Source organism: Acomys russatus, chromosome 22 (assembly GCF_903995435.1).
Source record: "Acomys russatus chromosome 22, mAcoRus1.1, whole genome shotgun sequence".
In the NCBI taxonomy this organism is placed as follows: Eukaryota; Metazoa; Chordata; class Mammalia; order Rodentia; family Muridae; genus Acomys; species Acomys russatus.
In genome coordinates this window covers 28,364,523-28,486,418 of record NC_067158.1, presented here as the reverse complement: position 1 = coordinate 28,486,418, position 121,896 = coordinate 28,364,523, and the positions used below count along the sequence as shown (strand labels likewise).

At 52.1% G+C, this 121,896-nt stretch overlaps 2 protein-coding genes across 3 annotated transcripts; one reads left to right on the top strand and one right to left on the bottom strand.

Moving 5' to 3' along the window:
* Window positions 1-800: 800 nt before the first annotated feature.
* Wfs1 (wolframin ER transmembrane glycoprotein) lies at window positions 801-19,121 on the top strand. The gene is made up of 7 exons (XM_051164846.1): window positions 801-1,035; window positions 7,908-7,990; window positions 9,540-9,684; window positions 11,080-11,250; window positions 11,745-11,825; window positions 13,321-13,472; window positions 16,581-19,121. The coding sequence occupies exons 1-7, from the start codon at window positions 804-806 to the stop codon at window positions 18,384-18,386; spliced, it is 2,670 nt and encodes an 889-aa protein (XP_051020803.1). The 5' UTR covers window positions 801-803; the 3' UTR covers window positions 18,387-19,121.
* A 10,579-nt stretch (window positions 19,122-29,700) lies between these two features.
* Ppp2r2c (protein phosphatase 2 regulatory subunit Bgamma) lies at window positions 29,701-114,898 on the bottom strand. Of its 2 annotated transcripts, none has more exons than XM_051164788.1 (9): window positions 114,709-114,898; window positions 59,005-59,102; window positions 56,056-56,221; window positions 53,789-53,901; window positions 52,292-52,469; window positions 44,434-44,598; window positions 35,980-36,149; window positions 33,539-33,630; window positions 29,701-30,582 (listed from the first exon to the last, which is right to left on the bottom strand). In XM_051164788.1, exons 1-9 carry the CDS (start codon window positions 114,776-114,778, stop codon window positions 30,291-30,293), a joined length of 1,344 nt encoding a protein of 447 aa, XP_051020745.1. In that variant the 5' UTR covers window positions 114,779-114,898; the 3' UTR covers window positions 29,701-30,290. The 2 variants fall into 2 exon arrangements, with proteins under 2 accessions (XP_051020745.1, XP_051020747.1); XM_051164790.1 differs by having other exon boundaries at window positions 114,632-114,767.
* Window positions 114,899-121,896: the final 6,998 nt, after the last annotated feature.

Sequence of the window (121,896 nt, the reverse complement as noted above, 5' to 3'; positions counted from 1 at the left end):
AGAGGCCGGAAGAGGGCATCGGACCACGCTTAGAACAGGAGTTATGGACAGTTGTGAGCTGCCACGTGGGTGCTGGGAGTTGAACCCAAGTCCTCTGGAAAAGCAGCCAGTGCTCTTAACCACTGAGCCGTTTCTCCAGCCCCAGTGTTCATTTGTTCAAGCTTCTATTAGAAATCGGTGCATCTACTGACGTTTGTTGTCTGCAGTAGTGGAATCAGAAGGCTGACGTCAAGGTGTGTCTGGGCCTGGTCCTTCTGGAGGCCCCAAGCTATTCTTGCCTCCCCATCTGGGGTGGCTGGCAGCCTTGGTGTTTGTTTTCCTGCAGTTGTCTTACTTCAGTCTCGGGTCCCTCTCCACGCGGCCCCTGTGCTGGGTCTCTGTCTAAGGATCCATCCATTAACTTAGGACTGGCCTAAGCCTATGTGATCTCATTCCAACAGCTTCAGCTATTATGTCTGCAGAGACCTGTTTTTCCAGATAAAGTCACTTCACACATGCTGGGTGATACACATAGGTCCCCATGCATCCCCTTGCCCCCCCTGCTCAGACCCTTAAGTTCAGTGTACCACATCCCCTGTCTCTCTCAGTATCATCAGCGTCATCCCCATTTCTCAAATGAAGGCACAAGAGCCCAGGTCACCTGACTTGACCTGACCGGGTAGGAACTCAAGGCTGCCCTGTAGGGCTGTCAAATTAAATGAGATTGCTGAGCTTAGCAAGTGGCCGCCAGTTCCTTGTTTTACCATCAGACTGGTCTAGGAGCTTGTGTGTGTGTCTAATCCTCCTCTTTGTTCGCAGGCAAGATGGCCTCTGGCACCCCGCCTCCAAGCCCCTCGGGCCCACCTCCTCCACCTGCACCACAGCCCCAGGCCCGCGCCAGGCTCAATGCCACCGCCTCCCTGGAACAGGACAAGACTGAAGCCCGTGCTCCCAGACCTCAGGTGGACCCCAGTGCTGGACCGAGTGCTGCGGAAGCCGCTACTCCAGGGCCGAGGGCTCCTCATGCCAGCAGCCGAGAAGGAATGGATAGAGCTGGTAAGCGGACAGGGCCAGGAAGTCCTGCAGCCCTCAGCTCACAGCAGCTTGGGGAAACAGGGTGAGCACATAGCCCAGGTTCCTACAGAAGCTCCTCAAGTTGGGCCTGTTCTGCAGTACTGTGCCTGCAGCATCCAAAATGTGTGTGGATGTCAACTGTATGCCCATCCCTTCGGTCAGTGTCTTTCTCCTTTCTCCCATGCAGCACCCTCCTCGTTTACAGGTGGACCACATAGCTCAGAGATGCTCACAGTCAAGCCTGCTGACTGTGGCCCTGCCTGGACCCCCAGCCCTCACAGTGGCTTGAATGTTTATTGCCTGTCCTATGTCTTACCACTGGCTTGTCACCTGTTCTTCCCTGCACCTCGAGGTCATTCTGCATCCTTCAGATTGGCCCTCATGGTCTCCCACCTCCTCTTTGCCCATTGAGAACCTCTGTCCCCAAAATGCTCTGTTCACCTCACCTTTTGCAATGCTACTTGCTCATGAGTCTCCTACCTCTGGCTCTCTCCAGCCTCAACCCATGGCACCTGTGGAGTACATGTATACATGTACACGTACTCACCTGCGTGTGCACGCACGCACACACCCAGACACACACACAAAGACACACATACAGACACACACACACACAGACAAACACAGACACACACACACACACACACACACACACACACACACACACACACACACACATGCTATGGGAATAGAAGTTTCCAGAGAAGGATCCTCCTTATTCTGTGTTGCAGCCTGATGTTCTCTTTCCAGTTTCTGTCTGTCTGTCTGTCTGTCTGTCTGTCTGTCTGTCTTTTCTTGGTTTTTTGAGACAGGGTTTCTCTCTGTGTATAGCCTTTCCTGTCCTGGACTTGCTTTGTAGACCAGGCTGGCCTGAACTCACAGAGATCTACCTGCCTCTACCTCCCAAGTGCTGGGATTAAAGACGTGCACCACCACTATCCAGCCCAGTTTCTTTGTTTGTTTGTTTGTTTTGTTTTGTTATTTTGAGACAGGGTTTCTCTGTGTAGCCTTGACTGTCCTGGATTCAATTTGTAGACCAGGCTGGCCTCAAACTCACAGCAATCCACCAGCCTCTGCCTCCCAAGTGCTGGGATTAAAGGCGTGTGCCACTACCACCCAGCAAGCCCAGTTTCTTAATTAAAATAAAAGATACTTCTTTTGGGGAGCATTTAAATTGACCTCATGGCCCTCTGCTGGGTTAAAACCAAGCCTTGGGAATAGTTGCTATGGAGGCTTCTGGCTTAGAAGTGTCCTGGGTGGTTTAACAGTTGTGTACTGAGTGTGGGACTCTGTGTCCTGCAGAGGCTGGCCCGTGTGATCACACTGGGGCTTCATGTCAGCCTCTGTCCACCCTGGGTTCTTGTGCCTTCAGGTAGCACATGCCCCTCTCCTATGTCAGACGCCAGACTGTGTGTGTGTGTGTGTGTGTGTGTGTGTGTGTGTGTGTGTGTGTAAACATCATATAAAATGACTGAGGGCACTGGGAATGCCATCAGCAGAGGTTGGAGTCAGCAGAACAGGAGAGGTGGATCCTGCAGGGGACCTGGGGCGGGAGCAGAGGACAGGAGCATGTCAGGAAAGAGCACTGAGGACCTTGTATGGAGGGTGGACTTGGCCTGTCATGATGTGGAAGGACAATGCTCCCTGGATCCTGACACTAGGCCCATGCCTGCCAGTCTTGCCACCCTGGCATTTGTATGCATTTCACAGTTTCATTTGACACGGTGCACCAGAGTGGCATCATCCACTGGACTTTTGTCTCCCAGATGACTGGTCACAGAGAGGGGCTGCATCTTTGGGTAAAGGTTTGTGTCAAATGCCTATGTGGCCTCTGCTGCTGCCAGGCTACCCTTTGCTATATGTGACTGGGTTGGTGTGAGACTCCTTTTGGTCCTTGGTGGTGGGTATGAGTGCTGGGGTTACTGCCTCCAGCTCTGGTTAGTTTGTACCTTGCTTTAGTTGTTGGCATTTTCTGTTTCCTCCTGAGAGAAGCCAGCAGCCCTCAATGACTACCCCAACCTGTCAGTGTCCCCACCTGGCACCTGCTGAGTCCCTTGATTTATGGTGTACACCCCCTGTGTCTACCACTGTCTTCCCATCCTGTCCACAGATCAAGGCCTGGAATTTCAGTGTCTGGCCCAAGGGACCACCTCTTCTGGCTGCCTCCCTGGCAGAGCTGAAGGGGTTTCAGCCTGGTTGGCCAGGCCTGAGGCTCCTGGGCAGCTAGCATTGCCTGGCCTGTGTCATCTTCAGGGCTGTCCTGTTCTTGGACCCTTTGCTTTATGAATCTTAAAAGATCACTGTGTCCCTCAGCTTTGCCTCCAAGGCAGGCAAGGCCTGACCCCAGAGCCAAGCCCAGAAGCCAAATGCCAACCACTCTTTCTGATATCGTGTGACCATGGGGGCAGAGACCATGGCCGGAAAGCTGGGTATCAATCTGGGTAATTCAGTGAAAGGCCTAGACAGTGGGTTTCAGATACCACCAGGAAGCAGGTGTCAGCTGTGTGTGCTGTGCCCACAGAGGCGCCGGGAAGAGGCAACCACGCAGGTCAGCAGTCTGTGGGTTCTAGTCCTTCAATTCCAACCTTCAACTGCCCTGTCACTGGTAACTGATGTGGGACAACAGGCCCCACCCTGCTGGCAGGAGCTGTGGGCCTAGAGTTCAGCTAAGGTGTCCATAGCTTTACCGGATATATATTAAGATACATACTCTTTCCATAGTACCCCTTTAGGCATCCTAAAGCAACAGCCACTCCCCCATTACAGGCCTGGGGGCGGGCACCATTGCCTGTCAGATGAGAAAGGAGATTTGAAGGGGGGGGGGGGGAAGCTGTACAGGCCCAGGGTCCCAGGCTGGGGTGGGAGAAGCAAGAGTTAGGAGTAGTTTGATCTTGTGCTTGCTTACCCAGTGGGCCACCAAGGGCTTGGTGGTCAAGGACAGAGGACATACTGTGTGACTGCTGAATTGAGTCCATCGTGCCCAGGAAACCCTCACTGCAGCACAGTCTCAGAAGTTCATCAAGCCAGTCACCTCTCCCCTATAGAGTGGAGCCAGCTAAACTTTAAACTTTGGTGACAGAGGGTCCAAGGCTCATGACTCTCCCCAGGCCTGTGCTGTATGGTGATGAATGAGCCATTGTATCCTGGGGCCTGATCTCAGTGCCAGAGACTTTGGTTGTAGCCCCTGAGGGAACCTGGGGCTGTCTGTGTGCTCCTCAGCATAGCAGAAGTATGTCTGGAGGGCTGCCTGGAGAAAGTATCATCTGAATTGCTTTTCAAAACCTGGGACATGGAACAGAGATGCTTATGGGTTCCCCATTCTCCAGCTGTCCCCCAGACTTCCTCCTGGCCCATAGAACTTTCTGGAACACTCACACTCCTGGCCCTGCTGTTAGCCCTGGCAAGCCCCCTGCCACATGAGAAGTTTGCTGCTGATGGTGGTCATGGTTGGACTTGGATGCTGCTGAGGCGACAGGAAGCTATGAGGCTCTTGTGGCGCAGTGGGGACAGCAGAACCGTGAGATGGGTCCATTCTGAGATGCGTACAGTAGTGCTGAGTCACCAGTGAGTCGTCTCCAGCTGTGTCCAGCCAGTCAGCAGAGGAGCACAGGCCCCTTTTCATAGGTGTCCTGGCCTTCAGGGCCAAGGGGTCCTGTCACTCTGCTCAGCAGAAGGCCAGAGCCTGCTCCAAGTGACCTAGGCGGTCTAGGTGGCTTTAGTGACACAGTGGACATGGGGTGGGGAGACTCAAGCTGGTTCCCTTATGCTGTATGTAGCTCTGTTCTTGTGCCCTCTGGTAGAAAGGCTGAGTAAACTTCAGCTGCTGAGCCCTCACAGCCTGGTTGGGTAAGCAATGCTACCCTGGGCCTGTCAGAGACTTATGGGCCGTACCTAGTGCTGCACAGGGTCCCTGGCCTGCTGTGAAAGCAGGTTGTGTAGGCTGTGCTGTGTGGATCTGTAGTCCTGACCTAGGTGCATCTTGGGTCAAGCGTGGGCCTCTGAGACAGGGGCCATCTTGGTCTCAGCCTGGACACAGCCCTTTCTCTTCATCTCCTTGGGCCTTTCGGGAGCCTCTGGGCCTCACAGGGCTTCTGGTAGAAGCATGACTTTAGGTGTGAGGGGCCAGTGTAGATGTGGGTATTGGGGCATGATGTTACACTGCTGACCTTAGGTCATACAACTGAGCAACGCCCTGAGTCATGTTGTCACGTTGTTGGGAATGTAGGAGGCAGCAAAAGCTCTTCCTCTTGCCATGGCCCACATTCTTGAGTACATGCCGTGACCCAGTGCTGTAAGTTGCCCTGTCGTGAGGCCCCACTGATGCTCCCTGCGTCTTCTGGAAAGCTGGCAGCATGCCTCTGTTTGTTACTTTCAACCTCTGGTTGCATTCCAAGCCTCTAATGTCAGCCTCTCCAGGAAGTCTCTCAAGACAGGGCTGATGTCTCCAGCCATCAGTCACCAGAGCTGACAACATGGCTGCCCTTGCTGGCTCTCAGAGTAGGCTGTGATGAAGATCAAGGACTTTTATCAGCTTGGTGCCTACAATTCCTGGGCCCAGTGACTGTCTGCTGGGTGGGTGCTAGGGGCCTTAGTCTTTTCAGGCCACTAAACTACTCGGGTAGTTTTCCACCTTTGTGCCTTCCTTATCTGCTAGCTAGAAGGGTGAGATCCCTACTGTCCCCACATGTACCGATTGCCCATGTGGGGGACTCTCTCAGTGCTGACTGCCCGGTATAGAGGAGTGAGTAACCCCAGCTACCCGTGGAAGACCCCTTCAGCCTAACTCTCCTACATGGGGGACCCCATTAGCCCAGGGTGGCCCCAGCTACCCTGTTTATTGTGGAGCTTCTCAGCCAGGTAGCCTTGATAATAGCATGTGGGAAAACCCTTGGTACACACGGTCCTCTGCTCCGACTGTGGGGTGATGTGTCCCTGGTGCCTTTGTCACTCTTCCCACCCATCATGATGGATATCATGACAGGAACAGAGAAATGCTGGAGGCTAAGGATCTAGGACTAATGAGGAGGAGGAGGAAGTGGAGAGAGCATGGCATGTTAGAGACAGGATGCTATGTCAGATTTATTGGTCATGTGTTTATAACTGTGATCTTTATAAGAGTGTTTAACATACATTAGGAAGTTTGAGGAGCTATTAGGTGGAAGATGGCGCTCGGTGGTGTGAAAACAGCTGTATGATGGAGGATGCTTCTGGAAGTACTTGGTATACAGTCAGGGCTGGTAGGGAAAGCTACAAGAGGCTGCCTGGTGTGGCTGAGCATTGCCCTCTCCTACCCTTTGCTGCTTTAGGGAAGCAAGCTCCAGCCAGCCAGCACAGTTGCCAGACAGAGTGAGTGGTGGGCTGGTGGGCTGGAGGGGGGCGCGGGGGCGGAATGCTGCGGACCTGCTCACAGCTGCTTCCTGTCAGCCCGATGCACTCATCGTCCAGCGCACTCATCCCTGCGTGTTCTGAGTTTGTTGAGCTGTACTGGCCCTGATGGAGATCAGTTCGACCACACTCGTGCACTGCCGAGGGCCGGAATGGATGAAGGAGCTGGTGCTAGCAGAAAGGACGATGTACCACAGTGGCCCTCCTCCCCCAGACAGCCAGCAAAAATACCAAGTTAGCATACATGCCATACAGTTCTCTTGGGAGTGCGTGAGGCCTGTGGGAGATTAATGGAGATGGGCAGGTCCCTGTCCATGGGCTCACAGAGGTCAGGATCTTCCCCAAGTTATATGGCCTACGTATGACTATCTGAATGATTGGAGTTAGTTCAGGAACCTCTCAGTTGCAAATGACAGAAACCCAGAATGCACTGGGAGAAACGAAAGTGGGGGACAATGACAAGGGAACCTCTTCCTTCTTTCCTTCCTTTCTCTTTATTTCTGTGTATGTGAAGTGGGGTGTGTGTGTGTGTATGTGTGTGTTACATGCATGTGCAGGTGCACGCACGAGAGGCCAGAGGAAGATGTTGGGCATCTTCTCTGTTGCTCTAATTCCCTTGAGACAGGGTCTCTCATTGAATTAGGAACTTCCTGTTTTGGCTAGTCTGGTTGGCTGGCTAGAGGGTTCCAGGATCCATCTTCCTCTGATCCCTAGTGCTGGGGTTTCTGGCATTCACAGCCATGATTGGCTTTTTCTGTATGGGTGCTAAGGATTTAAACTCAAGCCCTCGTGCTTGCAGGGCAAGTCCTCGGAACTTACTGAACCATCTTCCCAGCCCCTGGACCACACGCCTTTAGAGACTTCAGAGTAGCTTTAGCTTCAGGTGTGGCTGGACCCACGAGTTCACCTGCTGCCACCTGGAGGTACCCCCTCCCCTCCATTCCATCTCCCCCCACTCTTTTCTGCCTTCCTGTGCTTCTCTCTCTCTCCCTTTCTCTCTCTCTCTCTCCCTTTCTCTCTCTCTCTCTCTCTCTCTGAGGTGGTCTCTGCCCTCCACAGAGCCAATCTGACACAAAAGGATGGCCGTCTCCACAGACTGACATAGACTCCATTGGCTTGACTGTGTCTACCCCTGAGCTATGGACTTGTTCAGGATTAGAAGGCGGTGTCCTGTGGGTGGATTGGAGCTGAAATGTGACAGTGAGACTTAGGTCTGTGCCCCACTCTGAGTCCTCACACCCACAGAGCTCCTAATGAACAACACCTCCAGTATAGAACCGGCTGCCACGGTTGTGGCTTGCTTGCAGCATCAGAAGGCAACCTGCTGCCTCCCAGGCTCCCTCTCTGTCACAGCCTCATCCTCCTGCCTCTTGCTTCAGTGTTAAAGTGAAGGCTCCTGAGGCCTAGTCCCACCAACCTCCATCCCACTGTCTGGCTATGTGACATTCGGATTTCTCCTCATGTTGAAGGTCCTGTGAAGGCAGATGTGGAGATCCCCTTTGAAGAAGTCCTGGAGAAAGCCAAGGCTGGAGACCCCAAAGCACAGACAGAGGTGAGATCGGTATCTAGGGGAGTCTTAGGGCATGACCCCAGCACCGATGGGCTTGGCAGGGGTCTGGCCTCTTCTTCAGGGACAGGGAGCTAGCACAGCTGTCGTGGCCTCCACACTGGTTAGGCTTTGGTGGGTTTCTTTCCCTCTAGTACCTTCCTGGTTCACCCATGTCCACCACTCTACTCCTGTACACATCCTGTCTTGGCCATGAGCACCCCCCCCCTTCCTGCCCACCCACACTCTTCCAGCTGTCTACAACAGGCTTGGTCCCTGAGGGAGGGCCTGTTTCAGCTAATGGCCCCCCACCCTGCCAGGGCATTGTGGGACAAGAGAGGCAGGAGTGGAGAAGCTCAGGCTGGACAAGCTTGCTGGGTGTCAGAGACCCAGGTACACAGGCAGGGAGGAGGGGCAAGAGGACAGAGACCTGATAGGCCATCCTTTCTGTCCTCATGATGCTCTTGCGGGTGTGAATGAGCAGTCCCATTTTTTGGCTGCCATGGAGGCCAAGTTTTACCTCTTCCTATCTGTCCTTTGGTACTATACAGGCAGCCACACCAGACCGAGTTCCCTGCTATTTCCCATCCCAAGGCCTAGAACGTCAGAGGGCCCCAGGCTACCTCCAGCCTCACCTCATCCTATATAGGGAGGTCACTGTGTGACGTTAAGGGGCTTAGAGTGACTTCTGGCTCCCAGGTTTGCGGCTCAAATAAGTGACTTTTGGAGTTTTCCACTCTTCAACCCTCAAAGAAGGGGAGAAAGTATCTATTCGAGCATATCAGGCAGATGTTCTGTTTGTATCTAGAGGCTGGTTGAACAGTGAAGCCATTCCCAGCCTGTGCCTGTGCCTCTGGAGCTAGGGGTCATCCATGGGGCTGTGTTGGGCTCTGAGGCCCTCCTGAAGCTGAGGAGCATACCCAGCTCTTTCCTGGCCTGTCTGTGTTCTTGGCTTCACTTTGCCCATCTGTAGAGTGGGAAGATTGGGCTGGGTTAGTGAGCATTTTTGCATAGGGCCAGATAGTAAATATTTTGGTCTCTACCAATCTGTCTAAACTGATCAAAATTCCCGTGGAAAACAGAAAACCTGTCATGCCAGTATGTAAGCGAGCAGCCAAGGTGGTGTTTCAGTACATCTGCAGAGCTGGCAAGATGGCTGAGCAGGTAAAGGTGCTTGCTGCCAAGCCTGGTGACCTGAGTTCAAGTCCCAGAACCCATATGGTAGAAAGAGAACCAAGTCCTGCAAGTTGTCCACTGAAAAAAACAAATGTAATAACTTTTTCTAAAAATAATTGTTTTATAACAATAAATAGCAGCCTAGACTAAGACTGTAGCTTCTCCTGGCTGCCTGTCTTCAGCGTGTGCTGTTTGAGTGGCAGCATTCTAGTTTTCTGACCATAATGGGGTCCTAGCACCCAGTAGGCAGGAGCAAGGGGAGGCACTAAGCCCGGTGCAAAGCCCACGATTCTGTCACTATAGAAGGTTCCACGCCTGCCCCATAGTGAGGAGAACAGGGTCCCGGAAGTCTGAGCATGATGGATGTCTCTGCTCTCAGGTGGGCAAACACTACTTACGACTTGCCAGTGACGCAGATGAAGAGCTCAACAGCTGCTCAGCCGTGGCCTGGCTAATCCTGGCAGCCAAACAGGGCAGACGGGAGGCCGTGAAGCTGCTGAGGCGGTGCCTGGCTGACCGGAAAGGTAAGGCTGTGTGGAGCCACCAGCATCTACCCACAGGGCACGTGGTTTGCTGTGCTGGCCATGCCACTGGGAAGGGAGAACTCTTTTTGATCACCTCTTCGCCCTGAGGGGCTTTTTGACATCTGCCAGCTAGTCCACATGTCATGCCCTTTGTCCTTTGCTTGGTGTCCTCAGGTAGTAAATAATTAGGTCTCACTTCTGGGTTCTAGTCTAAATCGTGAAGTAAATCTTAACGTCAGAGGGAAGCAACTGTCCCAAGTGTCCCGGAGCATGAGTAAATCTTAAAGTCAGAGGGAAGCAGCTGTCCCAAGTGTCCTGGAGCGTGAGTAAATCTTTAAGTCAGAGGGCAGCAGCTGTCCCAAGTGTCCCGGAGCGTGAGTAAATCTTAGAGTCAGAGGGAAGCAGCTGTCCCAAGTGTCCCGGAGCGTGAGTGTCTGCAGACTCCCATGTTGGAGGAAGAGGTGACATAGGGTGCTTCACATAGTTTTTGCTGTTTTTGAGTATTTTGATATTTATTTTTAATTGTAAATTTTTTGTGCTTGCAATATATAGAAGCCATAAGGATACAAATTACTTATAACCCAAAGCCCAGGCCACAGCAAGTAGAATAACCTAGAGCTGGCCAGGGTAGAGGAATGGCATACGTGGCTGTAATCTGGAGCCTGTGGTTCCCAAGACTGCATGGGATCAGAGTGTGTGTGTGTTGGGGGGGGGGGCGATGGAGGTGGAATCCAGGGGCACAGACCTGGAGGCTGGGAAGGGAGGCAGCACAGGCTCACCCCGCCTGCCCCGCATTCCTGCCCCGAGATTCCTGGGCAGATGAAGAGAAAGAGTCCAGTTCTGCAGAGAGAGTGATGTCATTTTTGCTGCTGCTGTTCACCTCATTCCCCTGGGCTACCTGGCATTCTTTCTTCATTCTGAATGGAGGACCCCATGTTTCCAGCTGCCCTGAGAAGGGTCCTCAGCCCAGGAAACACTGTGGGCACAGAGATGCCCCCTTCCTATCACTAGTAATTGCAGTCTGACCCACGTTCCAGGCGGCAGCTTGTTCCGAATCTTTAGAGCCAAGCCTTGGGCCTGCAGCACCTTGCTTTGTACCTTGTCTTTATTGTAGTACCTAGTGATGAGGGTCCCCCAAGGATGAGGTGTGAGAAGGAACAAGCTGGGAAGGGCTAGCAGTCTTGTACTCCAACGGACACACAGGGATTGCCAGAGCAGCCTGGAGCATGGGTGCTGTCAGGCATAGGCTCAGATGCACTTTGGGGGCAGATGTCCCCTCTACCCTGAGTCAAAGAAGCCAGTCAGATATCCCTCATGTCCCTGTGTCCAGCCTCCTGGGAGTGTCCCCAGGGGCCGCTGTGAGGCACTGGTTTGCCCAATGCCTCTGTCTGTCAGGTATTACTTCTGAGAATGAGGCTGAGGTGAAGCAGCTGTCCTCGGAGACTGACCTGGAGAGGGCTGTGCGCAAGGCTGCCCTGGTCATGTATTGGAAACTCAACCCCAAGAAGAAGAAGCAAGTGGCCGTGTCCGAGCTGCTGGAGAACGTGGGACAGGTCAACGAGCAGGGTAGGTCAGCCGTGTCACCAGTGATTGGCTTCCCTTGCCTTCCCTATGGGGGTTGGGAGGTAACTGGCATATTGGCAAGACTGTAAATGCCATTTATTGTTCATTTATTGATCGGGGTGTGCTCAGCTGCTTCTGGGTCCAGGACCAGAGATATGGGGAGTGACAGAAGCCTGGTCCTCACCCCCATGGAGCTGACTAGTATCTGATATTGGCTAAAGGTGGTCAAGGGCAGACAGTACCAGCAAAGAGGAGAGGACTTGGTGTGGGGGCGGTGTTTATCACTGAGTAGAAATAGCACTGAGTATGCTGGTCCTCCTTGAGAGGGCTCACAGGCGGCTCCTCAAGGGTATGGCTCCTGTGTATGATGGGACCCCCCCCCCCCCAGGCCCTGTGATCCCTGAGCACAGTGATAGTCCAGGACTATGCTTAGTAGGCCACAGGGTGCGAAGGGACAACGCAGCAGCCCTAGCTTACAGTCCTCTCTGATCCTGCAGATGGAGGGGCGCAGCCAGGTCCGGTCCCCAAGTCCCTGCAGAAGCAGAGGCGCATGTTGGAACGCCTGGTCAGCAGTGAATGTGAGTATGTCCACCCCGCTCCCCTCCATCATCCTGCTATCCACTTCCTGTACACCCAGCACAGCACAGCAGCCACTCTTTCCTGTGTATCCCGGCTTGGGTCCCCTACCAGAGTCTTGTGCTTAAATGGACTTTTGTTCAGTCCCTGTGGGTGACAGTGTTTTTGTCCCTGGTGACCTCAGCCTTGTACACTGGGAGCTCAAACTACAGTGGGAAACAGACCCACAGTGTGACAGACCTCACCAGGTGAAGGCCAAAGGCAGGGCTGGTGCCTGAGTGAGCTAAAAGGTCTATGAGAGAGACGGCTCTAAAAACAGGAAGGAGATGGGGACCATGGGAGTTGTGTGGGATGGGCTCCAGTGTAGGCACTTGTGTTGAGGCAGAGGAAGAGTGTTACAGCATCCGTGTGGGATGGGAAAGAGGCTGGGGCCCCAAGGAGCTGGAGGTGGCCTTGGAATGACTGGGGTCCACCAGACCATCACTGTGTGTGTGTGTGTGTGTGTGTGTGTGTGTGTGTAGGTGAAATCCAGGCTCCTGTCTTGGAGATGATGAGCAGGTTGGGGAGAGGGCCTAGGGCTGCTCGGTACTGATAGAAGAGCTGAATCCAAAGCATTTTTGTGAGGCCCAGTGTGTGGGACGGGGGTTCATAGTAGTTGCTAACTTATGAGAGTGCAACCTCCCCAAGCTAGCCCAGTGACAGCTTCCAAGGTGACCATGGCTCTTGGTGACTCTCTGCCAGTGTCTAGCATTTGTCTTCCCTGAAGGCTGGGAGCCTAGCCTTTTGACACATGCTGCATTTCTTTTATGTGCCCTTGGCGTTTCCCAGGGCTTAGAAAAGCATCCAGTGCACAGTAGGCTCTTGGCAGATGCAGGTAGGACAGAGAGGTTTTCAGACACACAGTGGGCCCTCGGGGGATCCTGGTAGGGGTGGGGACAAAAGGCAGACTTAGGTTGTCCCTCTGTAAATTCTGTGAGATGAGAGCTTGGTGGGCACATGGTAGGTCTTGTTGGATGGAGGAGTTATTGAGGGTGTAGTAGGTCTTTTTTGGGTCATGATAGATGGGGGTTAGAGAGTAGCAGGCTCCCAGATCCAGTTGTATGTAGTGGTGGCTGGCCTTGGGGCAGCTAGTCCCCAGCATCTTGAGGCCCTCCAAGGTGGGAAGGACAGAAGGACATCAGAGGGTGCCAGGGATGCAGGTGATTGAAGGTCTGGCACTAGGGCTTGGCTTACAGGGGTCAGGTGGACTTCAGCCATTAAGGACTAGAAGGGCAACTCATTTCACGTAGGTCAGAGGCAGAGGTGTGGGATAACAGTTGGCAGACCCACCACCTCCTCCCCACCCAACAAGTTCTTCTCCGTGTCCTTGTCCAAGGAATAGTCCTGTGCCTGGACCCAGCTGGGCCCCACGTTGCCATCCTACATCATCTGTGTGTGTCAGGGCCACTCTGGGGGTACAGTTTGGAGTCCCTGCTGACTTTTTTCCTTGTGCCTCAGCTAAGAACTACATTGCTCTGGATGACTTCGTGGAGCTCACCAAGAAGTATGCCAAGGGCATCATCCCTACCAACCTGTTCCTGCAGGATGAAGACGAAGATGAGGATGAGCTGGCAGGGAAAAGCCCCGAGGACCTACCACTTCGCCAGAAGGTAACTGTGGCTCCTGCCTAGCACCTGGGCCCTCTCCCAGGAGCTGCAGGTCAGAGGTCCTTGACTTCTCAGGCACACCTGGACCTGGGTCACAGTCCCTTGGGTCATATGAGGTTCCTGTGCGAGGAGGTGTCCTTGGAAGGAGACCTAGAAAACAGAAGCAGGGTTGCCAGTGTGCTGGGTGCTGGAGTCATAGCCTTCACGTCAGTGCAGATGTGCATGGGCAGCAGGCCGAAGTGTCGGGGTTACACTTTCATTTAGATTCACTATGTAGTGATGTGGTCTGTGGCCCAGGACAGAGGCCACTTTCTAATAAGCCTTCCCCAAAGCCCAGTGCTAGGGTCTGTGGCCAGCTGAGCCATGGGCCTGGTCACTGAATTTACCATACAGCGACACTAAGGGTAAGCTGGGAGGGCAGACACTAGAGAGAGACAAGAATGGGAACATAGAAATGTGCCATGCTTTGGCAAGTTGTTGAGACTCAGTGTAAACATAGGGTGTGGCCATAGGACCATTGCAGAGCTGCGCCAGGTCAGCGTATGGAGCTGGGTCAGATGTGTCTATATCTCAGTCTGCGGGATATTGGACAGTTTGACCCAGGTAAGTGCTTTGGCGCAGTGTTGCCACAAAGCAAAGGCTCACACAGGGACCTATCAGCTGAGAATTGTTATGTAGCACATGGCCGTGCATGCCTCGGTTCCAACGCTTGTAACTAAGAGGAGATGGACCACACACTAATAAGATTGGGGCAAATCGGTCCAAACAGGGCCAGCATAGCTAGGCACATGCCTTTAATCCCAGCACTTGAGAAGACGCAGATGCAGGTGGATCTCTGTGAGTTTGAGGCCAACTTGGTCTACAAAGGGAGTCCCTCACAGCCAGGGCTACATAGAGAAACCCTGTCTTGAAAAACCAAACCAAACCAAACAAGATAAAATGGGGCCAGCAACAAGAGATGGCCTTGCTGGGTCTGCTGGCATGAAGTGGCTGGAAAGCCTTCACAGGGATGTGGGACATGGAGCAGGTCACCTCAGGGGATGGGGAAAAAGCGGGGAGCAGTTCACCACATGAGCCCATAGAGATAGGGCCATGTGTGAGCCATGCCTACAAGTTGTTGACAGGTAAAGCGTCACTTGCCCCTGAAGACAAGTCCAGAGCAGAACGGACTGTTACTCTGAAAGTCCTGGGCATCAGGGTGGCACAGTGGCTCGTGGCTGTACAGAAGGTCCATCTAGAACTGGGCTAGCCTGAGCTTGTTCACAGGCAGGGTTCCCAGATGGTGTTTCAACCATGAGAGGAGGAAGCTGTGGTGCATATGGTTCTTGGCAAAGAGGGGCCCCACCCCCATAACACACTCTTGCTAGTGAGGGTCAAGGCTGAAGGATGAGTTGGAAAAGGCCTTCAGGCCCGAGCTTTCCAATTTGTTCTGTGTTGCCTCCTTTCACAGTGCCTTGGTCTAAGTTTATGTCCTGTCACCCCACGGGGATGTCTCTGAGCTTTGTGATGTCTAGAAGTCCTTCTAAGGAGAGAGAGATTTAAAGTCTGTGACAAGATAAACAAGGCTCCACATTGCAGTGTTTGAAACCATCTCAGTTGCACGTAGTCATTACGACTGTCTTGTGCAGAAAAAACCAGCGTGCCCTCACAGGTGTCTCCACACTCGGGCTACCTCAGCCCTCAGTGCCTTTGCCTTGCAGGGGACATGAAGGGGACCAAGAGACTCCTGGGAGAATGACAGGAGCCTCTATGGACTGACATGACTTCCACATAGAATGTTCTAGATGCCAAGCAGTTTTCTTCAAGCCTGAGGAAGCAGAGTGGCCTCTTAAAAACAAACTTAATGCTTTAAAATCCTAATGTGTTTTACATTAACTCATGGAAAATCTGACATGGAAAATTCCTCTCAGGTCTCAGCAGAAGCTGGCCTCCCTCCACTTACCTCAGGTGTGCTGGTTAAAGGCAGCCATGGTCTGTGCCCGCTTGGGTTGTGGTGTCCTGCTCTTGGTTTCTGGTATCAGTGAGAAGGCTAGGCACTGAGCTCTCTGAAACTGTCCCACCATCCGTCCTCGGTGCTCATGCAGCCATCTGTATGTGGTGTGTAGTGTGACCTGGTAAAGTAAGGGTTACTGTCCCTTTGGGAGTTGAGGAAACTGAGGCTTAGAGATCTGATACCCATATGATGGAGAGCAACACAACCACTGATGGGCAGCCCAGGGTTAGTGTATCATGTTTTTGTTTTTGTTTTTGTTTTAAACCAGTTTCTCTGTACAGCCCTGGCTGTTCTGGAACTTGCTCTGTAGACCAGGCTGGCCTTAAACTCAGAGATCCCCCTGCCTCTGCCTCCCAAGTGGTAGGATTAAAAGCATGTGTCACTACTGCCCAGTGTGCTGTTGTGTCTTGAAGCAGGATGCCTGAGGGAGGATGGGGAACTAGGAGCACATGTGGCTTCCCCTAGATACAGTAGGCATGTTCAAGCCCCGATCACCCCAACAGAAGGTCCGTGTCTTAGTTACCATCTTATTGCTGTGAAGGACACCATGACTAAGGCAACTTACAACAGAAAGCATTTAACTGGGGGCTTGCTTACAGCTTCAGAGTGTTAGACCATTCCTACTATGGTGGCAGGCAGGCAGGCAGGCAGGCATGGCTCTGGAGCAGAGCACTAGCTGAGAGCTCACATCCTGGTCTGCAAGTTGCAGGCATAGAAAGAGCGAGACTGGGCCTGGTGTGGGCTTTCGACACCTTCAAGCCCACCCCTAGTGACACACCTCTTCCAACAGCGCCACACCTCCTAATCCTTCCTAAACAGTTCCACCAGCTGGGATCCAAACATTCAGATATGTGAGCCTCTGGGGGCCGTTCTCATTCGAACCACCACAGTGGGAATCTCAGGATAGAAATACAGGCCGAGAGGAAGGCAGGTGTCTACGGACTGTGGAGTATGGGGACTGTTTCAGTGGGGGAGGAGCTCTTGGTAGATGGATCTGTTAGGACAAGGCCTAACAGAGTGAGGCATTCACCTTGTGCAGAACCAGGGAACGGGAGAGAGTCCATGTTGGATGGTAAGGGTCTCTTGTTCCAGTTAGTTTCAACTCTCTCTCCCCCTAGGTGGTGAAGTACCCCTTACACGCCATCATGGAGATCAAAGAATACCTGATTGACATGGCCTCCAAGGCAGGCATGCACTGGCTGTCCACCATCGTGCCCACACATCACATCAATGCCCTCATCTTCTTCTTCATCATCAGCAACCTGACCATCGACTTCTTCGCCTTCTTCATCCCCCTGGTGGTCTTCTACTTGTCCTTTGTGTCCATGGTCATCTGCACCCTCAAGGTGTTCCAGGACAGCAAGGCCTGGGAGAACTTCCGCACTCTTACTGACTTGCTGCTGCGCTTCGAGCCCAACCTAGACGTGGAGCAGGCGGAAGTCAACTTCGGCTGGAACCACCTGGAGCCCTATGTCCACTTCCTGCTGTCGGTCGTCTTCGTCATCTTCTCCTTCCCCCTGGCCAGCAAGGACTGCATCCCCTGCTCGGAGCTGGCTGTCATTTCCGCCTTCTTCACAGTGACCAGCTACATGAGCTTGAGCAGCTCTGCCGAGCCCTATACCAGGCGGGCCCTGGTCACCGAGGTAGCTGCTGGCTTGCTGTCCCTTCTGCCCACCGTGACCGCGGACTGGCGCTTCCTGAAAGTGCTTGGCCAGACGTTCTTCACCGTGCCCATCGGCCACTTCGTCATCCTCAACGTCAGCCTCCCCTGCCTGCTCTATGTCTATCTTTTCTTCCTCTTCTTCCGCATGGCCCAGCTGAGGAACTTCAAGGGCACGTACTGCTACCTGGTGCCCTACCTGGTGTGCTTCATGTGGTGCGAGCTGTCCGTGGTCATCCTGCTCCAGTCCACTGGCTTGGGCCTGGTCCGCGCCTCCATCGGCTACTTCCTCTTCCTCTTCGCCCTTCCCGTCCTGGTGGCTGGCCTTGCCCTTATGGGAGTGGTACAGTTTGCCCGATGGTTCCTGTCGCAGGACCTCACCAAGATCCTGGTCACCACGGCGATCTGCGGCGTGCCCCTGCTTTTCCGCTGGTGGACCAAGGCCAACTTTTCGTTGGTGGGGATGGTCAAGTCCCTGACGCGGAGCTCCATGGTGAAGCTCATTCTCGTGTGGCTCACGGCCATCCTACTCTTTTGCTGGTTCTACGTGTACCGGTCGGAAGGCATGAAGGTCTACAATTCCACGCTCACCTGGCAGCAGTATGGCTTCCTGTGTGGGCCCCGGGCCTGGAAGGAGACTAACATGGCACGGACCCAGATCCTGTGCAGCCACCTGGAGGGCCACAGGGTCACGTGGACAGGCCGCTTCAAGTACGTCCGAGTGACCGAGATCGACAACAGCGCCGAGTCGGCCATCAACATGCTCCCGTTCTTCCTGGGTGACTGGATGCGCTGCCTTTACGGCGAGGCCTACCCATCCTGCAGCCCTGGCAACACGTCCACAGCTGAGGAGGAGCTCTGCCGTCTCAAGCAGCTGGCCAAGCACCCCTGCCACATCAAGAAGTTTGACCGCTACAAATTTGAGATCACCGTGGGCATGCCGTTCGGCACCAATGGCAACCGTGGCCACGAAGAGGATGACATCACCAAGGACATCGTTCTCCGGGCCAGCAGCGAGTTCAAGGATGTGCTGCTGAACCTGCGCCAGGGCAGCCTCATAGAGTTCAGCACCATCCTGGAGGGCCGCCTGGGTAGCAAGTGGCCCGTCTTTGAGCTCAAGGCCATCAGCTGCCTCAATTGCATGGCGCAGATGTCCCCGGCCCGGAGGCATGTAAAAATCGAACAGGACTGGCGTACCACGGTGCACGGGGCCCTCAAGTTTGCCTTCGACTTCTTCTTCTTCCCATTCCTGTCTGCTGCCTGAGGAGTGTCCACCACAGAAGGAGGCTTTGGTGCATGTTGCTGTGAGGCCTCCTGATGTGGCCACCCAGCTGAGTGGCACTGTGCCTAGCATGTGTGTGTGCTTGTGTGTGTATGTGTGTCTACTCTGCTCACATGTGGGTAGATCCCATGAGATGCCAGGCTCTATGCTCACCTATAGACTACAGATCCCACGTGGAGGGTGGGCTCTCTTTAGCACTGCCCGCTCTGAATGCCGAGTGTCACACACGAGAAATTGCATGCTATCTTCAACTCACAATGCTGACCTTTTCCCACAAAGCCGGAGATCCGGGCCTGGCCCCAGAGACCCTCCATCACGAAGAGCACTTTACAGATCTGAATCCCCGCTCTAGCCCTTCATGCCTTCCTGCCCTCACTTACTTTGTGTTGGACTTGTTTATCTTTGTAGACTTCATGGTAGTGGTTCTTATTTATTTGGTTGCTGCTGAGCCTTGAAAGTGGTTCACCTTCCTGGGAGTCCCCAGTGGTCACATCCTGCCTGGATATAGCATGTCCAAACTGGGCTCTGAACACTACAGCCTGCCTTGGAGCTCTACTGTCTCTGTGGGTGGTAGGGGACTTGTGGGGATGTTTTCTGAGTACCCCAGGACTTGGGAAACAGTACCTTTTAGCACACAGGTTAGTAAGCTAGGCTGTGTTCAGTATGGCAGAGCCAAAAGCAAAGTTCTAAGGCAGCCGAAATAAAAAGCTTTGAAACCCACAGCCCTTCCTTCTCGTGTGTTTTTCAGGGAGCCTTGTCCAATGGGGTGTTTGTGTGTGTTTATGTGTGTGTATCAGAAAATGTATGAACCCAGATTGAGTGAAAAGATGCCACTTGGGTCACAGAGGGAGAACTGATGTCCACACAGTTGACCCCCACCCCCCATCTGCTGGCACTACACAGGTGTGAGGGTGTCCAAGGTCTTAGCCCATACCCCAGGTACCCAGTACCAGAGCATGGGTGTCAGCCCAGCTGTTGACTCTGGCTTTTGGGTGAGAAGTGCTTTGTAGCAATGGTCATTGAAACCCAGGTCACTGACAGGATCGTCTGTATGACTCACAGTTTGGTGTCTGCACTTCTGTATTCAGTCAAGTACGGCAGGTCCACGGGGACACAATCAGAGTTTGTCATGGGGTACTGGACGAGTTAGGGTGCTGTGCTGGTTCTATTCCTGTTGCTATGGCAAACACCATAACCAAAAGCAGCTTAGGGGAGGAAGGGGGTTACTTGGCTTGTATTTGCACATCATAGTGCGTCACTGAGGAAGGGCAGGGCAGGAACTCAAGGCAGGCCTGTTTGGTTTTCCTCCCTCACAGCCGAGGATGTACAGCAGGAACCATGGGGCCAGAAATTGTGCTTGGTGGGGCTGGCTCTCTAGCTCACTCACAGACCCATGCCTAGCTAACTTTCTTATACAGCCTAGCACCACTTGCCTAGGGAATGGAACTGCCCACCATGGGCTGTGCACTCCTACCTCTATTAACAGGATAAACCCCATAGGCATGCCCACAGACCACTCTGATCTGATCTCAGTCACTCAATTGAGACTCTGTTCTCAGGTGATTCGAGCTTGAATTAAGTTGATAGTTAACGCTGATTAGGTTAGGCCCTATGTAGGCCTCCTGTGTGCCACTTTTTGGGGTTTTGTTTTATTTAATTTCATAGGGTCTCACTGTATGTAGCTCAGGATGGCCTGAAATCTACTGTGTAAAGTAGGCTGGCCTTGAACTCAGTGATCTTGTTACCTCAAACCTCCCCAGTCCTGAGATTCTAAGGGTGGACCACCAAGCTGCCATTTGATTTCTCTCCTGAAGGTGGTGAGGACTACCAGCCTCTGTGTGTGACAGAGACAAGAAAGAAATCTGGTGCTTGCAGACAGGCCCTTCCTGCTGGTGTCAGAGAATGTAGAATGGAGTCTTCATCACCTAACCTGGGTCGACATTAAAGGATGTGGCTGCCTCAGGGTCATCCGGGATGCTGGGGGTGGTAGCAGCTTCATCTTTTTGCCCCATAGGTCTGCCTCAAACTCCTACATGTTAAAGGGATGTTCAGGAGCCACTAGTTCATGTGCTTGCTCTTGGGTGACTTCCCTGGCAGTGGTGTGGCCGGCTGTCCAGCACTACCCATCCCCATCCTCCAGCCACAAAGCTACAACATGAAGTCATCATGCCACTGGTTGTGTGGAGTTCTTGGACCAAAGCACAGATGACTTCGAGTCATCTTAGTTGGATGGGGAGTGTCTGTGACAAGCTCATCTACAGAAGACACTAGGTTCAGAGTGCCAGGATAGAACTGACATAGGCCTGTCCCCAGGCCACCACACTGCTGCGATCACATCATGAGTGATCTCCCTTGGGAGTGGAGTGGACTCGTGGGGAGAACCCCAGGCGGTCACCGATTCTGGGTACCACTTCTCCACATCAAAGCCCCGTGTGCTTAAGAGCCCTGCAATGCCAGCTATCCTCAGCCTCCATGTCCCTATCTGGGTCAGCACTTCTCAGAGCTTCCTTACAATGACCCCTGTGCAGAAAGGTAATGCCATCCAACACCCTGGGGTGTAGCCAGAAGGTTGCTCTCCAGCTGCTGAGCCCCATGCCTGCCCCCTTCCAGTGGTGCAAGCCCTGCTAGCATCAGCCTCATCAGCTGTTTCAAGGGGAGAAGAATTGATTGTCTGGGAAGGTGGTCACAAGACATTGATAAATAAATACAGGCTCTTTTTTAAAAAGAACATTCCTGAACAGGAATTCTTGAGCCAGAGGCACTGTGACGTCCTTGCTGATTCTGAAAGTATTTAAAATGGAAAACAGCAGTGTTTATATCGGAGCTTAGCTAAAGCACTGGATCCAAACAGAGGGCCTGGTGTCCCCCGGCTGTCTGCACAGCACTCCGGCACGCAAGCAGCCCTCCTTCCTCCTGGCCATCTGACAGAAACCATTTGGCCCGTATCTGACTCACTGTCTGAAATATTCCTTATCTACATTAGCTACCGGCCTAGGTGCATTCCATACAACCAGGAGGGAGACCTGAGAAAAGGCGGGGCTGGTGGCAGGGTCCCCCATCCTCACGTCTTGCCTTCCCCTTTCTAAAACTTCCCTGGAGGCAGCCTGCCATTCTTGAAAGTAGGTTTATATTGGGGAGAGGGAGGCCTGCTCCCTAAGGGTCCTGACCCCAGTGTGCAGCCTGAGGCCCTTCAGCCACAGCAATCTCTGTCCCAGGCAGGTCTTGGTTGGAGGAAGGGGGTGCAGCCTCCTTTGTCCAGACCTACCTAGGCCTGGTCCTGCTGCCCTGTGTGCAGTCCAACTACCACACCCACAGGCCAGAATCACTGTGTAGCTGTCTCTGGAGGGCCAGAATCAGGATGCTCACTCACTCACTCTTGGTCCAGAAGCTTTGTCCCAAGGGTCAGATATTATCAGAGTTGCTAGGGGCAGAACCTGGGTCCTGCAAGCTCAGGGCGGGACACCTCTTTCAATAGGCCAACTAAACACACGAGGAATAGTGGAAAGGAGAGATCAGAGGCTGTTTTATGTGGCCACACTGGAAAGGGAAACAAGATGTCTAATAACACGCCAAGTCCTGCTAGGGTAGTGGCTCTCAGTGACCCCTTTGGGGTTGGATAGCCCTTTCCCAGGGGCCACCTAAGACCATGGAAAACACAGATATTTATGTTACGATTCACAACAAATTTACGGTAGCAAAATGATAGTTATGAAGAAGCAACGAAAATAACATTATGGTTAGGGATCACAACTTGAGGAACTGTATTAAAGAGTTGCAGCATTAGGAAGGTTGACCACCTCTGGGCACTCGAGATTCGACATAGATGGGCAGAGCTATCTGCGCAAAAGCCCTGGCCAAGGGGTGGTCTCACTCATTGCCTCAGCTCCAGTCTCTCCTCCAAGGTGATCAAAGTGACACGGCTGAAGTCCAACCACTAGACACGCAGACAGAGCAGAGCTTCTACGCTTCCAGCACCGTGTCCTAGCAACGACAGCTTCCAGCGCTGGAAATAATCACCAGAGTGGGGAGTGACTGTTTCAATGCGTTCCTTGGAACAGACAGAGCCCAGCTATCTTTACCTGTCACTGTTAGGATTAGTCAGCTGCACAGACTCCATGAGTCTCAGAGAGAATGCTGGGAGTCCGGAAGTTGGGGGGGGGGTGCGGTGGAGGGAAGGGGGGCCTGGGGGGAGGAGGGAGGGAAGAGTAGACAGTGGGAGGCTCCACAGTCAAGCCCATATACCTGAAGTCCAAACATGGGAAACAGGCAAGGTAGTGAGAACTGTGAGTTTTCATGGTGTTTCCTGAAACACTGTGAAGGGACAAACGACAGTCAGTGTTTCTCTGCATCACCCAGCTGTCCACCCAACATGTGTCCTCAGGGCCTACTGAGTGCAACAAGAGGAGGAACTTGGGTTCCGAGTTCAGCTTCAACACCCCTCTGTGGGCCTGGGGGATGTCACCCTAACCTGCTGATTTCCAGCATTTGTCATTCCTATCTGCAGACCTGGAGGACACAGGCCTCATCTTGAAAGGCTGAAAAGTCCTGTCCCCCACCCACCCACCCCCGTTTCTTGTCCCCTGTAATCCCACTGCATAGTGGTACTGGCTCCTGGCTGTCCCAGATGACAGTGAGCTGACCTGCAGTGCGTGCTGGGACTTGGAGGCTACACCAAGAACAACAGCAGCTGCAGAGAGTGGTGGCAACTCAGGAAGAGGGTATGGGGCAGGAAGGGGATTGGAGACCACCTGGATGGAACCAGTGCCACCTGAAAGTGGCTTAGGACACCCAGCCTCATGTCAGAACCCTGAAAAGGACTTGGGGGGATGTCACTGGACTGCTTTGTTCCTCTTTCCAATGCGGTCACAGTGGATGGATAAACCCTCTTTCTCTGCTTTTCACTATGCCTGGGTGCATAATTGGCCCAGGAAGGATGAGTGGCCGCCAGGGCGTATACCGAGTCGAGTTAACTTGAGGCTGTATTATTTGTCTTTTCTTGCTGAGGTGCTGGGGTGATCCTCTCAATAGCCCATGGTCTCCAGACACCTGCTGCATCTGCTCTAGTGCAGCAGGCTGGTCGCCGAGCAGCAGAGTGTGGTCAAGAGAGCAGACCCTCTATAAGGGATGCCAGGCCTGGGCAAGGCTGCTCCCAGGGCAGTGTCTCTGGGTGACTCCATGGACAGGCCTGTGTGCAAGCCAACAGCCATCTGAGCAAATGGGACAGCCTTCACCCGTGTGACCCCAGAAGTGCAGCCTGACTGTGAGCTCCTCTGAGATTCTGCCCAGGGCCTGTCTGATCCTGGAGCCTGACTGCAGAAACTGGGAGGGGATGACTGGCATAGCTTTATACTGCTTATTGGTGACACTTTTTATTTTGGTTTTTTGAGACAGGGCTTTTTTTTTCTGTGTCTCCTTGGCTGTTCTGGACTCACTTTGTAGACCAGGCTGGCCTCAAATTCACAGATATCCCCTGCCTCTGCCTCCCGAGTGCTGGGATTACAGGTGTGCACTACCACCACCAGCTCCTTGACAATTTTATTTTGTTTTGTTTTACACAACAGCTAATGATAGAATCTCCAGCCCTCCCCCAGGGCAGCACCCACGGTCCTGGGGGATCTTCTTTCCCACCCTATCAAAGTCTCCACAACGGTTGGAGAGACAGTAAGAGTACTGGCTCACAGTGGGCTGTAACTCCAGCTCCTGGGTGCTATGATGGCCCTCTTGTGGCCTCCACAGGTACTGCATCCAATGGTATACCTAAATTAAAACTAATAAATCTAAAAAAGAAAGAAGCCCAAGGAGCCTGCGTGCTTTGACTCCACAGCTGTCAACAAAGTGAAGACATCTCTTTTTCCTGAATAAATTTTGTTTTTCTGGATGTTTCCATCACTCCCGGCTCAGTTTGTTTAATGAAGTTCAAAGAAGTAATATTCTTGCCTGCCAGGGACTTGGCCATTTTCAGACATCCTGAGGCTAAGGTATGGTATAGTGACAAGGACACCACCTGTGTGGCTCTCACTTATCCTCTTGGTCCGACACCCACCTTGGTGGGGGCAGAGGAGAGGCTTTATCTGCTGGGGCCTGATGTGGCCTTCTCCACAAAGCACTGTTGCCCTGGGAACTGAAGTTCCCAGGAGAAAATAGTCTATGTTGAAGATTCTACAAGGTTGATTGATTAGAATGTAGTGGTTGTGGGGGCCCAGGGGGTGGGCTCAGTCGGTAAAGTGCTCGTAGTGTAAACATAAGGGCCTGAGTTCGATCCCCAGGACCACAACAAAACAAACAACCTGGGTGTGTGTGTGTTTTGGGGGGGGGGGGGATGTAATCCTAGTGCTGGGAAGGCAAAGACAGGAGCATCTGGAGCACTCAAGGTTGACCTCTGAACACACACACACACACACACACACACACACACACACACACACACACACAATCTTAGTGATTCTGTCTAGGTGCTCTGTTAAGCTTAGGCCTGGGTAGTCTTTTTTTTTTTCTTTGTTTCTCTTATAGCCCTGGTTGTCCTGGACTCTCTTTGTAGACCAAGCTGGCCTCGAACTCACAGCGATCCACCTGCCTTTGCCTCCTGAGCACTGGGATTAAAGGCATGAGCCACTACACCCAGCACAATAGTGGTTTCCATCAGAATGGCCACAGCCAGAGAGCAGCAGCCTTTTGCAGTGTACAGATATGGGAACTGGGAACACTCTTTGATTCCTGCTGCTGTCTAAGCATCATCCTGTGGCCAGCAAGTGTGAGATCAGGAAGAACAAGGTTCTGGGGACAGGAAGAATGCCCCTCCCATGCTCATCTCAGCTCTAGAACATGTGCCTGCATAGGTATCAGAGACCCAGGCTCCAGTCTGGCCCATGGGCAGTCCCCCAGGCCTCTCTGACCCTCCAGTCTCTCATCTCTGCAATGTGAGGACTAACAGTACTGAGTGTGGGTTCACTATAATAAGAAACAAGGAGTGTATGGTGGCAGGGACCTTAGGGTCTCCATCAGTGGGCACGACTATATAGCTCTAGGTGGGGCAAAAGTTTGGACAGTAGCTAAAAACATTTGCCTGCACAACGCCGGCAGGCCCCATACTGTTGGGGCAGCTGTAACATCTAGGCACAGTATGGGCATTCTGACCAGAGGCTCTGGGGGCTGCTTCTGCCACCAGCATGGCACTGAGTCATCCATATACAGTGTGTGTGTGTGTGTGTGTGTGTGTGTGTGTGTGTGTGCCTGTGTGTATGCATGCGTGCGTGCACGGGTACACCTGTGCACGTGGAGGTCAGAGGTTAACCTTGGACATTGCTCCTGGGAGCTGTCACCATGCTTTTTGAGACAGGGCCTCTCACTGCCCCAGGCTTGGTGCTTTCGCCAGATGACCAGTGAGCCCCAGGAACCCTCCTGCACCCACAATCTGCCTTTTTTCTGTGGGCTCCAGGTCTTCATGCTTGCACAGCTAGCATCACTGACAGATTTATCGCCCCAGACCCAGAGGGGTCCCCATTCTTACCCATGACTCAGTGAAAGGACTGACAGGTGCAGTGATCACCCAGAGCCCGCGGGGCTGTGGAGAGATTTACACCCCAGTTCGTTTTCAAAGGGCAGATGGCAGCTGCCGGCTCTGGAAAAGCCGGAGCCTGACCTGGAGCATTGCTTCACGAAGCTCCTCCCCGGGGCAGCAGGGGATCCTGTCTGCTGTCCAGGGCGCAGGTGTGGCTGGCTGCCCCTCTACTGTTGAAGTTCTGGATCTGGGATCCACTCCTCTCCCTTCAGGAAGGCCTAGGTGTGGTCAGGGTGGATGCAGTGGCTACCCTTGTTGCCTGTTCTGCGGCCTCCCTGAGCAGCCTGTCCATGAGGAGAGGTGAGAATGGTCCTAGGTGACCTGAGGGAAGGTACCAGTGTCCTGGTCCCGGGGCTTCTGTGACAAATGGCCACAAACTCGGTGTTTTAGAAGAACACATACTCATCGCTGCAGTCTGGAGACGTTAGGTCTATTGTGGCTCTCAGTAGAAAAAGTCAAGGTTGGCAGAGCTAGATCCTCTAGAGCCGCCAACAGTGACATAGCTCAGTCAGTAATGCTTACTGGGCGAGCGTGAGGTCCTAAGTTCAATTCCTGGAATCCACAGGGAAAAAAAAAAAGCTGACCATGAGAGCTTATGCTTGTAGTCTGGGCACCAGGGAGGAGACCAGAGGATGCCTAGGGCTCAATGGCTAGCTACCATCAGCAAGCCTCAGGCCAGTGAGAGGCTAGAGGCCTTCTAGTGTGGCTGTGGCTTGTCCTCCACCTCTGCAGGCAGCCATGGCTGTCCTATCTTCAGGCCATGCCTCCAAAATGTTTCTTTTAATACAGTCAGGATAGCCTCCTGCCTCAGGCGAGCTCAGGATGGGACCATCTGGGTCATCCAGGACAGCCCCTCTACCTCAAAGATTATGGGGACAACCACTGTCTCCCAGTGATGGTATTCCATCACTGTAGCTAAAGTTAGACTTGATGAGCTGGGGTCACAGTATCAGATACCAACCTGAGCATCCACACTGTGCTGGCACCTTGGCTGTGATGGTTTGAATCCTGACCCACCATCGACTAGTTCTACCAACTCAGACATGATACTTAGTCACCTCTGAGCCTCAGTGTTTCCATCCACACTCTATGAGAAGCATCCTATGGAGCTTAGGCTAGCCAATCCTGTGTCACAGCCTGCTCAGGGCACAGAGGGGCCCATGAAGAAAGTTTTTTCTCTTTAGTAACCCAGAGGTCCTGAGGAGGCACACTCTATTTACACATGTGGGTCAGAGGTCAGCCAAATGACACAGAGCCAGGAAGTGGCCTTTCCATCCTGATGCTGACAGATGGCAGCCTTAGCTCCGCCTCTGCCTCCCTCCTTATCATAAAAGCTTGAGGTCTGGGCTGCAGGGAATACAAGGGGGATGGAAGCCCTGCCTTCCTAATGGTCCAGCTGCCTATGGAGGGCCTTCCTCCACCCAGCTGTCCATCCCCAGAACCCTGGGGGCCTCTGCAGGGTGAGGCCACCAAGAAGCACTGGAGCTGAGGGCAGCCCCAGATAGCACAGATAGCAATGGGGATACAAGGCCAATGCTTCCTTCCCTTTGAGCCTCAGTTTTCTTACCTAGGTTTGTGGTGAGTTATACACACCTGCTACAAAGAGAGACAGGCCACCCATCATGAAACACATGCCAGGCAGTGGACCCGCGGGCACCATCTGGGGAGCCCTCCCCAAGGCACGCGCCAGATCTGTAGGACTACTGGTGTCTGTCCCTGCTGACACCTGGGTTAGGATCAGAGGCAGCCAGACATTGCCAGATGCAGCCCAGGGTTGATGGGCACCACTCCCTGCCCCACCCATCCCACCGCCTCCCAAAGGCTCCCCTCCCAGGTCAGTTCACTAATTAGCAGCCTTCTGAGCCTCGTCTTAGATGTAACATTTGTTATTTTATTGGAAAAAGCTGGTATTAACATATTTATAATTTTATTCAACAGTTGGATAATTTGTGAGACACCGAAGAAAGAAAGAATGCACCTATGAGCCACAGAAGCCCAAACGATTGGGCCTGACTATGTTACCAGCACGTACATACCCAATGCCCTCCAAGGGCTTCGCCCCCAGAGAGGAATCAAAGCAGAAGAAAACAAACTCAAAACCCCAACAATGTCGCAATGACTATGGGAAATGCCACATATTCAAGACCAGAGAACTTAAGCAGAGTACGGTGGCCAAGTCTGTGTGGCTTGCAAGGCTCTGGTCCTTCTGCTATTTCTTCTCACATTGCCCCTCCCCCCTCCACACCTTTTATTTCTCAATCAAGAACACACATTATTATTTGCAGTCCGCTCTGGACCTGGGTGATTTCCTGGGGTCCCAAAGACATGCTTTTCTTAGAATAGCTTTCTCTCTCTTTTCCTCTTCTATTTTGGTACCCAATGTTTAAAACAGAAGCATAGAAACCAAGGCTTGTGTAAGACCCCCTCCTTTGGAAGATCATGTAAGATTTGACTTTGGAGACGGTATGTGTGAAACCTGTGATCTCACAGCAGGATCCAGGTCCCAAGGCAAGTATCCTCTCTAACGCTGAGCCACAAAGGCAGATGTGTGTGCCAGAGATCCAGGCCAGTGTGTAAGGCCCTCTCACCTGGATTTTGGCTTCAACGGGATTTCATATACAACTGGCCACACCCTTCAACTCCTTTCCAAGAGGGGGAAAATCGCCCAACCTTTTGATTGCTAACTTGCATCAGGGTCTATATGTACATATAATACTGTCCAGAGCGCCTGAATTTTACAGTGATAGATAAATGAACATTCTTCATTCACGTTGATTAAAAAAAAAAAAATGTAATGGACCCAGTTTCTGTGTAAATACATGGCCAGAAGTGAGTGTGCATGCGGTTTGTGCTTTGACACACACAAGGATACCTTGATCCACTGAGAAAAAAAAGCTCTGTTGCGTCTGTTTCCTGGGTGGCAGTCCATGTTGTAAAAACTAAAGCCCCTCTGTTCTCCGCTTCCAGAGTCAAAATGCCAAGCCCTGTGGTACTTGGGATTCCAGGAGTGAGCATGGAGCAGGGCGTCAATGGGAATGGCCACCGATCTGTGGCCTTGGGGAGGTCCAAGTAAACATCCTCTGGGGCTGCCTGTGGCTTCATGCAACCTCCTTGGGGAGCAGCTGGGATGGTGAGGAGAAAGCTGCAGGTACAAGGTGGGTGAAGTGCATCTGGGGAGGCAAGCTCGTATGCCACTCTCTTCCATCTTCTGTCTTGTGCACCTGCTCTGACTGCACCATTTGAGGATGCTTTCCTTCCAAAGCCTTCCCTTGGAATGCTGCTTGAGGACCAGTCACCAATGTGGTGGGTTAGAAAGAGCCTGTAAAAAGACCTGCATAGGACCTCCAACTCAACCCTCGGGATATGATTCCTTAGGCACCCTGTTTCTCTGCTCAGAGCCTTGGTTTCCTCCTGTGTACAGAGGGGATGGTAACCACACCCCAGTTCCAGCAGAGCCTGGTTCTCAGCTGGGACTTCCGGAAATGAGTGAACACTTGTGTCATGGGCATGAAGATTCTACAATCAGGGACAGGACCCACCATCAGCCGTGGGAAGATGACTGGCTAGCGTGGAAGGGTGACAGCAAAGCCACCACAGAGCAGCTGCGGGGATCCAACCACAGCTACCAAGGGCTGAGCACCATGCCCAGCGTGCAGTGGGCACTCACAAACGGATGGCAGTGAGGTGAGGGCTACAGCCACACAGGGTCCCCAGTCCTGCTTCTCAGGACTTACCCCCAGCCTGGAAAACCCACACATGGCACTCAGCCCTGCCTCACGATTAACCGTGGGACTTTGGCTCCACCTCTCAGAACCTGCCCTGGCCTGGCACCTAGAATATGGAAAGATATCCCAAACACCCAAGCAAGGAGCTGGCATTGCCAGCGCTCAGTGAGAATCCAACCGTCTAAAATCCAACATGAACCAGCAGCACCGAGCCAGGGCACACGGCTGGCTCCGTCAAGGACCCGCAGATCCTGACTGGCGTGTGTGCACTCTTTCTCGGGAGCCTCATCAGGGACCAGTTTCACTTTCCCTGACAGGAACTGACCCGCTGCAGTAAAAATCACCCTGGACATGAATAAAGTCCTGATATTAATGAAAGGCCCAGCCTGAGACAGGAGGGCCGTAAACAAAGGAGCCTGGGACCAAGGCCTGCCAGGCACATCCATTTTATCACCTGTGACTGAGAGGCTCCTTCCTTCCCTTTGTTTAAACCGGCAATCACCATCCAAGGCGACTTCAGCCTAGGGACTCATGTCCCTACAATGGCCACCGTGCTCATCCTGCCTCCATACAGAGGTGGCCGAGGAGGGCCACTGAGGCCGGCTAGTGCATGTCAGAGTTGACCTTATCCTGGAAGATGTACAGGTTGTTGGTGGCTGCAATGGCGATAATATTCTCAGCTGGGTGCCAGGCCGTGTGCAGGATCTTCTTGGTGAAGTCCAAGCTGTCCACACTGATGTCGTCGCGCCGCCGCTTGCCGCCCACACACACGCGCCTCGGCTTGAGCACCGCCCTGGGTTTGCTGCTCTCCCTGGAGGCCTCCAGCGTCACATCCCGCTTGGTGTTGCGGTCGAACATGCGGAAGAAATTGTTGTAGGCCCCCGTCATGATGACACTGGTGAGAGAAGGAGACGGCGGTCAGTGTGGAAGGACAGAGGGGACAGGGACACTCCAGAGCTATGGGCTGTCACTCCCCGCACAGGGAGCTTGGTCTGCTTCTCTGCCACAACCCTGGCACCCTCTTACATGTCAGCTGCTATTTCTACTTTAGGACCGTTACCCAGTGCTGCAACACTAAAGGTACCGTCCCATTGTTTATACATGCCAAGAGGGACAATCCTTGCTTGTAGCCCCAATAGTGGTAGAGATGACAATGAGCAGTAACTGTGACTGTGCCAGAACCTCTGAACCTGCCAGGCCTACATCCCCATCTACAACATGATTGGCTAGCTTACCCAACAAGTGAACGAATGCTCATGGCCACGGATCGCACGGGGTGAGGCAAAGACCACAGCAGGACGGGAGACTCTGGAAACAGACTTCTGCCCCACCCCTGCTGCTCCCCACCTAACCAGGGACTCCATCTTAGTGAGGCATGAAGTAGGTTATCTCCACGACGCACTTAGGAATCAGGCCTGGGTTTACAGAAAAGGATTTAAGGTTGATTCTAGGGAAGGCTGGAAAAGCTATGGGGAGAGGAGGAGGAAGAAGCTGATTGCCACAGAGGAGGGGATGCGCAAACCGTTTCAGTGGGTGATGAGGAAAGAAGATAGGCCTACACCAGCCTTGTGTGTGCAAAACATGGAACACTGTTGCCAAGAGAAACCCAAGACCGTGTGTGTGTGTGTGTGTGTGTGTGTGTGTGTGTGTGTGTTGGGGAGGGGCGGACACTCAGCCCAAGACATTGGCACAAGGCTACACGAAGCCACTTTCTGAGGGCTGACCCAAACAAATTCATCCGTTCCTAACTGGAGAGTGAAAATCAGGACTAGAAACAAAGCTGGGCCCTGTGCCTCCTCCACTCAAGGCTGCTGGAGGGGAATGCAGGTACCACTGAGGGCCGTTACACCACAGAGTGACCAGCCCTCCGCTGGCCATTTATCAAGGGCGGGGGGCGTAAACTCCCCAGGAGTCCAGAAGAGCAGGCCTCAGGGACGGGGTTGGGCAATTTGATTCTCCCCTTAGCCTTGGGCTACTGGGATGCAGAAATTGAGGTCCCTGTCCCATAGACAGACTAAGCTCAGAAGAAGCCAGAGGCAGAAGGAAGGGACAGATTGCTCGTACTGCCCAGGAATAGAGACAAACATTGACTGGACACTCCTGGGGTCCCTCCTACCAGACATCGCTTCCACTGGTGATGAGGGAAACAGTACAGAGGCGATGAGAATTTATCATATCACAAATAGCAAGACACAGGATGAGAACTCTGGGACCCTGTGGGGCAAGGCAGAGGATGGAGGGGGGTAAAGGGGGTGGCAGCTTCCTGGAGGAGGAGACAGCGGAGCAAGCTAGGTGGAATGTGCTTCGGCAGGATCCAGGGTCAGAGAGAGCAGACGTGGAGGGAAGAAAGGAGGGGTGGGGGCACATCTACCGGAAGTGTCTGGCAGAAGTAGGATGCCAAGACCCACTGCTGGAGCTCCATCAGAGGGTTGGTGATTTTGTGCTAGGCTCAGGCACTGTCTGGTTACATGCGCTCCCTGGTGGCAAAATAAAGTTCAGGCAGTGGGTGACAACCTTCAGCCACCTACCCTAATGTCCCTTGATAGTAGGTTGGAGTCATCTTTTTATGGCAAGTCCCTCACCTGTGAGTCTACCAAGACCCTTTCTCGATGTTCACTGGGGGATTCTAGGTGGGTGTGGCTGCCTGTCTGAGAACCATAGGAGCCCTGACTGAAGCTGAAGACTGGCTGCTTGCCCTGACTCAGACTAGGGCTCTATCCTACCTTCTCGTTGTCCTTCAGTGGACACTATGGACCACCGCACAGACCCCTCTCCTCATCATGGTTCTGTTCAGAGCCCCTGAAGAACAGCTGGTTCCTTGGGATGATAACTGCCCTTGAGTGCACCTTTCCCTGTCATCGCCATCCCTGCTCAAAGTCTCAGCCTTGAGCACAGCCACTCTTATTGGCCACCTCAGATGCTCTGGAGTGTCCCACCCATCCAGTCACAGGGCAAAGCAGATGCCACCTGTGTGGATGTACACCCTGGAATTTGTGGCGAGGCTCTTGTGCCACCCTTTTGCACTCAGCAACAGAGAACAGGGACAGTGGGGAGGGAGGCGATACCACAGAAGCTCTGGTACAAAAACATGCCTGATGCTATGTCCCTTGATCCACCTGGAGCCTCTCTCCTTTATCCTATCCAGCCATAGAAGACCCTGAGAGGTCACTTATGAGCATCCACACTGAAAAGTCACAGGTAATTAACTGAGCCTGAGGCCTGTGGGTGGGGACAGAGAAGCAATTTCCTACCTCCTAGCAGAAAACCTTCTGAGCTGTGGAAGGTTAGGGCACACAGAGAGGCAGGCCCTTGGGGTCTGCAGGGGAAATGAAGGATGCAATGGGCCCATCTATCACGCGCTGTGCTTGGCCCAGGCTGTGACAAGACAGGAGCCTGTGCCATGCAGTAGGGACTATGATTCAGGCCGTGGGATGGGAAAAGTGGATCACAACTAGGTCACCAGTTCAAGTTGTGAGCCCCAGAGGAACAGCATGGGGCTGCCACTGTGATGGCAGGAGAATAGTGTAGGTGGCCCAGTGCCTTCTATCTCCTGGGGATGGAGGTGCTGGGGTACAGCCCTCATCTGAGGGTTCAGGGAATGGGAGGCACTTGGCTGATGCTGACCCAGAATCTCACAGCATCCTGGGACAGGGGCTCAAAGTGGGTGTGAGCATCAGTTAAGGGGGTGAAGAAAAGGCACACTTCCTGCACCTGGACCAATCCTCTTGCACACCTCGAGCAGGTAAAGGGCAGGGTTAGGGTTGTGGTGGCAGACTACAGGAAGTTCCCTGGGGTGAAGGGCGAGAGAGCATGGCAGGGTGTCTGAGGCTGCATGCCTGCAGCAGGCTCACCTGTCACTCCCGTTCCAGGCACACTCAAACTTGTCAAAGATGCAGTCACTCTCATACAGGGAGCAGAGCTTACTCCGCAGGTAGTCGTGGACCTGGTGAGAAGGAGGGACAAGCTGAGTAATGGACACCAAAAAGCCCCAACACCTCCATAGGATGGACAGTCTTCGCATAGCCTGCCCTACGCACACAGCTGACCCAGAGCGGTGGGCTGTGGGGACAACACCAGGGAGCAGAATTCACAAGAGGAAAAGGGAGCATTCACAGCTTAGACCGTACAGACTGTCGTTGGTGGGGTGGGAAATGGTGGGCATTGCTGTCCACAGTCTTGGGGGGTGGGCACTCCTGTCCCAGACTTTGGCTCACAGTCCTACCATGTTGTGTCACCATCACCATGATCCCACCTACCTGGGACCCAAGAGGATGAAGTCAAAGCTCTAACACTCTCTGATCCCTGGACCCAGCACCCTATGGGATGAACCGGCCTCATGGCACTGCTAGCCCTGCCAGAAGGCGGGGCTGTCATGTTCCTGCCTCCTGTGCACAGCAGCCCTTAGCAGAGCTAAGCACAGGCGGGGCAGCTTCTCCTCCTGTGTGTCAAGCCTTGCCTACTCCCTGGTGGCAAAAGAAAATGCGTCAGCTGCGGAGAAAGAGTGAGCACCAGGCTTGCTGGGCCTGCCATGAAGGATGCTCTAAGTCTGTGGACCCGGTGCCTTCAAAAACCACAGTCTGAGGACAATGATAAAAGTCTTAGGACCATCGGCTCCTGTAAGGCCACTCCAAGACTCTCCTTTTTAAAATTATTTACTTTTATTTTATGTGCCTTGGTGTTTTGCCTGCATGTGTGTCTGTGTGAAGGGGTCAGCACCCCTGGGGCTGTAGTAAGCTACCATGAGGATGCTGGGACTTGAACTTGGGTCCTCTGAAAGAGCAGACCCTCTTAACCACTGAGCCATCTCTCCGGCACCTCCAAGACTCCTTTTGATGGACTGAAATAGCTCTCATTTGCCAAGTACTGCAAGCTGGCCAAGCACAGTCCCACTACATACAATTTCAAGGACATAAAAGTCACCCCCCAAAGCAATTGTAGTTATTATCACTGCTATTTTAGAATCTGTAGGTCAGCTGTACAGAAAGCCAAGCATCTACCTTTAGTCCTTGGCCCCCAAAAAAGTAATGTTGCCACTTCACTGGGGCCTCACAGGCTTTGAGAGGCCCAGAGGCTCCACATTCACCCCTCCCTAAAAAAAAAAAATCCATACACATAGGCTTTTGCTGAACATAGTGCCCTGATGGCCGTGTGTGTGTGTATGTGTGTGTGTGTGTGTGTGTGTGTGTGTGTGTGTGTGTGTGTGTGTGTGTAAAGGAGCCGGCTTAGTCACCTCATAACTTCAAAGGTGCCTCCCACCTCAATCTCTTGAACTGCTGACACTTTCAGAGAGACCCAAGAGGGTCTGCCCCTGTCCAGAGTACAGAGGGTAGGATCTGGAAAATTGGGGAGCCCCAGCCCCTGCCCACTGCTAACAAAGGGGTGGTCAGATCAGCAGAGGATGAGACTTCTAGGAGCTCCTTCCAGAAGCTCTGCCTCTGGGACATGACACCTCAGCCTTTGGCAGGAAAGTAAGCAGTGCTGAGCTTTGAGCCTGCCACCACTGAGCTGAGACTCCTCTGTCACTCTCCAATTCCCCCGTGTCCCTGTCTGTAGAACAGTCAGCCAGTACTTTCTTTCCTGGAGCAGGATGAAACAGGTGATGGGCATGTGTGTGGACGCTGAGGTTTCTGATACGGGCATGCTTGAACCCAGAATATGCCAAATGCCCAATTTCTAGACCACCTTTAAGGTCCAGTACCAGGAAGCCCTACCCCAAGCCCTTGCCAAACACCAAGGAGCTGCAGTGCACATGTGTTATTTTAATAGCAAACCAGCTTTGTCCTGTGCCCCAGCAAGAGACCTGGTAGGATGATGGATAAAGCTTCCCCAGAAGTGCCCAGCAGTTCACCCTGCACACTGGCTCAAAAGGCCACCCTGGGGGTCTAGAAACATCTTCCATGCTACCACTGAACACAATTCATACATAGATGTTTGTGAAGTGTGTATGTGTGTGTGTGTGTGTGTGTGTGTGTGTGTGTGTGTGTGTGTGTGTGTGTTGCTTACCTACTTACTGGTAAGGCTGTGTATGCTGGAGGCCTGATTCCATATTTTTCTTTGTTCCTTCCTCTCCTCCTTCCCCAGAAACTGAGGTTCTATATACACATGGGAGCTCCATGAAGGGGCCTCCTCAGCCACCCCAAGGGCTGCGCTAAAAGCTTCTCTGCAGCTTCCTCTACAGCGAGAAAGTCCCCGTGGCTGGTCTGTGAGGTTGTCAGCACAAGGAAGGAAGGGGGATCCTGGGAGATCTCCCAGCACACGGAGGGCCGCGAGGCTGCCAGGCCTCTGCACACACCTGGTAGGTCTCTATGGGCCTCGCCTCCATGTTCAGGTCCCAGACCTTAACCGTGAGGTAATCCCTGGTGAGCATGTAGCGCCCACTGTGGCTGAACTTCACGTCGGACACTGAGGAGATGATCTCTGAGAAGAAGGAGCGGTTGCTGGGGTCCTCGGGCTCTTCAAAGACTGTGGAGAAAGAATTAGCAGCTGTCATCGGCTGCCCTGCCCACTGTACCACTGTTCACTCATCCACCAAACATCCCTGAACACCTACCAAAATCCTTGGCTCTAAGGACCCTCCAAAGAGGAAACACCCAGCCCCTGGAAAGGCTCCCTTGTGGGAAATGTGTTAATTGAGTATTTACTGTGCTGGGAACGACTTCATCCAATACCCTAATATAAACTTCAGGGTGGGAGCCTAATTGTCCCCATTTTGTATCCAAGAAAACTCAGGCTGAGAGTGAATCCTTGCACAGATCTCAGAGGCAGATGAAAGTGGAATAATTGAACCCCAGAGCTACACTTGATGCCCCCTACTGGCCATTCAGAATACCAGACTAAAAGTCTCTTCAGTCTCTGACGTGCTGGACAATTTCTGCCTATAGGCCAGACCCTGATGTGCTTCTGGTACTAACTGGTCCTGGGTCTTCAGGCCAGGAGCTGCCTCTGTGCATGTGCAGTGGACACCTGTGGTCAATCACATCCCAATGTGGCCATGAAGGCAGAGCAGGTGAAGACCAGGACTGTTGTGGGGCTGGCATTAACTCCCTGGGCTCTGTAGGAAGGGTGAGAGGCGGGGGGGGGGGGGGGGGGGGGGGGGGTGTTGGCAACCAGTCACCACCTAAGCATCTCCAACCTGTAGAGCCAGCCCCAGGAAACCCGAGTGACAGCCCCACCCACTGCCTCACTGGAAGCTCACTACAGCTCCCAACAGGCTCAGGGCAGATCCTTGCTCTCCAGCCCCATGAAGCCCCCAACAGTGGCCTGTCCCAGAAGGGATGGAAGCGCTGATAACCTGGCTGCAATAATGCTCACGGATTAATGTCTAACAACCGCTCACTCCCTGCTCAGCCTCATACAACCAATCCCCATGGGACAACCAGAGGTATGTCCCTAGATGTGGCCCCTCAGGAACTGACGTGCTCTGGCCCCCATCTCTGAGTCCCACTGGTCCCACCTTCTCCTGTCACACTATCTCTCATAGTGAAGCCTACTAAGGGCATTCCTAGGAGAGCCCCGGCGCTCTGTCAGAGAGGCCTCTTCCCAGCATGCTGGTTAAGACCACTATACTGAGAATCTTGGGCTGGGCTGGGGATTTTCGCTGGCTGTCTAGAGGGCTGGTGTGACAGCCATGAGCCAAGGTGTGGTAGCTTTAGCAGCTGGGAAGGACAAGAGGACAGCTGCTCCTAAAGCTAACAGAAGAGCCAGCCCCGCCCACACTCTGACTAGATCCTCAACCTCCCCAACTGTACAAAACACACGTGTGTTGTTTTAAGCCACCGAGAAGAGAGCTCTCTCATGGCTCCAGTGTTGTATTGTGAGGAGGCTGAGGAAGAGCAAATGCTGGTAAGGGACAGCCATGGCTCCACCCTGGCAGGCTCTGAGCTCTGGATGCCATCCTTCAACAGCTCAGCCACTATTAGCTGCAGGTGTCCGGAGCACCTGGATGTTCACGTTGCTGGAGTCCCCATGATGGCAAACCACCATGCCTGCCTATTCGGAGCCAACCTCTTGCTGGGTATTCAGCCTTTCCTTCCCACAGACTCTGCTGTCAAAGGCAGAAATAACTGTCTATTTTGAGGGCTCGCGGATGCCTGTTTCTATGGTTACACTGTCGCAATGCCTAGCCAACAACAACCTGGGTTTCTAGTGTTTCTGGGAGAGCCAAAGCCTTAGCTGGGAATATAGGATAGTCAGTACACGCCAGCCTGGCCTGGTTCAGATGGGTCTGCGGGAACTACTGTGCTCCTTTGACCTCCTCACGTGTGCAGTGGCAGGCATGAGCACGCACAGTGATCCACAATGCTTCTCACCCAGTGAGAAGAAAACTGCAGTGTCATCCCCTTAGGAGAGGATGCTGTGGGCAGAGGCCCTTGGGGGGAGACTCTGACAGCCACACCTTGGCTTTCAAACACAGGAATGGGAGGCAAAGAACCAGTCAAAGCTCCAAGCTTTTTACACAAATGCAGCGGGAATGTTGATCGTGGCTGCTTAGAAACCAACTGGCAACTGGGAATCAGTGGCTTGATTTCTCAAGAGAACTAAGAACAAGCTCACCCTGAGGGCAAGAGCCATCCATCAAAGGCTCCAACTGGTGAAAATACAAAGTTTTGGAAAGGAGACAGCCTGGCCCGAGAGGGCAGCTGCAGGGGGTTCCCTGCTCACTGCTAAGGGACCTGTTTCCCCAGGGTCAGAGCACAGAAGCTGATAACAGCTGTGGCCCAAGGCGGGCCAGGCTGCACTTCACACTGGCAGCAGAATTCGGCAGTGTCGTCCACACAGTGCAGGCTTCGGTAGGCATGAAATATTCGAGAGTGAGGAGGTCATGGAAGCTTGCATGGAAGCTTCCAGAAGCTTCTGGAAGGTTCCAGAAAGCCACGAAAGCCAGATTGTGTGGTAGTAAAACATTCCCTGCAAGGGGGCCCTGAAGGCCACTGTGTGACGCTCAGAAGGTAAAGACTATGCTGCGATGAAGACCTGAGGACCATGGGACATCCACCACAGAAAGCTGCAGGCATGAAGTCAACCAGGCCTAAGAGAGAGGCTATGTGTGCTGAGGGCAACAGAGCTGGGTAGGTGGGGCTACCTAAGCTCTCTGCTGCCCTGTTGAGTCCATCAAGGGTCAGATACTAGACAGGAGCTGAAAGAATTGATGGCTACCCTGATAGTTTGGTCTTGTTTTAACGATTCCTTTTTATGACCTCACTCTTCTCTTTATTACACCAAGTTATTGTATGTTGGAAGCGTGTGACTTATTTTTTTTTTTATTTACAGGTTCATAATTAAGAGATTGCCTTACATCTTAGATAAGCCTTGGGCTTTAGACTTTTAAATTATAATGGAATACCAAAGACTACGGGTACTTTTGAAATTGGACTGAACACAGTTTGTATTACGAGGTGGCTATGGACCTATGGAGAAGAGAGGTTAAAAAAAAAAAAAAAAAGTATGGCTTAAAAATAAGGTGTTGGGGGTTCCAAGTTAGCAAGAGGCACAACTGTGATGGCAAATAATGACTGTCAACGTGACAGGACCCAGAACCACCGAGGAGGCACACCTCTAGACACATGTGAGGGATTACCTGACTAAGAGTTAACAGGGCTGTGAAGCCCCGACCTAAAAGTACACAGCACCATTCCCTAGGCTTCAGTGCTGGGAACTGACATTTACCTCCCTCTGCTTCCTGACTGTGGATGCTCATGTCTCTGATGTCATGATTTCCCCACTGTCAGGTCCCAAAGAGACCTGGGGGGGGGGGGGGAAGGCTGAGGTGCCTATCTGCATTCTAAAGAGCATGCTGGCTGCCAGGCTCACTTAGTGTCTATGGCTCCTCTCTGCTCTTCTCACTCCTGCCGCCTACCCTAAACCTCTCCACCCAGGGGATTCGCTTCCCTCCCTTACCTTCTCTTTCTTATATAACACTGCCATTTTGACCATGCTGCTCTCTTGACTCTCTTAGACCTTGGCTCTCTCTTGTCCTCTTGATTCGCCAAGCTCTCTCTTGTCCTCTTGATTCGCTTGGCTCCATCCACTCTTGGTCCTCTCTCCTTTGTTCCCTCTCTCTTCTCTCCCCACCCCATCTCTACTTTCATGGCCCCCTTCAGTCTGGACCCTTTCAGATGCCTCTCCCTCATATCTACAATAAAAAAAAAAACCACCTTTTCCTCAGCTGTACCTAAAAGCAGTGTAGTAGTGGAAGTTTAGGTCTCTTTAAAACCTCAGTTATGTAAACAGCTTTTTGTTTTAATCCTAAGTGTGCGCTATTGGGCTGCTTTAGTTCGTCCCACAGCTGACAATTGTCTCATGCAGGATGTGGTCTTTGCTAGCTGGAGTTTAGTGGAATTCTGAGGACTCTAGGAGAGTATAAATATCCGAGCCCAGAGATAGAGAGAGAGGAAGGTGCTTTGAGGAGATGGACGGAGAAGGAAGAAGGCTGGTAGTTCATCCTGCTGTGCTTGCCGATTGCTGTTGCTGGACTGCTGGACATCCTGATGACTGAGATTAGTATTTTACACACACACACACACACACACACACACACAAAACAAAAACACAAAGAAACTTAACCAGCTGGAACTAAGTCTGAAAAGGTATACATCTCCTGTGCTTTCTAACCTTCTTTGTCTCCTACATAGGATAGAGGGTTGGAAGGGAGGTAGAAGCATAAGAAACCCCAATAAAATAGTTAACAAATAGCACCTACAGAGCAGCCACGTCCTCATTTTCATTCAGCCACCACAATGGGCAGTGACATCCAATCATGTGTCAGAATAAACCTTTTCTACCTTATTGCTTTTGCTAAGGTATTTTATCACAGCAACAGGAAAAGAAACAAAGACAGGCACTAATTCAAAAAAAAAAAAAAAAAAAAAAAGAAAGAAAGAAAGAAAGAAAGAAAGAAAGAAACTGAACTCAGTGACAAAAAAACAAAGAAACAAAACCTTGAGGCTAGAGAGATGATGGCTCAGCGGTTGAGGATGTACTGCACTTCTGTTAGATCTCAGGTTGGTTCTCAGACATCAAGTCACTCACAACTGCCTGCAAGTCCAGCTCCAAGGAATGATGCCCTCTTCTGGCCTCTGGGGGCAATTCACTCACATGCACATGCCCAACCCACAGATTCAGACTTACTGAAAGAAATAAAATAATTTCTTGTGTTTAAAAAAAAAAAAAGGAAAAACATGTCTCTCCTTCAAAAGGACCCCAGCAGATGGACATCCAACCTGTACAGGAACGTGAGTGGCAGGTGGAGTATGCTATCCTCAGGAAAAAGGAGGAGGGCCGCCGAGCTCTTGGGAAGGAAGAGGGTAGAACAATGGTAACAACAGTGCAAAGAGAGCACAGGGAGAGAAAACAGCAGGCCAGAGTCACCTAGGCACTCAGATACAAATGCTCCTAGACTTGTAGACTGCCAGATGCCACGCACTTCTGTGTACACATGGGACCACTGGTCTGCAGAGTGGCCCAGACATGCCGATGTGGTCAACACTCCCAGGTGAGTCACTGGGCAGCCGGGCAATGGGCTCTGAGAATCCTTCAGAAGAGACATGGCCCCCAGGACAAAGCTCTCAGTGATGGCAGCTTGCAGAAGCCTTCAAGTACCACCACAGACATAAGCTTGCGGACATTCGGCACCCCTGAGAGGCAGGTGTGGGAGAAACAGTGTGGCAGCCAGAGTGAGCTCTGCCTCTCCTACGCCTGGCTCCCATGGGGCTCCCGCAGCATCAGGCAAATGACAGTCACATGACTGGGTGAATTCTTAGGTCTGGGCTCAGGAAATGCACAAGGGACTCACAGCAGCTGCCCTGGGGGGTGCCCTGCTTTCTCACTCCAACCGCACTACCCCAAGAATCTGAGTGTCACAGACTACACAGGCCAAATGGCTCTGGCTGCCACCTCTATCTATGCATATAATTTGAACTAGTATAGAGCTCACAGACAGTACCAAAAGCCTCTCCCTGTTGGAAACACACACACACACACACACACACACACACACACACACATCTTCTCGGTTTTTTTTTTTTAATTAATTTATTCTTGTTACATCTCAATGTTTATCCCATCCCTTGTATCCTCCCATTCCTCCCCCCCCCCATTTTCCCATTATTCCCCTCCCCTATGACTGTTCCTGAGGGGGATTACGTCCCCCTATATATTCTCATAGGGTATCAAGTCTCTTCTTGGCTACTTGCTGTCCTTCCTCTGAGTGCCACCAGGTCTCCCCCTCCAGGGGACATGGTCAAATGTGAGGCACCAGAGTACGTGAGAAAGTCGTATCACACTCTCCACTCAACTGTGGAGAATGTTCTGACCATTGGCTAGATCTGGGAAGGGGTTTAAAGTTTACCTCCTGTATTGTCCTTGGCTGGTGCCTTAGTTTGAGCGGGACCCCTGGGCCCAAATCTGCCTATCATATTGTTCTACTTGTAGATTTCTATGACCCTCTGTATCCTTTTATTATTGGGCATCTTCTCATTTTTAACATGTAGATTCACAGACAAATGCTAAGAGAACTCCAACCACTGCCTCATAGTGTGCCACTCCAAGGCTGTGTCTCGATGCTTTCCTTTCTGGTACTTTCTTTGCTTCCATTCTGGGAGCAAAGCAGCATTGTTCTGTCTGTCTCTTGTTTTTTCCCACTGAATCTGTCAACCGCAATAGCTTCCTTGCGTCACTAAAAATCTCCTCAACATTTGAGATGACTGAAGAGTGTCTCTTAAATGGGTGTCACCATTGTCAATGCATCTTCAACTCAGCTGGGTCAGTGGGGTGACTCTGGCTTCTGCCCTCACACTGAATGGAGAGAGCCTCTACTCCCCTCCCGGGGACTCAGACAGGACTCAACCCAGAGCAGGCCCAGGCTCCTCTCTCCTCTCCATCTTTTCTTGCACAGTCTGACAAAGAGCTGAACATGAACCTAGTTCAGGAATTCATGCCATCTAGGCCAGGAGGGAGTGGGCACAGGTGTTGGAGAAAATGTCCCATGATGGTAGAAAGATGGCCCCAACTATGTCTGTCTTAATCCATGGAACCTATAAATGTCTGTCTGTCTCTGTCTCTGTCTCTCTGTCTGTCTGTCTGTCTGTCTGTCTGTCTGTCTGTCTCTCTCTCTCTCTCTCTCTCTCTCTCTCTCTCTCTCTCTCTCTCTCTCTCTCTCTCTCTCTCACACACACACACACACACACACACACAGACGGGCACAAGGAAAATTAAGGCCAAATGCAGTATGAAGAACACTTATTTATCAGCAAATCTTGAGAAGGGTCATCACTCCAGCGGGCCCAGCATGACAGCAAGGCTCATTATGTGAGAATGAGGCTCATTATGTGAGAATGAGGAACTGAGTTCAGGGCAAGTCTCAAACTGGTTTTGAGGATGAAAGGAGTGGCTGCGAGTCAAGGAGGTGGCAGGAGGGGCCCCTGAGAGCTGGACAGCAAGGAGCACTGGGCTCTTGCCTAGCGTGGCTTGTCCTTGTGATTGTATATGACTCAAACTCATGAGAACTTTATCCTTGTGACCTTTCTTAACACTCTGAATATAAACTGTCTGGGATCTGAACAAAGTTGGCTATTGTACCTGACTTTAGTCTGCCTTGTTTATCGGATCAGTTCTCCCAGGCCAATAACACCACAGTTTCGACCTCCGTTAAGACCCTCACCACCAACATCTGTTCACCTACTGTTCTGTGCTCCATGGCGTCCAGTGAATAGCCCATCACTGAGCCCCAAATCCACTACCCCAGGTCTGCATACCCCACTTCCATCCATCTGTACTGTGACCCAATCCCTCCCAACACTCTCACCCAGCAGCCACTCTGACCACCCGCACCTACTGGCGGAGCCAGCAACCCCGCCTCTCGAGTGCACTTTGTGGGGCTATGTGGTCCATTCCCCATGTGCCCCTTCTCTCTGTGATGCTTGTTCCTCATTCTGAGCAAGACCATCATACATCCCAGCATGTCCTTGCTTGCCATCCTCCTAGGACCGCCCACCATATTTAGAATAAAACTCGTCTTCCCCTTGGCCATGGTGGCCCTGCAGTTGCTCTGCCTTGCTCCTTGATCCCCTTCCGCCCTTTGCATCTGGCCACGTCATCTTTGGTAAAGCTTCCATCCTGAAGCATCTGCCTCTGTAGTTTCCTCCACAACTCACCCTTCAGAGTGTCTGTTCCTTGGTACATATGAATGAGACCATCCCTGTCCCTCTAATACCCCTATCCCTGAGTGGGGGTGCTCTACCTATCCCATGACAGGAAGCTACCATGCCTACTAGATGCCCCTGACACACGGAATATGGATAAGCCTGGAGGAGAGTTGCAGGCTTAGGCACGGGGACAGAAATTGGTCAAGGAATGGGAAAAGACCTGCAGGCTCAGCCTGACCCCGCTATCCAGCAGATATCCTGGCTTCTGGAGGAGAAGCAAAACTCTACCACTCAGTAGCCTGGGCTGGCCGCATATTCACTCAGAGTGATGTGACTGTCACTCAAGACAGGTAGAGAGTGTGGCAGATTTTTGCCCGACGTTTCAGAAATCCCTGGGCCTCACAGATGGCCCCTGGTGGACTTTGGAACAGGAAGTGAGCATTACATACCAAGGAACTCATAGGGTGCTTAGGAGAAAGGAGGTAGCTGGTGGCTAGAACAGTCCCCTCCCCAGCCACCGCCCACCCTCACCCCGCCCCCGCCACACACACATCATGCTGGTGTACCCACTTGCCTGTCCCAAAATACCTAGAGCAGAGACTTACGCTTGGAGTGCTTGTCGCACAGGGCAGCTGCTCGCATGTCACAGAGCCTCAGGGAGCCCTTGCTGCTGCTGTAGACGAAGAGGTTGCAGTGGTGGGGATGGAATTCGGACGCTGTGATCACCTCCGTGAGGTCCTCCATGTTGGCTGGCTTGATGTCTACGATATCTGGGTCGCTAAGGTCAAGGGCGACAGTGACGGCGCTCTTGTTCTTTCCCTTCCATAAGGCCCATGACAAACCCAGCCGAGTCTGAGTGACTTCTCAGGTCTTAATCTTCCCACCCCCAACACACACACACACACACACACACACACACACACACACACACACACACACAGAGTCCCTAGTCCCCCAAGCCACCGATTCACATGAAACACTGCTGGCACCCAGTACCTGTCCACGAGGCCCACAAAGCTGAACCCACAGCCTCTTACAAGAGTGCCTGCCAGTTGCCCAGCCCTGCAGCCACCAAAGACTGTTCCTGATAGCCCACCTTCCTCACAAGCAGCCAAGCAGAAGGGGCGCTTACCGTGCACTGTGACAGCGACCTGTCCCCCACAGGCTCCTATACTGGATGCTTTGTCCTCTAGTCGCTGCTATTTTGAGAGGCCATGGACCTTTTAGGAGTGGGCTCTAGGGCTAGGCCTTGGAAGGTAACACCTGCTCCTGGTTCCTGCCTTACTCTCCATCTCCTGGGCCACCCTAACATAAACAGGCTCTGGCATACACTCCCATGGCCATGAACTCTGATGCTCCCTGCTGAGGTCTCAAACCGTGAGCCAAAATAAACTCTTCCTCCCCTCAGGAGATCGGGAGGTGAGGGATATACCACACCCCATTTATGCTGGGCCATAGGCATGTAATTTTACATCTCTGCCTTCTGAACTGTCTGGGCCATGTGTACAGGTTTGTTACCCCAGCACCCACTCCCCCTTCTACCCACAGTATCACGACTCCTCAGTGGGAAAATGTCCTCTGATCTGAGGCAGCCCCACACTCAGCTCTGACCTATGCCTTGGAGACTCTAGAATCAGGGATACAGGACTGCTGGGCTATGACTTCCCTGGGCTGGATGGAAACAGGAGAGGATTCTGGGACTAGAAGTCACACCCCTGCAAGAGTAGAAGGGCATCCTACAGGCTGACGGCATCCAACCAAGTATATACACCTGGAGCTTAGGGACTAGTCAGTGGTTGCTGGGCAGCAAAGTAGCCTACAGGCTGTGGGAATCCAGCTAAGTGTATGGTTAGGGCTCAAGGACCAGCAAATGCCACCACTTGGCTGTTGTCAGGTGTCACTGGGAAGCGATTAAGTGCAGAGAGGGTCTGTGTATTACTTCTCTCGTTGCTTCAGCAAAATGCCTGGCAAAAAGCATCTTAAGAGAGGAAGGGTAGGATTAAGCTTGGTGGAGCACCCCTTTAATCCCAGCACTGAGGAGGCAGATGCAGGTTCTGTTCACTGGAGGTCAGCTTGGTCTCCATAGTGAGTTCCAGGACAGCCAGGGATACATAGTGAGACCCTGTCTTAGAGAGGGATGGGAAGGGAGAAAGGATGGAAAGATGGTGGGGGAGGTCATAGTAGCCCACAATTCTAGGGCAGGGAGTATGATGGCAGCTATTGCAATGCACGTGCAGTCAGGAGGGGGAGGGGATTCTAAGTTTATGCTTTTTATTCGTTCCAGGACCTGAGCCCATAGAATGGCACCATCTACATTTGGGATGGATCTACCTTCCCTTCTCAACGGAAGCTAGGTAATCCCTCAAAGATGCGCTCAGGGATTGCTTTCCATGGCGAGCCCAAGATTCATCACCACAAATTAGTCCACTAAGTTTCACTGAATCCATCCCAAAACAGGGGCTTGAAGAAGACGCCTGACAATGGGTGGCTGTGGGCGGAAGGCACAGCACAAACGCACTGAGCACATCTCGCTCTGCATGCCGTGCCAGTGAGGGCTTCCAGAAGCCCTCAACTAGGACCCCTCCAGGTGGCCTTAGTTTTGGACATCAGGTCAGAAGTTAGCTGGGCTAGCTGTTAGGTCTCAGCTCTCTGGAATATGCTAACCCACACAGGATCCTCACATCCCTCCCACAAGCCTGTTTCCCCATATGCAAAATGGCGGGGGGGGGGGGAGGCTTGGGTGTGATTGGAAAATAGTGGTTCCTTTCAAGAGACTGACCAGGTGGCCACGAGGTGAGATGCTTTCCCAAAGACTGTGGCCCTCAGAGATTAGGAAATGGGGCCAGCAACGCAATTCTGTAACTGAGAGGGGATGGTGAGGAGACAGCACTCCTGGCTTCCCCGGGTGGTCTGGAATCTGACACGGGTCCTTATTAGATGCACACAGAAGAAAGAGCGGCACGGATGCAGGGGGTGGGGGTGGGAGACATATGCAGAGTGACTCAGTGATGAGGACAGCAATCACCACCAGGTACCAAAAGAGACGAGGAGAGGAGACAGTCTGCCAGGTACAGCCCTGAAAGGCAGGTGGGGCTCTACATTCTGCACCCCAGTGTGAGCCACTCAGCCTGTGGATTGGATGAGAGACTGCCAAGCTAATACAGAGCCAGGCTGTGCTTGGCCCCAGAGTCACATCTGCGGTCTTTCCTGTCAAGGACACAAGAAACATGAGACGCATGGACCCCTGCAGCAACGTCAGGCTGTAGGGACTTTTATAGACTGCCCTTCATCTCCCTGCCGCCAAGGGCATTGCCTGATCTCCTGAGGATAGCTGGGGTCACGCTACCTCCTCTGACTGGAGAGCTGTGGAGAGGAGGAGCTGTGTGTCCCATTCACTGAGTCTCAGCACTCACACTATACAATGATGGGGACTGAGGGCCACTTCTCCTTCACCAGGGATTCCCGGCTAAGCATCACCTGTGTCTGGACTGTGAGATGGAGAATCATTGGCTCGGTTTACAAAAAAAAAAATCAAGGGGGACAGAGGCACAGATGGCAGAGAACTCCCTATCACATAGGCATTTGTGGAGACAACACAAGCTAGGCTGTAAAGATGTAACAATGAACTGAGCCTCCAGACACAGCAATAGCTTGTGCATAAGGCAGCATGGAACCCATCCCTGAAGAAAGTGGGGGAGACTGGGGTAAGTAGGGAACGCACCCAGAGCCACATGTGGAGCTGCAGAGGGAGGAGCTGGCTTCCAAACATCAGGGCAGGGCAGGCCTTCCAGCAGCCTCAGCACTGCAAGGACCCTGATGCTGTGTGAGTACGGCTTGTCACTCAGCAAGATGGATGTCAAGTGCAAATGGAGGTTTCATGGCAGAGAATGTGGAAGGCCTGGGCTCCACAGACTGCATTGGGCAAAGCATGAGGCTCATCCACATGTCTTCCCAGGAGCCTGCTCTCAAGACCAGAAGATGTTGTCATGGCAACCAAGTAGTGGTTGGAGTGAGAAAAGAGGCAGATCTGCCAGAAGCCTGCAGAAGGGCCTCCTGTGTGGCGAGCCCTCAAGGCCTTCTGCACATAGAGATGATCTAAAAAAAAAAAAAAAAAAGGGAATTCATTTTTCTCCAAAAGATGACCCGGTTGCCGGGTCACTCATTGAGAGCCGGGGGCACTCAAAACACAGCATGTGACATCCTAGGCACAGTTCCTGGCTACCACAGCACAATGCCAAAGATGAGTGGGTGAAGCCTCAGGTTCATAGTTCTCCAAGTTTGGGAACCTAGAAGTCCAAAGCTAAGGTGAGAACAAGGTGGGAGCCCCCCCAAGGCCTATTGCTGGTGTTTCCACAGGGTCACCTGTTCTGCTCTCTGTTTCCTCATCTAGTCTCGGCTGGCACATCCTTCTGCCATTATCTTCAGCCAAGGACACCAGATACACTGGACCCCTGTGGCTTGATTGTAAGCTAACAGCCCCTAAACAACAGTGCTTGCAGACCAGCCTCATCCTGAGATCCTGGACAGGGCTTAAGCACAGGGACAGGGGTCACAGCACCATGTTAGCAGCTTCTTGTGTCTCTCTGTAGGGCATCTTACTGACTGGGGAGGTGCCTTTGTGCAACTAATAAAAAGACTTCCTCTGTGAAGCATTTTAAAAAGTCTGTCCTCTGGGTGCTGGACTTGGATTTCTGTCCTCACTCACTCACCACCTCCTTTGTGCAGCGGGCAACCTATGTGCTGCTCTTAGAAGCCCTGGCAAACACTTGCCTGCATCCCCAGCGCCTAATCAAATACCCTGCAGAGTCAGTCCCAGTTAACACTGTTGAATGAATGAACACAGAGCTTCAGGGAACAGCAGAGCTGAACCAGGACCCAGGGGTACAGACTTTTGGCCTCTGCTTCAAACCTTCAGTTCCACTTATTCAGTAAGCCCTGGGTGGCACTTCTGAGCAGGCACACCTGTTGCTCCTGCACGGTGGTACTGTAGGCGGGATGGAGGGACAGCCATGAGAGGCTTCAGTGTCATGAGCTGGTGAGGGTGGTGCATCTACTCGCTTGGTGCTGCACCCAGTGGCCACTCCACTCTTAGCACCCACTGCACAGGTACATCTGCCCCGAGTGAAGGAAGCAGCCAGGGTGGCTCAGTGAGTAAGTAGGAGACAGACATTGACCTTGGTCCTGAGCCACCCCATCACCACCACTCCAAGATCTTGGTAGGTCTGCTGCAGAGATACAAATGAGACATGGGCTGCAGAAGACCAACACTTGCTGTCACACTAGCTTCCAGCACAAGAAACCGCTCAGGAGGAGAAAAACCAACTGAACTTTAAAATCTTCCAATTGCTAAAAATGTAGCTGAGACCCCACACTCCTGGGCTGTCTATTACTTTGAAGATGCAGAGAGCCAGCTCTAAAGTCACTGGCACCACACACCTGCACCTCAAGTGTTGGTGTTCCAGGACAGGAGGTGGGGATTACATGGGCTGAGCGGGGCTGAGGGAAAACCTCCAGGAGGGAGCAGGGGCAGGGCACACTGGCTGGGCCTGCTTCCAGGCCCCTGATGAGAACTTAGCTTTGCTCCTTCCGCCTTTCCGGAAGCTGATGACCCCAAGTGGAAGCAAAAGGGAGTCTGGGCTCCCAGACCCTGGAACACAGGTTGCCGTCCGCTCCTTAGCATCACCCTGGTCTCAAACAGGCAGGAAAGTGGCTGTCCTAGATGCACATGCAAGCTTCCGCACTCTAAAGTCACTTGCCTGTTAGGCATCTACATGCGTATCTCTCACAGTACCTCTGCAGTAGGCTGTGGAGTGCCATTGGGGAGGGGGAACATGTCTCATTCTAAATTATAAAATGTGTGTGGGCAGAGGGTCGGTCATAGAAAATTCTGTGTAGCCAGAGATCAGAGGAGCTGGGGCCCAAGAGAGGTCCTGCCAGCCCAGGAGGGGCATGGCAAGGAGAGGTCGGACTCGGCCATGGGACTGTGGACAGAGGCTTGTGGGCAAAAGGGCCATAGAGCCAGGAGTAAGATGGGGATCTGCAGAGGGTGGAGCACACCCCACTGGGTCTATGAAGGACAGGTTAGTCTGAGAGTTGGGGGAGCGGATGAGGGGAGTGTTAGCAAGGGTCACAGGCCACCACTGAGGAACAAAGAGTAGAGTCTCAGAAGCTGAAGGGGCCTCACTGAGAACTTTACATAGAGGCTGACAAGAGCAAGACGGAAAGGGATGCAGGATCCTCAGCCAGACCCAGCCCAGCTCCCTGCACTCATCATGGCCTCCAGCCCTGACCTTAGCTCCCTCCTCAGGATGGATGACCTCCCGCTGACCCCTGTTCAGAGAGTATCCCATATGTTCAGAGCCATCCCCGGCTCAGCATGAAGTCACACACACACACATCCCTCTTCTGGCTCTGTCCATGCTAGAAGTGAGACTTTTCTATGTACTTAGCTGCCATCAGATCATGGAAACATCTGTGGTCCAGAATCCAGCTCCTTTTCTGCTAAGGGAGGCTCGCCTCTAGGGAATGAGCTCAGAGCTCTGTTCCAGTGTCTGAATCTCATCGCTGTGGCCTAGGGCAATAGCAGGTAACAGCGACACAGCCTGGCTTCCCGATTAACCTATCCCAGGAAGCTGCTTCAAGTCCTAGTTTCAAGTCCTAAGCCATCTCCGGGTCTTCAGTCCGTAACACATGCCCCTCCCTCCCTCCGGCGAACAAGCCAGACATCTCTTGTCACCAGCTTACCAGGCACTTTCACAAAATTGGAGCCACCTCTCAGATCCAGCCAATGCTCAGGACATTCTCCACAGTTGAATGGAGAGCGGGGACTGACTCAGACATGAACTCTGGTGCCCCATATTTGACCACTTCCCCGTGGTGGGGAGGCCTGGTGGCACTCAGAGAAAGAATAAGCGGGCTACCAAGATGAGACTTGATAGCCTATGACCATATACAGGAGGAGGAGGTCCTCCTCAGTCACAGACAGAGGGGAGGGGAATAGGGTAAAAATGGGAGGGAGGGAGGGAGGAATTGGAGGACACAAGGGATGGGATAACAATTGAGATGTAATCTGAATAAATTAATTAAATAAAAATTATTTTTAAAAATTGGAGCCACGTACAAGGTGGACACAGCAATCCACAACAGCCATGTTAGTGCCCCAGTTCCGATGGGACCCTCCAGTCCACTGACACGCTCTCCTTTCCACTCTCCCTCGGCAGCGCAGGTCCCCCCATCAATAATCCCACTCACGTTCACACACACACCTGCTGCTCCAGGCCCACAGACTCACTCAGCAAAAGCCCACCTTGGCTTCCTCTCTGCCTACCTCCTGCCTGTGGCCTACAGAAGAGGTGGATGAAGAAAGTGCTCAGCACATGCTGGCCTGTCCCCAAGACCCCAGCACTGGTCACTAAAGACTCCTGCATGTCAGGGCCTTGCATGTGTGCTATGTGCCAGCATCAAGAATGTCACTGGGCTGGCGCACCCTGGGTGCTTGATAAACACCTGCTAGTGAGTGTTCTGCTCTTCAACATGGGTGAGCATAATTCCTGCATTCCGGACAGGACAAGGGAGTCAGTAACCCAAGGAGAAGGTTCAATGTTGGGGTGACTCGTTCTCTTTCCTTATTCCCTACTAATGTGTTCTAATGTCCTGTGTCTACCTAGGACCAAAGACAGTTATGACACAAGCTGAATCAACAAAGTCAACATTTCTTACCATCTCCATTTCACCGCAGGTGTGCCCTTCCCTGCCTGTCATGCTGTCCCAGTAGATACCTGCCACCTATGAACTCAGGCTCTATGACTCAGGCCCCTTCCTGGAAAGGGGCTGGTGACAGGACCTACCTCACTGAGTGAGAGCCCAGCACATGAAACTTCACTCAGTATGGCTGCCATTAATAGTCTACCCAACAGTGACACGGTAGCAGCCTGCCTACCCTGGATCAGGCCAGACTACGTTCACATGTCCTATACGTGGTCCCTTCCTTGGCAGGCTGGAGGAAGGGTAGTGCTCAGTCCTTAGCTTATTTTGACACCAGGACCCCATTTCTGCCTGGTTTCTGAAATCCCTGCTTCTGACACCCCAGTTGTCACTCTACAGTGGACCAACACATGGAGATGCAACGTCTAGGTAGCAGTCCTGTGGGGGGGTCGGCCTTCCCTCCTCCAGGGCACATTGCCTCTAGCTCTCTTGCTCCTTCATGGACCCTATGAGCCCAAAGTGATGAAGATCACTGGCACTCTAAGGAGGCACAGGGTGTGATGGAGCCTTCAGCAGCTGTCTTTAGAGTGTTCATAAATAGATACCTTGTAATCTCACACCCAGCTCCTTTACACCCTAGAAGAGACAGTTCTTCAGTAAGGAAGCTGACGAAGCAGAAGCCGCCCATCCACCCCCACCTCCCCACCCTCCCACCCCTGACCGTGAAGCCACGCCCCTGCAGATCAAGACCAAGGATACTGAAGCTCCTATCAGTGATGGCCAGATGCCAGAGGTTGATGCGCAGGTCATCCGCCGACATGTACGTCTCGCAGTCGCTGTTGACAGAGATGGAGTTGATGTGGTAGGTGTGGCCATTGGCAAAGATTCTCCTGGGGCTCACCTCCACCATCAGGTCCATGGGCTTCAGCACAGGCACCTGCAGAGAAGAGACATCCAGAGCTGCAAGGGCGAGGGAGGGAGACGGGCACGGGACACACAGTCTTAATGGGAGGCTGCAACACTCAAGCGGGGTGTGAAATAAGTGATCGTAGATGGTAAATGTCTTTCTTCTGCCCTACTCATGAAGCATGCTGACATGGATGTTTAGCTGTGAGGTTTTCAAAGTGTCCTAACCTGTACAAGGGGCTCAGGAGGTTAAGCCCGACCCACTTCATGTGAACTGAAGTGCCCAGAACACACACACACACACACACACACACACACACACACACAACTTCCCCCTCTCTCTCTCTTGATTTTATTTAGTTTATTTTATGTGTATGAGCATTTTAACTGCATGCATGCATCTGTGTGCCTGGTACCCAGGGAAGTCAGAGGAGGGCATCAGACCCCTCAGAACTGGAGTTACAGATAGCTGTAAGCTGCCAGGGTGCTGGGAGCAGAACCCGGGTCCTCTGCAAGAACAGCAAGCGCTCTTAAGCACTGAGCCATCTCTCCAGTCCCCCTCCCCCCAGAACTCTTTAACACTCTGCTGGAGGATGCAAGTCCTCATGCCTTTTCATTAAGCAGGACAGGAGTTGGCTCTACAGCGCTACCTCCTGGCCTTCATTGTACCAAAGATCTAGTCCAGCTCCTCCTGCCCAGGAGCCCAAGGCTCAGGGTGCGTTGAGCCCAACTCAGTAACTGCAGGGGAGGTGTGGTTGTGCTCTGGGCCTCAGTTTCTCTGACTTATTGTTCCCCTACAGGTGAAAAGCCCTTCATAGACACAGCCCACCACATCATGCCTGTAAGGAGGCATACACGCTGTGTGCTGTGTAATGGATTAAAACTTTCGTCCTGGGAGAAAATTCTGCAGACAGATGAAGTAAAAGGGAAGTGAAACAACAGGATAGACAGGATGTTTACAAGGAGGTGAAATAACGAGATGCTCTAAGGTGACGATTCTAACCTGTGGGTCACAACCCCTGTTGGGGGGAAACTAATGACCCTTTCACAGGGGTCACATGTCAGATATCCTGCATATTTTTTTTACATTATGATTCATAAATAGCAAAATTATGAAGTAGCAGCAAAAATAATTTTATGGTTGAGGGTCACTACAACAGGAGGAACTGTATCAAAGGGTCGCAGCATTACTTTGGCCTGTGACCGGTTTCCTATCCAGGTGAGTAGATGCTCATTCGTTGCCCCAGGGATAGCGTCACGATATCATGACCCTGACCCCAGCTCTAAGAGTCCTAAAGGTCCCATGATTTAGTAGAACACAAGTGCCAAACACTCGTTTGCGCAGCTCACCTGCAGTGATGTCACCGTGGACAGGTCTTTCAGTTTCCCCTCCTCATCCTTCAGGTTGTAGCCCTCGGGCCTCTTGTCTCGTTCGGTGATCTTCCATAATTTAATGGTTTTATCTTTAAGGACAGAACAGGGCAGAACAAGGCAGCCTGTCAACAGCCAGACCAGGAAGAGAATTCCTGCTCTAGCCAGAGGAGCAGTGCTGCCCTGGGAGTCACCCCACAACCCCGTTCTCCCTCACCATGCCTTAAATAGAATACCTCTGCATAAGGGAATCTGTCCTTACTCCATCTCTCCTAACCACTGGCTGGGGGATGCATGACCCTAGCAAGGAGCACGTAGAACACTATGCCTTCTTGAGAAGAGGGTGGCCTCTCTGCCATCCTAACTCAGGGCTCCCTGACACCCGGGATCCAGCTCCAGGGGCCTCTCTTCTCTGATTCCTCCTCCCCGATGTCACAGGAGAAAGCACAGATGATGATAATCTTTTTAAAGATTTATTTATTATGTGTACAGTATTTTGCCTGCATGTAGGCCTACATGCCAGAAGAGGGCATCAAATCTCATTCTAGATGGTTGTGAGCTACCATGTGGTTGCAGGGAACTGCACTCAGGACCTTTGGAAGAGCAGCCAGTGGTTTTAACCTCTGAGCCATCTCTCCAGCCTCGATGATGGTAATCTTATGGCTCACCTTGGCTATGCCAAAACACCTTGCTATGACAGATCTTTTACATGTAATTAAATTTTAAATCCATAAAGCAGATGGCCTGCCCTCAGGAGATGATGAGTCTCATATAATTGGTTGAAGACCCTGACAGAACAAAAGCCCACCTCCCCGTGAAAAGGGGATTCGGCCAGCAGACACCCTCAGGCTTGAGCTGTGCACCTCTGGCCTCACATTCACAAGAGCAAACCCCCTTCCAACTCCATCATCCTCCCGCTCCTCTCTCTGTCCCTCCTTATAGGTCTGGCTTCTCCTAAGGACCCAGATAACTTCCGCAGTCAAAAGAAACAACAGTGAACACGGGAAGGAGCTAGAGGGAAACTTGGGTTTCAAATGGGGCCCTCAACAGGGGTCTTCAGCCTTCTGTGTAGATTTGGGCTGTAAAGCTGGTCTAGAAGTTTTGCAGGGCTAAGAAGTAGGTGACCCGCCTGCCACTGCCCCCCACCTCGACCCCTGCCATGGCTGGTCTTCCTTCCAGAATGCCAGGAAGTGAATTTTAAAGCCATACGTGCATGCATACACACACACACACACACACACACACACACACAGGGTCAGCATCATCTTCACATGCTCCTGAACACACGTGACTATCCATCCACCCCCGCCCTCGCACAGATAAAGACCCCAGAGTACAGGTGTGCTGAGCAGATTGCAGCCAGGCCTACGGGAGGCCAGATAGATCCTCTCCTTTCAAAGCCTGGCAGAGACACAGAATTAAAACAATAAGTGTCCTGTCGCAGGAGAAGATGAGCCATTGGAGTAATGAGAGAGGATGAGGAGGGAAGTGGCCATCTGAGAGACTGTGAGGGCAGGCAGGTGGTAAAGACCAAGTCACTCTCAGGAAGCCTTGTGGCCCCTTCAACAGTGGGACTTCCTCAGGGAAGGCACAGTTAGATGCCATCTTCCCAGCCTCCTTCAGGTTTACACAGCATTTACTGTTCTCTGGGAACTGGGTGGATATCATATCTCCTCATAAACCCACAAGGGAGCTGAGTCAGGCCCTGGGCAGTGCAGAAACTGAGGCTAAGGAAAGCCCATATGCTCTAGTCTATCTACAAAGCTGGCCTGGACCCGAGTCTGCACCACCAGACTCCTGGCCCTGCCTCGTGTGCTAAGGAGCAGAAAACTAGCAGGGCAACTGTGGAAACTGTGTGGCTGCCCCAGGCCAGCAGAGGCTGGGAGGCCTAGACCTAATACCTTGGGTGACAGGCAGAGCTGGCATGTGGCAGTAGCTTTCTGAGACCACACATCATGTCCTGAAGCACAGGGCCAAAGGCAGCCTCATTCTGGGTGATTTGTGACTCTTGCTAAGGGTTCAGTCTGTTGTCTAGTGGCCCCTGGTTTCTGGCCCTGGTTCCTGTGATTTGGAATATTCAACCTCCTCCCCACTTTGGGAATACCCATAACCATTGTCTTTACAACAGTGGGAGATGTGTGATCAGCCAGGGAAAACTGAAGAGAATGGTCTGGTCAGTCACTAAAGCTACAGAGCAACCTGGAAGGCCAAGTGAGGTCAGGCCTGCCATGCCCTCCAGGCCTCACCATTGGTGGACAGCAGTGAGTGTGCGGCGTTCTGCTGCGGGAGCCATTTGATCTTGTTGATTTTCTCCTCTATCTCCAGGCTCTTCAGGTAGTCGAACTCTGGCTCGTGGCTCTGGAAGGTACTGTACACATCGTACTCACCCTGGCTGTGAGGCGCGTTCTTACTCTGCAGGGAAACCCAAAGGTAAACTAAGCCACAGCGGCAGCCAGGCAGACGGAGGCAGACGTGAGAAGGGGCTCAGGCCGCCTTGCAGTGGGGGTGCCATCAGCACCACCAAAGGAAGCTACTAATTCGAGTGTAAATGTGTGTGCATGTGTGAGTGTTTGTGTGTGCAAGTGTGTATGTTTTACATGGGTATGAATGTGTGCAGGTGAATGTGTACAGGGATATATGTGTGCAAGCACAGAAGTATTGTGTGTGCATACAAAGGTGTGTGTGTGTACACAAGTGTGTATATTTTACACGGGTATGTATGTGTACAGGTATGTGTGTACAGGGTGGGCGTGCGTATGTATGTTCAGGGGTATATGTGTACAAGCACAGAGAGTATGAAAGTGTGTATGGGCGTGCAGGTGTGTGTGTGTGTGTGTGTGTGTACAGAGGTGTGTGTAGGTATATGTGTGCAAGAGTGTATGTGTACAGGGTTGTGTATGTGTGCAGGTGTGTGTACAGGGTGGATGTGGGTGTGTGTGCAGGGGTGTGAGTGTGCATACAAAGGGGGGTTTGCAGGGGTGTGTGCAGAAGTATATGCAGGGGTATGTGCAGGTGTGTATATGTAGAGATGTGTATGTGCAAGTGTATATGTGTGTTCAAGGACGTGGGTGTGTGCAGAAATACATGAACGTTTGTGAGCACGCATAGAGAGACAAAGGATGCCTTAGGTGTCACCCTTAGAAATAGTACCCACCCCTTTGAGACAGAGCTTCTCACTGTCCTGGGTCTCACCAATTAAGCCAGCAAGCCCCAGGGATCTGCATGCCTCCACCCTCCCCAAAACTGGGGTCACGGGCACTTGTATTTTTACATGGGCTCTAGGGATCGAACTTGGATCCTTGTGCTTGTACGGCCAGGGCCTCCCCGTGGATCGACAAAGTGGCCACCATTCACCCCGCTGAGGCCAGATGCCAATGCCAAGGCTCGAGCTACCCTCATTGGTCAGGTCCTAACCCTGCTTCCCATGGTGGCTCCCATCCCAGTTTGGGCAGCTGAGTTCCTGGCTATGAACCCCCTCTTGGTGGAAACCCCCCAATACTAAGTACTAGACCTGCCATAAACACCGAGGATCGCTTTTCTAGCAGACAAGTCAGGTTTCTATGACAACATGAAATCACAGCTGGGAGCAAGTGAAGACGGCCAGCCAAGCACAGCCTCAGGTTTTTCTGTTCATTTGCAAAGTGTCTATTTTTAGGTCCCCGTCTCTGTCTTGCATTAAGATCTGTTTGAAAATCCTTCCACTTTTTTTTTTTTTTTTTTTTGTCTCCTCTTCCCATGAGCACCAGTTGTGAAAAAGGTCAGCAGGACCAGAGGGAGAAAGAAATTAAAGCAGAAAAGCCAAAATCTCTGAGCTCATTTCTCTTTGCAGTGGGCAGAACGATGGCTGACTCGTGTGTGCCCTGGTGGGACAGTCTGGTCTTGTGACACCTGTGGGCATCGGGCTCTCCCTGGCCTGCCCTTGGTGAGCTATTTTAAGTGCTCTGGGCTGCGGTTCTGTCAGGTGAAGGGTAACAGCAGCTCTTTGCTTGGTAGGCTGGTGATGAGGGGGCCACGTGAGGTAACACAGCACAAGGACCACACTCTGGAGGGTGGCTTCAGCTTCTTCCCCTGGTCCTGCCTCCCTTCTGCCTCTCTCTTCTCCCCTCCCTGGTTTCTCATCCCCAACACATTTAGTGATGGAGAGGCCCCTTGCTGGCCTGTGACAGAACACAGACAGTCAAGAGCTGGTTTCCATGGGGCTTGCTGCTGATTGGCCTGTCTGTAAATGGGTGTGCATCTGCACCCTCAGAGGCCAGCAAGAAGGAACAAACAAGGAAACCATATGGAACATGGAACGCTCAGCCTGTACAAAGTGGGTTGTCAGTGAGTGGGGGAGGGGGCTAGGACCACATGCCTCTTTTTAAGTTTTCAGAAATGACCTCTAGGGTGTATGGTCTCCAGTTGCTCTTGTCTTATTCAGAATAGGCATAGCAACAGGGCAGGGCAGAGGAACAGATTAAGACTGGCTTGAAGTTGGGTAGTGGTGGCACACATCTTTAATCTCAGCGCTAGGGAGGCAGAAGCAGGTGGATTGATCTCTGAGTTTGAGGCCAGCCTGGTCTACAGAGTGAGTTCCAGGACAGCCAGGGCAACACGGACAAATCCTGTCTTGAAAAGACAAAAACAAACAAACAAAACAACACACACACACTAAAAAAGACAAAACAAAAACAAAAACAAAAAAACAAAAAACAGGGAAGGAAGGAAGAAAAGACTGGGTTGAAGGGTGGAACCCTGAGCAAAACCCGCCAGGCCAGCAGAGAGCTACATGGGGTGAGGGATGGGGAGGCCTTCCTCCTTCTCCAGCAGCAACCATAGGCCATACAGGCAGGGAAGGTTCTGTGTTGGGCAGGGCTTGTTGCTTTGTTTGGGACTTCAGCATGTCAGTGAACAATCAGTAACTTCTGCTGAGTGGGCCACTTAACACTTCAGCTTTAGGAGCTTACCCAGTCCACTTGCCCAGCCCATCTCCAAATCCCTCTCTCTCTCTCCAGCCCCAGGGATCTTGTGACAGAAGGGAGTCAGTGAGAGACCTCTAGGAGGGACATCTAGGCAAGGTGGGCCAAGCTCTGCTCAGAGTACCATCTACGCCCTGACAGAACACATCCACCAGAACCCACCCGTCACCCCTGCCCTTTAGCCATCTATCTGCCCATCTTCTTCCTGCCTCCCTTATGACCCCTCCACACACCTACCTCTGGTTCTCGCTGGAAGATAACCACTCGGCCACCCTTGTCACCTGTGGCGAGCAGCTCCCCAGTGTGGTTGAACTCGACAGTGGAGATGACGTCAGCTTGAGAAAGCAAGACAGAGGACACTGATTAGTCTGCTGTGTTATCATGCAGTGACTCCGGTACAGTGCTAGGCTCTGGGGGCCCATGGAGCAGGAGCATGGAGCATGCTGAGGGTCCCCCACCCCCAACACACTGGCAGGAATGTGTGGCTCTTTCCTACACCCTGTCCCTCACACAGCATGGGCAGGCTCCCTCCTGTGCTCAGCAGGTCACTGATACAAATCTAACATTTATGTTGCGCTCCAGTCCCAGCAGATACACCTGGAGACAATGTGGGGTCATGCGGAGGGCCTGGAACCTGTTGGGCATCAGGGAAGGGAGGCACCACTCCAAAGGGCAAGATGCCATCAGCGCCTTCCACAGGCCAGGCTGGTATAGTCTCGGAAGGCAGTCAAGGGAAGGCAATTGTCTATGGGAACAGTAGGGACCAGGGGTCAAGATACAGTGTCTTGCTTGTGTCTCTAGTGGACACCTGTGGGGGAACTAAGGTCTAGGCCTAAAGCCAATGTGCTGTAATGGATGCAGAGTGGATGCAAAGCTGGGGACCACAATGGCTAACAGACTATCTGCAAACTGGGGGCAGAAGGTGGCACTGAAAGCCACCTGGATGTGCCTTGCTTTCCTTTCTTGAACCAGGCCCTATGTTTGCTCCTAATACCTGTGGCAGGGGGAAAAAAGTCACCCTCACGACAGGACGGTATCTAGTAGTGGTTGGAGTACACTCTCAGCTCCCTCCCAGAGTCTCACCTCTCAGCAGGCCTCTGGGATTTCTCCCAAGCTGCATTTCTAGAAGGCTAAGCTCAGCTTAACATCCAGAGGCTTTCCTCGTGGGGGTGCCCCAGTCACTGGAGTGCCCAGCCTGCCCGTGTGGGCAGGTGCCTGGAGAGAGCCTACAGTACTAGACCCAGACTCCAGTCTCCGCATATGGGAAAGAGGGCAACATAAGTCTATCCTCAACCTTCTTGGGTTTTGCGAGTCACAGTGACAACAGGCCTAAGCATCCCAGGCAGCCAGGCACAGGACTAGGGCCACACATGGGAAGGATAGCCCCTTGCCTGACAGAAGAAGAGTTGCTCCTTCTAGGCAAAGCTGTAGGGTTAACTGGCCCCAAAGCTGAGGCTGTCCTACCATCAGGCTTTATTGGAACTCCAACATGATTTTTTATTTCAATGTAAACATGTTTCTTTTTCTTTTTCTTTTGTTTGTTTGAGACAAGGTTTTTTTGTTTGTTTGTTTTTGTTTTTTTGGTTAGCCCTGGCTGTCCTGCACTCACCCTGTAGACCAGGCTGGCCTTGAACTCATAGAGATCCTCCTGCCTCTGTCCCCTGAGTGCTGGGATTAAAGGCATGTGTCACCACTGCCCAGCCTTAATTTCAACATATTTCTCTCAAGTCTCTGGTGGAGTTGAAGACCAGATAGCTTAGTTTTACAATTAAGCCTAGTTGTTTAGGGGTTAAGATGTTTTTAGGTCTAGATAGATGTTTTAAGTTGATAAAGATGAGATATGATAGATATTGATTTACACTCAGAATTTTAGACTCACCAAGATAGGAAAGATGTTTTCTTCAAGGTTGCCAAATACAAATAGCCAAATCATTATGAATGTAACATTTATATAATTCCTGATTGTTTTGTGGCTTTTCTTTTGGGGTTCTGGGGATAGGACCCAGAATATTATAGCCCATCATTGAGCTGCACCCCCAGCTCCAATGTGTGCCCTCCAGAGAAAGCCCCTGGCCCTACTGGGCCTCTGAGCTATAGTAAATGCCAGCTGTGGTAGCAATAAATTGGGGCAGGATCATAGTGGCACATACCCCTTTATGATTAAATAGAGTGGGCCAGGCAAGTCACACACACACACACGCACACGCACACGCACATACAAAGTTGTCCTGGCCACTGACCCCATCCCTGCATGTGGCATCTGCCCTGGTATAGGAACACCTGGGCACCTCAAGCCTGCAGTGCTGGACTCCCAGACCAAGTAGAGACTCTTTCTGTTTCACATTAAAACTCCCTAAGGCAGAAAGAGCAGAATATAGGATTGTATATAAAATGTCTTAATTATATAGACCAGTGATCACAGCCTTGTTAAATAAGCAAACAGGCTGAGGTGGGGGTTGGAATTTTCCAGAGTGGTAACAAAGCTTTATGCAGGATGGATGAAATGAAATAAATTTCCCTTTCTACTTTTGTAGATTTTCTGTGATGCAGCGACATTATTTTAATAACTTTCTTAGGATATAATCAATACATCAAAAGCGGCATATTTAACATAGACACTTTGATGAGTTTGAGTGTATACATAACGCTCGTTATTTTTATGATGGAGAAATAATGCAATTAAATTAATGTGCTGACATAACCTCGCTATCCAGGGCAATTGAGGTCCACTGAGGCTGCATGGTTACCACAGTAACAGACACTAATGTCTGTGGGCAATTTACAATTTGTATGTCATTTTCATGTCCACTGGCTTCCTTGGAGCCTCAAAAGCCCCCCTGGGGGAGAGATGACTTTCAGTTGGTGGCGGGAAGACAGTGTTCCCTCCGCAAGCAGAGGCCTGGAAGCTCTCCATGGACCAGTTAGAAGTCTAGGCTAGGTTAGCATCTTGCCTTGGGCCACTCAGCAGTGTGGCCTAGGGTGAACATCACAACTGTTCTAAACCCTGGCTCCACCTGTGCCAAGTCTGTGATATGTGTCTTTCTGGGAAGAGAGGATGGTGAGGAAGTGGAGTGGGAGGACCAGGGAAGGAGGACCATCCAGGACTCTGAGGAATAAAGGGGGGGGGGGGAGATGTACTTGGTATAAAGAGCCACAGCCTTCTGCCATCACCACCTCTGGCTTCTAGAAACGTATAGTGGTACTCAAAATCCTAGGTCATGGGTCTACGGCCCAGCCCCTCCAGTCCAGTCCAGAGCCACTTCTACCCCCCAAGATCCTTTTGCCCAGGCCAGGGCCCTGCGAAACTCTCCAAACAAAGACTGAAGTGGGGTCACACCTACTATCTTTACAGCACAGGTCTCCCAGGTGTTTACCCAAGGCAAAGCTACCTCAGAGAACCAAGAGTCACCATCCACCAATGCCAAACTCAGTCATCAGGCAGCCCCTCTGCAGAGAAAGGCCACCTCTCTTCCCAGTAGGATTAAGACACTTTCAGCCCCAGTACCGCCTCCTTCAGGAAGTGTTTCTGTCCTGCCTACCTTATTCCATCCCAGCAGAATGGCCTTTCCTCTCGCTGTGGGCTCAGGACTGATGTGTGCCCTTTACAAGGTCTAAGCTCTTCCTGATGGTCTATTATTCCACACCGCCTCTCGTTCTCACTATGACAGGCATCTCGGCTTGCCGCCAGTCCCATCCTCTTTGACCTGGGAGCCGTCTGTCTCCAGGTAATGCTGGTCTAGGCCACGAACCTTTACTGGAGCTGAGCTCTCATGGTGACCACTGCAGGGTCTAAACCCATGATCAAAACTAAACTATTTGTGGTCACCGGAGAGGAACCAAACAGTAGGGAGCCCGTGGATCAGCAAAAGTAGGAAAGTTCAAGCTGCGTGAGCCTCCTCACTCAAGGCCTAACCTTGGGGCGGGGGCTGCCTTGCAGTGTGGCCAGCTGCAGGCACTTGGAATACCACTAGCCCTAGGGTCTTCTGCAGAGTTGCAGGCAAGCAGGGGAGGTTGTTATGCAGGGACAGTGGACACACAGGGGCACCAGCCAGCACCCTGAGCCAGCCCGATGTATACCTGTCTACCTTTGGTGGCCATGCAATGACAGGCAAAGATGAGCCAAGATGGTGGAATGGGTTGAACTGCATGCCCCGAGAACATGACAAAAGCTTGAACCTTCATCCCCACAAGTAGGAGACTGTCTGCAGTAAGGTCTTGGTAGATGATAAGATAAAGATGTCGAACGGCAGGCTGCTTGCACAAAGCCCTGACATGAAGGTGGAGTCAGACACAGGGCCACACAAACATGGGGAAAGGACCACACAATGAGAAGCAGCCAGCAGACCCCAGTCTGCAAGCCAAAGAGCTAGGAGGGGCCAGGCTCAGTCTATCCTGGGGCCCGTAGAGGGAGCACCAGGGCTACCCTGCTGACACCTACATCTCAAGCTTCCAGCCTCTAGTACTGGGAAGATAGTTATCATTTGTTTTAAGCTGTACAATTTGAGAATGGTGGCCCTAGGAACTCAGCACGTTCAGGATGTAGTGAGGCCGCATAGCCATGAACCCCGGAAAATGTGGGAATAGCCATCTGTGCCTAGGCTGGCTTTTCACATCATGCTGTGTGAACCTGAGATGCCCACTGAGGTTCATCAAGGTGACGGCAACCCAGCTGCGGCTCCATCGCTTCCTCACTGGGTTTCAACCCATCAGAGCCCAGACCACCCAAAAATAAAAGGGGCAACTGTCATCCTAACCTGGCCACTATGAGCCCAAGGTTTATAAACAATTCAGATGTCTGGGGCCGAGTGTGATGGTGTACACTCTTAATCCTAGCACTCAGGAGGCAGAGGCAGGCAGAACTCTGTGAGTTCAAGGCCAATCTGGTCTACATAATGAGTTCCAGGGCAGCCAGGGCTATGCAGAGAGGCCTCATCTCAAACAAAAATAAAACAAACAAACAAAATAGATATCTGTGGACTAGGAAGCTCCAGAGGCTCTGGGTGGACATTGCAAAAAGCAAGGTGAGCAGGAGGCCCTCAGGGGTAACTCTTTCCCTCTCTGACCATTAGAAACAGCATGCTGGATGGCCATCAGGGCTCAGAGCAGAGGCCTAGGCAAGCCCAGTTCATCTGACATTTAATCAGCATGGTGAGGTCCAGGCTGCTGCTAAATGGAGAAGCATGGGAGGACAGAGGAGGAGGAGGAGGAGGAGGAGGAGGAGGAGGAAGAGGAGGAGGAGGGAGAGGACCAAGCACAGGGCATGCAGAGTGAGGAGAGGCTAGGAAAGGCAGAGCAGACAGAAGTAGCTACACGGGTCAGGGCCTGGAGGGATGAAGAATGGAAGGATAGGACTCGGACAGCAGAAGGGACACGTGGGATTGGAGAGGGTGAGGCAGAGGACCTGCCTGGTGGCTTCTGGGCCACAGCCAGCTTCAAACCCTCCCCACTGCAGCACCCGCACACGCTGAATCCTTTGAACAACATTGAGAAGCTGTGATGCCACTATCAACCACCCCCATGGTTCAGATGGAGAAACTGAGGCAGAGAGGAAAATTTACTTGCCAAAATCTATCTGGCTACTGGGTGCAAAACTGAGACTTAATCGCTCCCAGGCAAGCTGTCTCCAGCGTCCTTGAATTTGACACCATTTCCCCTATTCCAGGCTTAGTGCTTCTTCAGCTTAAAAGGTCAGAGACAAGGATCTGGGGGTTAGTGAAGGAAAAAGCAAGGTCCCTGGCCCCAGGCTGTTCCAAAAGGTGCTTCCTAAATATGAGAGGCCCAGGCTGAACCCCAGAATGTCTGGAATCAGAGTCGGCTGTGCATGGGGATTTCACCTAATGAGCTACAGGGATAACAAAGAGGCAGCCCGTGGTCATCATGTGTGGGTGTCAGCTGCACAGGCCACCACTAGCCGCTGGACACATAGCTCATAGCTGTGCCTCCCAGGCAGGGACTGTTAGACAGCTCTATCAGAAACTTGCAGATCATCAGGGAGGGGTTCCATGACAGACACCGACATCTATGTCCACCTGCCAGAAAGACATGAGCAAGCAAAGTGCCTGCAGGAAGGGTGTGGCCCATCCTCCTTCCCTACTGGGGTCCCCTCCCTCATGGTGGGATCCTGACACTAGGAAAGGGTTTTTAGAAGCATGGTAGTCTTGTTCTGCATTCAGCATTTTCTAGGCTGGAGCATGCCATGGCATGCCTAACTCAAATCTCGGCATTTCGAAGTGACCCTAGCCCTCTGTGGATTCCATGTGCCGAGGAAACCAACAGTGCCTTCTAACCCACACTCCTACCTCCCAGGAAAAGGCTCCAGACCCCAGCAGCATCTTATTCCCTCCTCCCCAGCCCAGCAGTGACAGATCTGCATCTGTCCCTGCGAGATCTGGCTACTGCCATTCTACATAAATAGCATCTCAAGACGTGCGAGGTCTGTGAGGTCCGAACACATGGCACTCATGGGCACCCAGTTGCCTTGCAAGGCTGTAACACTCTATGCTACCAAGGTGGTTGTATGACAGGTTTCCTTGCTCTTTGTGCAGAAACCCAGGCCCGAGGGGTGTGCCTTTAAAAGTCCCCATACCTTGACCAGGGCTGGGGCTGCTGAGGGAGCCAGGGTGAAGCTGAAAAAGATAGCTCCTTCCAGACCACTCCAGAAGGACAGGATGGGGGTGGCTGGGACCCAGACAGCTAGCTCCTCCTACACAGGCCTAACAATCCCCTTACCCCTGCCCCAACCCATGGCACGTCTGCTGGCCAGACTGATCCACCTGGCAGATGGGCCTGGAAAGCAGACAGGCAGCTGTGGATTTGCCTGTGGTCAGCACCCTGTGGTTAAGGCCAGGCCAGGCCAGGCTGGACAATGCTGAAAGGAGGAGGACGCCCAGCTCTGGCTCTAGGCTGATGGCCAGGCGGCCTGAGGCCAGATCAGAGCAAAGGAGATGGAGGAAAGAGCCCATGCTCACTGCCTCATTTCCTGAACTTCAGGCTCCAGAAGGGCTTCTGTGGTTAACCCAGTTTCTCTACCAAGAAGGTTCTAGAGTCTGACCTGACCTGGTAGGTATGTTGGGGCCTGGAATCTGCAGAGAGACAACTCTGCCGTGTGTGCCAGGATTTGAGGGGCCCCGGCAAAGCACTGGCAGGCGGGGAAGTCTGAGCACATGCTTCCTGGCAAGTTACAGCCTCTGACGCCCAGCTTCCCAGGCTCTGCCATGGTTACGATGCACGTAAGGACCACCCGGCCAGAAAACATCGTTACATACACTCATGCCGTCCTCATCATCACTGGGCTGCCTAGTTTTATGGCAGCCTGACGCAAGTTAAGAGTTACCTAAAAAGAGGGACCGTCAACTGAGAAAAGGCCTCCATAAGATCCTACTGTGTGGCACTTTCTTTATTAGTGACTGAGGGGGGGATGGCCCAGCCCACTGTGGGTGGTGCCATCATCTCTGGGCTGGTGGTCCCAGGTTCTATAAGAAAGCAGGCTGAGCAAGCTGTGAGGAGCCAGGAAGCAGCATCCTCCACGGCCTCTGCATCAGCTCCTGCCTCCAGGTTCCTACCCTGTTTGAGCTCTTGTCCTGACTTCATTCAGTGATGGATTTCGATGTGGAAGCGTAAGCTGAATAAACCCTTTCTTCCCCAGCTTGGTTTTTGGTCAAGGTGTTTCATCATAGCAATGGTCACCCTAACTAAGATAATCACCATCATCATGGCCACCATCGTCCTGCATTATAAACCCAACCACATGGCCACAGCGATAAAGACACATGCGCAACAGACACACAGAGAGAGATGATGCATGACGTGGCATTCTGCTGGGGACCTGGGTTTGAATCTAACCTAGCCCCTGGTGTATGGTTTCTGCTGTCTCAGCTACTCCACTTGTGAAGTGGTAACAATGGTTGTCCAGGATGAGGACACTGCCCTACGCTGTGTGAGAGGAGGGGCAAACTGCCTGACGCTAATTTGGAATGACCAGCTCAGATATCTGATGCTGGCTGGCTGGGCCTGGCTTCAGGCCTCCCAGCACTTGGGGTCCTAAGGGCTTGCACTCCTACTCAGGTTGCAGCTGTCAGGCAGGAAGTGGGGACCACGCTGGTCTGGCTCCATCAGGTCTCATCCCATCAATGTGTCCACCAGACCTTCCCAAGGCCTGTCTACTCCAGGGTGGGTCAGGCACTGAGCTGCAGAGTCCCTGAGCAGATAACATGAGGCCACAGTCGCCAGACCCAGCCCATCTCTTTTACCCACGTATCCTGCCTCAGCTCTTCTTCAGGCTATGGCCAACATCATCCTATCCTGACCTTCCCTATAGCCTTCTATGGCTGCCCATCACCTATGAAATACAGTTCCTACCCTTTCATCACCTCTCATGCACTTAGCTCTGCTCTTTAGCCAGGTGTTTCTTAGTGCTCTGCAAGAGACAGGCCTCTACTGCTCACCCACTAAGCATCTATTGCTCACCTACTAAGTGCTAGACCTTATGCTACACATCAGGGATTCAAAAGAGTGCCATCATGTGAGTCCGACTGGTAAGAAGCTGTCATGTGTCTCAGAACAAGGTTGGCCTCTGCCCAGTTCCTCCTCCTTCCTTGCTGACACCCTGTGGGATCTTCTACCCAACCCCCTGCTGACAGTCTGGGCTTTGGAGAGGTCCCTCACCCAGACACCAGAGGGCCTTATGCAAATCCATTAGGAGTTGAACCCGCCCCCAGCAGCCAAGGGCTAGCAGGGACCTGTCTTCCCTTTAGGGACTTAACAACTTCCAAGAGTCAAATTTGCAGTTGACCCAGGAGCAGGTGGCTACTCCACACCTGCTAACCAGCAGGGCCAGTGCCCTCAACACCACCATGCAGGCAGGCCCCCAAGCCTTTTGCCACAACACAGCCTTGCACCTTCCCAAGTGTGACCACAGCCTCATCTGTGGCTTGCTGCCTGGAACTCCAAGACCAACCTTTAAAACTGATTCCAAGCCATTGTGGTTTAACGATTGCCTTTTTAAAATTCCTGAAACAACACAGGTGGCTTCCACAGCAAGAATAAGCAGCACAGTTCACCCAGAACAACGAGCCATACTAGTCTGCATTGGTAGCACCCATGGTCAGCTCTGAATGACAAGGTCACTCAGAGCCAACACCATGCCCATACAGCCAGGCACAACCCCCTGAAGCCCTACATGGCTGTCACATGGCTGTTACCAGGCATGTGACGCCCCATGGACCAGCCAACACCAGACACCAGAACCAGGGAACTGAGCCCAACGTATGGTCAGACCTCCCACTCTATGCTCCTGCCATGGTCAAAAACCTGGCTAATGGGGCTCACCCATGGCCAGGATCTGGCTGTGTGCAGGGATGAGCTGCTCAGTGTAGACAGATCTGAGGTACTGTTTACAGCCATGTGGGTCTACCAGACTAGGATGCAGGATGTAGGGTCAGGGATCCCTTGGAGATCTCCTTTTCCAAGGCTATTGTGGTTTAAATGAATGGACAAGAGGACAGACATCTCCTGCCTGCCTGTGCTGGATAGTTTTATGTTAACTTATCATAGGCTAGAGTCATCTGAGAGGACAGAACCCATTGAGAAAATCCTCCATAAGATTGGGCTGCAGACAGGCTTGTAGGGCATTTTCTGAATTAGTGATTGATAGGGGAGGGTCCAGCCCATTGTGAGTGGCGCCACCCTTAGGCCGGTGGTCCTTCCTGCATTCTCTAAGAAAGCAAGCTGAGCAAGCCATGAAGAGCAAGCTGGTAAGCAGCACCCCTCCATGGCCTCTGCATCAGCTCCTGCCTCCAGGTTCCTGCCCTGTTTTGAGTTCCTGTCCTGGCTTCCTTCGATGATGGCTTACAATGTGGTTGTGTAAGCCAACTAAACCCTTTCCTCCCCAAGCTGCTTTTTGATCCACAGTGTTTCATCACAGCAAGAGTAACCCTAACCAAGACACTGTCCCTAACTAGCTGTGTGGATTGGGGCCAGTAAGTGATCGTCTCTGAACCTTGACATGCTCATCTGTCAGAGAACAGTGTCCCCTGGGTATGGCTGTTGCCACCATGACTAGAGCAGCTGTGATCTCCTACAGAAGACCCCCTACAAGATCAGGCCCCTTGACTATCCACACAGATAGAGGGTGCGGAGGCTTATGAGACTCTCCCCTAAGATTTCACCCACTTCCTCCTGTCTCTGACTCCCAGCCCTCTGTAACCCCGCCCCATCTACAAGATTATGCATGGTTATATGAGCTCACTGGTAGTCTCTGAAGGTACTAGAGTGTACAGAGGGTGAAAGACCAAGAGAAGGGGCACTCTGTTTATTCAGCTTTTAGGGGGTCATCGCCTACACTGGGGTAGAACTTTGAGGTGATTCAGCTGTCTTAAAGTCACCCACGATCTTTGGTATACAGTCATTGTGCCATCTGGGGTTATCAGACAATTTGTTCCCATCTCTCAGGAAGAAGGTGACACAGTCCCTTCACGCTGGGGTTCATGGCGTGGTGAGTAACAACTTTCACGGGGTGCTGTGAGGCTGTGGCAACACAGAAAGGATCTGGAGCTAGGAGGGGGTGGTGTTTGCTGCTTTCTTCCTGCCAGCAGCCTGAGGAGCCTGAGGAGATGAGAAAGTCAAGGATGCCCAGCTGAAGGCGCTGGCCAAGGCTGTACAGCAGGCAGGTTCCGCACACACCTTCCTGGTCTCTAACTGCCTTACTGAGGCTCTTCACACTCCTCTCTATGTCCGTGGATCAAATTCGCTGTTGCTCACACAGCAGGGTAAAGCATGGGATTCTGGCAGCTGCTGTTCCTGAAGTTTGCTGTCAGTGTCCCCCATGTCCCCAGCTGTAGCACGGACAGGGCACTGCCTGCTCTCACTGCCTTCCAGGGGGCTCCCTCTTCTTCAGCAGCCATGCGGTGCTTTTGCATGGATCGGGTGTGAACAAGTATGAAGTGGTGCCCCTACCTGGAAGCGAGTGTCCAGCTTCACTGAGGGGGTCAAGGGTGTAGACAGTTGCTATGAAGGAAGAAATGAGGCCTGGAAACACCCAATCATAAATGGGGTTTGGGGTTGGGTATGCACACGTACAACCAATCCAGAGGGAACCGGGTCCCCATTAGATCACAAAGTACCAGCTTCTTGCAAGGAATCAAATGACCACCAGGAAAGCCCACTCCACCCTTAAGTAGACAGTCCAGCTCCAGGCCCTCCTTTTAGGCAGCTAGCAAAACCAGGCGGCAGGAGGGGCCTTCTCAGCTAATGAGAACAGCCAAGCAGCCAAAGACTTCAATTATGGGGCCTGGCGGGATGGTGCCTCCCAGGCAGGTGAAGATTAAGCCCACCAGGCTGGCACTCTCTGGGCAATTAAACACGGCCCAGCTGAGAGCGGGTTCCTAGCTGAGGTGGGCGGGGCATTCAGCGCTGCAGCAGGGAGCCTGCGCAGAAAACAGTTCAGATGCAAGAGTCCCAGAAGCTCTTCCTAGGCTCTGACTGTTGCTTCCCCGAGAGGCGTGTTTGACTGAGCAAATGAACTAAGACAAAATAACTCTCAGGTGTCTGCTCTGCATCCACAAGTAGAGGCAAAGGAGAACCTTGACAGCAGCGAGGCTGCAATAGGGTCCCCAGGCTAGAGGGATGGATGTCCTGCCACATGAGCCAATGTCCTTACCTAGGGAGCAACCTTTCCCCTCAACTGAACGCTACAGCTCAGAGCATGAGAACGTGAGCCCTCCCTGGTGGGAGAGGGCACCAACCAGGAGGACTGAGGCTGCTTCTAACCCTGCTGGTCACCACGCATCCACAAGTATGGACATTTTGACTTCTTGAGCTCCGTGCAGTATTTGTGCACGCTAAGAGACACACGCTTAGACTCCTGAGTACTTGAAGGGACAGTCGTAAGTGGCCTAAACAGAATTCTCTGTCCTGTAGGCAAATCAGAAGAACCCCAGGGCCTGCCAGGAAATGAAGGGCTCTGAGATCTGCAGTTGGGTAGGCTGGAGACCTCAGGAATCTGTAAATTCACTGTTCTGGGAAGAGTTTTTCTTGAGGTGGGTGTATGTGGGGAGCCATACCCTACAACAAACCAAGGTGAAAGAGGTACAGAAGAGCCAGGGGCAGCCAAGCGCAAGTAACCAGGATAAAAATGCAGCCATCTGTAAAGCCCTAATAAAAGTTTTTGAACACAACCGGGAGGTGTTGACGACCCGGGTAAGACCAGAAAAAGACCCCCTCCGAGCCTCAGCTGTGCATAGGGAAGATGTCTGCAGCCAAGGATCACTGTGCCAAAATGCCTCACATAAGTCTTTGCCTTTAAGTCGGTAAAAATCTGGGGTGAAGAAGTAAAGCCAACCAACACTTACAACTGCCCCACCTCAACTCCCTTGCAGATGTCGTGAACCCCCACAGCAATGTTCTGCTGCTCTCTGACGTTAACCAGTGGAGGACCTTTCTCAAGTGTGTTATTTAATGTGCCAGGACGATTTTGGTAGAGAGTCTGGTCTGGCGTGGGCAGGCGGGCTGAGCAGGAGTCCCATATGAGCTGCGAGTAGGCAGAGGAGTGCCAAGCACAGCCAGGACTCCTATTCTCCTTGTGCCATCTTGAGCAAGCCCCTGTCCTTTCCAGACCCCAACTGCCTCATCATCAAAAAATGAAGGATGCTTGCAAGATTCTACAGAGGCCTGCTGGAAGGGTTGAAAGAGGAGACAGATGAGGTAGGCACTCGTAGGAGCATGGACATAAACTAAGCGCAGTGTGAGGGCCAAGGGTTCTGTTGCTGTGTTTCTACCCAGCGGCAAACTGTGTGTAGGAGGTCACTTCTATCCATACCTTGAACCCATGAAGTCAGCTGTATAGCAGCTGTTGTCACATAAGCATCATCATCATCATACAATTAAGAAAATCAAATGAGAAGGTTAAAGGGACTCCCCAAATTCAGAGTCCCTGAGTACAGCCTTTCTCTCCTCTCGCCTCTGTCCACTCCTCCCACCCTGTCCACACGGCTTTCAGCAGGCAGCTAAGCAGCTGTGGTTTGGTAAACAAATAAATGAATGAATAAATGAGTGGGGGTTGACACAGAACAAATGCCACAGGGAGGTCGAGCCTTCCTTCAACCCCAAAGCAGGAGGATCCCCAATTTAATTATGAGGAAGGAAGCTGCAGGCAGCCCCATGCTGAGCCTCATCTTCTTCGCTTTCATTACAGCTTACAGCTTCCTCCGTCCATTAGCACATCCCGGGGTTCCCCAGGAGTGATTAGCTGGGGGAGGGGCCGAGCCTGGTACTCCCACCCTAGAGCAGGAAAGGAAAGGGTCCAGGAAGCAGCCACCTTCAACCCGGGCGCTGACATAACATCCCAAGAGCCTCACTGGCAAACACAAATTAGTGCCATCCTGGTGATCGTACGCACGTAACCAGAGCCATGAACAAATATGGCTGTAGGTGACGGGATTGAGAGGAGAGGCAGAGCTCATGAATGCTGCCAGCATGGTGGTGACCCAGCTGTTGACTTACACACCCACTGGGCTGTGAAGTATTCCAGCAGGGGCATTTTGAGCTTAGTTTATCTATTACTGTCTATTGTTATTCGTCTGTTATCATCTATTATTGAGATGATGAATATACAGACAATAGTTAACTACAGGATGGAACCCAGATGTCTTCAGCCTTTGGGCACAGCCCAGTGGGATGTGGAGTACCTGAAAAACATGCGTGTGGTGAACAGGAAAGTCCCTGCTTTGGACAATTACAGGCTTTTTCAATTTCCTCAACTTTCATCAAATGACCACCCCTCCCCCACCCTGCACCTTGCTGGTCCTGGGAAAAGTGGCCTAGCTCCAGCCAAAGGGAAAAGTGGTGTCCGCTAGATAAGTGACCTGTGGTCATTTGCACATATCTTGGATTAGAAGAACAAAATGCTAACTCTGTGCATCTCTGCCTAAAACAGAAGTGACAAGTCTGCCTGCTGAGCCCCAGAACCTGAGTATGTGACTTCATTTAAAAAGGGGTCTTTATTCCCAAAATTTGTGGACAAATGGATTGAACTAGAAATGATCATAATGAGTGAGTTAACTCAGAAGCAGAAAGAGTCAAATGGTATATACTCACTTATATCTGGACACTAGGCCAAGGGACATGTCCCATGAATGTCTTCACTTATCAGGAAAGTGGGACAGAGGGGAGGGCATCCTATTGGGACTCTAGGTGAGAGAAGCATGGGAGAATGGGGAATTAGAAGGATCCAGAGGGTCCTAAAAACCTACAAGAAGAACATTATGATGGGCGGATCTGGGTCCAGGGGTCCCGCTCAAACTATGGCACCAGCCAAGGACAATACATGCAGTAAACTTTGAACCCCTATCCAGATCTAGCCAACGGACAGGACATTCTCCACAGTTGAGTGGAGAGTGGGGTCTGACCTTCAGATGAACTCTGGTGCCCCATATTTGACCATGTCTCCAGGATGGGGAGGCCTGGTGGCACTCAGAGGAAGGATAGCAGGCTACCAAGAAGAGACTTGATACCCTATGAGCATATACAGGGGGAGGAGGTCCCCCTCAGTCACAGTCATAGGGGAGGGGAGTAAGGGGAGAATGGGAGGGAGGGAGGAATGGGAGGATACAAGGGATGAGATAACAATTGAGATGTAATATGAATAAAATAATAAAATATATTTAAAATAAATAAATAGCCAAAAAGGGAAGGGGATCTTTGTAGATGTAATTGAGCAGAGGACCATCCAAAGAATTCATCCCCAGGATGAATGACTTAAGGCATCCAATGACTAATAATCTTACAGGAGACACAGACCAGAGGAGGTGATGGGAAACTAGAAAAACATGGCTGCAAGTCAAGAGATGCTAGCAGCCTCACATAGCCTTCTCTGTAGAACTGGGGAGAAGCTTCTGTTTTAAGTCACTCAATGAGTGATGGCGTTACCATAACCAATGTTGAGCAACAGGCTCACTAGCAGCACCCCAACGGTGCCAGCGCCATGTAATGGGAGTTTTGGTTTCTTTATAAACTCAGTTATATTATGTAAATTTTTTTTTTTAAAGCCCAAGTGTAGGATTTTAGTTTGGGCTTGGTGGGGCATGGACTCTGCCAGCTGGTAACATGTGCAGGCTGGAGAGAGGCATGGTTTAGGACTCTGAGGGTGATAAATAGAAGAGCCCAGAGAGAGAGAAAGTGCAGCGTTGTGGTGGTGGCCTGTGGGTATAGCAATTTGGAGAGACCAGAGACAGATGGTGTGGTGGCTTGGAAATAGACGGAGAGAAACATCTCAGGGCAGTGGCTCTGAGGAGACTGCTTGCTGTGTTTGCTGTTAACAGAGACTAGCACTGCCCCAAAAAGATCCAATTGACCCTAAACATCTGGGAGAAGTGCCCCCTCTCTCCACTAACCTCCTTGCTCTCTTACCCAGGGTTGGTGGAAGGGAGGTAGAGGATTCAACATCCCAAATAAAATAGAGTTTAGAACGAATCATCAACAGTGCCAGGATACATCAAGCCTGATTGGAGAGCCTTTGTCCTGCAACCCCCCCACCCCCACCCTGAGGATGTGGAACCTGGCACTTTAATGTCAAACAGACAAGCGCGTTAAAGATTGCTTCACTTATTCTGAGATGAGTGAGAGAGGATGCCTCCTTAAGGGTGTGAAGCAAAGTCATGCTTCAGAGCTGTGGGGTGCACATGATGGCCCACCAGCCACTGGTGGACATTAAGCCTGGCAATCAAACTAGAGGCGATCTTCCTGCCTCTGCCTCCCAAGTGCTCAGATTCTGGGTATGAGCCACCATGTCCACTGGACTGGCAGATCTTCAGTTCCACACGTGGTCCCGGCTCACTCTCACTGCCTAGCACTTTTGTACAGGTTGCTGGGAGATTGGTAGGCCCGTATCAGGAATTTAAATTAGATGTTATGAGCCGGGTGGTGGTGGTGCACACTTTTAGTCCCAGCACTTGAGAGGCAGAGGCAGGTGGATCGCTGTGAGTTCAAGGCCAGCCTGGTCTACAAAGTTGAGTCCAGGACAGCCAAGGCTACACAGAGAAACCCTGTCTCGAAAAACCAAAAAACAAACAAATAAATTAGATGCTGTGACCTTAGATTAGTGTGTTCTCTCTCCCCCCCCCCCCCTCTCTCACACACACACACACACACACACACACACACACACACACACACTTCAAATGAAAGGGACTCCAAAAAGATGCTGACATACAAGAAGACACGAGCAATTTCTGCTTGTTGTTTCCCTTGGGAGCCTGGGCCCGCCCAGCCTGCACTTGCTTCTTTCACACTGGAAGCAAGAGTCACATGCTTCTACAGACAGCCAATCATAAGGTTTCCCAGAGATCTGAACCAATTACATTTCTCTCCTAGGAATCTGGATGTGAGGTGTGGGGACCAGGTAAGAGAGGGTCTCCCCCAAAGAACCAAGAAATAAAACTGTCACTAGAAAGAAATGAAGTGACACAAGGGGCATTGCGGCCAAGGCCGACCCACTGGCCAGAGGCTGGCACTGAGTGCCTTACTCTGGGGACACTAAGTGAGGAGACCCAGGACGTACCCCCATGGATAGAGCAGAGTAGAGACAACGGGGGGTGGGGATGGAGTGGGGTGGGGGGAGTGGGAAACCAGGCCTATGGCCTTTATGAGCATACAGCTTCCCCACACTGGGCCCCTCCCTCATGCCCCAAGGCCTTGTCCTAGTTCCCTTCCTAAGATCCCGTTCACCCATCTGTCTTGTGTCTATTTAATGAAAGTTCTATTTTCACTCCCACCCGTGGTTTTGTCTGGTGTGCAGGTTTATGGAAACTTCCTGGGAAGTAAATACAAGTCGCGGGGTGGGGGGGGAGGGTAGGGGCAGGCTGATGTCAAGTTTATAGGACAGTCCCCTGGATGCCCTCAATCTCACAGGGCTCAGCTCCACCCAACCAAGCAGGCGGGCCACATCCACCTTGAAGTGGATTCCAGTGGGTGCATGGAGCCCCCAGGCCAAGTCCTCCCTGAGCACGGAGCTAACGAGGCTCAGACTGAGCTGTAATTACACCCGGGCTCACAGGTGCTCAGGGACCAGGCGGGCGCGCGTGCTTTGTTCACTCAGGGCCTAATGAGGCATCCCGTGTTCTACAAAGCTTTACCCCATGATTTAATTATCCCTCTGCTCTGCCTCTGCCCTCATCACCCACCACTCACGGGGCAGACTCCCCGTGACTGGCGGTGGGGTGGAGGGGGAGAGCAAGGCAAGGGGTGAGCAAATGCTCGAGAGGGCCGGCTGGTATGGCAGGGGTGTCTGTGCCCACAGCTAGTGGGGGGATGGGCTTTGATCTCACATTTCTAGGGAAGGTAAAGTGTTAAAAAGGTAAAGGCTAACAGAAAGAGAGACCCTGTCTCGAAAAACAAAACAAAAAACAAATAGACAAACAAACTAAACAAACAAACAAAAAGACTTAAAAAAAATAATTAGGAGACACAGCTCTGAACATGTCTGGAAGGGCGTTTCCAGACCTGGAACTAGAGGAGGCAACGCATCCCATGGTTTGGGTTCTTGGACTGAATATAAAGGAGAAAGTGAACTGGGTACCAGCATGCATCTCTCTGATTCCTGACTGTGGACACAACATGACCAACCTCCTCCGGCTTCTGCCATACTGTCCCCACCATGAGGGATTGACCCATCCTCTCTGATGCTGCTTCCTGCCAGGTGTTTGGTCACAGCAATGCTGTGGCCCTGTAACTACTGAATACAGGAGAAGTGATCATGATGGTGGGGTCCTCGTGGTGGCATTAGTGGGTCTATAAGAGAAAGAGACCTGTGGTGATGGTGGCTTTGGCTCACCATGGTGCTTCCTCCAGGGGAAGGAGATAAGATGGGACTGACTATATATGCAGTTGAGACTGGAACGCTGTGCTGAAGGCGGAGACTGTCCATTCCACTGCCCCCCAAGTACTTCTGGTACACAGTACCCCTGGTGCACAGTACCCCTGGCACACAGTACCATTGGGACAGGCATCACTTTACAGGGGAGGGGGGATGATGAAGTTCAGCAAGATGAGGCCACCTGCCCAGATAGTGACATGTATTGATACCTAGCTGGTGCTGTCTCATGCTGTCTGTGACTCCCAAATAAATGAAGGCATGTCACACACTGAGGATGGAGCCAGGAAATGCAGAGAACTACTAGCCTCAGGCTACTAGGCCCTGCCATTCATGTCCTGGCTCCTCTTAGGAAATGGCTGCTTCCTCCTTAAAGCCTGTGCCAGAAATAGGGGGTAAGGACTGTTGAGGGCTGAACTGTGTGCATTCCCCAAACCCAGCCTGGGGGTACATGTGTCAAGGGTGTGTGTGTGTGTGTGTGTGTGTGTGTGTGTGTCTGTGTGTGTCTGTGTGTGTCTGTGTATTTCAGAAGTGATCATCAGAGTTCTCCTTTCAGTCTCCCAAGCTACAAGAGTGCTATCATATACCACTAAGAAACCAAGACCCATGTCTCTCTCAGGCTGGTGCAGCTATACTTTTATATACGGATACCCCAAAGGCCCTGCTGTGGGCAGATGGACAAGCTAGGGACCTAGGAGGTAGGTGACCATACTACAGCTAGTATGGGGACTTCTAGCTTGGCCCCCAAGGCTGGCAAGCAGAGACAACATCCTTTCCAGGCCACATTCACCTACAGCCCCTTCTCAGGTCCCTTCTTGGGACCAGCATGCCTCTGGAGCTCCACAGGCAGCCAAGGGAATGTCACCTTCCATTGGCCAAGAGCAAATGAAAACGGTCCAGATCTGCAGAATGATGTGCTGGGCACTAATGTAGATCTTGTGTGTGTGTGTGTGTGTGTGTGTGTGTGTGTGTGTGTGTGTGTGTGTGTGTGTGTGTGTGTATGTGTGTGTGTGTGTGTTTGTGTGTCCAGGCCAAATCCCCAAAACCAGCAACAACATGGTGACAAGGGCAAGACTAAGCTCCTCTACTTCTGCTTCCCTTGCTCATAACATAAGTGGAGAGTCAGCCATTTTCCAGGAATTCCAGCATACCCTGCTGAGGAAGTGGGGAGAAGAGAGAGGAAGCAGGTAAGGCTAGGACTGCAGAGAACCCTGAGAGCCTAGGGGCTTGGTTGATTGATACAGGCCATAGGCTCCCTGCGGCTGGAAAACCTGGTGCCCTGAGGCCATCACCTCCAGTTCCACGCCCTTAGAACTCTCCCACTGAGCACAGGTGGCTGAAGGACCTGTGTCTCTTCCCTGTGGTGACCATGCTCTAGCTTTCCCCCAAGGAATCATCTTCTTCTTGCCCAAAGCTGAGACTGAGCCCGGCTCCACGAGTCCCAACGGAAAGCCACTGGTGCGTTTCCAGGGCCAGCCCGCCCTAGCTCCCTGTGGATGCCACTGCACTAGTTCTGAGTAAACATGGTCCCCTGCTGAGGCCCACAGAGGCTCTGGGGACCCAGGTCTACAGCCACACCCCACGGTCACTGTTCCAATTCCTCCTGCTGGGCATACAAGCCGCGAACACTCTCTGATCAGGGCCCAGCAGGAGCTGACACCCCAGCCACAGATCACTCCATCCTGGTGGAGCATGGGGAAAGGCTGAATTCATGACTCCTATCAAGAGACCCAGGAGTTCACAGGCCAAGTGTGGCTCAAGAGCCAGGAGTAATTTTTTTTTTTTAAGGATCATGAAAAGTATGTAAGAGGGACACCAGCCCTCCAAGTCCCCCGGCCTCTTTACAGACACAGTGACATGATCGCTACTCAGGACAAGCCCCAGCCTGCAGCTGGGAGACCAGCATCAGCTGTGATGAGCAGGAAGACCTGCACATAACCACCCTGTGCTGGGGCAGGGAACTGCAAGCCCAGTGTCTCAACACAGCAGTAACCAGTTCTCCAATTCTCCTACAGTTTGAAGTGGAGACGCAGGGTGGCACGGGGCAGTCCTCCCGGACACACAGGTCCGGCTCTCTCTAAGCTTCTGGGGTGGAGCAATCCTGTCACTTCTTGATTAGAAGACTCTTTGCTCCAACCTCTGCCTCTATGGTCACACACCTTCTCGTCCCTGACCTTTATCCTTCCCTTCTTTCATAAGGACCCCAGCCCTGGGGCCCATCTTAGTCCACGGTAGTCTTGTTCTAACTAGAGACATCAACAGGAAGCCATTGCAAAGCAAGTCCCATTCTCAGATTCTGGGGGACAGAGATTTGGAGAATGGGGTGCACACACTAGTTTGAACCTCCTATTTTCTGTCTCCTCTACACGACTATGTTCTCTCCCCCTCTTGCTGTTCCCCTCCTTCTAATCACTACAACACACACACACACACACACACACACACACACACACACACCCCACTCCAAATGACAGGTGGGCAAGACTTCCTAAGGACAGACTGTGGGACAACATGCAGGCTGGAATGCAGCCACGACAAACAACTTGTCTCCTGCCAAGACCCACTGCTGCCAATGTCTCCTTGCACCAAGCCGTCCCAGTGGTGGTGAAGGCAGGAATAAGATCTCGGCTGTGTGTGCCCATCAGCATCCCCGCCTGCTGTGGGGCCAGCTGCCAGCAGATTACAGAGCCGGGCTGGGGTTCAGAGATAGGGGTCAGAGCCTGGCTCCAAAGAGACAAAGACACTTTTTCTGAAGAACATCAGCCCTGCCCCTGCCAAGCAGGTCCCCTCCTAGTTGTCCCCTTTCTATCTGATCTGTTTGGGTCTAGAAAGGGAAGTGTCATCTGTGTGATTCCTATGTACTGCCCATTAGTATACTGAAGGACACAGTGAAGAAAAGGATAGAGCTGGGCCCTTCTGATGGGTCAATATATTTTGCAAAAGTGCCAACTGGACAGTTTGAGGGTGTCCCTCAAAACTCATCAACTGAAAACATAATTCCCAAAGCAACAACACTGACAGGCGGGAGTCTCAGGATGGCTGGGTCACCAGGCTCTGCCTTCATGAAGAGATAGTGTCACTAGTGACCGGGACAACAGGTTTGTTATAAAGCCAGACCTGCCCTTCCCAGTCACCCACGAGCGGCCTTCTGCTGTGCTGTAACACAGAAAACAGGAAGGCCCTCAGCAAATGCAGCCCTGGAAGCTGGCTTCTGAGTCTCCAGAGCTGAGGAATTTCTTTGCTTTATAAGTTACTGCCAGGCGTGATGGCGCACATCTCTAATCCCAGCACTTGGGAGGCAGAGGCAGGTGGATCGCTGTGAGTTCAAGGCCAGTCTGGTCTACAAAGTTGAGTCTAGGACAGCCAAGGCTACACAGAGAAACCCTGTCTCAAAAAACCAATAAATAAAGGGTTCTGTTAAAGTACAGAAAATGGACTGACACATGGGATGGCTGGCTTTAATTATCAACTTGACATGGTTTAGAATCATCCGGGAAGAGAATCTCTATAGGGATTGCCTACACTGAGATGGCTTATGGGCATGTCTGTGAGAGATTATCTTAATTACGCTGATTGATGTGGGAGGAGCCAGCCCACTGTGGGCAGCACCATTCCCCAAGCAGAGGATCCTGAGCTGAATGAGTGGAGAAATCAAACCAAGCACAGGCAAGTGAGCATGCATGTATTCCTTTCTGTCTGCCCTTGACTGTGACTGTGGTATGACTAGCTGTTTGAAGTACTTGGGGGGCAGTCAGGTGCTCCCACCCAGCCTTGTGATCAAAAACCTCCAAAAAGGGGTTGAGGACTGGGGATCTGGCTGGGGCACAGTGGCTGGTCCTGGAAGCCGTGGCAGGGTCAGACACTGAATCTGTGCTGCTGGAATGGCCACAGGTCTTCTTCTTGGCTTCCTGGCTACCATTTTCACAGACTGCTTTTCCAGCCCTCCCCAAGTCCCAGATGGAGCCAGGGTGTATCCCCATTTCTGGCACTTCAAAGCACCCTACCAGTACCTAGGTGTTGAATGCCCATGGGTTATGTGACAAACAGCTCCAGCCACTTTGCACCTGATGTCCTGATGGCAGTTGGACACAGCCGTGACGGCGACATCCCCAGACCTGGCTCGAGTTGTTCACTGGTAGGTGAGCCATATGCCACCAAGCTAACAGAATGACTTCAGAGGGGGCTAAGAGGAAAGAGAGAGGCGTACATCTGAGGACTACATCTTCACTTTCTTTGAGACAGGATCTCCTATAGCCCTGGCTTATCTTGAACTTGTTATGTAGCAGAAGCTGGCCAGGAACTGATCCTCCCACCTCTGTTTCTCGAGTGCTAGGATTACAGGGCCGCTCTAACAGAGAAAGGCAGACACTTGTCTTCTGCAGATGAGGCCGGGGGGCTGAGGGCGAGGTGTTAGCAAGCCACTTTCTTAGGCTTCTGCAAGGTCACTGTCGTAGGCTTGCAGATGGCACCTTCTCCCTGTGGTCATTGGGCCCTGATCTCATCTTGTAAGGACAGCAGCAGCTCAGAACCCCTAGGACCCTTAGGGACCCCATTTCTCTGTGATTGCTTCTTTAAAGACCCTGTCTCTAGCCTTCAACACACACACACATACACACTCTTGCACATGCACATGAGCATGTACGATTTATCTACCATAATAGTGTGCAAAGTTTCCTATACACTGTAGGATTCCAATAAATGCCACACCTCCAACAACTGGCACCAATCAAGCGCCTAGTAACTTCTACTTGCTGGGTTTTTGACAGGTTTTACTGTTACTCCCAGACCATCTCAGGAGATGGCTCATCTCGACCCAGGCAGGTGCAGTGGAGCCGCGTAACACCTGGCCAGCGCTAGGTCCTATCTGGGTGGTAAGCAAGAAACCCAGCAAGAAACTACAATGCAGAAGGCCTCTAGGGAGCAGAGCAGTGCAGTGCAGTAATTGTTAGGAGGCTAAGGGCCCAGGCTCACACTGAGGGAACATTCATGAAGGCTTGAAGCACCAAGGAGGGCTTCTGGGAGGAAATGGCAGAAGGATGTGTAGCGAACTGGCCCAGGACAAGGGTCGGAAGAGAGAGGACACACAGTCGGAAAGACAGTGGACGGTGTCACAGGGTGAGGACAAAAGCCTGGGTTAAACTCTGATTCTTAAAGTCTTTTAAATAATTCACTAGGGAGGGAGCAGAGGTGTGCAGGAGTGTTTTGGTAGTCCACCCCCGCCCCCGGGAGTATATCAGAGCAGTCCAGACTCTTTGGTCAGTGGCCAATTCAGCAAATAGACATGGGGCCTCAGCAGACGGCCACACATAGTGGTCCCATTGGGGTCAGCAGATTCAGCTGAGGGTCATACCGTAGGACAGATAATGACCTGACCCTGCCTGGAAGGGGCTGTCAGAGCCTGGGTCGGAGAGACCAGCGGTTCTCAACCCGTGGGTTGCCACCCCTTTAGGGGTGGGACGACCCTTTCACAGGTGTCCTGTACCAGATAGCCTGCATCTTTACATGATGATTCACAATAGTATCAAAATTACGGTGATGAAGTAGCAAGGGAAACAATGTTATTGTTAGGGGGTCACTACATGAGGAGCTGTGTTAAAGGGTCACAGCATTAGGAAGGCTGAGAATCGCTGGGAGAGAACTCTGAGTATACATAAGGGCCAGGTGGGCCAGGCAGCCACTCACCTGGGGACAACAGGGAAATTCTGTCCCATTGGCTTTATACCAAGGAAAGGCCAAAGGAGAGACACGGGCTCAGAAAAAGAGGGAGGTCCTATGTGACACCCTGATCCCCTTCATGTGAAGACAGTCAGGCCCAGGGCCAGATGTCCTTCTGGGATGTGCTGACCCTCAGAACAGGCAGCCCGGCCCCCTGCAGGCTGGGACAATAGTGGCCCGCTGCCAGCTCACTCTGAGCTGATGGGTTGACAAGCCTACTTAGAGAAATCAAGCCAAATCTGAGAGCTCCTGTTTTCCACAAGTAACGATTTTACAGATAAGCGATCTTGCCTGCTCCTGCATACAGCATGGCAGAGGAAGAGAGTTGGGGAGCTTTCCCGTGGCCCCGAGGTGCTCTGATGTTCACCCACTTTAAGAAGCAAGGCCTTGGGGGAAACGTACTTGCGGGGGGGGGGGGGTGTCAGATGACAGAGGTGGCTGTTTGCAAGTCCAATGAGCAGGACTGCCTGGCACGGGTACCAAGCCTAGGGGAAGACGTTTGACAAGAACAGGACACCATGGCCAAGGGTAGGGTCTCTGGATTTCACTACCCACTGGCCTCTAGCATCTAAAAATCCCCCTGCCCTACTGATTACATTGTCAACCACAGACACACCTACCCCACCGGCTCATTCTGAAAACAGGCACCACACAGGAGCTCAAGTGAGCCAAGTACAAACTCCTGCTAGCAGAAGCCTGCCTCAGAGAGTAAAGTACTGGATGGAGTGCCTGAAGCTAGGACCAGAACTCCAGAGAGCCTGGGGCTAGGTACTCAACCACCGGGTTAAATAGGGCTCAGCCACATGCCCACCTGCCTCCCTGGAGGCCTGAGCTAGAGGCTGGGAAGAGATTCACGGAGATTCTGGACCATGTGCCCAAAGCTGGCTAGAGATCTTGAGGAGCAAAGCATTCTGCTGGGACCCCCAGAACAGGCCCAGAGACAAACCAGGGTTTGATTAGCAAGGGAAATGCCCCTCAGAGAAACCCAGGGAGAGGGTTCTCCAAAAAAACACTGTCTCCTGCCCTGCAGGAGGCCTCCACGGACAATTGATTCTTACCCAGGCCAAGGGCCTCTGCTCTTCTGCACCAACCACCATCCAGGGGCTGGGCAAAGCTGATATTAAGCTGTCAACCCTCCCTGCCCCTAGCTCCCTGCAGGGTGAGTAAAGTAGCTCTAGGGCTCAGTATCATAGGGAGTCAAGGGTCAGGTGGAGAGCACTACAGCCCTTGGGTTGGACCCAGCTCTTCAGAACAGAGAATGTTCCAGATGGGAAGAAGTCCTAATACAGTGTGTGACCGCCCGCTGGATCTGTCAGCCCCAGGAGATCTGGGACAGCACTCAAGCATTTAAGCATACAATTCACACTCGTGTGAGAAACAAAGACCATAAATAGCCTTGCTTCAATTTAGGTTGGTTTCTCTGCCAAACGAGTTCATCAGAGACCATGGCTGTCAGAGCCTCTCTGTCTCGCTGTCTCCCTAGTGATGGAACGGAGATGCAGAGGGCTGCAGGCCTGGGCACCTTTGACATTTCCCGGTGTGGTATTGATGTGTGCTCCAAGTGGTTCTCATGCATACATGAGGCTTTCATGGCTCTTTGCCTCTCCAGCGCCCCTGCTCAGGGCAGCATGAGTGACACAGACCGTGCGTGCAGTGTGCCGCAGCCCCAACTCCTGGACACTCAGGCGCTGCTTTGTGCCTTTGCTTGCTGATACAACCTGCTTTGTCTGTCCCGCCTCCAAGGTTCTGGGGACCCAAAACCAAAAGCGAGTTCCATGGGCCCTGACAGGTTTCTGTCAGGCTTCCTCCCCTGTCCTCAAGCCTGCCAGCAACTGCAAAAGTAGACCGGGGTCACAGCACTGCCTGGAGAGGAGGTCACAGTGCTTTTGCCAGCCCACATGACCCTGCAAGGCCAACTCTGCAAAGCAACCTTGTCACATGATTGGTGGGTGGGGCCTGCAGTCCGTGCCATGTGAAGGCCTGGGTGGGTCAGACAGTTTTCTCTGGCCCTCCACGTCCTGCAGCAGTCAGGGAAAATGCTTACAACAGAGGCATGCCTCACTCAGCTCCCTTCTCCACAGCTCCTCCCATTCAGCAACCTTTCTTCCCCTCAAGATTAAACCCTCTAATTACTGCCCCCATTTCCTTATTGGGAAGTAAACAGGTTTTTATAAATTGTGGCCAGATTTCTAAAGGACTCCTGTGCTTTTGTCCCTGTCTGGTGAAACATGGTTCAGGCTCCCAGGTCTCTCAGCCAACCCTAGAATTGGTGCTTTGGCCCTCAGGCCATTTGCTTGTAAGCTGCAGAAAACCTGTACCTGGAGGGAGGGAGGGAGACAGAGACAGAGAGACCTGAATTATCTTTTGTACCCTTATTTCCCTTAATTGGAAAGAGTCCCGTGTCAAGTAAACAGAAGGTGACTAATATACACATGGTATACAGGTGGGCGCCTTGGCTGACTAGTGTTTAGGAGTAAGAATTGTGATGGTGAGGGTATGGAACAGAAGCTAGTATGAATTTAGGTGGCAGCACAGGCAGCACAGATTCTGTGCAGACAAAGGATTTTCTCCTTCTGTGACTGTGTACAGCTTCGGGGATGTGGAAAGAGCCCCCAAAGTGCCACCTGTTGCAATTTCTCCTTGCCCATTTCTAGAAAAGGCCAGAATGCAAAAACAGTACATTTCTCTCTGTGAGACGCAGGCAGAAGAGGCAGTTTTAAGGAATGGCAAAAGCATGTTTTGCCTGACCTTGCTGGCGCTGCTCTGCTAAGGTCAGCAGAAATGACTAATTACTCTACTCCAAGGCACATGAAGATAAAGAATCAGAGTTACCAACGCAAGGTGAGCGCACCCGTAGAACTGACCTGAAAGGGGGGGGGGGGGCAGGCGGTGATTCCTAGCACTACATTTGGATGGTGGTGAATTTAGTTCCTAATGCTCCAAATGAGCCACAGATTAAAATAAATTAGAAACCTACTCAGCTTGGCTCAGAAGCTCATCTCCATCCCAGAGAGGCAGGGCAGATGGGCTGTCCTCTGATGTTCTTCTGACCTAGGGAGAGGTGATGGGGCTAGTGGGAGTGGGGGGCTTCGCTCACCAGCTCAGGGCCAGGCCCTGGGACAGATCTACTCCCGTATCTGGGATGGTCCATGAGTCCCGTTGCCCTCCTGCCTCTGGGACCCCTTTATTCATCCCTTCTCCTCACCCCATATGTCCAGAGAGATCTTTCTAACCTGAAAATGTGACATCATATTCTGGTTGGTTTTATTTTTAACTTTCCAAAATAGATCTCTTGTATTCCAGCTTGGCCAAGGATGACCTTGAGCTTCTTGCTCTCCTGCCCCCACCTCCCAGGTCCTAGGATTACAGGTGTGCCCTGCTATGCCCAGTTTATACAGTGCCAAGGGTCTGGCTCAGCTCCTCCCACCCCCCCACACACATGGGAGGTGAGCACTCTACCAACTGAACTAACTCTCCAGTCCCAAGAGGAGGTTGTACCCTCAGGATGGAGTCCAAAGGCCTTGAGAGAACTGCCTGGAGTCCTGGCTAGCCAAATCCATGCCTTTGGGAACTTCTGCACATAAGCCACCGTCTCATGTCCCTAAGTTCCATCCTTGGACCCACCCACTTCACCCCCCCCCCCACTTCCCATGTGGGAGAATGAATAGCTCCTGCAGCCCAACTCAAGGCCAGTTCCCAAGAAGCATACAGATGTCCTCCTTCTCCCCCTGCCCCCCAGCTCCAGCACCGCACCAAGGCTCTATGGCACAACTCCCCACTGTCTCCTTATCCACTGAAGCTGCCTCCCCCCAACAGCAAGTTCAATGGGAATGCCCTGGGACTGCTATGGTTTAAATGCATCTCTAAAGTTTGCTCAGGGAAAACATATTCTCCTGGGCAACAGTGGAGGGAGGTGAACTGGCCCAGGGGCTCAGTCCTCAAGAATGGTCACCGTTGGGATGAGTTTGCAAGAATGAGATTGCTGTTAAAGCTTGGCCTCTCTGGCTAAGTCACTCTCTCAAGCCCTTTTGTCTTCAGCTGTGAGATGAAGTAGGACATGAGCCCTCTGCAGGCACTGGCTCTCAATCCCAGACTTCCAAGCCTCCCAAACCTTGAAAAAATAAATGCCTTCTTCTTGTCACTTCCCAGCCCAAGGTACTGTTAGAGCATTCACAATGGACCAAAAGGCCTATCTATTCCTGGGGCTCATAAAACAAGGACAGAACAAGTGAGCAGGTGTTCCATAAGCGTCCCAGCAAGTTTGTACCCTGTCCCAGGGCATGGAAGAGAGTGAAACCCCAAATGTTCCTAATGGCCAACAACTTGTAGGGTGGATGTGGGGGCTCAGCAGAGGCTCACTCAGGGAGACCACAGCCTCCCAGCACCATGACAGTCCAGGATCCGTCAGCAGTGGAGGCAGACTGAACATAGCATGCAAGCTCTGTGAGCTTGGGAGGACCCCACCCAGGTAATGCTATCCTAGGGCTGTCCATGGTGCTGACGCCAGGCTAGGGCTTCACACCCCCAGCAGCCTGCCCCATTCTCCTGAGCTGTGTACTCAAAGGCTCCTATTCCTAGACCTGGGCATATCTCTCCCAGCGTCTGGGTTGGGTTCCCCTATAGCAGACTAGGAAACCAGGAGAGTTGTGGAGAAGTGGAACCAGAGCAAGAAGACAGCCAAGCGGAGTATCAACAGCATGTCCCAGGAAGGACATGTGGGAGCATCTCAGAGCAACCCTGGGACATGGGGGGGGGGGCGTGTATCCACACTGTTTCTGGCAGCCAATCAGAGGATATGAACTCCCAGCATGGGCTCCAGCAGCCCAAGGTCAGTCCTACAAGATAACTGGTACAGTCTCAGGAAGAGAAAGCAGCAATGGGACCCAAGGGGGTGTCCGCACAATGGCTGATGACATCACCTATCGCCATGGCTTTCCCCTCTCTGTCAGTCCTTCCCTACACTGCAATCTGAGACTTTTTCCACCTAACCCCCATCTCTTGCTTCTCAGATCAAAGCCCTGGAAGACTCCACCCCTTGTACCGCCTGATCCCCACTGCAGGGATCTGAACATCTCTGCATACCCTGTAGCCCACACCACTCCAGCTGTGCTTGCAGCCTCACCTTAACATATTTACAGGCTTTCCCTCTTTCCTTCACCTTTGCTCATGCTGTAACCCTCCCTGGTGTGCCACCTGGCTGATGGGTCAAAGGTCACCTTTTCCTCAGTATACCCGGGAGTCTGCAGTTACTTGTATCTAGCCCCTTCCCCCATTCTGCACCCCAAGCCTCTTCTCACTCATTACTGCCCCAGTGAGGATCAAAGGGGATGCGAATAAGTAAGTAATTAAGTAAAAATAAATAAATAAATAAATAAATAAATAAATAAATAAATAAATAAATGGGCAGGACTGTGGAAGGAGGGGGCTGGAGATAGCTATGCCCATGCAAGGCCTCACTCCAACCCACTTGTATGTCTGGGCAGGAACTACTCAGCCTCCATCCGTGACATGGTTACAAACCCTCCTGGTACTGCTGGCATCAGATTCACATGTCTGGTGCCTAGCAACTCTTGGCCTACCAAAGCTCTCGTCCTGCCTGTGTACCTCCCGTAGGCTACAAAAGAAGCAGGTGACTACCGGACAAACGAGAAAGAATGCAGTTTGAGCCAGAGTCTGGAGGAGAAGAGAGGACAGGACAAGACAGAAAAGGCAAGAAGAAGGGAGGAGAGGGGGCAGTGGGCCAAAGTGACCTGCCTGCTGTGGTCACACTGTCCCTCTTACCACCCAGCCATGCCTGCTACATGCTGATGTGACTCAGACTACCAGTAGCTTGGGGGACGCTACACTCCAAGGAGGCTACCAGACTGTGTCTAACATGCCACCTCCTGCACTGGTCTCCAGCACCTGGCCTATACTCCGGCCATCTGCCCCTAGCAGAAGGCCTCCCCACCCACAGGGTACAGACAGCCCTCCTGCCTGGGGCTGAGCAACAGCATTATTCCTACCCTAAGCAGAGGACAGACCAGCTTCCAAACCAGCCTATCTGGAAATGGCAAAACCCAAAGGGAAGAGTATCTGCCCTCAGGTAACTGCTCTAGCTCCGGGGCTACCAAGCTATGACCACAGAGGGCCATGGCTATTCAGCTCAGCTTAGTCCAAGTGCTTTCAGGCCCTACTGTGTACTACAAAGCATGGTCTATTAGGGTAGAAAGAAGAAACAGCGACGATGATAACGAAGATGATGACGAAGACAATGACTGTGGTGACGACCAAGGCACCATGAGACACTGACTACTATGTGCTTCCTGTGAATTAATCCTGTTGCTCTCCCAGCAGGCCTAGCGATTTTGCTACCCTCACATCCTGCAGAGAAAGCAAGCAGGCACAGAGAGGTCAGGCAACTCACTGTGGCCACGTGGCTAGGATAAGGTGGGGGCCTTGGAGTGCAGGCACCCTGACTCCAGAGCCTTGGTGCTCAGTAGCTGCAGCTTCCAGGAGGCTGTGCTCTGTGTGAAGGTTCTGGAGGCACCACCCAAGAGAGGTGTCATGCCTGTGGTGGTCCCCCATCACAGCTGAGGAGATCCAGGCCCCAAGAGCACCCAACCTGCTCTATGCTACACAGTGGATTTGACCTCTGTTCCCCACCACTCAGTATCCTAGAAAGCAGGGTCCCATAAGAGACCCCCAGTTTCTAACATCCTGAAGCATCTCCTTCCTCCCTCCTCCTGCTCTCTTCCTTCTCCTCCCCCCTTTTTCTCTTTTCTCCACATTCTCTACTCACTCTCTTGTACCTCACTATCACAAGGCTTTCACCCGCCTTCCCAACTATCTGCCTCTTCTCTGATGTTGAGTCGACCTTTCCCCCCCAATTTTATCAGGAGGGTTTTGCATGTTTTTAGAGGCAAAGGGTGCACACGGGGCTGTGCAGACCCAGCCTTCCTGTCTGTCTGATGATAATAAAGTAAGCATAATCTGGACTTCCAGACAAGGCCCAAAGACACCTTGGGACTGAGGTCACAGTCCTCAGCTGGAACCTCCGGAGCCCAGGAGTCAGGAAGCTCTGCGCTCAATTGCCACCTCCTTGCTGTGTGACCTTCACTAGAGGTTGAACCATTCTGGGCCTTCTGTTCCTGGTCTGTTTAAGTATGGGCTGCAATGAGGCTCTAGAAGATGCTGGGTGTTTTAGCAAATGTCTTCCCTCCCCACCCTGCCCCCAGGAGTCCTAACAGACCATCTGGTCCAAGGGCTGCAAACAGATGGCTCTTGGTGAGGCTTACTGGGCCCGCTTCACTCAGCCCACGCAGCTGAGGCAAGCAAGCATGGCGACTCGCCCTGGTCATGCATTTACTGCTAGCAGCCCTCAGCAAATGGCAGTGTCTGGGACCCCAGCCTGGCCCAAAGATCTGACTGGAAAAGTGAGCAGGTCCCCGAGCCAGAGGCAATCTCCACAGGAGAATGAGGCCCATGACAGGAGAGCAGGGTCTATGGGAAGACACCCTTCTACCTGTGTAACCGTGTCTTACTGGGTCTCTCCCCAAAGCATCTGAGCTTTTGACTCCCTCAGTTACCAGAAAGACTGACAATTAGGGAAGTCACATGGCTTCCCCTGGCACTCTTAGGAGGCCCACACAGGCCCAGATGCTAGGTTTCAGGAGTTCGGGGGAATTACCACCACCCCCTTTTCTGTACCTTGCTATGCCAAGCACAAGACTTCTGCATTTTGAAGCTGCAAAGACGGCCTCGTTTTCTTCATTTCTTTACACTGTAGGAAGCTGTATGTGCGAGGAAGGCAGAGCCCTCCCCTCTCCCAGCACACACACCTGCAGGTGGCTTGCCTGCCTTCTGTGGTGTACCCAGATTCACTAGAACTACCTTGGTGGGTGAGAACCATGCCATAAATGAAGAAGTGGCCATCGCAGGTCACTTCTGGGAACAACCTCACATCCGTTGCCACTGGGATGCAGTACATGCCAAACCCCTCTCTATACCTCTCTAGGGTGACTCCTGGCCATCCCTCTGCAGTAGCTAAGGATGTACCAGATGGTTGTGGGTAAGGCAGGACCTGCTGAGAACACTAGTACACATACATGCATGAGCACCCATGCCCCCAGTTTCTCCAACTAGAAACATAACAAGGGAGGCCATGAACTAAGGATGATGAAGCCAAGCCCTGGGCTTATGTCCAGGCGTAAGCCAAGACCACAGCACCTCTCTGAACCCTAAAGCCCCCTCAACTTTAAGCAGAACATCATTTGCCTCCCAGGCTATGCAGAAGCAGCAAAGACACCCAGAGCCTGGAAGCTTACTACTCACAAAGGGATGGGAAGGTCTCACTATATAACCTCTACCTGGAAGGCACTTTCCTGTGTCTTCCACTTCCTGGGTGGCTTCTCTGCTTTCTAGACTTGTTCAATTGGCACTGTCCACCCAGGGCTGGGTTTGAAATAAAGACAGCAATAGTGCAGCCAGGTGGGACAGGTGCCACACTGGGCTCCCATTCATCAGATGGGAGAAATGGAGGTCTTTGCAGTTCTTCCCTGGGGCAAACCTTCCCATGAGTTAGAACCTTCCCATGCTGCTAGAGGAGGGGACGAGATGATGAGAGAGAAGACGGGATTCTGGGAATTATCTAGTCTATGGTGGGGCAGAGATCTTGAGAGGAACAAAGGCTCAAAATACAGAGTTCTAGGCAGGAGGACGCTGGAAGCCTCCAATGGCCTTAGTCCAAGCCTGGCTTTAGAAATAAACAATTGGTAGGTGGATCCTGCCTTGGTGATGGGTAGGGGGTAGGGGGTAGGGGGTAGGGGGTTCCCTGGGAAGCCAGGAGAGCCTGAGCAGAACTGTATAATGTAGAGAGCACCCTCCCTAAGGCCTCTCTGTAGACCCCACTGTCAAAGCAGGTCCCTCGCACCCTCTGGTTGGGCAGGCTGCTGTCACTGCAACCAACTCCCTATCTGTGGCTGAGAGGAGCCGCCCACTCTCCGTTTCCATGGGGATCCCCTTGAAATAACCCCGAAGCAGTGGCTGTTATTCTTCCCTGCAGAGGAAGAGCTGGGAGAAACAGAAAGGGAAGAGGCAGAGCTCACTGGCCCACAGGACACTGTGGAAACTGAGCCCCACTCCCCCACACCGCCTCATCTCAGGTACTTGAGTCTCACCACTACTTACCTCCCAAAGGCCCCTAAGGGGGGGGGGCATCAGGTCTCAGGGAGCTCTAACCCTTATTCCTCCCCACCTATGGGTGAAGGACAGTCTCCTTGGCAATTTAATGGAAACGAGCATATTGGCAATCACACCGGGGAACCCCACTCTTTTCTGGGAGATGGCCTTATTTGCAGGGCCACATCCAAGGTCCCCTTCCAAGGAACAGTGCAACCTTGACAAGTCTCTGTGGTTTTCAGGTGTCTAGCATTGGGCCCAATCACTCAGATGCTGCATGCCCGCAGCTCAGAATCACAGGCTCCTCATGGTGGGAATCACAGAGGTACAGCTGCCTGAACACGTCCTGTAGAGTGCTAAGAGCTCCAGACACTCAGCACACCTCCTGAGAAGGGCCTGGCTTCTCTTTTCCTTTCCTTTTCTTCCTTCCTTCCTTTCTCTTTCTTTCCTTTTTTCCCTTTTAAAAAAAATAAACAATGTCTTAACTCTAAGCCCACAGTAACCTGAAACTCATGCCAGCCTTCCTGCCTCAGCCTCCCAAGTGCTGGAACTGGAGACAGGAGCTACCCTGCCTATAAGGGCTCTTCCATGTGTGCCAGGTTACTAAGGAAGAAAGTCACGGTCATTACAGAAAAACAAAATATTTAGTGAGATTTTGTGGAAAGCCCTTCCATCGTTTGGGAAGTACCTCCCCACACCCGTTATTAGGTTTCAAAAGTGAATTATGGAACAACATTATAGTAATAAGAGGCCACAGGGTCTGGGCCATGTAGGCACCCCCCCCCTCTTTTTTTCTAGTTTGGTTTTTCGAGACAGGGTGTCTCTGTGTAGCCTTGGCTGTCCTGGACTCATTTTGTAGACCAGACTGGCCTTGAACTCAGAGAGATATCCCTGCCTCTGCCTTCCCAAGTACTGGGATTACAGGCATGTGCCACCGTGTCTGGCTCACCCTTTAAAAAAAAAAAAAAACAAAACAAAAAAACCCTCTCTTTTATTTGGGATTCTCTTTCTCCCTTCTAACACGTATTCATCCTAATACCTTCCAACACCCCAACACAAGGTAGGAGAGAAAGAAGGTTAGTGGGGAGAGGGGGTGTGGTTCTCTTTAGCTGCTTCCTGCTGGTTAGGGTCACTTGATTCCTCGGGGGGGGGGGGGGGGGCAAGTGCAATCTTTGTTTCAGGATCTCTCCAACTTCTTCTCATCAAACTGCATCAACAGCATCCGAGAGCGGGGGGGGGGGGGGGGGGGCGGGGAAGCAGCGGCAGGCTTCTTTCTCGGAGCCTAAGTGCCCCCCTCCCCCCACCTACCCCTCCCCTGCTCCAATTTATCCCTCTCCAGAGTTCTGAGACTTAAACTATCTGCAGCTGGCAAAGACCATGCCCCTCTCTGAGCAGGAGACAAAAACTCTGCTGCTGTGGACAGTCTAAATCAGCCCCATATGCCACACCAAGGATTAAAACAAAAACACGTTTACATAATATAACTGAGTTTTTGTTTATTTGGTTGATTGGGTTTTGTTGTTGTTTGTTTGTTTGTTTGAGACTTGGTTTTTCTGTATAGCTTTGGGTGTCCTAGACTGCCTTTGTAGATCAGGCTGGTCTTGAACTCACATCGATTCGCCTGCCTCTGCCTCCCAAGTGCTGCTGGGATTAAAGGCGTGCGCCACTGCACCTGGCTCCATAAGTGAGTTTTAAAAAACACCAAAACTTCCACTACAGGACCAGGCTACAGGCCAAGTGTCCAGACTTGACTGCTAAATAGGCTGCTCTGAGCGCTGCCCACCCTGCCAGGGGCCAGCTGTACCCATCGAGCTCAGGCCTGGACCTCAGGGAGACCCTGGTGAGAAGCCCCTCACGCCAGCCTCCTTCCCTTCCCTGGAGACCCAGAGCCTACTTGTGCTCCCCCACTGCATGGGGTCCAGATATACAAGTCTCACAGCTTGGATGCCACATGGTACTCTAGAGACTCCAGTAAGAGAATTCCTGGGCCAAGAATCAGAAAAGCACCATCTCCCAAGACCCTTCCATCTGTTCTTGGGTGTCCTCTCCCCACAACTAAGGAAAGGAACCACAGCCAATGGCCTTCACCCCAAGAGACCAGGTGCAGAAGGGCAGCTGTGTGAATCAGGACAAGATGCTGTTGACCCCAACAGGTGGCAAGAATGTCCCTAGAAAGCCCTAGAACTGTGCTCCTTCAGAACCCCAAGCAGAAACCGGGCGTGGTGGCGCACGCCTTTAATCCCAGCACTCAGGAGGCAGAGGCAGGAAGACTGATGTGAGTTCGAGGCCAGCCTGGTTTACAAAGCGAGTCCAAGACAGCCAAGGCTACACAGAGAAACCCTGTCTCGAAACAAAACAAAACAAAAACAGAACCCCAGCCAGGTCTAGAGTACACCGAGGACAAGGGCCAGGTCACCATCATCCCAGTGACCTCACACCCAGTGGTCACAGGGTGGCCTTGGGGATGTTTCGGAAAGAAAGGCTTTGTGCAGGGGTAGTGTGTATCCCCTACAGTCCCCTCGCATCCAACCACTCCAACCCAAGCAGGAGAATCATAGGAAGCAAGAAGAAAGCTGAGAGACTGATGAAGCCGGTCAGCAGGTAACCAGCAGTGGCCCCAGCCCCACATGAGACTCTAACTGTTCAGAGACCTGGAGTGACATGTACTTCAGTTCCACCTGCTCCTGGGACTCTGTCTCAGCTGAACACACAGCTTTCACATTGACAGAACCAGTTCCTTCCCATTCAGTGTGCGGCTAGGCTGCCATGAGACGCCAAGAATACAGCCCGGAGCTGTTAGTGCATGTATACTGCAAAAAGCAGTAGACTTTCAACAGGTCTCCAGGTCCCACACACTGGTCCCTGGCCATACACAGGCTGCAACCTAATCATCTCTTACCCCACCCAGGACTTCTAGAAAGTAGCTCCCTGCAGGGCCAGAATGTTCTGTAGAAGCCAAACCTGGTGAGGGTTAAGGTTTCCAGAACCCTGGCCGGTGAGGAGGCTGTAACTCACTGGGGCAAAGGAAGATAAAAAAAGAACCCTGTTACAGGCTCAAGACCCAGGGACGTCCCTGCAAGGCTTCCCCACACCTCGCCACGAGCCAGATTCGTGTTCCCAGGATTCCCCCTAATTCTCTTTCATTCACCCTCCTGTCCTAGATAGCTTTGGGGACTGCGGCTTCCAGAAATAACAGAATTAGCACTGAGAGCTGCTGGGTATGGTCAGAATTGTATCTGTGGAGCTATCAATCCAGGTGAGCTGCTCCGAGCCCTACCACTACTAGCATGGGCTGTACGGCCCTGAGCTAGGCCTGAACCCCTGTGGAGTCATCAGCTCTTATCTTCTGGGTGGGAGTAGGAGCATTAATAGTGGATGTCTATAAGGTCAGGATCTGACCAGCATCCAAAAGCAACTCCTCATGGAATACAGAGACACTGGTTACCCTCCCCTACCCTCAGCACTTCCAGTCTTAACCCAAACACAGGGTCTTACTCCGCTCGGCATTAAATGTCTACCTCGTTCTCCATCTGGGTCACAAAGACACAAGGCTTTGGCTCACCCTCACTGTCAAAGCCAGCAAAGGGCTAGGAGGAAGTGCCAGATGATCTGCTCAGCAGGTCAGCTTGGGGGATTCCGGCCTTCCATGGCCAGCAATACAGCCAGATCTGCCAAGGAAATAACAGAGGGTGGAGCCCCCCTCAAAAAGCCTGTGAATGATCAGATATAACCCCCACATAAGGAGGCCACCTAGAGCCTCAGGGGTATAAAGCCTGTTGTGCCTGAGTTCAAATTCAGGCCCATCCATTTCTGAGCCGAGGACTCATTTTCCTCCCATTTCTTTCACTTGGTAATGACAGTTCTGCACTTGGTGGTGGACAGTGCAGGCCCTGCCAGGCTCCCTCCATGACACCAGGCTCTTCACTTACCCAAATCCTATGTGTGTCCTCCCTCTACCCTCCTCCTTTTGCGCCCCCCCCCCCCCCCGCCCGCATCCAGAAGGCACTGTGACTTTGGGACTCTCTTGGAGCCGGTCTCCCTGATCTTTTCCTTTCTTTTCTCTAATCTAACAGCAGGCCTGGATTCGCTCTTCTAGGAAACCCTCCTGGCCTGGACTACACATCACCAAGCCCGATGAGATGCCTCCTCCTGGCAGTGAAATCCTCTCTCCACCAAGCCAGAGTTGACCACTCACCTAGCCGATCTGTTTGGGGACTTTTCAGGGCATAGACCTTGTCAACCACATCTGTTACTAGTCTTTCTCCCTTCAAGCCCCTGATGTGTAGTGTGCACCTAGGACCCCGTAGGCCATCAGGACAAATCCACGTCCTGCCTGTAACAGCTGGCCTTCAGATACCTCGGACACTGCTCCTAAACTGTCCCTTTCTGCTTACCCCTAGACAACCACAGTCCCAGATAATGCCACCTTTTTATAGGGACCAGTTCCAAGGGGCACTCTGCCACTGTATACACTGTATTCCCTTCTGTGCTTGCAATTTTTTGTGTGGACCCTTCTGTCATGGGGAAGGGGCCGCAGGGCACAGGCAGCAGGCCTCCCTGAGGAGTCCGGAAGAGGCTAGGGTGATAAATCCAGCCAAGCCTGGCTGCTGCGGAAGGTGCTGGCCTGCAGATAGGTTTTTATAGCCGCCTGCTTACAGAGACAACACATAATTAATCCCAGGTTGGGGTGGCCAGGGAGGCAGAATGACAAAGGAAAAGGGTGGTTTGGGAGTCTATGGATGTCACCCTGATGTCACCAGTTCCCGCCTGAGTTTGACTACTCCCTTGGGGAGGAGGTGAGACATGTGTATTAGAGCAGATGAGCTACTGGCTGGAGTCCATGCTTTTGAGGGTAGCTGGCCACACTGGGAGCACTGGTTCTGCTGCCTCTGACACTCTGCATAGCTTCCATAGCCACATCCTGGCTGGCTGCAGAGGCAGGCAGGTGCAACGGAGGCATATCTTTCCTTGACATGCTGCAGAGCACGAATGAACTAAATGCGGCCCCTCTGTCATGTCATGGTCCCAATACCTACCCACCGTAATAACCAGAGTGAGGTAAGAACTTTCTCAGCACCTGCATGCAACTTCTGCATGACCTTAGAGTGACCCCAAAAGGATATTCTAGTCACTGATTTAGACCCAAAGATGGCATGGAGCTGCTGGGAGGGGCCAAGACAGGTCACATGTGCACTGGCCTGGAGCACTGAGCAAGGGGAGACCCAGGGGGGCCTGAGCCCCTCCCAGATGCACAGTCACAAACACCAGGTACAAGTGTGAGTAGAAGGCCAAGTAGAGGGCACAGCATTTGAGACCAGGAAACCAACCACACCCAAGCCTGTCGCAGCTTCCCCTCTTGGCTTTTAGAGAGACCAGGGCAGGTCCACAGAATGGCCCCTGCAGCTCCTTGGAAGGAGCCTCATGCATCATGCCAAGGCCAGGACCACAAGGGCTGGAGCAGTTTCCAATAAACCTGCTTCTAAGATGCTGAGCAAACTCGCTGCTGGGAAGGTCACTGTGTCCTTCCTGGCATCAAATCAGCCAGACAGAAAGACCAGCCTGGCTCACCTGTTCCCGCTCTGCATTCTCCCCACAAGGTGCCAGGCTGGGCCAGCCCGGCCTCACCTTGTCCACTGTTGTCTGAGGACCAGCAAACATGTAAGGGGTGGAGGGCATAGGAACAGGAGCTCTGTATCTGAAAGACCCACAGGACTCGGGCTGTCTTCGGTCAATTCTGCCCTCTGAAGAAAGCCTCGATCATCTGCTTTATTCTGCATTTTAATGAGTGGGTAAGGGATGCAGTCAGTATCTTTGAACTGGGATGGGGAGGGAAAGACACTCATGTCTTCTGCCTGGGCAGTTAAGATGAATGTGCAGCGGTCAGGAAGCTATCCAAGGTCAGACAAGACTAAGCACCACCACTCAGGCCATCTGGGGCAGACTGTATGCACCACGAGGCATTAGCACCATCCCTGACCCCACCTATTCGTGCTCTCATACACAAGCAGGCCTCCACCCCATGACTCACGTCTAAGTGCCCTTCAACCAGGGCTAACCAGCAACTTGTGCCAGGTAAATGATAGGGGCACATGCGACTTCTAAGAAAGTCGGGAAGGCCCTGTGGCCTTAACCTGGGAAAGCCAGCTACCACCTTAAGAATCCAACCTCCCTAAAGCTACATGCTAGAGATGAGAGCCTGACCTTACAGATGACGACATCATCATCACCATCATCATCATCATCTCACTACCATGTGACTACCCACCCACACAGCAGATACCCTTCAGAGCAGCAGTTCTCAACCTGTGGGTCTCGGCCCCTTTGGGAGTCAAATATCAGATATCCTGCATATTATAGTTATGAAGAAGCAACAAAAACTGATTTCATGGTTGGGGGTGACCACAACATGATGAACTGCTTTAAAGGGTCACAGCATTAGGAAGGTTGAGAAGCTTTAGCCTCACCTTGCCCAACCCTAGACCCTCAGAACCGGGAGGCAGAAGAAATCGGTTGCTGCCTGCCTGCCTCACTAAGTGGCATCGACCTGTCACGTGGCCCTAATAACCGGAGCTCATGACGAGAGAGGCGTGTGCAGCAAAGCCTCCCTCAGACCTCTGAGTGTCAGTAGGGCCACCCCTGCAGATCCCACGGGGCTCACAAAGTTCTGCCTGGACCACAGGCATGGCCTTCCGCAGCAGAGAGTGGCAAACAGGGACACCCTTGGCTGTGTTTACTCATAACTAATTTGCTACAAGGACAAACTAGCTCCTCTATGTACAGGCAAGTTATACCCCATTTCACCAAGGGCACAGCCCCACCCAGCCCCACCTCAAAAGACTCCATCTAGTGGCAGCAAGCATGGCCAGAGCACCCATGTGGCAGAGCCATAGCTGATCCTTTTGATAAAGCAGAGGAACAGATGGGCAGCTGGATTCTCTAGATAACTCCTGCAGTCGTGGTTTAAAGGGGCTGCCTCTCTGAAAAACACTCACAACAAAATCTTGCGGCCAGTGACGTTTAGCTTGGTAGGCAACATGCTGTCCAATTTTATTCAAGCTCTTTAAAAGCAAAAACAAAACAAAAAAATACACAATACTTTAATGAAGACTCAACATTCCTACAGGCAACATTACGATAGCCTGAGATGCTGGCCAACTGACCTTCCCATGATGCTCAGCATGTCCCATAATGCTCAGCAGATATTAATCTAAGGCAGCACAAGCTGGATAGTGGGCGTCGACAGCAGAGGAGAAGCTCTCTCTGTCAGTGTCAGTTAAGTCTTGTCAGACTGATGGGATTCAGAATCACCATGGAAACACCCCTGGATGTGTCTGTGTGTATCTACAATGGCGTTTCCAGAGAGGTCTAACAGATCAGGGAAGCTCTACCCTGAATGTGGGTGGCACCATCCCACAAGCTGGGGTCCTGGGCTGAATAAAGAAGAGAAAGTAAACTGAGCACCAGCCTTCCCCTCTCTCTCTGCTTCCCGACATTAAACACACTGTGACCAGTGGCCTCTCTATAAACTTTTAACTGCAAGCCCAAAGAAACCCTTCCTTCGGTTCTTCTTGTCAGATATTTTGTCATGGCCAAAAGTAACAACTACACCACCCTCCTCTGCAGCACCCACACCTCCCAGCCCCCCTCTTCCCTCCTACCCCCGCCCCACCTCCTGCTTGGCAAAGACCAGGCACCAGGCAGCTCATCTCTCCTTCTCCCTTATACTCAGGGCTCCCACCAACTGGGACAGCTCTGCATTCCATACCACTATCTCTGGCCACCTCACTGAGACTTTTCTGGCCTCTTCCAAGAAGCACCTATCCCAGCCCTCCAGAGTCCGACATGCCAACCCAAAACCTCCAATCCCCACAAGCAATAGCTCCACCACACAGAATATACCAGCTGATTCTGACCAATGCGCCTCACCTGCAACTGTGCCACCACCCTCCTGCCTGGGCATCTAACATCACCACTTCCCCTCTGCTGTGCCACGCAGCTGCTTCAAGGCCGTCGCAAAGCCTAATTGCCTCTGAAGACTCTGTTCCAGGCTGAAGCCTAGCCCACCACACCCCCATCATATAGATGAAGACTATCTGCTTCATCTCTTTGTTGCCAAAGGTTCTGTGGGACAGCACTGCACAATATTCCTTCCCTCTGTGCTGTCTCCCCCATACACCCACCATAGGCAACATTAATGCAATAAGTGAGTTCATGTGTAACTACTGAATGCATAATTATCTCTACTTGATGAAATACTATATAGCCAATAAAAATTGTTTACTATGAGCGCATGATGATAGGAGACTATTTACAGTGTGTTTAATATTTTAAAAGAAACAAAACTGTATGTTATGATCTGAAGGGGGGCTTAAAAGGAAAATACACAAAATGCAGATGACGACGTTTCTAGTGTCAGTGAAATAAAGGATATTATGTCTACCCCAACACACACATTTTTCTACTTTCTGCATCCTCAAGCCTTTCTGCAGTAAGATAAAATACAGAGAAGTGCATTTAAACCTTCCTCCGGAGTACCTTACCAGCCACCGCTATGCCCAGCCTGACAGTGTGGGGCGTAGGGTGATGGGCTGGGCTCTCGTGGCTATCATAAAGTGCTTAACTTCTCCTCGGGGCTATGAAATATTTACGGTGCTTTTACCATCTTCCTGGTGGAGAGCTGGCATAGGAATGGCTACTGCTCAGTTCACCCCACCGAGGCCACTCTACACCAGATGGGCCCAAAGTGCACACACAGGCTGGTGGGGGGTTGTGCCCACAAGAGCATCAAGGAGGGACAGCAGAGTCTCTGTCAGAGCCCAGGCTGTGGGCCACATCCATTCACAGCAAGGACCTTCGCGAACTGCAGCCTTTGGTGAGGAGAGGAGTCACTGCCTTCATGCGGAAATATAAAACACCACTGAGGTCTTACCATGGACGGGCAGTTGCTGCGGCTCCAACACCAGTGTCCTCCCATTACACAGCAGGATGTGGAAGTACCAGTGGTGGCCCAGGCTAACTCAGCTCAAAGTCATTTCAACAGTCAAGGAGGCAGTTTACAATCACCCTGTGACCTTTAAACAAGACATTACAAGCTCTCCTCCCGACTGTTACAAATGTACAAGGAAATTAATAAGTAAGCTGCTATTCATTAAGGACACTGTCATAGGGGGCAGATGGAATGGAGGCACAGAAAGGTCTACGTAACCTGGGCTGGCCTTGTGCTCACAGCAATCCTCCTGCCTCAGGCTCTGGAGTGCTAAGATGGCAGGTGTGAGCCACCATGGTAGTTTCTTTTTCTGTTCTTAAGATAAAACACTCTGATAAAACAAAGCTTAAGGGTTTATTCAGTTTTACCATTAAAGGTGTGACCCAAGTCGGAGCAGTAAGAACTCCAAGTGGCTGGTCACATCACAGACACACCCAAAAAACAGCAATGATCGCTCACCAGGGCAGGCCCACTTTCTCCATCTCTTACAGTCCAGGATGCCCTGCTCAGGAAACAGCCCCACGGTTAAGAGGATCTTCCTGTAACAGTTAACACACTCATGGTAATCTCCCACAGGCATGCCCAGAGGTCCTTCTCTCAGATGGTTCTAGACTCCATCAAACTGACAATATCAACTGCTATCCTAACCCCCATGCCTGGCTCAGGACTCTAGAACTGAAATCACCAGGAATTTTAAGGAGTATTTTCTTGTCTTCACTATGACAGTGGTCCAAGCCACATTGGCTTCTGCTTGCTGGAGTCTGGGCAGTTGAAGCTGAGGAAAAGACCTTCCATGCCTTGGATAACTCTTTCAACACCTAGAACAATGTGAGGCCATTTCCTTGGCTTTCCACTTCGTGGGGTACCTGCAAGTTGCTAAAGCTGGGTGTGGTGGGGCTCAGTGGGAACATACCAGCTTGAAATTATCCTTACGTGCAAAGCATCAAGTGAGGTTGTCACAGGGGAGTCTAACAGTCCACTCGGGCAGGCTATAAGAAAATGCCACAGCCTGGGGGGGTGGGGTATTTATTTCTCACAGGTCTGAGGTCTGAAAGGCCAGTTCTCCATCTGGTGAAGCCTTCTGGATTCACAGAACCTCTTCACTGTGTTCTCAAGTCAAGGGTGCACAGGAGCTCTCTGCGGATTTAACCACTTACCAGGACCCCATCCTAGTGATGGAAATGCCTTCCATAGGCCTTTACAGAGAGGTTTGGACCTAACATGAACTTGCGGAGGGCACAAACATTTCACGTGGAGCATGGAGGCGCCACAGTGGTCCAATTAAGTTGTCTGTGCCTGAGCTGACAGGTGACTGTGCCCACCAACACAGACTAAAAGTAGGACTTGGTGACATTTCACAGTGTATGTCTAGGGCACAAGAAACCCTCCAAAGCTGGTATTCTATGGGGACGGTTCAGTTCCCATACTGCTGAGAGATATGAACTATATCATCCTGGGCTGTGGCATTTAAGCTGCAAAACCAGAAATCCTCACTTACTGCAGCTTCTAAGTATAAATGGACAACTACTGGTCCTGGGGGATTAATCCAGGGGGAAGTGTGACAGACACCTGGTGATTAGCTCACCTGCACTGCCGAGGCCAGATCACTCACTTCCTCATCCAAACACACTTTTCTGGGACCCCAAGAGATCGCATGCGCTGAGCTGGGCGAAAAGGCGGCACACATGCCCAGCTGTTGCAGAAAGGTTGCTGGCTTCCTGTCCTAGTATCTCAGGTGGCTTGCTTTTCCTTAGGGAAGCGGGGCATTTTGTCCAAGTTTTGCTGTCATCAGCAACAGAAACTGGAAACTGAGACAGACTAACACAGGTGATGGGGTGGGATTGGGGAGGCAGAGCCATAGGAAGACCACACAAGCGGGAGGAGACAGAGGAGCGGGATAAGGACTCAGAATGAGAACTCATGACTGGTAAGGTATCTATTGCTCTGAATCTATCGGTCATCTAGGCAGGTCTTGGGGGAGGGGCACTCTTCTCTCCCCATACAGTTGATCTGACTCAGCTTGAGTATTTTACCTGCAGGGTCTTCACTCTTCAGCGTGACAGTCACTCACTCACAGTTACAGTGACCCCGGATGTTAGCTTTGCCAGAATCCCTGGCTTCTTCTCTACATGAACGTCCACAAACTGCTTAGGCTTCCTTACAAAATGGCTGCTTCCAGAACCAAACACCCCGACAGAGCAGGGCTAGTGCACAGCCTCCAAATCCCCACGCTGTCACCTCCTCCACACTCTATTGGTCCTTCTCGGAAGATGACAGCAACATGAATGGTCAAGGGCAAGAGCTGACAGGCAACCACATAAAATTAACCACTACGAGGATCTGTGGTTGCTGCAGAGGTGACAGGTGATCAGAAGGACAGGCAAGGAGGGTGTATGCAATCTCACAGCTAAACGCACACCAGTCAGGAAGCACCTGCCAGGGAGCCTCGGCCCACCACACACCACTTCAGAACGCCACATCTCTCTGCTGTTGCGTTGGCGAGAGTGGGAGGTTTGACTGCAGCAGGCTCCGGGGCACTGCTGAGCAAGATCCTTGGGGAGAGCAAGGAGTCCATGAAGACATTCCAAAGAAGCTGACTTGCTTCCCAGAGAAATAAGCGAAGATGCACAAAAGTGTCTGGTAAGAGACGCCCTTCATAGTGGCCTGCATGACTCCTAGCAGATGGTGCTCCCACAAACCCACCAGCATGCAACTTATTAAAATTCCTAGGAAGAGCCCTTGACAGATACTACTAGCGGCAATGGTGTGGTGTCCTCAGAATCCATTTGTTGAAGCCTTATGCACCACCCTAGAACCTCCCAGTGTGCTTGTACTTGAAGACAGATTCTTTACAGAGATGGCTAAGGTAAAATACACTCTTATCCTAATCCAAGGTGCCTGGTGTCCTTCCAAGGACATAGGAGAGAGAGGGGGGAGGGACCACATGAGGAATAGGGAGAAGATACTGTCCACAAGCCCAACTCTGCCTACACCTTAACCTTGGACTTGTTATGTGCAGAACTGCGGGCTGATACATTCCAATTGTTTAAGGTGCCTTGTTCATAGCACTTTGCTATGGCCGCATGTGCAGGCCCAGACAGAAGGCTGTGTCCCTTTGTAGCCTGAAAGCTGCCAATGTATATTATTAAGGGAGCTCTTAAGGAGCTTAACCCAGAACAAGCATTTGATAAATGACCCAGAACGCTTATTTCAGTTAAGGAGTCAATATAGGAATGGATAGCCAGAGAGAACGTGGGTTGCTAGCTATAACAGACAGGTGATGGATGGACAGAGAGACAAATGGACAGATATGGGGTGATAGATAGATAGGATAAATGCCTATATATATATATGTCTATATAAAAAATGTTGGGGACAATAGGCCATATGGCCAATGTTCGGCCATTTTGTCAGAGCCTGCACCTTTAAGTCTCTGTTTTTCCCAGAGCTTGCCTTTCACCAGAAACTAGCTGACCTTGTTGTGGGTCAGCAGTTAAACTAAAGACAGATAGAGATGGTTTAGCAGTTAGACTAGACAAAGAGGGAGCCAGATGCCCTGTGTGGCAGGACATTATGACCCTGCCTGGAATTCCCTGTGTTTTGAGAAAGGCCTGCAGCTGGGTTGCTATAGCAATATGCTTCCCTGCCTTCTGACTTATAAAAGCTGCTGCCTGACTAATAAAGTTTGAGAGTTTGATCAATCAGACTTGCTCTCCTTCTTTGTGTCTTGCATTTCCAACAGGTGAACTTCCTCCCGAGTTTTAGTCGAACCCTGCAGGCCGGGGCAAAAAAATATCCCCAGCTTCTTTCAGTAATAGGGTTGCACTTTTCTTTTTTATTTCTGACCTGTGTGTGTGTGTGTGTGTGTTGCATATATTTTGTAACATTACAACAGAAATTAAAATGCTTTCAAGCAAAGAAGGAGCTACCTCTATGTGAATTCCTCAGGGTTGACAGTTTGAAATACAAACTCCTTATTGGGACATTTAAAGCCATGTACAGGTCTCCCTCGTACACTGGGCCCCACCCACCTCATGCATCTCCTATACCTCAAAACCCGACAAGCTGCTCCTGCAAAGATGGCCCCCTCCCAGCCTTTACTCCCATGAGGCCAATGCCTGTATGCATGTGGGCTCAACTTTGCAGCCCTCAGCTCAGATGTCACCATCCCTAGGAAAGGTGTCCCTAACCTCCCAAGGTAATTTTTGCCTCTCTACTCTGGTCCCTCACACTGTATACATGGGGCTCTGAGATCAGCAGGGTTTGGGTGACATTATCTGGCAGGGGATTCTTTTGAAGGGGCAGGGTTAGTCTCTCTCTGTAGCCCTGTCTGTCCTGGAACTATGTAGAGTAGGCTGGCCACAAACTCAACAGAGATCCACCTGCCTCTGCCTCCAGGGTACTGGGGTTAAAGGGCATGTGTCACCTCACCCAGAGGTATGGAAATCTCAGTGGGGCCTTTTGGACTGAAAGCACGAGGTTTTGTTTGGTCAAGTCTCAAAGATGCACCAAAATGGACTTTTTTTTGTTTTGTTTTGGTTTTTGGTTTTGGTTTTTCAAGACAGGGTTTCTCTGTGTAGCCTTGGCTGTCCTGGACTCACTTTGTAGACCAGGCTGGCCTCGAACTCACAGAGATCCGCCTGCCTCTGCCTCCCAAGTGCTGGGATTAAAGGCCTGCGCCACTATGCCCAGCTCTAAGATACACTCTTTTTTAATGCTAGCACCATCCCTGGCCTACCTCACCATGCACTAGCAATCTTATGCAGCTCCCCTTACAGCTAGCTGGCTGGACCCACGTGACTAGCTCCAGTCAATGGAACGTGTGAGGGTGGGGTGTACAAAATGCCCCTTGTGAGCCCAAGTGTCTAGGAGGCCAGTGAGCTATATCCATACTCCATCCCAAAGCATATGAGGGATAAGGGAGCTGACAGATGGGGAGAGCATAGACCCCATTATGCTGCCCACCAATGGGCCAGCCACAGTTGTAATGATTAGAGCTAACTGTTAGCAGATCTAGAATCCCCTTGTGTCCCGGTCTCTGCACAACCCTGGGGGTGGGAGGGGGATTTTCTTAAGTGGGTTAAGGAAGGAAGAAGACACACTGTGAGCATGAGTGGGATGACTTCATGGCCAGGCACTGGACTGAATGAGGCACCAAGCCTGGGTTAAAGGGGCTGACTGTGCACCAGCACTCACCTCTCTTCTCCTGACAGCAGACGTGCTGTAACCAGCTACTTCAAGCTCCTGCAGCCCTGCTCTCCCCCACCACGGTGGATGGGACTTTGAAGTGTGAGCAAAAATAAACCCTATCTCCCTTGAGTTGCTGTGAGAATGTTTAACCACGGCAAAAGGAGAGTCAGTGAAGGAGTTGATCAGGCCATGCGGCCTCGGCCTTCAGCCGCTGGGTCTGGGGCTTCTGTGGATCTGGTGGTAACTATGGTGGGCTTCTGTGGATCTGGTGGTAACTATGGTGGGCTTCTGTGGATCTGGTGGTAACTATGGTGGGCTTCTGTGGATCTGGTGGTAACTATGGTGGGCTTCTGTGGATCTGGTGGTAACTATGGTGGGCTTCTGTGGATCTGGTGGTAACTATGGTGGGCTTCTGTGGATCTGGTAATAACTATGGTACTGCCATGTTCTAAAATGAAGGATCCTCAGCATCCAGACCCCATGGAGCCCACCCTCTGCCCTCAGAGGATGCTGGCTCCCCACACAGTGACTAGTTCTGGCTCGAAGGCCTCTCAGCAACAGAAAGAGCACACATGGGTGGGCATGCACTAGTCTCTGTGCTGCCCTCACCCCAGGGAGAAAGATGGCTCATCCCCTCTGTGCCAGGCCCTGGAGACCCATCCTGAGCGCCACCCCAGATCTCAAAGAGAAGTCAACCACACCCACTCTTCCTCAGCTTCCATGAGGTCACCAGGTGTGGCCTAGCAGGAGCCTCCTTTGGCTACTGAATAGGTTTGAACCGGCGGGGGCACTAAAAGCTCCTGGTGAAGGGCCACCCTTCTGGCCCCTGGGCATGGACTGGAGCCAGTACAGGTGACAGTGTGATCCTTACAGGACCACACTGTAGATGCAGCGGGTCAGCAGCTTGAAAATGGGGAGCTGCCCAGGCTGGATCATGAAACAGAAGAGAGAGAGAGGCCCAGCCAGCTGCAGGCACGAGCCTCACTCACAACTTGCTCGTCCACATCAGTCCATGAGAGGAGAAGCTTTGGGGACAACTGTGTGGCCTCTGTGCATTTCACAAATCCCAAGCCGAAGCCCCGGTGCTTGGAAGGCAATACTTGGAAAATATGGAAAGTGTCTTTAAAATTCAAGGGCAGCAGAGCGCCACCAAAGCCAGTATTCTCAGTGGCCACACTGAGCGGACAGAGTGCCATGTGCCTCACTAGATACTCCACGTACCCCCCTCATTTTACAGAGGCGAGAGACGGAGGTGTGGGCACTTGCCTAGCATCTTGAGTCTCATGAGGAGCAAAACTGGAGTTTAAATGCAGACAAGCCATCTGGCCACAGGCTTGGCCACCACATTTAGTAACTGGGACCACCAGGGCGGGGGACAGCTGGCCGGCTCACTTCTGATTACACGCTATGCCTTAGGAGGTGGAGTTTGGGCTGTGTGTGCAACTTGGTAGTTCTGGGTTCTTTGGAAAAAAGGGCCCCTGCAGTGAGGAGGGGAGGGGAAGGGGTGGGGTAGGGGGGTCTACAGCAGCCTGGTAGCTCCAGGAGCTGCAAATGTAAGCATCTTTCCCCAGCTCTGGGATAGTGATGTAGTAGGCTATGGGACTTTAGTGCCCTTCAGGCAGGACAGCTGGTACACAGTCAGTGTTTGTGCCTGGTAGTGTCTGGGTTCCTCTCCTGAGCCCAGAAGGCAGTTGCCTGCTGCCTAGGGAGCAGGTCACACCCAAAGAGCCTTGGTGGCCCTGCCCCTGACACAGCAGGGCCATTGTGTTCCAGGGCATGAGCTGAATGGCCCCACTGAGGCAGAACAAAGGCTGCCCACAGGCTCTGCCTGGGTAGTGTGGATTGCCTCTCACCAGGGATAGGGTCCTCAGCTACAAGCCTGAGGCTGCTGAGAGCTGAGTACACAGGTCACGCAACAGGGTAAACCTGAAGAGAAAACTGAAGCCAGGGCCCATTCTACCACCTGCCTTCAGGAGTGACAGACAGGGTTAGCGTTTGGACTCTAAAATCAAGGAAGCCCAGCTGCTCCGCAGGCTGAGGCAGGAGGAGCGGAAGTCCAAGGGTCTGCCTGAGCTACAAAATGAGTCCAAGGGCCTGCCTGGGCTACAGGACGAGTCCAAAGGCCTGTCTAGGCTACAGAATAAGTCCAAGGCCTGCCTGGGCAACTTAGTAAAACTGTCTCAAAATAAAAAACAAGAACAGTACAGTGTGGCTCAATAGTAGAGCACTTGCCTAGCATGTGGGGGGGGGGGGGAAAGTGGGTATCCCTTGTCTCTGTCCCACGTCCTCCCCACCTTGGTTTCTCCAATGCTGTTATTTTGAAGGTCTCTGGATGCCACTGTTTGAATATAATATCTAGAGACAGTAAGGAGCAGAGCTGGCTCCTTCAACCCAGACATGCTGTGGGGACCGTGTAGGAGGAAGAGTGGTCATGTGAGGTCCCCAACACTAGACAGTGAAGGGAAGGAGCCACACCTCCTCAGACGTCCCTCCCTGAACTTCAGCTCCAAGAGAAACACTCTGAAGTTTCAAGACAGGACAGCACGGCCAGCTCAGCCCCACACATACTTAGTGCAGAGTCCTGCAGAGTGCTCAGGCTCTGCACCACAAGACCAGCCCCGCAGCCAAGCCCCATGACCTCATGCTAAGTCAGAAGAGCAACTTCAGTCCTGTTTCTATAATGGCATTACTGTTGTTATTAAAAACAGACCCAGGCATAAGGACAGGCCAAATGAAGGATGGCAGGCTGCCACCATGGGCGGCCTCTTTGCCCCTTTCCCCTGCCAGTTCCCACCTCCCACACCTGCTACCCTCTCTCCACGGAACCCAGTACTTTACCTGGCCACACTGCTCACCTCCCAAGGTCCAGAGCACCTCACCAAAACAACCCTTAGCTACCAGAGCTTTAAGGACAAAACCAAAAAGCTAGAGGGGGAAAAAAAAACAGCCAGGCGCCAGTGTGGGAATACACTAGAACTCCTCTCAGGAAGGGAAAGGCACAAAGCTACCAGCTGTGCCCGCTCAGCTCCAGCTATGTAAAAAAGACTTGGGAGCTGAGTGCGATGGTAGCACCTGTACCCCCAGGGATGTGGGCAGGAGGGCCAAGATTTTGAATTCAAAGTCAGCCTCCACTCCACATCATGACTAGGAGGCCAGCCTGGGCTACATGAGGCTGAGACAAGGGTTTAGGGACCCTTGAGTGGTGACTGTCTTCCCCACATTTAATTGTAGTAGCCACACAGTAATCTGATCATCAAACATTGTGACACCTAAGACACCAGGTAACACGGGGAAACTGAGGCCCAGACCCCTGCCTGCTCCCCTGCCAATGAGAGAGGTGCCTAGGGAGGCTTGCTAAGCCTCTCCTATAGAAGCAAGAGGAACAACAATCTAGCAAACACTCGCTCTTCCTGCACTACTTGTCAGGACCACTCCTCACCTAAACTCAGTTTCTCCATAGGTGGGGGTGGGGCATTGGCTTGGCCGGTCTGATGAGAGAGTTCTGAGAACAACCCTAGATTAGGCCATATCTCATTTGCAGTCCCTGGTGAGCTGAGAACAATTTTCCCAGCGGCACGTGGGGAGCTCACAGAGAGAAAAACATTGACAGCAGCCCACTCCTTGTGGCTAAGGATCTAAGCAGCAGCCAGGACCATGGAGTGGGTGGGGGGGGATTCCAGGGCCAGGCAGCCCTGATTTGAGTGGCATAAGAGACATGAGATGGCTTGCCAAACAAGCAGCTTGTTCTCTAAAACTAATCCCTGCTTCCGGGGCATGAAATTACTCTTGAACCAATCAGAGCAGCCACTGCCTCAGGTCTCTTTCCAGGAAGCACAGGTGCACAGGTTAGGGAGGGGAGGCTGGATGTTGGAGGGAATCAGCCTAGACACTGGACATTTGATGGATGTGCTAGCCTCCCACAGGCCAGGACCCTGCTCACCTGAGCCCTCTATTCCTTCAACTATAAAGCAGTCCAGTCCTGTAAGGCTACAAGACAGCTCTAACCACACAGGGACACATGGGCACAGGTAAAGAAACACCAATGTCTTGGAGTGATGGCTAAAGGGGGTCACTGCTGGGATGGCCCCTAAGCTGAGCTCAAGTCACAAAACCACAGCTGCATGCTGTGGACAGCCCAGAGGACATGCTGGACAATGCACTAAGAGAAGGATGGGTGGGTGGAGTAGGTCTAGTCAAGCCCGGACATGTCTGTCTCAGTCAATCTGGAGCTGAGTCTCACGCCTGTCTTAAAACAGAGCCAAGCACCATTGGGAGATCTACATAGTTCTTGAAAGGGTCTGATAGGCACTCGCCAACACCCCACGCTAGAGTACCCCCTTTCTTGGGCTCAGAGCACTCTGCTATGCTAATGGCTTCTACCTATTACTTATCCCCACTTCCCAGCACCCCCATCTCAGAGCCCCCTTTCTTAGGCTCAAGTCCCTCCACCACCCTAACAGCTTCCATTTCACTTCCTTTCCCCATTTCACGAGCTCTCTGTGCCCTGCACCCACAGCCAAGGAGCATGACGCTGCTGAGTTCACTCAAGAGCGTGCACCAAAAAACCCACCTGCCTGTTCTAACTCACATCAAGGCTGAGGTGGTACGGAGCAGCTGGGTACTCAGATGAAGGTCTTGTGACCCTCCCTATTCCTTTATGGGGAATACTAACAGTGAACAAGCCCATCCGGAGTGATCGTTTGCAAGTGGGCACAGTGGAAGGCCACAAGATGGCCGTTGTGTGGCTCTGAGGCTAGCCCTGTATGTACATTAAAGGATAAAAGGCATATGCCCAAGGGGAAACAGATAGAACATGTGGTTCTGAATGAGAAGGAAACTTGTAGGTTGTTGGATTTGCCTTCCCTTTGCTAGATGCGAAGATGGACTTAAGACTCCTCCACTCTGGTGGCTAATTAGCAACAGTAGCCACATGGTTGTCACAGCCTTTCTTCTCCTCAGCACAGCTGAGTTCTCCAAGTCAACAGGAAACTGTGAGTTTTCATCTCAGCAACTCGTGAGTCAAGCTGACGCAAAGAAAATAAGAGAAGTCACGGCACCAGGTCCTCTGGAGAGGGGAGGTCTCCATTCAAGGTACCCTGAGTGGGGATGAGGATGGGATCTAGGACCCAGGTACTCTTTAGAGGGATCTCCAGAATTAGAAAAAAAAAACTGAATATAGGAGCTAGGAAGATGATTCGGTCAGTAAAGGGCCTGCCATGTGAACATGAGGGCCTAAGTCCAGTCTCCAGCGTGTACATAAAAGCTCAGCGTACACACTGGGGAGGCAGAGATGGGTGGATCCCTGGTGCTCACTGGCAAGTCAGCCAGACCTAACAATAAGCTTCGAGTTCAGTGGAAGATCCTATCCTCCCCCCTAATAGGTAAATATGGAGCTGGAGCAATAGTTCGTCTGTTAATAGTACTTGCAGTTCTCCCAGAGGATCCGGGTCCAGTTTCCAGAACCCATGTAGTGGCTCAGAACTGTGTTTAATTCCAGCTCCAGAGGATCCAATGTCCTTTGGGCAACAGACACACCTTAGGGTAGCAAAAGAGCTGAGAAACTCCTGGTACAATGGAGTGAGGTGTCTCTGAGGGCAGCTGATCCATTCCAGAAGAGAGGAAAGATGGCATAGTGAAGAAATGCTAGACCAGAGGAAGGCAAACTCCTCATCCTGCGTCTCCACATCCAATGTCAAAGCACTCTTTAGAAATTCACTTCCTTCCAGCTTTGTTGACCACAACCCACTTCTCTTGGGATGGCTCCATACCTGGTCTGCAGGTATCCCATGACTCTGGCATCTCTGACATGTTGGGGTTTCCAAGACAATCTAGGCATCACACTCACAGCTTCACGCAACGGCCTCTTTGGGCTCCACTTGGGGACACGCCTGGCCTCGGTAGGTTCCCTTAGCCATGGAGGGAGATTCTACAACCCTCTTCTTGCATCTTTCACTCTAAAGCCAAAACCTGTGGCTGAAGCTGCTAAGTTCTGCAGTTTGATGGGCCTAGAACGTGGTCCCCTTGTTCAATTACATCTGCCTCAGCTTTTTGTTGTAGATGGCTTCCTTCCGAGCTTAAGCTTCTCTTTAACTCCTTTTTCACAAGCTGAAACCTTAGCTAAGTGGGGTCTTGCGTTGACGTCACCACTCCCTTTTATAACCTTTAGCATCACTTTTCTTTAACTTTTTTTTTAAATCTCCCTGAGCACTAGGCTTAGGTCCATTACACTCCTAATGCTCCTTTCCTCCTCAAACTGTACATTTTGTATTTGTCTTTGTCCAGCTTGTCCTTTTTATGACAGTTCTGCATGAGAGTGATTACTAATAACCACAGGACAGAGTCAATACTAGGCTGTCTTGAAATCTCCTCTGCCAACGCCTCATCTAAAAACTCTTCGGTTTAGCTTCAGGCAGATTTTTAGGACAAGAGCAAAAGGCTGCCACATTCTTTGCCAAACTATCACAAGAAGGGTTTTTGAGGCCACTTTACCAATAGTAGTCTTTTCCCTCTGAAACCTCTTGAGCTGACACCCCACAGTTCAAATAACCCTCAGCATTGTCTTCCATGCTCCTACTAGGATGGCCAGTTTAGCCCTGCTTAAATTGTTCACTTTTTCCAGTCCAAAGTGCCAAATGCTTCCACATTCCCCCAACAAACAGCATGGTGAAGCCTGCCACGCAACACTCTGCCCCCTGGTCCCACCCTCTGACCCAGTCACTATTCTATTGCCGCGGCAGCTCTTATAAGAGAAAGCATCTAACCAACACTGGCATCATTTATCAAATGCCTCCAGGGAGCCCAGTCCTACCTGTGGGCATTTTGCACTCTCGGGCCGCTGTCACCTCAACGATCCTGAGACAGAGGTCACTGTGACTTCTTCCCCTGTTTACAGAGCAGCCAAATGAAGTCCAGGGGAGTGTTAGTGACTCATCCGGGCAAGTTCAGCCAGGTGGAGAGCCATAAGCAGAATCTGAACACAATTCAGTGGCCGGGCTGACAAATCTGTGACCTTGAACTCAAGAGCCTAAGCCAGGACACTATAGTGTGACTGGGGTGTGTGTATGGATTCCTGTCTAAGGGTGTTTCACTCTTTATAATGTTACTCTTCTACATCCCTGGAGGGTGGAAGTGCCTGACGGTATTCCTCCTTGCCGGAACCCTGTGCCCTATACACACTGCCCATTGCTCATGATATGACTCCCACCAGGCCCTACGTGAAGCCCCAGGACACAGCAGATGCTCAACACATTTCATCTGCCAATCACCATCTACAGGTCGAAGGTGGCCCCTCCTCACCATCTCACCTGATTTACATAGCCTAAAGGGGAAGGGAGACCTTGTTCCCTGCTATTGTTCAGATGGGGAAACTAAGGCACATTAGAAAAAGACTCCCCCACAGGTCACAGGGCTCCTTGCTGAATGTAAAGGTTCAGGGGATCACAGCAGCAGCCTCAGCCGCAGCCACTAAGCCATAAAGGTCCTTCCTCCTCCTGCAGACCTTGCCCAGGTGGGTTTATTAAGGAAGAGGAAGTAGGATGCGGATGGGAGCAACACTCTGAACTGGCCCCCTGTGAGAGAGGCCATCGTGCATTTTGTGTTTGTTACACATAAGCGCTGAGGCCCGCTGTGCAGATGAGGAAATTGAGGCTGTTCCCCTGGAGCAATATTGGCCCTGTGTACACACTTCCTGCCAAGAAGCCCCACAGCGGACCAGGCAATCAGGCTCCCTTCTGCCTCTAGGCAAGCGGTGAGCAGATCGTCTTCACGAAATGCGACCCTCCTCCGCATCACCCAGCGGGCGACAAAAGGCTGAGTTCTGAGCCAGGAGCCTTCCCAAACACAGTTAGGGCAGTGCCGCCACCCATCCCGGGCCTGGCAGCTCTGCCTCTCTCCCCGCACACCCCGCGGCAACGCGTGACTCAGCGGTTCTCCCCCAAGCACTGAGCGCCGCCCTCAGCATCCACGCGCTCTGGTTGCACACCTAGTCTCTGCCTCCCGGGTCCGCGCACCCGCCGGGAGTCGCCGCGCCCGCCTCATTTCCGGCGGAGCTCGACACAGGGGAGGACGGGCCCACGCAGGTTCCTAGGAGTAGGCACCCACGCGTGCCGTTCCCCCAGACTCAATGCCAGGGCCCCTCCCACCTGGTCAGCCACCTATTAAACCCTAGACACCTCCGGGCCATGCCCGCAGGCCCCGGGAAGGTCTCTACCCTAGGGTGCTCGCCGGCTGCAGTGGCCAGGATGGCTCTCCTGCAACCGATTTACTTCTCTGGCCCCTGGCTGCCCGCTCGAGCTGTCCCTACCGTTTCTGCAACCAGGCAGGGCCTGGGGACCCCGGAAGTTACTATCACATTAGCAAAGGACACCGATCCTTTGCATCCTACCAGCCTTTGGTGGGGGCTGACGCACAGGGCCAACTTAGGGGGTTTTAAACGCAGGGACTGTTTTGGGGTAGCATGCCCCACTTTTTTGGGAAACCATGAAGGTCAGGTCCAGCTCTAGTCTCAGAAACACTACCCAAGAAAAAAACAGTAGCCCCTACAAGCTTCTTTCCCCCTCCCATGCAGGGGACCCGCCTCTGGAGACCAGGGAGATGCCAGGGCAGCTGAACCCTGGAGGATCTGTCAATGGAATTTTCCCCCTGTGGGTCCCTCTCCAGGGAGTGGACAATCTAGAAATTTCGCGGGATTTGGCCAGGCTGAAAGGGCAAATGAAGGATTTTTATGCCTTTCCACAACCTGGAGATTTCCACACCAGATCTACCGCAGCCTTAGGCTTTGTAAATGATAGTCAGGGCCCAATCCAGTGCCACCCGGAGGGGGAAGGACAGCTGTGTTCCCGAGGGCGGCACGGAGAAGGGCGCTGGACAGCGGCTGCCGAAGCCCCCGGGTTCCCTCCCTCCCGGCCCGGGGTGGGGTTGGGGGGACACGACACACAGCGCGCGGTCCAAACCTTCAGAGGGCATTCGGTGCGACGGCATCCCCACGCCGCGGCCGGCCGGAAGGGGTCTCAGACAACACGTACGTTACCTTCTGTCACATAGCTGTGGTCCCGCAGGAAGCTGTGGTTAATTTTCCGCGTGTCCGTGTCCTCGCCCATTGAAGGCCGCGCCCGGTGCCCTGGGCATGCCCCGCCGCCGCACACCGATGCAATCCGCAGAGGTCGCGCCGGGCGCGCGGGCCATGCCGCCGCAGCCTAGCAGGGTCTCGGGCCGCCGGGGCCCGAGAGGGCGGGCATCGCGGCCGAGTGGCCAGGAATGGGCGGGCGCCGCGCTCAGGCGAGCGTGCGGCGGGCAGGCAGCGGCCGCAGCGTGGGGCGGGCCGGGGCCCGGGCGCGCATCCCGGCCGCTCCGTTCGCGCTGCGTCCGGGCGCCTGGCGGTGGCGGCAGCGGCGGCAAGGGGACGCGCGCGGCGCTGAGCCGGGCTGCGCCGTGGCGGGGCCGTGTCGCAGGCCCCTCCCTCCGCTGCGCGCCTCTCCGCCCCCGGCCGCGCAGCCACCGCGCAGGTGGAGCTGACGCGCAGAACCGGCGCTACAGCGGTCACCTCTGGAACAGGGAACACCTATCTTGAGTGGAAGCTACCTTTGTGGTCAGGTGTTCCAATTACGGACAGAGCAGCAGGAGGAGTGATTTAGGAGGGTCGTGAGCGCGAAGATGTCGCGGCCCATAGTTTAGCAGAAGATGGGGATTCTGACAATTGAGGGATGGGGATGGGGAAGCGCCCTGCCCAGCATGCCTATGGGAGCAGAAGGTCACCACCCCATAAAGCAGAGCTGGATAATTCGGTTGGGGGTGAGTTGCTCCAGGTCCGATTTACCTTTCTGCTCAGACACCTGCATGGGAGCACTCGAAGGCAGGTTGGCTGTGCTTTCTCCCTGGAGTCTCCCTGTCAAAAGAGGGCTCCTGCCCTCTCTGCTTTCCTTCCTTCCTCCCCTCCTCCTCTCTTCTTTGCTTTTCTTCCTTCCCTCTTTCACCTCTCAGTACTTCCTTCATACCCCTCCTTTTCCTTTCTTTTCAGTGCTTACTTCCTTCCGTTCCTTCCCCCCTCTTCCCCCCCCCCCCCCGTTTCCTACTTTCCCTTCCTTAGTCATCCAGGTATTTCCAGCATCCTACAGGAGCCAGGCATATACAGGGGCGGGGAGAGGAGGGACGAGTGGGGCAGCGGGATGCTCACTTTTACCAAGCTGCCACTTCCTCCAACTGACTCCTACCCTGAGGAATCTGGAGTCGTCTGTGGGGGAGAGGGGGTGTGTGCACGGGCCTTGGGAGTGTTGACCCTTAGCCTTCCTGGGTTCTCAGTGAGCTCCGAGGCTCTGAGCACCTTCAGCCTCCCTTGGGAGAGGCTAGGCGCTTGGTTAAGCGGGGAGAGTGGCCTACAGTCCGGATGTTAGGCGCAAGCTTGAGAAGGGAGATGTTGAGGCGGCTTCTCCTTTCATGGTGCTGGCCTTTAGGGCGCCAGGCACCTCCCCAGTGCAGTCCAGAAGGGAGAGGGTGCGTTGGAGGGGCTCTGGTTTCCTGCTGGAGAAAAAGGGCAAGCAGGCTGAGGGCCTGCAATTAGGAACAAGTGCCCAAGAGTTCTGCAGGGTGTAGGGGGGTGGGGGCGATGGCTAGACTCCTCCAGAGGCTTGGAGCTTGGCCCCCCGCACCAGCTTGCTGCATGACCTGCCTGGGCTTTTCCACTGTGGAGCCCTGAATCTTCACTCACTGCTCGCCTCCTGGCCTGGGTGCAGATTCAGGGCCAAAGTAACCAGGCAAGCTCACTCACTCCCCACAGGAAGGTGACTAGCAAATACCTGGTCTCACCCTGCCCTGGCATGCTCTCCCCTCCCCAACACCTGCTGTGCTTAGATGCCCACTCTGCATCCTCACTCAACATCTCACCTCTTCTTAGCCTCACAAGTCCTATCTCTATCCCCTGGTCTTAAAGGGGTCCACACATCCACCCTCTTGTCTGTGTGTCCAGCTTTACTTGCCTGGATGGCCCGGACCACACAGAAAACAGCCTGCCATGACCTAATGCCATAGTCGTGGCTCTGAGTCATGCTGAGGATCCCAGACCCCATGGGTCCCAAGCTCTTATCAACTCCTCCGCACCTGCAATATCCTGGTTTTCTCAGGGCTCACCTGCACTGCCTCGGTGTTGTGAGAATTTTTGCTGAGGTGGGGGGGGAGTAGGTAGCATCCACATCCCCCCCCTCCAAAGGTCCCAATGACAAAATGGTGGAGTCTGCCGAAGTTCACCCTGGGCACCATCAAATGTATTATGCTTGCTTATGGAGCAATGAGTGAGGGTATGTGTGTGACCTTAAAGCTGCACCACCCAGCAGAGAGGGTGGAGACCTCTTCCTTAGACCTTACCTACCTGTATACTCTAGCCCCTCCCTGAGGACCCCTACCCTAAGGCCACATGAATCTAGAGCACAGTTGCATACCGAGGATTGAGAGGGGCAGCTAGATATGCAGGTAAGGGTCCTGTAACCCTCCCTCCCCTCTTTCTAGAAGGAAACATCAGCAGGAAAGAAGCCCAGCTGGCCCCCTGATGATGGTGAGTTTGGCTTGAAGGATCGTCTTGTACAAGAATCTCTGACCCCCAGTCAAAGCCAGGCCTCTCCTTTGGCCTCCTGCCCAACACCTGTATCCCTCAGCCACAGAACCTACTGCCTTTCTTCTCCTGTGCCCGACTATCACTGCCCCTGGCATGGGCCCCGTATACTCTCTCCACAGACTTCTTCTGCCTTTCTGCATTCACGATGAATGTCCTTGTGCCCCTACTGGGCTGCCATGTCCCCATAGTGACATGGTAGGACAGGAGTGGCCCAGAGCAGCCTCTTCATTGCTGATGCTAGAAGGATCTACACAGATGCCTCTTACTCACTCACTGCCACGGCTCTCCTATGTGGCTTCTCCTAAGAAACAGTCCGGTGTGTGTGTGTGTGTGTGTGTGTGTCACTGTCCAGTGAGTGTTTCTTCTGTGTTCCTTCTGACATCCAGAACATGCACTGAGACCAGGCTGTGTCCCTAACCCTGAGGCCTGAATCCCAGAGGCAGGCCTCCAGGAGGGGTTAGGGCTAGTCATAGGTATAGTAGCTTTACAATAAGAGACAGAGAGCTTGCGCGGTTCCCCTGACCTATGACCTTTTAGGTCACAGGGCATCAGGTGAGAGGTGCGGGCTACCTTCAAACCAGGAAGAAAGCTCTCTGCACAGAATCATGTTGACTGGAATCTCCATCTTGGACTGTGACCTCTATAGCTGTGAGAAAATACATTTCTGCTGCTTAAGGCATACAGGATACGGCATTTCGTTAGTGACATAAGTTGACAAATGTGAACAAAGGTCACATTTCCTCAGTGGACTGTCACAAAGTGGCTAGACTTGCTGTGTCCTCCCTTCTGTAAAGAGACCCTCAGCCAGGAGGGAGGAGACAGACAGCCTCTCTAGGCCTGCCTGCCACATCCTCCTCTCCCCTGAATGGGAGTGTCTTTAAGTCACCTGTTGAAATCAAGGGGCTGACTGTATTAGGGAGAGGGTCTTTGAGAAATGACGAGACTGGGGCTGGAGAAGTGGATCATTGGCTAAGAGCGTTAGCTGCTCTTCAGGCAGACCCAGATTTCATTCCCGGCACCAGCATGGCAGCTTACAGCCACCTGTGACTCCAGTTCCAGGCCATCTGCTCTCTATTGGTCTCACAGACACCTGCAAGGACATGCTGCACTTACAGAGAGGGGGCTCACACACAGACATGTAAATATCATTTTTTTTAAAAAAGGAAATGATGAGGGAGGGAAGAGGGATCCCTTGTGACAGGACTAGTGCCCTCAAGAGAGAGCATATGGCTTCTTTCCTGTTGAGTGAGGACACAGCTAGAAGACAGCTAACCAGGGACCAGGAAGCAGCCCTCGAGGGACACCAGGTCTACTGATGCTTTGTTCTCATGACAAACAACCTCCAGAAGGTCAAGAAAGTGTATGTGCTATTTAAGTGATTCAGTTCATGATTTCTCTCTCTCTCTCTCTCTCTCTCTCTCTCTCTCTCTCTCTCTCTCTCTCTCTCTCTCTCTGTGTGTGTGTGTGTGTGTGTGTAATGTGCTCTCTCTCTCTCTCTCTCTCTCTCTCTCTCTCTCGTTCTCTCTCTCTCTCTCTCTCTCTCTCTCTCTCTCTCTCTGTGTGTGTGTGTGTGTGTGTGTGTGTGTGTGTGTGTGTGTTCATACACCGGGTCTTAATTCCCAGACTGCACTGCCACTGAGCTCTCCCCCATCTTTGTGATAATGCTGTGTTAGTTTGCTCCTCTGTTGCTGTGATAAAACATTCTGGGCAAAAGCAACTCATGGGAGGATTTATTTCAGGTTACAACCTAGAGATCAAAATCTTGCAGAGACCACAGAGGAGTGCTGCTTACTGGCTTGCTCCCTATGACTTGCTTTCAGTTTAGTTCCTTATACAACCCAGATGTATCTGACTAGGGAATGGCACCGCCCATAGTGGGATGGTCCCTCTTACATCAATTAGATAAGATCACATGCTAATCTAGTCTGGACAGTTCTTCATTTGAGATTCTCTCTTCCCTGGTGACTCTGCGTTCTGTTGAGTAGACGACTAAAGCTGACTATGACAGGTGCCTTTGTCATAGTGCCACAGAGAATGCCCTAAGGTGGTGACTTCTGATCACTTTTACTAGTTTGGGAATTTTCTATAAGTAGACGAATGGGATCTGTCTCCTTTGCTGGGTGTTATGTTTCTGAGACTCACTCAGGCTCTCGGGCATGTAGCTGTAATTTGTTCCCTGTTTACTGCTGTGTGGTTTTCCATTGCAAAGCCATGCTGCCCTCTGCCCAGTTTTAATGGGTGTGCAGGGTGACTGACGTTTAAAATCAGTATGTCCGGGTCCAGTACTTGCATGGTTTGTGGGTGTTTAGCTCAGTTGTGGATGCTCAGTACTTTCCTGAGAAGTATGTTCCTATTACCCAGCCTCCTTCAGAGAGCTGTTGCCCTGGCTTGTGGGGTCAGCCACCCTCGGTATTCACCTGGCCTGGCCCTCACACCAGGGAGGATGCCCTGAGGGGATGACTCTGCACCCCATCCCTTTTGAGCCTTCCCTCGACCTCCTCTAGACAGCCTCACAGTCCTTCAGACTCCAGGGTTCTCCTCCCTACTTCCCATACTCCAGGCTCCCAGCTTCCAAACGCGAGGCCTAAACTCTGGAGTCTTAACAGTGTACAACCCAACCGCCCCTCCCTCTGTCCCTCGTTTGCTTCTCTATGAGACACTGGCAATTTCAGTCACAAGGTAAAACCCCTCAAACTCTGAATTTTCACAATCTAGTCACTGCCTAGGCTGCTATTCCCAAATCCCCTCCCGTCTCCTCCATATGGAATCAACAGGGTGAGCGACTGTTCCCGTGGCAGCCAGTGAGCCTCAGAAAGGTCCTAGACTCTCCCTGAAGCTCACATCATGTTTCTTGCCTCCTGCACAAGTACAGAGCTGGTCACTTCTTATGTTAGGTGTGACTGTTAGGCATGCTTTGGGTCAAGGGATGGGAAGCATTCAGAGTTTCCTCTGAGCTGGCACTCTGTACCCTGTGTGTGCTTTATTAGTCTTCTTTTTTCATGTCTAGGAATCATAGAGAATTGTACTCATCCAGGTAAAGCTTCCATTAGACCTCTAGTGACTACAGATGTCAGGGCTCCTATTGGCATAAGGTTACTGGATAATTCAAATACTGATTTCTGTATTCCTCCATATCTGTTTGCCAGCCTTGCCCTGAGAATCTCCCATCTCAGTGTTGTATAAAATCTGCTCCCCAATTGTCCCCTTGTATGCTATATTGCAGCTTACAGCCAGTCACTGAGCAGGAAAGAAAACAGGGCTGGACTTCCTGACAGAAGGAGTTAGAGGCGGAAGTAGGGGATTCAGCCATAGGTAGAGGTACAGGAGAGATGAAGAAGATTCAACTGGAGCAAATAAAGAACTAAAAAGCAAGTAACTAGGGGATTTTGGCAAAGATGGAGTCAGAATAGCATAGATGGTTAAAAACAGACTTAGACTGCTCAAGACTGTGTTGTAAAGCTTTACAAAAAATATATGAGTCTCAGTTATTTGTGTAATAGCTAGGTTAAGAAATAAACAAAGAAAAACAGTTATATAAAAATAACCATAAGGGGCTGGTGAGATGGCTCAGAGGTTAAGAGTACTGGTTGCTCTATCAAAGGTCCTGAGTTCAATTCCCAGCAACCACATGCTGGCTCACAACCATCTATAATGAGATCTGGTGCCTTTTTCTGGCCTGCAGGTGTACAAGCAGGCAGAATATTGTATACATAATAAATAAATCTTTAAAAAAAATAACCATAAGAACTGGTGCCCAATGTGGGGGCACTACCTGTAGGTTTAGATTTTTCAAAACCTACTTTATTTAGGGTTCTTAAACATTTCAACCTCAATTCTAACCCACCAACCAGAGGAAGGGAAGAAAGAATGTTAATAGGAAAAAAAGGGTTGTGGACCTGTTTAGATGTAGTTCCTTGGGCCAATTCCACTCTGCCTTATCAGGGTACCAGCAGTTCAGTGCAATAGCCAACACCAAACAGCGCATGAATCCGTAGAGGTGGCATGATCCATCAGAAACAGCAAGGCTCTGCCAAATTGTCATGAGTCAGTGGAAGCAGTCAGAATCAGCCGAAATACAACGAGAAGTTCTCTGGAATGTTTCTCTCTGAGAAGCAAAGACCAATGAAGCGTTCCATGACATAGTATTGCAAAAAGTGACCTCCCACTGTCAGGCACCCATCACATGTATAGGGTTAGCAAGTACAACCCAGCGTTGCATGGAGTCTCTAAGTCTTGAGGGTTGTTTGTTTCAGCAGCACACCTTTACCTGTCCTGACTGCTGTATATCCTTGTGCAGCAGGTGGAGGCAAAGCTTCCCCACATGCTTTTCCTCCCCTGTCTCTAGAATGGGCCAGGTTACACTGTACCAGGAAAAGTAGTTCGCAAGTATCTCTTAGACATGCTACTGGACCAACCAAGAAGTGTTGGTTGCAAGGACAAGGGACATAATTTAGTGGGAGCTTCCCTAGCAATGTGCAAGGTCCTCAACATAGTAAGAAACAAAACAAAAGGAGTTAGTTGGTTGCCAGTCTGACTCTCGCCATCTTCATCCAGGACCTAGGCTAGTGGGTTAATATTTGTTGCAGATCCTTTTATTTAAGACATAAAACCAGG

What these genes read in the sequence shown, in the direction of transcription:
- Wfs1 (XM_051164846.1), top strand. Translation starts at nt 804, where the DNA reads ATGGCCTCTGGCACCCCGCCTCCAAGCCCCTCGGGCCCACCTCCTCCA. An exon ending in ACCCCAAAGCACAGACAGAG is followed by an intron (nt 7,991 to 9,539) that starts GTGAGATCGGTA and finishes CTCTGCTCTCAG; the next exon opens with GTGGGCAAACACTACTTACG. An exon ending in GTGCCTGGCTGACCGGAAAG is followed by an intron (nt 9,685 to 11,079) that starts GTAAGGCTGTGT and finishes TCTGTCTGTCAG; the next exon opens with GTATTACTTCTGAGAATGAG.
- Ppp2r2c (XM_051164788.1), bottom strand. Translation starts at nt 114,778, where the DNA reads ATGGGCGAGGACACGGACACGCGGAAAATTAACCACAGCTTCCTGCGG. An exon ending in TCTTCCAGCGAGAACCAGAG is followed by an intron (nt 56,222 to 59,004) that starts GTAGGTGTGTGG and finishes GTTTCCCTGCAG; the next exon opens with AGTAAGAACGCGCCTCACAG. An exon ending in GGCCCATAGAGACCTACCAG is followed by an intron (nt 33,631 to 35,979) that starts GTGTGTGCAGAG and finishes CCTTCTCACCAG; the next exon opens with GTCCACGACTACCTGCGGAG.